General features: G+C 52.0%; 6 protein-coding genes, 1 long non-coding RNA gene, 1 other non-coding gene and 2 pseudogenes across 30 annotated transcripts, besides 32 other annotated features; 5 read left to right on the top strand and 5 right to left on the bottom strand.

The window, feature by feature from the left end:
* CLDN3 (claudin 3) lies at nt 21674-22947 on the top strand. The gene has a single exon (NM_001306.4). It carries the CDS (start codon nt 21895-21897, stop codon nt 22555-22557), a length of 663 nt encoding a protein of 220 aa, NP_001297.1. The 5' UTR covers nt 21674-21894; the 3' UTR covers nt 22558-22947.
* Nucleotides 29126-29703: an enhancer, noted in NCBI's record as "H3K27ac-H3K4me1 hESC enhancer chr7:73176571-73177148 (GRCh37/hg19 assembly coordinates)". NCBI's record gives its function as "activates a minimal SCP1, AML or CMV promoter by ChIP-STARR-seq in primed H9 embryonic stem cells {active_cell/tissue: H9 hESC(primed)}" and the evidence as "EXISTENCE:reporter gene assay evidence [ECO:0000049][PMID:30033119]".
* Nucleotides 29704-30281: an enhancer, noted in NCBI's record as "H3K27ac-H3K4me1 hESC enhancer chr7:73175993-73176570 (GRCh37/hg19 assembly coordinates)". NCBI's record gives its function as "activates a minimal SCP1, AML or CMV promoter by ChIP-STARR-seq in primed H9 embryonic stem cells {active_cell/tissue: H9 hESC(primed)}" and the evidence as "EXISTENCE:reporter gene assay evidence [ECO:0000049][PMID:30033119]".
* Nucleotides 48227-49426: an enhancer, noted in NCBI's record as "P300/CBP strongly-dependent group 1 enhancer chr7:73156848-73158047 (GRCh37/hg19 assembly coordinates)". NCBI's record gives its function as "activates an origin of replication core promoter dependent on BRD2, BRD4, P300/CBP, MED14 and CDK7 cofactors, with strong dependence on P300/CBP, by STARR-seq in HCT116 cells {active_cell/tissue: HCT116}" and the evidence as "EXISTENCE:reporter gene assay evidence [ECO:0000049][PMID:35650434]".
* Nucleotides 48227-49805: a biological region, named in NCBI's record as "P300/CBP strongly-dependent group 1 enhancer GRCh37_chr7:73156848-73158047".
* Nucleotides 48737-49270: an enhancer, noted in NCBI's record as "OCT4-NANOG-H3K27ac-H3K4me1 hESC enhancer chr7:73157004-73157537 (GRCh37/hg19 assembly coordinates)". NCBI's record gives its function as "activates a minimal SCP1, AML or CMV promoter by ChIP-STARR-seq in naive H9 embryonic stem cells {active_cell/tissue: H9 hESC(naive)}" and the evidence as "EXISTENCE:reporter gene assay evidence [ECO:0000049][PMID:30033119]".
* Nucleotides 48823-48942: a silencer, noted in NCBI's record as "silent region_18266". NCBI's record gives its function as "represses an Ori minimal core promoter by ATAC-STARR-seq in GM12878 lymphoblastoid cells {active_cell/tissue: GM12878}" and the evidence as "EXISTENCE:reporter gene assay evidence [ECO:0000049][PMID:35858748]".
* Nucleotides 49271-49805: an enhancer, noted in NCBI's record as "H3K27ac-H3K4me1 hESC enhancer chr7:73156469-73157003 (GRCh37/hg19 assembly coordinates)". NCBI's record gives its function as "activates a minimal SCP1, AML or CMV promoter by ChIP-STARR-seq in naive H9 embryonic stem cells {active_cell/tissue: H9 hESC(naive)}" and the evidence as "EXISTENCE:reporter gene assay evidence [ECO:0000049][PMID:30033119]".
* Nucleotides 52029-52685: an enhancer, noted in NCBI's record as "H3K27ac hESC enhancer chr7:73153589-73154245 (GRCh37/hg19 assembly coordinates)". NCBI's record gives its function as "activates a minimal SCP1, AML or CMV promoter by ChIP-STARR-seq in primed H9 embryonic stem cells {active_cell/tissue: H9 hESC(primed)}" and the evidence as "EXISTENCE:reporter gene assay evidence [ECO:0000049][PMID:30033119]".
* Nucleotides 52686-53343: an enhancer, noted in NCBI's record as "H3K27ac hESC enhancer chr7:73152931-73153588 (GRCh37/hg19 assembly coordinates)". NCBI's record gives its function as "activates a minimal SCP1, AML or CMV promoter by ChIP-STARR-seq in primed H9 embryonic stem cells {active_cell/tissue: H9 hESC(primed)}" and the evidence as "EXISTENCE:reporter gene assay evidence [ECO:0000049][PMID:30033119]".
* Nucleotides 53022-53121: a silencer, noted in NCBI's record as "silent region_18265". NCBI's record gives its function as "represses an Ori minimal core promoter by ATAC-STARR-seq in GM12878 lymphoblastoid cells {active_cell/tissue: GM12878}" and the evidence as "EXISTENCE:reporter gene assay evidence [ECO:0000049][PMID:35858748]".
* Nucleotides 53142-55850, top strand: ABHD11 (abhydrolase domain containing 11). Of its 11 annotated transcripts, none has more exons than NR_169872.1 (6): nt 53142-53298; nt 53481-53611; nt 54209-54382; nt 54553-54723; nt 54834-55015; nt 55253-55850. NR_169872.1 is itself a non-coding variant. In NM_148913.4 (6 exons), the coding sequence occupies exons 1-6, from the start codon at nt 53174-53176 to the stop codon at nt 55383-55385; spliced, it is 900 nt and encodes a 299-aa protein (NP_683711.2). In that variant the 5' UTR covers nt 53142-53173; the 3' UTR covers nt 55386-55850. The 11 variants fall into 11 exon arrangements, 9 of the variants coding, with proteins under 9 accessions (NP_683711.2, NP_683710.2, XP_047276840.1 ...); NM_148913.4 differs by having other exon boundaries at nt 53502-53616; NM_148912.4 differs by having other exon boundaries at nt 53481-53616.
* Nucleotides 55851-55943: 93 nt separating this feature from the next.
* BICDL3P (BICD family like 3, pseudogene) lies at nt 55944-56875 on the bottom strand (annotated as a pseudogene). Its single transcript, NR_026690.1, has 4 exons — nt 56854-56875; nt 56445-56703; nt 56096-56216; nt 55944-56014 (listed from the first exon to the last, which is right to left on the bottom strand). The product of NR_026690.1 is annotated as a BICD family like 3, pseudogene (transcript).
* Nucleotides 56760-56939: an enhancer, noted in NCBI's record as "active region_26129". NCBI's record gives its function as "activates an Ori minimal core promoter by ATAC-STARR-seq in GM12878 lymphoblastoid cells {active_cell/tissue: GM12878}" and the evidence as "EXISTENCE:reporter gene assay evidence [ECO:0000049][PMID:35858748]".
* Nucleotides 56891-57185: an enhancer, noted in NCBI's record as "tiled region #8580; HepG2 Activating DNase unmatched - State 12:CtcfO, and K562 Activating DNase unmatched - State 25:Art". NCBI's record gives its function as "activates a minimal TATA promoter and a strong SV40 promoter by Sharpr-MPRA in HepG2 and K562 cells {active_cell/tissue: HepG2 | K562}" and the evidence as "EXISTENCE:reporter gene assay evidence [ECO:0000049][PMID:27701403]".
* Nucleotides 56950-56999: an enhancer, noted in NCBI's record as "active region_26128". NCBI's record gives its function as "activates an Ori minimal core promoter by ATAC-STARR-seq in GM12878 lymphoblastoid cells {active_cell/tissue: GM12878}" and the evidence as "EXISTENCE:reporter gene assay evidence [ECO:0000049][PMID:35858748]".
* On the top strand, nt 59076-59375 carry RN7SL265P (RNA, 7SL, cytoplasmic 265, pseudogene; annotated as a pseudogene).
* Nucleotides 72160-72359: a silencer, noted in NCBI's record as "silent region_18264". NCBI's record gives its function as "represses an Ori minimal core promoter by ATAC-STARR-seq in GM12878 lymphoblastoid cells {active_cell/tissue: GM12878}" and the evidence as "EXISTENCE:reporter gene assay evidence [ECO:0000049][PMID:35858748]".
* STX1A (syntaxin 1A) lies at nt 72275-92734 on the top strand. Of its 4 annotated transcripts, none has more exons than NM_001165903.2 (10): nt 72275-72342; nt 82822-82899; nt 83256-83355; nt 86720-86794; nt 87521-87594; nt 87688-87796; nt 88116-88189; nt 88962-89099; nt 91150-91214; nt 91460-92734. In NM_001165903.2, the coding sequence occupies exons 1-10, from the start codon at nt 72313-72315 to the stop codon at nt 91470-91472; spliced, it is 756 nt and encodes a 251-aa protein (NP_001159375.1). In that variant the 5' UTR covers nt 72275-72312; the 3' UTR covers nt 91473-92734. The 4 variants fall into 4 exon arrangements, with proteins under 4 accessions (NP_001159375.1, NP_004594.1, XP_047276734.1 ...); NM_004603.4 differs by having other exon boundaries at nt 91104-91214; XM_047420778.1 differs by lacking the exon at nt 91460-92734 and having other exon boundaries at nt 91013-91214.
* Nucleotides 72420-72619: a silencer, noted in NCBI's record as "silent region_18263". NCBI's record gives its function as "represses an Ori minimal core promoter by ATAC-STARR-seq in GM12878 lymphoblastoid cells {active_cell/tissue: GM12878}" and the evidence as "EXISTENCE:reporter gene assay evidence [ECO:0000049][PMID:35858748]".
* Nucleotides 72630-72689: a silencer, noted in NCBI's record as "silent region_18262". NCBI's record gives its function as "represses an Ori minimal core promoter by ATAC-STARR-seq in GM12878 lymphoblastoid cells {active_cell/tissue: GM12878}" and the evidence as "EXISTENCE:reporter gene assay evidence [ECO:0000049][PMID:35858748]".
* Nucleotides 72800-72879: a silencer, noted in NCBI's record as "silent region_18261". NCBI's record gives its function as "represses an Ori minimal core promoter by ATAC-STARR-seq in GM12878 lymphoblastoid cells {active_cell/tissue: GM12878}" and the evidence as "EXISTENCE:reporter gene assay evidence [ECO:0000049][PMID:35858748]".
* Nucleotides 75966-76497: an enhancer, noted in NCBI's record as "H3K4me1 hESC enhancer chr7:73129777-73130308 (GRCh37/hg19 assembly coordinates)". NCBI's record gives its function as "activates a minimal SCP1, AML or CMV promoter by ChIP-STARR-seq in naive H9 embryonic stem cells {active_cell/tissue: H9 hESC(naive)}" and the evidence as "EXISTENCE:reporter gene assay evidence [ECO:0000049][PMID:30033119]".
* On the bottom strand, nt 80547-80627 carry MIR4284 (microRNA 4284). The gene has a single exon (NR_036247.1). It is a non-coding gene; the product is annotated as a microRNA 4284 (primary transcript).
* Nucleotides 84045-84797: an enhancer, noted in NCBI's record as "H3K4me1 hESC enhancer chr7:73121477-73122229 (GRCh37/hg19 assembly coordinates)". NCBI's record gives its function as "activates a minimal SCP1, AML or CMV promoter by ChIP-STARR-seq in naive H9 embryonic stem cells {active_cell/tissue: H9 hESC(naive)}" and the evidence as "EXISTENCE:reporter gene assay evidence [ECO:0000049][PMID:30033119]".
* Nucleotides 84045-84853: a biological region, named in NCBI's record as "H3K4me1 hESC enhancer GRCh37_chr7:73121477-73122229".
* Nucleotides 84644-84853: a silencer, noted in NCBI's record as "fragment chr7:73121421-73121630 (GRCh37/hg19 assembly coordinates)". NCBI's record gives its function as "represses an EF-1alpha promoter that drives an FKBP-Casp9 reporter gene in an ReSE screen in K562 erythroleukemia cells {active_cell/tissue: K562}" and the evidence as "EXISTENCE:reporter gene assay evidence [ECO:0000049][PMID:32094911]".
* Nucleotides 86756-88854, bottom strand: LOC105375350 (uncharacterized). Its single transcript, XR_927656.3, has 2 exons — nt 88419-88854; nt 86756-87112 (listed from the first exon to the last, which is right to left on the bottom strand). It is a non-coding gene; the product is annotated as an uncharacterized LOC105375350 (long non-coding RNA).
* Nucleotides 87973-88102: a silencer, noted in NCBI's record as "silent region_18260". NCBI's record gives its function as "represses an Ori minimal core promoter by ATAC-STARR-seq in GM12878 lymphoblastoid cells {active_cell/tissue: GM12878}" and the evidence as "EXISTENCE:reporter gene assay evidence [ECO:0000049][PMID:35858748]".
* Nucleotides 92068-92569: an enhancer, noted in NCBI's record as "H3K4me1 hESC enhancer chr7:73113705-73114206 (GRCh37/hg19 assembly coordinates)". NCBI's record gives its function as "activates a minimal SCP1, AML or CMV promoter by ChIP-STARR-seq in primed H9 embryonic stem cells {active_cell/tissue: H9 hESC(primed)}" and the evidence as "EXISTENCE:reporter gene assay evidence [ECO:0000049][PMID:30033119]".
* On the bottom strand, nt 93732-108347 carry BUD23 (BUD23 rRNA methyltransferase and ribosome maturation factor). 7 transcript variants are annotated; one of them, NM_001202560.3, is made up of 13 exons: nt 108271-108347; nt 108140-108177; nt 105213-105308; nt 105044-105126; nt 104849-104945; nt 100932-101028; nt 99298-99348; nt 98530-98615; nt 98275-98320; nt 97894-97952; nt 94428-94478; nt 94250-94339; nt 93732-94112 (listed from the first exon to the last, which is right to left on the bottom strand). In NM_001202560.3, the coding sequence occupies exons 1-13, from the start codon at nt 108316-108318 to the stop codon at nt 94058-94060; spliced, it is 897 nt and encodes a 298-aa protein (NP_001189489.1). In that variant the 5' UTR covers nt 108319-108347; the 3' UTR covers nt 93732-94057. The 7 variants fall into 7 exon arrangements, 5 of the variants coding, with proteins under 5 accessions (NP_001189489.1, XP_006715910.1, NP_059998.2 ...); NR_037776.3 differs by lacking the exon at nt 94428-94478 and having other exon boundaries at nt 107944-108177; XM_006715847.2 differs by lacking the exon at nt 94428-94478 and having other exon boundaries at nt 108043-108177.
* Nucleotides 101798-101967: a silencer, noted in NCBI's record as "fragment chr7:73104307-73104476 (GRCh37/hg19 assembly coordinates)". NCBI's record gives its function as "represses an EF-1alpha promoter that drives an FKBP-Casp9 reporter gene in an ReSE screen in HepG2 liver carcinoma cells {active_cell/tissue: HepG2}" and the evidence as "EXISTENCE:reporter gene assay evidence [ECO:0000049][PMID:32094911]".
* Nucleotides 105940-106789: an enhancer, noted in NCBI's record as "H3K4me1 hESC enhancer chr7:73099485-73100334 (GRCh37/hg19 assembly coordinates)". NCBI's record gives its function as "activates a minimal SCP1, AML or CMV promoter by ChIP-STARR-seq in primed H9 embryonic stem cells {active_cell/tissue: H9 hESC(primed)}" and the evidence as "EXISTENCE:reporter gene assay evidence [ECO:0000049][PMID:30033119]".
* Nucleotides 106790-107639: an enhancer, noted in NCBI's record as "NANOG-H3K27ac-H3K4me1 hESC enhancer chr7:73098635-73099484 (GRCh37/hg19 assembly coordinates)". NCBI's record gives its function as "activates a minimal SCP1, AML or CMV promoter by ChIP-STARR-seq in primed H9 embryonic stem cells {active_cell/tissue: H9 hESC(primed)}" and the evidence as "EXISTENCE:reporter gene assay evidence [ECO:0000049][PMID:30033119]".
* Nucleotides 108491-111026, top strand: DNAJC30 (DnaJ heat shock protein family (Hsp40) member C30). The gene has a single exon (NM_032317.3). It carries the CDS (start codon nt 108521-108523, stop codon nt 109199-109201), a length of 681 nt encoding a protein of 226 aa, NP_115693.2. The 5' UTR covers nt 108491-108520; the 3' UTR covers nt 109202-111026.
* Nucleotides 108570-108739: an enhancer, noted in NCBI's record as "active region_26127". NCBI's record gives its function as "activates an Ori minimal core promoter by ATAC-STARR-seq in GM12878 lymphoblastoid cells {active_cell/tissue: GM12878}" and the evidence as "EXISTENCE:reporter gene assay evidence [ECO:0000049][PMID:35858748]".
* Nucleotides 108980-109069: an enhancer, noted in NCBI's record as "active region_26126". NCBI's record gives its function as "activates an Ori minimal core promoter by ATAC-STARR-seq in GM12878 lymphoblastoid cells {active_cell/tissue: GM12878}" and the evidence as "EXISTENCE:reporter gene assay evidence [ECO:0000049][PMID:35858748]".
* An 8807-nt stretch (nt 111027-119833) lies between the features above and the next one.
* On the bottom strand, nt 119834-126597 carry VPS37D (VPS37D subunit of ESCRT-I). Of its 3 annotated transcripts, none has more exons than XM_017011779.2 (4): nt 126156-126597; nt 122354-122525; nt 121842-121924; nt 119834-120930 (listed from the first exon to the last, which is right to left on the bottom strand). In XM_017011779.2, the coding sequence occupies exons 1-4, from the start codon at nt 126168-126170 to the stop codon at nt 120568-120570; spliced, it is 633 nt and encodes a 210-aa protein (XP_016867268.1). In that variant the 5' UTR covers nt 126171-126597; the 3' UTR covers nt 119834-120567. The 3 variants fall into 3 exon arrangements, with proteins under 3 accessions (XP_016867268.1, NP_001071089.1, XP_047275883.1); NM_001077621.2 differs by lacking the exon at nt 126156-126597 and adding an exon at nt 123848-124113; XM_047419927.1 differs by lacking the exon at nt 126156-126597 and adding an exon at nt 123579-123787.
* Nucleotides 122956-123951: an enhancer, noted in NCBI's record as "H3K4me1 hESC enhancer chr7:73082323-73083318 (GRCh37/hg19 assembly coordinates)". NCBI's record gives its function as "activates a minimal SCP1, AML or CMV promoter by ChIP-STARR-seq in naive H9 embryonic stem cells {active_cell/tissue: H9 hESC(naive)}" and the evidence as "EXISTENCE:reporter gene assay evidence [ECO:0000049][PMID:30033119]".
* Nucleotides 123933-124232: a silencer, noted in NCBI's record as "silent region_18259". NCBI's record gives its function as "represses an Ori minimal core promoter by ATAC-STARR-seq in GM12878 lymphoblastoid cells {active_cell/tissue: GM12878}" and the evidence as "EXISTENCE:reporter gene assay evidence [ECO:0000049][PMID:35858748]".
* Nucleotides 124343-124442: a silencer, noted in NCBI's record as "silent region_18258". NCBI's record gives its function as "represses an Ori minimal core promoter by ATAC-STARR-seq in GM12878 lymphoblastoid cells {active_cell/tissue: GM12878}" and the evidence as "EXISTENCE:reporter gene assay evidence [ECO:0000049][PMID:35858748]".
* Nucleotides 124453-124502: a silencer, noted in NCBI's record as "silent region_18257". NCBI's record gives its function as "represses an Ori minimal core promoter by ATAC-STARR-seq in GM12878 lymphoblastoid cells {active_cell/tissue: GM12878}" and the evidence as "EXISTENCE:reporter gene assay evidence [ECO:0000049][PMID:35858748]".
* Nucleotides 126598-132343: the final 5746 nt, after the last annotated feature.

Raw genomic sequence — 132343 nt, 5'->3', positions numbered from 1 at the left:
CCGGGCGCGGTGGCTCACGCGTGGAATCCCAGCACTTTGGGAGGCCGAGGCGGGCGAATCAGGAGGTCAGGGAATCCAGACCATCCTGGCTAACACAGTGAAACCCCCTCTCTACTAAAAATGCAAAAAATTAGCTGGGTGTGATGGCGGCCGCCTGTGGTCCCAGCTACTCGGGAGGCTGAGGCAGGAGAATGGCGTGAACCCTGGAGGAGGAGCTTGCAGTGAGCCGAGATTGCGCCACTGCACTCTAGCCTGGGCGACTGAGCAAGACTCTGCCTCAAAAAAAAAAAAAAAAGGAAAAAGAAAGTAAAGGAATAAAAGAATGGCTACTCCATAGACAGAGCAGCCCCAAGGGCTGCTGGTTGCCCATTTTTGTGGTTATTTTTTGATGATATGCTAAACAAGGGGTGGAATATTCATGCCTACCCCTTTTAGACCATATAGGGTAACTTCCTGACATTGCCATGGCATTTGTAAACTGTCATGGCGCTGATGGGAGCGTAGCAGTAAAGACGACCAGAGGTCACTCTCGTCACCATCTTGGTTTTGGCGAGTTTTAGCCAGCTCCTTCACTGCAACCTGTTTTATCAGCAAGATCTTTATGACCTGTATCTTGTGCTAACCTCCCATCTCATCTTGTGACATAGAATTCCTCTCTGGGAATGCTGCATGGTAGGTCTCAGCCTCATTTTACCCTGCTCCTGTTAAAGATGGAGCTCTGGTTCACACGCCTCCAACATTTTCCCCCTTCCCTTTTATAAGAGAACCCTTAATTCTAAGGGTTGCAGAGGGACGAAGATCCATCCTCTATAACTTCTTCCGGCTGAATAGGGGCGATATTTCTGCCTACCTATGAGGGTCTCTTGCATTCAGAGTAGAGAGGAGCTCAGTCAGAAAGCACCAGTATGGTAAGGTCCATTCATAACTCTTGAGTTTTGACAAAAAGTGATATCTGGAAGATTAAATAGTGTTTAATTTGAAGCTGGGTGCGGTGGCTCACGCCTGTAAACCCAGCACTTTGGGTGTCTGAGGCTGGTGGATCACCTGAGGTCAGGATTTCGAGACCAGCCTGACCAACATGGTGAAACCCCGTGTCTACTAAAAATACAAAAATTAGCCAGACGTGGTGGCAAGCGCCTGTAATCCCAGCTACTCGAGAGGCTGAGGCAGGAGAATTGCTAGAACCCAGGAGACAGAGGTTACGGTGAGCCGAGATCTCGCCATTGCACTGCAGCCTGGGGGACAAGAGCGAGACTCTGACTCGAAAAAAAAAAAGTGTTTAAGAAAACATTCAGTAAGATTGTCCTGTATTCCTACACAAAGAGTATAACAGCAGTATATTCCACAAGAGTAAAGCAAAATAAGTTAAGTTATTCCAAGTAAACGAAATTAGAAGGCTCTTCATGAAGTGGGCAACTGTTGGAACTAAGCTGATACGGGGTTGTTAGCTAATTCTAATTTGCCCAAAATTAGAATACTGATCCAGATTTTTATATTACCAACCCCTCTTTTTTTTTTCTGAGCAACACTGAGATCACTGGTTGGTTCACAGGAATAGGCAGAGTTAGCCTAAATTGCAGAAACAAATTTAAAAACAACTAATGAGACTAGAATTTAATAACAAGTGTACCATAGTTCTTGAAACATAATATTTCTCTCTCCAGTTTCCCATTTTTACTAAAGACAAATCATGGTAAGACTGATTTGCTTTATTATACTTGGCCTGATTATTTGTATAAAGTGCAGCAAGAATAATTATTTTTCACATAGGGTCTTTTAAAATTGGCTTTGATGGAACTCTGTTCTACAGAAGAAATTTTAGATAAGACTTTTTTAAAGCCCAGCCCAGCCATGGGTTTGTACTCTCAAATACCTATGAGTTGGGTACATTTCTTTCCTCTTGAGGTCCCAAGATAACTTGCAGCTTCTGGACCTATTAGAAAGTGACATTCTTTACTTACCACAGGTCAGTAGCCTTGTACAGGGACTGTTATAGGCAAGGTATGAGGCCGATTCCCCATGGGGCTTTTATTGGCTTTATAAGTCAAGTTTAATTCCTTAAAGGGGCTGGGCATGGTGGCTCACGCCTGTAATCCCAGCACTTTGGGAGGCCAAGGCAGGTGGATCACTAGGTCAGGAGATGGAGACCATCCTGGCTAACACTGTGAAACCCCACCTCTACTAAAAATACAAAAAATTAGCCAGGCGTGGTGGTGGGCACCTGTAGTCCCAGCTACTTGGGAGGCTGAGGCAGGAGAATGGCATGAACCCGGGAGGCAGAGCTTGCAGTGAGCCAAGATCATGCCACTGCACTCCAGCCTGGGTGACAGAGCGAGACTCCATCTCAAAATAATAATAATAATAATAATAATAATAATTCCTTAAAGGAAAACACACCATTCCAGTCAAAGCCTTGGTTTAATAACCAATTTTTTCAACTGTGTCCTGTTACAAAAGAAAACAGATTCTTATTGCACTTATGCAATAACTATATTGCCATAAGTTAAGAATACTCACAACTAGTTTTTAAATTTTGGAGAAATTTGGTAGAGAGATAGAAAATACATTCCAAATTTTGTTCATAGCAGTATACTTTACTCAATTGTTACAAGCTGTAAATAGCTTAAAAGAAAACTTTCCTTGACTCTGAAAAACAAAACAAAGGATCGGCAACGTTTTAAGCAAAGTTAAAAAGATTACTTCAGTTTTCTATTGGTTCCATTAATTCAGTTAACTTCTGTTTGATATTTATGAACATTCCAGCTCTTCATGAGCGTTTCGAAAGTTGTTTCCTCTATTCTAATGTTACAATTTCCAAAGTTATTAGAAACCTGCATTTAAGAACACCTGCTAGAGTTCTATAGTTGAATATAAACCACCTTCTAAAGAGGATTAAAATAAGATAACAATTGTCTGTGGATGATAAAAAGTCTTAGCACAGCCACTATTAAAGCCACAAATGATAAGGAAATTTGGTTACTTCTGTGGCACACAAAATTTTACATAACAATTATAATTATTAATAACATACACTGTCATATTAGAATTATAGGAGTTTCCCATAACTTTGGAACATATACCAATAACACATTTATGCAAACATAGTCCAAATAAAGCAAAACACTATTTTATATTTGACAATGTTTCCTGTATGATTTTTGTACCAAATTAGCCAAATTTCATCTTTATATTAATGTACTATTAATGTCAAACCCAATTTTTAATAAAACCTTATGGACATATTTACCCAATTTTAATGTTTGGGTTTGTTGTTGTTGTTTTGAGACGGAGTCTTGCCCTGTCACCCAGGCTGGAGTGCAGTGGCATGATCTTGGTTCACTGTAACCTCTGTCTCCCAGGTTGAAGAGCTTCCCCTGCCTCAGCTTCTCAAGTAGCTGGGACTACAGGTGCTTAGCTGGGACTACAGGTGCCCACCAGCACACCTGGCTAATTTTTTGTATTTTTAGTAGAGATGGGGTTTCACCATGTTGACCAGGCTGATCTCCATCCCCCAACCTCAGTGATCTGCCCACCTCGGCTTCCCAAAGTGCTGGGATTACAGGCATGAGCCACCTCACCTGGCCCAATTTTAATGTTTAACTATAAGGTAAGATTCTTATAAACCTTTTATAACCCTTTACATTTTTTTGTGAAAGAGCAGATGAGTGCTCTAAGAAAACCCTGCTGTGCTTCTGTTCCAACGTTTAGTTTCCGGAAAAACTGAATAATACCTTTTTAACGTTGGCCAATATGTTACACACAAAATCTCTTACAATTAATTTTTATAAATCTTCCAAAACTTGTTTAAACCTTTAGATTTTTTTCTTACTTAAAACAATCCTTTAACACTTTAGGCAGAAAAAAAATGCACATTCCCATGCCTTCTTACGATCTTATTTTTTTACCAAAAACATATTTTACTTTTCTTACACACCTTGCATGTAAAACTGTTTCTTCAGTAGTCTTTTTGTTTTTTGTTTTGTTTTGTTTTGAGACAGAGTCTCGCTCTGTTGCCAAGGCTGGAGTGCAATGGCACAACCTCAGCTCACTGCAACCTCTGCCTCCCAGGTTCAAGGGGATTCTCCTGCCTCAGCCTCCTGAGTAGCTGGGATTACAGGCATGCATCACCACAACCAGCTAATTTTTGTATTTTTAGAAGAGAAAGGGTTTTGTCATGTTGGACAGGCTGGTCTTGAACTCCTGACCTCAGGTGATCTGCCCACCCTGGCCTCCCAAAGTGCTGGGATTACAGGCGTGAGCCACCGCACCCGGCCTCTTCAGTAGTCTTAATTATATGTTACAATGTTAATGCTTAGCAACTTTTATTTTTGGTGAAAACCTTGGCAAGTAAGGGATTTTAATTATGTACTGGGTGTGGAGCCTGCCTGGGACACACCAGGCAGAAGTGCAGATAAGGGCTGACTCTCCAGCATAGCTAGGGGGTGTGGCTAACTCCACATGTCACCAGGCCTTACCTAGAATCTAATGGCTTTAAGGTAGGCAAATTGGACAATTTTCAAAAGTTAAAGAAACAGTTTGAGGCCAGGTGTGGCGGCTCACGCCTGTAATCCCAGCACTTTGAGAGGCCGAGGCAGGCGGATCATCTGAGGAGTTCAAGACCAGCCTGGCCAACATGGCGAAATCCCGTATCTTCAAAAAGTAAAATGAATAAATAAATAAATTAGCTAAGCACAGTGGCATGTGCCTGTAATCCCAGCAACTCAGGAAGCTGAGGTGGGAGAATTGCTTGAGCCTGGGCCGTCCAGGTTGCAGTGAGCTGAGATCAAGCCACTGCACTCCAGCCTGGGTGACAGAGTGAGACTGTGTCTGAAAAAATAAAATAAAATAAATAGAAAATAAAGGAGATTCTGACATGCTACAACATGGATTAATTTTGACAGAGTGAGACTGTCTGAAAAAATAAAATAAAATAAATAGAAAATAAAGGAGATTCTGACATATGCTACAACATGGATTAATTTTGAGGACATTATGCTAAGTGAAATGAGCTAGTCAGAAAAAAAGACACTATATGATTTCACTTCTATGAGTTATTTAGAGTAGTCAAAATCCTAGAGGCAGAGGCCAGGCATGGTGACTCATGCCTGTTATCCCAGTATTTTGGGAGGCCAAGGTGGGAGGATCACTTCAGCCCAGGAGTTCCAGACCAGCCTGGGCAACATAGCAAGACCCCATCTCTATTAAAAAATGTTTAAAAGAGTAAAACAAAAAAAAATTCTTTTAATCGTGGAGACAGAGAGTGGAATGGTGTTGACAGACTAATGCCCTCAAATGCAAAAAAAAAAAAAAAAAAAAAAAAAAATGGAATGGTAACTGCCAGGGACTGAGGGGCAGAGATAATGGGGCTTCATTGTTTAGTAGAAATACAGTTTCAGTTTTACAAGATGAAAAAAGTTATAGAAATGGATGTTGGGGATGATTGTACAACATTACGAATATATTAATTCCACTGAACTGTACATCTGAAATTAGTTAAGATGGTAAATTTTATGTTATGTTTTTGTTGTTGTTATTGTTAAGACAGAGTTTCGCTCATGTCACCCAGGCTGAAGTGCAATGATGCCATCTCGGCTCACTGCAACCTCCACCTCCTGAGTGAGAGCGATTCTCCTGCCTCAGCCTCCCGAGTAGCTGGGATTACAGGCATGCACCACCATGCCTGGCTGATTTTTGTGTTTTTGTAGAGACAGAGTTTCACCATGTTGGCTAGGCTCTGTAGAAAACTGAAACCTCTACTCCGGAGCTCAGGTTATCCACCAGCCTCGGCCTCCCAAAGTGTTGGGATTACAGGAGTGAGCCACCATGTTCAGCCTCATCAATAGTAATTTAATTGTACATTTAAAAATAACTAAAAGTGCCAGCACGGTGGCTCACATTTGTAATCCCAGCATTTTGGGAGGGCAAGGCAGGTGGATCACTTGAGGTCAGGAGTTCGAGACCAGCCCGGCCAACATGGTGAAGCCCCATCTCTACTAAAAACACAAAAATTAGCCAGGCGTAATGGTGGCGCCTGTAATCTCAGCTACTCAGGAGGCTGAGGCAGAAGAATCGCTTGAACCGGGAGGTGGAGGTTGCAGTGAACTGACATCGCACCACTGCACTCTAGCCTGGGCAACAGAGTAAGACTCCGTCTCAAAAAAAAAAAAAAAAAAGGCCAGGCACGGTGGCTCACGCCTGTAATCCCAGCACTTTGGGAGGCCGAACTGGGCAGATCACGAGGTCAGGAGATCAAGACAATCCTGGCTAACACGGTGAAACCCCATCTCTACTAAAAATGCAAAAAGTTAGCCAGGCGTGATGGCAGGCGCCTGTAGTCTCAGCTACTCGGGAGGCTGAGACAGGAGAATGGCATGAACCCAGGAGGTGGAGGTTGCAGTGAGCCGAGATTGCACCACTGCACTCCACGCTGGGTGACAGAGCGAGACTCTGTCTCAAAAAAAATAATACATAAATAAAAATAAAGGCTATAATTGGATTGTTTGTAACGCAAAGGATAAATGCTTGAGGTGGATCCCTCTTTTACTTTGATGTGATTATTACACACTGAAGCCTGTACCAAAATATCCCACATACCTCATAAATATATACACTTACTATGTACCCACAAAAATTAAAAATAAAACAAAATTGTTAGTGTAAATGGTCTCAGTATGCCAATTAAAAGAGATTGAGGCCAAGTGCAGTGGCTCATGCCTGTAATCCCAGCACTTTGGGAGGCCAAGGCAGGCGGATCACCTGATGTCAGGAGTTTGAGACCAGCATGGCCAACGTGGTGAAAACCTGTCTCTAGTAAAAATACAAAAGTTAATTGGGCAGCTACTCAGGAGGCTGAGGCAGGAGAATCACTTGAACCCAGGAGGTTGAGGTTGCAGTGAGCCAGGATCACACCACTGCACTCCAGCCTGGGTGACAGAGTGAGACCCTGTCTCAAAAATAAATAAATAAATAAATGAGTTTGAAAGAGTGAATTAAAAACAGGACCCAACTATATTCTGTCCACAAGAAATTCACTTCAAATGTAACAATATAGGTAGGTTAACTGGAAAAAGAAATAGTATGCAAACATTAATCCAAGGAAAGTGGGAGTAGCTACACCAGTATAAGATAAAGTAGGCTTCTGAGCAAAGAAAATTATGAGAGACAGAGAGGGAGATAATATAATGATTACAAAGCCAATCTACCAAGAAAACATAGCAATCTTTGTGTGTTTACATCAAACAATAGAGCTGAAAATACGTGAAGCAAAAATTGACATAACTGAAAAGACAACATAGAAAAAACCACAATTAGAGCTGGAGACTTCAACACTTTTTTTTTCTTTTTCTCTTGTTTTGTTTTGTTTTTGTTTTTGAGATGGAGTTTTGCTCTTGTTGCCCAGGCTGGAGTGCAATGGCCTGATCTTGGCTCACTGCAACCTCCGCCTCCCAGGTTCCAGCGATTCTCCTGCCTCAGCCTCCAGAGTAGCTGGGATTATAGGCATGTGCCACCATGCCCAGCTAATTTTGTAGTTTTAGTAGAGACAGGGTTGCGCCATGTTGGCCAGGCTGGTCTCGAACTCCCCATCTCAGGTGATCCGCCTGCCTCGGCCTCCCAAAGTGCTAGGATTACAGGTGTCAGCCACCGCGCTCGACCTCAATGCTTTTTTCAACAGTTGATAGAACAACTAGACAGAATAGAGCAAAGGTATAGAACTCAATACTGTCAACCAATAGGATCTAATCGACCTTTATAGAACATTCCACCCAACAACAGCAGAATACACATTCTTTTCAAGAGCCCATGGAACATATACCAAGATAGACCACATCTTGGGCCAAAAAACACATTTCAACAAATGTAAAAGAATTGAAATCATATAGAGTATATTCTGTCACACACTGGAACCAAACTAGAAACCAATAACAGAAAAAGAGGGCTGGGCGCGGTGGCTCACGCCTGTAATCCCAGCACTTTGGGAGGCCGAGGTGGGCGGATCACGAGGTCAGGAGATCAAGACCATCCTGGCTAACACGGTGTCACCCCATTTCTACTAAACAAAATACAAAAACTTAGCCGGGCGTGGTGGCAGGCCCCTGTAGTCCCAGCTACTCCAGAGGCTGAGGCAGGAGAATGAGGTGAACCCAGGAGGCGGAGCTTGCAGTGAGCCGAGATCAAGCCACTGCACTCCAGCCTGGGCGACAGAGCGAGACTCCATCCCAAAAAAAAAAAAAAGAAAAGAAAAGAAAATAACAGGAAGATCTGCAAACTCTTGTGAACCAAACCACATACTTCTAAATAATCCATAGCTCAAGAGGAAATCATAGGTTTCCTCCTGTGTATTTTCAAAAAATACACTTAAGTAAATGAAAATTAAAATACAACATATCCAAATGGTGGCACGCACATAAAGCAATGCTGATAAGGAAATTTATAGCATTAGATGCATACATCAGAAAAGAGGGAAAGTCCCAAATCAATAATCTAATCTGTCACATCAAGAACCTAGAAAAAAAGCCAGGTGTGGTGATGCATGCCTGTAGTCCCAGTCACTTGGGAGGCTGAGGCAGAAGTTCAAGGCAAAAGTTGCCTGAGCCTTTGGCCGGGCTCAGTGGCTCACACCTAAAATCCATCGCCAGCATGATGAAACCCCCGTCTCTACTAAAAATACAAAAAATTAGCTGGGCGTGGTGGCGTACGCCTGTAATCCCAGCTACTCAGGAGGCTGAGGCAGGAGAATCACTTGATCCCAGGAGGTGGAGGTTGCAGTGAGCCAAGATCACACCACTGCACTCCAGCCTGGGCAACAAGATCAAAACTGTCTCAAAAAAAAAAAAAGAAGAAGAAGAAGTTGCCTGAGCCCAGAAGTCCAAGGCTGTAATAAGCTATGATCGCACCTTTGTACTCTAGCCTGGGTGACAGAGCAAGACAAGACTCCATCTTTATAAAAAATCTAAATAAAGAATAGAAGAACCTAGAAAACAAGAGCCAAATAAATACAAAGCAAGTAGAAGGAAGGAAATATAAAGATAAGAGCAAAAACTAGTGAAATTGAAAACAGAAATTTTTTTGCATAGAAAAATATCAATGAAACAAAAAAGTAACTGAAAAAATCAGTAAAATTGACTAACTTCTAGCAAGACCAACAGAAAAAAGAAGACACAATTTATCAATAGAAATGAAACATGGGCCTGGGCATGGTGGCTCACACCTGTAATCCCAGCACTTTGGGAGGCTGAGGCGGGCAGATCATCTGAGGTTAGGAGTTCAGGACAAGCCTAACTAACATGGTGAAACCCCGTCTCTACTAAAAATACAAAAATTAGCTGGGCATAGTGGCAGGCGCCTGTAATCCCAGCTACTCGGGAGGCTGAGGCAAGAGAATCGCTTGAACCTGGAGGCGGAGGTTGCAGTGAGCCGAGATCACACCATTGCACTCCAGCCTGGGCGACAGAGCAAGACTCCGTCTCAAAAAAAAAAAAAATGAAACACAGGCTATTACGACAGATCCTACAGACACGTAAAGGATAATAAGAGGACACTATGAACAACTCTATGAATAAGGGAACGCATAAATTCAACAACTTAGTTAAAATAGCCCAGTTCCCCCAAAAAACACAAACTACAACAACCCATCTATTATGAAATAGATAATTTGAGTGGCCTTATATCTATTGAGGAAATTAAATTTGCAATTTTAAAACTCAGAAAAGAATCAACAGGCCTAATTTTCTTTGGAAAATGCTACCAAACGTTTAAAGAAGAATTAATACCATTTGATATAGTTAGGATGCTTGTCCCCACTCAAATCTCATGTTGAGATGTAATCCCCAGTGTTGGAGGTGTGGGCCTGATGGGAGGTGTATGGATCATGGAGATGGATTCCTCATCAATGGCTTGGGCCATCCTTTTGGTAATGAATGAGTTCTTGCTCTGGGTTCACATCAGATCTGGTCATTTAAAAGTGTGTGGCAGCTGGGCACAGTGGCTCATACCTGTAATTCCAGCACTTTGGGAGGCTGAGGTGGGTGGATCACTTGAGATCAGGAGTTTGAGACCAGCTTGGGCAACATGGTGAAATCCTGTCTCTACTAATAATACAAAAATTAGCTGTGCGTGGTGGTGCACACCTGTAATCCCAGCTACTTAGGAGGTGAGGCAGGAGAATCGCTTGAACCTAGGAGGCAGAGGTTGCAGTGAGCCAACATCATGCCATTGCACTCCAGCCTGGGCGACAAGAGCAAAACTCAAAAAAAAAAAAAAAAGTATGTGACATACCCCTGCACTCTCTCTCTTTTTCCTCCTTTTGCCATGTGACGTGATTGCTCCCTCTTTGACTTTGCTATGATTGAAAGCTTCCTGAGGCCTCCCCAGAAGTCGAGCAGATGTCAGCACCATGCTTCCTGTAAAGCCTGCTGAACCATGAACCAATTAAACCTCTTTTCTTATAAATTACCCAGTCTCAGGTATATCTTTATAGCAATGCAAGAAAGGCCTAATACACCATTTCTATGCAGTCTCTTCCAGAACACAGAAGAAAGGAGAACATTTCCCAGTTCATTTTATTTAGTATTACCCTGATATCAAAATTAGACAAAGACAGTACAAAAAAAAAACTTGAGATTAATACTCTCTCTCATGAATATAGGCTCAGAAATCCTTAACAAAATGTTTTCAAATAGAATTCAGCAATAGACAAAAAGAAGTACACACCATGACCAAGCGAGTTTGCTCCAGGCATATAAGGCTGGCTCAATATCCAAAAGTCAATTTGATTAACAAGCTAAAGAAGAAAAATCACATCATTTCAATTGACATAGAAAAGCATTTGACAAATTTCAACCCCATTCGTTATTTTTTGTTTAATCTCTCCAAAAAATAAGAGTAGAGGCCAGGCATGGTGGCTCACGCCTATAATCCCAGGACTTTGGGAGGCTGAGGCAGGCAGATCATTTGAGGCCAGGAGTTCAAGACCAGTCTGGCCTCCCAAAGTGCTGGGATTACAGGCGTGAGCCACTGCACTTGGTTCAATCTCTTTTAATTGGCATACTGTGACCATTTAACTAACAATTTTGTTTTATTTTTAATTTTTGTGGGTACATAGTAAGTGTATATATTTATGAGGTATGTGGGATATTTTGGTACAGGCTTCAGTGTGTAATAATCACATCAAAGTAAAAGAGGGATCCACCTCAAGCATTTATCCTTTGTGTTACAAACAACCCAATAAGACGGAGTCTTGCTCTGTTGCCCAGGCTGGAGTGCAGTGGTGCGATCTCAGCTCACTGCAACCTCTGCCTCCGGGGTTCACACCATTCTCCTGCCTCAGCCTCCCGAGTAGCTGAGACTACAGGTGCCCACCACTACGCCTGGCTAATTTTTTGCATTTTTAGTAGAGATGGGGTTTCACCATGTTAGCCAGGATGGTCTCGATCTCCTGCCATCTCGGCTCACTGCAACCCCCACCTCCCGAGTGGGGTTGAGTTAGAAGGGAAGTAGGTATGGCTATAAAAGAGGAACAGGAGGGATCCTTACGGAGAAGGAAAGTTCTATATCTTACTATTGTCAATATCCTGACAATGCAATTACCTGGCTGGTAATATCATACTATAATTTTCCAAGATGTTATCATTGGGGAAAACCAGGTAAAGGTTACAGGATCTGTTTCTTTTTTTTTTTTTTTTTTTAACAATTGCTGGTGAATTTACAAATCTCTCAAAATTAAGAATTTAATTAAAACACAAAAGAGAATAGGTGTGTTTTATCTCAGTCCAGAACTTTTTTTTTTTTTAAGAAAAGAGAGAGTGGGTGCAGTGGTTCATGCCTGTAATCCCAACACTTTGGGAGGCCAAAGTGGGCAGGATTTCAAGACCAGCCTGGCCAACATGATGAAACCCTGTCTCTAATAAAAATACAAAAATTAGGCAGGCGTGGTGCTACATGCCTGTAGTCCCAGCTACTCGGGAGGCTGAGGCAGGAGAATCTCTTGAACCCGGGAGGCAGAGTTTGCAGTGAGCCGAGATTGCACCACTACACTCCAGCCTGGGTGACAGAGACTCTGTCTAAAAAAAAAAAAAAGAGAGAGAGAGAAAGGGAAGGAAGGAAGGAAGGAAGGAAGGAGGGAGGGAGGCAGGCAGGGAGGGAGGGAAAAAAAGAGAGTAGTTGTGGAATGCCAGTAGTAAGTGAAGTATGCATACCCCACCTAGAGGCATTCTATTTCAGATTTGAGAAAAACTTTGTACTGGCAGATAAAATTTTGTACTGGCAGATAAAAAACTTTTCACTGCAGATAAAATTCTGCCCCTGGGCTGCAGTTTGCAACCTCTGGCCAAGACCTGGGAACATAGTTCAGAGCAAATGAAACTGACGAGAAGGTTTAAAACATATATTTAGTTGTGTTTTTGTTTTGTTTCTTTGTTTTGTTTTTTGGGTGTCGCTCTGTCGCCCATCCTGGAGTGCAGTTGCAAGATCTCAGCTCACTACAACCTCTGCCTCCCGGGTTCAAGTGATCCTCCTGCCTCAGCCTCCCTAGTAACTGGAACTACAGGTGTGGGCCACCACGCCCAGCTAATTTTTGTAGTTATAGTAGAGATGGGGTTTCACCATGTTGGCCAGACTGGGCTCGAACTCCTGACCTCAAGTAATCTGCTCTCTTTGGCCTCTCAAAGTGCTGGAATTACAGGTGTGAGTCACCGAGCTCGGCCTAAAACATATTTGCTGATGTGCATTATCGCTACTGTTCATTTCTCATCCCCACACACCCAGACACACCACACACAAATACTGCACACCCACCGATACACACACAGGCACACAATCAGCCACAAATGTCATGCTCAGTTACCTGGATTTGATCACATGCCGCACACACACCTACAGTCATGCACACTCACACACACACACAGATGCACATACAGCACCACCACACTGACACCCACATTCTGCGGCCAGATAAGGGGTGATGTTTCTTCAAGATCTCAGTATGCATGCACGGACTTCCAGTGCCCCCTTTCTCCATGGGCTTTGCACGGTGAGTCCCCCAGCCAGAGCGATGGAGGACCTAAAGCCCCACAGACACTAGGCTCCTCTCCTCCACAGTTCTGCACACAATTTCATCTCTCTTTCTTTTTTTTTTTTTTTTTTCAGACGGAGATTCTCTCTTGTTGCCCAGGCTGGAGTGCAATGGCTCAATGTTGGCTCACTGCAGCCTCCGCCTCCCGGGTTCAAGCGATTCTCCTGCCTTAGCCTCCAGAGTAGCTGGGATTACAGGCGCCCACTACCAAGCCCGGCTGAGTTTTTGTATTTTTAGTAGAGACGGGGTTTTGTCATGTTGGTCAGGCTGGTCTCAAACTCCTGACCTCAGGTGATCCACCCACCTCAGCCTCCCAAAGTGCTGGGATTACAGGCGTGAGCCGCCGCGCCTGGCCAATCCTCATCTCTTCTGATGCTAGAGATTGCAGGATCCTGACCCTCGTAGATATTGCCGACTGGGGAGAGGAGAGGGACTGGCTGGTACAGGAGGAAGAGAATGCAGTAGTTGCAGTAGGGGAGAGGCATGGTGCGCTGGGGACTTTCTTGGGGGATGGATACCAGGTGGGAGACAGAGAACAGGCTAATCTCCCAGCTGTGGGTGCTGCTCTCTCAATTCCTCTTTTTCTGGCCCTTTGCTCCTTGGAATCTCTCTTCCACACATACACCCTTCTGTGCAAACACACCTCGTCACCTCCACCAGCTCCTGCTCAGCCTCCTACAGGAAGCCCTCCTGGACCAGAGCAGGTGCAGAGCTCCCCTTCCCTGCATTTATGCATTGGATACTCAGCATTTATGGCAGGGCTCCACTCCTGAAGCAGCTAATCCCACTGCCAGATCATGCTGTTGCTTCTGGACACGAGGTTCAGGAGTGGAGGAGGGGCGTCCATTATGCCTGGAGACTCCAAGCCTCACTCCCACTCCACCCCTTCATACCACTTCCCATTAAAAAGCAGCTGGGCACTGTGGCCCATGCCTGTAATCCCAGCACTTTGGGAGGCCAAGGCAGGCGGATCATCTGAGGTCAGGAGTTCAAGACCAGCCTGGCCAACGTGGTGAAACCCCATCTCTACTAAAAATACAAAAAAATTAGCTGGGCATGGTGGCGACTGCCTGTAATCCCAGCTACTTGGGAGGCTGAGGCAGGAAAATCTCTTGAACCAGGGAGGCGGAGGTTGCAGTGGGCGGAGATCGCGCCATTGCACTCCAGCCTGGGCAACAAGAGTGAAACTCCGTCTCAAAAAAAAAAAAAAAAAAAAAAAAAAAGCACCTGCAGGCTGGGCATGGTGGCTCACACCTATAATCCCAGTGCTTTGGGAGGCTAAGACAGGAGGATCTCTTGAGGCCAGGAGTTCAAGACCAGCCTGGGCAACATGGCAAGATCTCCATCTCCACAAAACATAAAAATTATTAGCTGGGCATGGTGGCACTCACCTGCAGTCCTAGCTACTTGAGAGGCTGAGGTGGGAGGATTGCTTGAGCCCTGGAGGTTGAACCTGCAGTGATGAGCTATGATCATGCCACTGCATTCCAGCCTGGGCAACAGAGCAAGACTGTGTCTCGGAAAAAAAAATGAAGAAGAAGAAAAGATGCCTGCATTGCACTCTCTAAGCACCTCCACACTCAGGTGACACACTCAGACATACACTGCAGGCCCGAACACCACACTGGTTTTTATTTTAACAGATTTATTGAAGTACCATTTCCATACCATACAACTCACCAATTCAAATGGTAATCCATTTGAAAAGTGGACCTTCCAGGTGGTGTGGCTGGGCTTAGACTGGGGGCTGAGGCCCAGAGTGGCCCCCACTGCACTGCCAGTTGTGCCTGGATTGGGCACTGCAAGCTCTACTCCTGCTGGCTTTGAGGCTGGTGAAAGTCACGTAGCCTCCCTTAGCCTCAGTTTCCTCCTCTATAAAATGAGGGAAATGCTGTCTGCATGACACACTTCCAGGGTTATGGTGACAATAGAGGCGATGGTTAAGTGTGCTATAAAGCAGAAAACAAGTTGGCCGGGCGCGCGCAGTGGCTCACACCTGTAATTCCAGCACTTTGGGAGGCCGAGGCGGGTGGATCACTTGAGGTCAGGAGTTTGAGACCAGCCTGACCAATATAGTGAAAAATACAAAAATTAGCTGGGCATGGTGGCGTGCTCCTGTAGTCCCAGCTACTCGGGAGGCTGAGACAGGAGAATTGCTTGAACCCGGGAAGCAGAAGTTGCAGTGAGCAGAGATCATGCCACTGCACTCCAGCCTGGGGGACAGAGCGAGACTCCATCTCAAAAAAAAAAAAATTGTACAAGTCAATGATTTTTAGTATATTCACAGAGTTATACAACCATCATTACCACAATCAATTGTAGAACATTTTCACCACCCCAAAAAGAAACCCTGTACCCACTTTCTCCCAACATCCTCACCCCAGCCCCTGACAACCACTCATATAATCTTTGTCTCGGTAGATTTCCCTATTCAGAATTTTTTTTTTTTGACTGAGACTGTCTCCGTTGCCAGGCTGGAGTGCAGTGGTGCGATCTCAGCTCACTGCAACCTCCACCTCCTGGGTTCAAGTGATTCTCCTGCCTCAGCCTCCCGAGTAGCTGGGACTACAGGCACATGCCACCAAGCCTGGCTAATTTTTGTATTTTTAGTAGAGACAGGGTTTCACCATGTTGGCCAGGATGGTTTCAATTTCTTTTTTTTTTTTTTTTTTTTTTTTTTTTTTTTTTTTTTTTTTTTTTTTTTTTTTTGAGACGGAGTCTCGCTCTGTCGCCCAGGTCGGACTGCGGACTGCAGTGGCGCAATCTCGGCTCACTGCAAGCTCCGCTTCCCGGGTTCACGCCATTCTCCTGCCTCAGCCTCCCGAGTAGCTGGGACTACAGGCGCCCGCCACCGCGCCCGGCTAATTTTTTGTATTTTTAGTAGAGACGGGGTTTCACCTTGTTAGCCAGGATGGTCTCGATCTCCTGACCTCATGATCCACCCGCCTCGGCCTCCCAAAGTGCTGGGATTACAGGCGTGAGCCACCGCGCCCGGCCCTCAATTTCTTGACCTTGTGATTCGCCCACCTCAGCCTCCCAAAGTGCTGGGATTACAGGTATGAGCCACCACACACAGCCCTGAATATGTTTTAATAAATGGAATCAGGGCCAGGCACAGTAGCTCACGCCTGTAATCCCAGCAGTTTGGGAGGCTGAGGCAGGTGGATTACCTGTGGTCAGGAGTTCGAGACCAGCCTGGCCAATATGGTGAAACCCCATCTCTACTAAAAATACGGAAATTAGCCAGGCGTGGTGGCACATGCCTGTAATCCCAGCTACTCGGGAGGCTGAGGCAGGAGAATCACTTGAGTCCAGGAGGAGAAGCCTGCAGTGAGGCGAGATCATGCCACTGCACTCCAGCCTGGCCGACAGAGTGAGACTCTGTCTCAAAAAATAAATAAATAAAAATAAATAAATAAATAAATAAATGAAATCATACAATAGATGGTCCTGCCTCTTTCACTTACTGCAATGTCTTCAAGGTTCCTTCATGTTGCAACATGTATCAGTACTTTATTCCTTTTTAATGGCTGCATAATATTACTTTGTATGGCTAGATCACATTTTATTTACCCATTCATCAGTTGATGAACATTTAGGATGTTTCCACTTTTTGGCTATTATGCACAATGTTGCTACAAACATTCAGGTACAAGTTTTTTTTGTCTGACCTGCTCATATGCTTTTGTGTCTCTTGGGTATTCCTAGACGAAAATTGCTGAGTCATATGGTAACATGAGTCAGCAATGTAATCTTCTGAAGGACCACCAGATTGTTTTCCACAGCAGATGCCCCACTTACATTGCCACCAGCAATGTATCAGGGTGTCAATTTCTCCACATCCTCACCAACATTTGTTATTTGATTATTGCCTCCCTAGTGGGTGCAAAGTGGTATCTCTTTGTGGCTTTGATTTGCATTTCTCTAATGACCAATGATGTTGAGCATCTTTTCATGTATTTATTGGATTTTTTTTTTTTTGAGACACATCTTGCTCCCTTGCCCAGATTGGAGTGCAGTAACACAGTCATAGCTCACTGCAGCCTCAAACTCCTGGGCTCAAGCAATTCTCCCACCTCAGCCTCCCAAGTAGCTGGGAACTACAGGTGTACACCACCATCCCTGGCTAATTTTTTTTTTTTTTAAGTAGAGACAAGGTCTCGCTATGTTGTCCAGGCTGGTCTTAAACTCCTGGCCTCAAGCGATCCTCCTGCCTTGGCCTCACAAAGTGCCGAGATCACAGCCGTGAGATACCGCCCCCTAGTCACATTTATTGGCCATTTTTATACATTCTTTCTCTATTCTAAATGTCTGCTCAGTTTCTTTGGCCATTTTTTAATTGGTTTATTTGTCTTTTTATTATTGAGTTGTAGGAATCATGGTAGGTATTGAGCAAAAAGCTGATTGGAGCTGTGTTTGCCCAGAGGCAAAGTCTTATTTGCAAAGTCCCTGAAGTTTGGCCTCTGGGCATGAAGCTCTGTCCTGCTGGCCTCATCTCAGTGCAGCCCTGCCCAGCAGGTCCACCTCCCCCAGGCTCAGGGACAAGCCCCAAACCCAAGCAACTCAGGACAACTCTTGTCTCACAGATGGGGAAACTGAGGCTCAAGGTGGTAAAAGGACTGGCTCAAGCGCTCGTGACCCAGGAGAGCAAAGCCAGGCTCAAGTTCAGATCTACCTTTTCTCTGTACAATTTCTCTGGACATATACATGCCCTGCCTGGCTGTTTTCTGCTTTTATAGCATACTTAACATCGCCTCTATTCTTACCATAACCCTGGAAGTGAGTCATGCAGACACCATTTCCCTAATTTTATAGAGGAGGAAACTGAGGCTAAGAGAGGCGACGTGACTTTCACCAGCCTCAAGGCCAGCAGGCGTAGGGCTCACAGTGCCCAATCCAGGCACAACTGGCAGTGCAGTGGGGACCACTCTGGGCCTCAACCCCTAGTCTAAGCCCAGCCACACCACCTGGAGGGTCTACTTTTCTTCTGGCCCAGAGCCACCCCCACTCACCAGGAAACTGTAGCAGCCAGTAGTCCACTGGAGGACTTGAGTTATATGAACTTCCTCTAGAACAGCTCCACCCAGCACCAGCTGGGCCCTCTGGACTGGCACTCCCAGATCTGCCCAGGCCCTGCCCAACAGGTGCAGCCCAAGACCTTTGCTCCTGAAAGAAGTAGAACCCTGGTTTCCATGAGCCCCTGACACTGTTTCTTACTCTTCTTCTTCTTTTCTTTTTTTTTATTTTTTTGAAATGGAGTCTCGCCCTGTCGCCCAGGCTGGAGTGCAGTGGTACGATCTCAGCTCACTGCAACCACCGCCTCCTGGGTTCAAGCGATTCTCATGCCTCAGCCTCCCGAGTAGCTGGCACTGCAGGTGCATGCCACCACGCCCAGCTAATTTTTGTATTTTTAGTAGAGACGGGGTTTCACCATGCTGGCCAGGCTGGTCTCGAACTCCTGACCTCAGGTGATCCACCCGCCTCAGCTTCCCAAAGTGCTGGGATTACAGGTGTGAGCCACTGCACCCAGCCATGTTTCTTGCTCTTCTATCATTCCAAGGCTTAGGCATTTACAGAAGAGGGCACAGGCTGCATGCCTGTGATTTGAGATATGGAGGCAACCCCAAAAAACCCCAAGGCCCAGCTCAATGGGGTCTCTCTTCTCTCTGGAAGAGCCCTTGACTCCTACAAGATGACCAAGCCCCCTTGACTCAGCACAGCAGTATCCCTTTATCAGTCATTTATGCCAGTAGGAAAGCCTGGGTAGGCAAGGTTGAAGGAACATGAGAAAGTCTTCCCTTCATTCAAGTCACTAAATCGACTCTCTGTTGAGTACCCAACACCATTCTAGGCAATAGGAATGCAGCAGTGAATAAAACCAGCAAAATTCTTGCCTGTTCTGGGACATTACAGATGTCCCAATGGAGCTGACATACTGGAACAGAAAGAAAGAAACAATTTAAAAATTGGCTGGGTGCCATGGCTCATGCCTGTAATCCCAGCACTTTGGGAGGCCAAGGCGGGCAGATCATGAGGTCAGGAGTTCGAGACCACCTGGCCAATATGGTGAAACCCCATCTCTACTAAAAATACAAAAATTAGCTGGGCGTGGTGGCACGTGCCCGTAGTCCCAGCTACTTGGGAGGCTGAGGCAGAAGAATTGCTTGAACCCAGGAGGTGGAGGTTGCAGTGAGCCGAAATTGCACCACTGCACTCCAGCCTGGTCAAAAGAGCGAGATTTCGTTTAAAAAAAAAAATAGGCTGGGCACTGCTGCTCACACCTGTAATCCTAGCACTTCGGGATGCCAAGGTTGGGGGATTGCTTGAGACCAGGAGTTCAAGACTAGCCTGGGCAACACAGTGAGACCCCATCTCTACAAAAAAAAATGAAACAATTAGGTGGGCTTGGTGGTATATGCCTGTAGTCCCAGCTACTTGGGAGGCTATAGCTAGAGGATTGCTTAAGCCCAAGAATTCAAGGCTGCAGTGAGCTATGATAGTACCACTGCACTCCAGCCTGGGTGACAGAGCAAGACACTGTCTCTAAAATAAATAAATAAATAAGTTATTGAACGTTCCCAGCACAAAGAAATAAAAGTTTGAGATGATGAATATGCCAATTACCCTGATATGATTACTATACATTCTATGTATTAAAACATCACTGGGTGTGCCACGCGTAGGTACGATCATTGCCAATTTAAAATTTTTTTAAGTACAATGAAACATAAATAAGAAAAATATAGAATATTGTCCGATGGTGTTACATGCTAAGCAGAATATAAAGTATTAAAGGGGGGCAGGCATTGTGGGGTAAGAAACTGCAATTTTATTTTATTTTATTTTATTTATTTTATTTTGAGACAAAGAGTCTCGCTTTGTCACCCAGGTTGGAGTGCAGGGGTGTGATCTCAGCTCACTGCAACCTCCACCTCCTGGGTTCAAGCAATTCTCTTGCCTCAGCCTCCCGAGTAGCTGGTATTACAGGCGTGTACCACCACGCCTGGCTAATTTTTGCATTTTTAGTAGAGACGGGATTTCGCCACGTTGGCCAGGCTGGTCTGGAACTCCTTACCTCAAGTGATCCACCCGCCTCAGCCTCCCAAAGTGCTGGGATTACAGGCGTGAGCCACCGTACCCAGCCAGAAGCTGCAGTTTTAAATAGGGTGGTCAGGGAAAGACTCACTGAGAGCAAAAAGCTGAAGGCAGTTAGGAGTAAGCTATGTGGATGTCTGCAGGCATGTTCCATGTACAGGGGACAGTAAGTGCAGGGACTCTGAGGCAGGGGCATGTGGTATGCAAGGGCTGCTCTGAGGGGAAGAGAGGGGATGGGGTTAGGAACAGCCCAGGCTGAACCTCCAAGGCCAAATCTGAAGGGCTCTGAGCTTGGTGAAGAAGGGGGAACGATCGTCCAGGTGTGACAGCCAGGGCTTTGAGTGTAGCATTTCTGACTTCCCAACCTTTTTTTTTTTTTTTTTTTTTTTTTTTAAACAGGGTCTGCTCTGATGCCCAGGCTGGAGTGCAGTGGTGCGATCATAGCTCACTGCAGCCTCGAACTCCTGGGCTCAAGTAATTTCCTGCCTGAGCCTCCGGAGTAGTTGGGACTATAGGCACACGCCACCACACCTGGCTAGTTTTTTAATTTTTTGTAGAGACGGGGTCTCACTATTTTGCCCAGGCTGGTGTCGAACTCCTGGTCTCAAGCAATCCTCCCTTCTCAGCCTCCCAAAGTGCGAGGATTACAGGAGTCAGCCACCACGGTGCTCGGTCCTGCCCGATTTCCCACTTTTGCGGAGATCGAACCTCTTTCACCACCATTTCATTAAGGTGGGCCTCAGCCCTGACTCAGGCTCAAAGGGAGGGAGGACAGGGCTCGGAGAGGGGAGGGGACTCAATGGGAGGAGGGGGACTTCTGGGAGGGGAGAGCAGCTTAGCTAAAGGCATGCAGGCTCACGGCCAGCGATGGGAACTGGAGGGAGAGCTGGAGAGGAATTTGAGCTTAGTTAGGCTTAAGGGCATCTTTTGGGTACCTTTGCGCAGGCAGTCCCTGGCTTCTGGGCCCAGCAATTCCTGGGCTGGACAACCCCACCGCCCGGACTCAGGCTGAGCCTGTGCGACGTGTGTACGGGAGGGGCAGAGCAGCAGGTGCGCGGCTCCTGCAAACAGCCGCGGCCACGCCCACCCTGGTCCTCCCCGCCCCGCCGTTCCGGGGTAATTGGCAGCGCCCCCATCCCCACGCGGCACGTGCCAAAAGCGCCCAAAGTGGTGAGGAGAGAGAAGCCGTGTCAAATTCTTTGGGATTTGCACCCCAAGCCCCTGACGCATCCCGTCCTCGGTTTTGCCCCGGAGAATTCATTCCCGAGCAGAGAGGGACAAGGACCGAGGGGCGGGGGCTGGGTCAGGTCCCGCCCTTCCTTGGCAACCCCCCTACCCCGGCGTTGTGGGCCGCGCAGGGCCAAGTCCTTCCTCCCAGGACGCTCGGTGAAGGTGGGAGGCAGGGGCCACGTCACTGTCCTTAGGCCCTGGAGAGCGCGGCTCCGCCCCTACCGCCCCCACCGGAGCGCTGGGCACTTAGCTAAGACGCACCGGCCCCAGCCCAGGGCCAGCCCAGTCGCCGCCGCCCGCCCACAAAGCCACAGGCAGGTGCAGGCGCAGCCGCGGCGAGAGCGTATGGAGCCGAGCCGTTAGCGCGCGCCGTCGGTGAGTCAGTCCGTCCGTCCGTCCGTCCGTCGGGGCGCCGCAGCTCCCGCCAGGCCCAGCGGCCCCGGCCCCTCGTCTCCCCGCACCCGGAGCCACCCGGTGGAGCGGGCCTTGCCGCGGCAGCCATGTCCATGGGCCTGGAGATCACGGGCACCGCGCTGGCCGTGCTGGGCTGGCTGGGCACCATCGTGTGCTGCGCGTTGCCCATGTGGCGCGTGTCGGCCTTCATCGGCAGCAACATCATCACGTCGCAGAACATCTGGGAGGGCCTGTGGATGAACTGCGTGGTGCAGAGCACCGGCCAGATGCAGTGCAAGGTGTACGACTCGCTGCTGGCACTGCCACAGGACCTTCAGGCGGCCCGCGCCCTCATCGTGGTGGCCATCCTGCTGGCCGCCTTCGGGCTGCTAGTGGCGCTGGTGGGCGCCCAGTGCACCAACTGCGTGCAGGACGACACGGCCAAGGCCAAGATCACCATCGTGGCAGGCGTGCTGTTCCTTCTCGCCGCCCTGCTCACCCTCGTGCCGGTGTCCTGGTCGGCCAACACCATTATCCGGGACTTCTACAACCCCGTGGTGCCCGAGGCGCAGAAGCGCGAGATGGGCGCGGGCCTGTACGTGGGCTGGGCGGCCGCGGCGCTGCAGCTGCTGGGGGGCGCGCTGCTCTGCTGCTCGTGTCCCCCACGCGAGAAGAAGTACACGGCCACCAAGGTCGTCTACTCCGCGCCGCGCTCCACCGGCCCGGGAGCCAGCCTGGGCACAGGCTACGACCGCAAGGACTACGTCTAAGGGACAGACGCAGGGAGACCCCACCACCACCACCACCACCAACACCACCACCACCACCGCGAGCTGGAGCGCGCACCAGGCCATCCAGCGTGCAGCCTTGCCTCGGAGGCCAGCCCACCCCCAGAAGCCAGGAAGCCCCCGCGCTGGACTGGGGCAGCTTCCCCAGCAGCCACGGCTTTGCGGGCCGGGCAGTCGACTTCGGGGCCCAGGGACCAACCTGCATGGACTGTGAAACCTCACCCTTCTGGAGCACGGGGCCTGGGTGACCGCCAATACTTGACCACCCCGTCGAGCCCCATCGGGCCGCTGCCCCCATGCTCGCGCTGGGCAGGGACCGGCAGCCCTGGAAGGGGCACTTGATATTTTTCAATAAAAGCCTTTCGTTTTGCACTCGCTGGAGCCTCCTTGTTCCCAGCGCCTCCACCTCCCTGCAGAGCTCCCCCTCGGGGCGGCCTTGGCTGGATCTCGCTCTCCCGGATGGAGCTTAGAGGGAAGATGGGGTTGTAAGCTGAGCTTGGTGATGGCGGGGTGGTCACTTGCCCACTCCCTGGGGATTCGGAAGACAGCCTGTGAGGCCAAAGCCAGCGCCCAATCTAGGAAGCAGGCATGAGCACTTTCCGCACGCCATGGCTGGGGATGGGAGGGGAAGGTGGCAGAGATGTGCCCCTGGGTCTGTGCTGGGAGCCCGGACCCCGCACAATACCCGACACATTCGGAATCTCCCGTGCGCCTTGTGAAAGAGCGCATTCCGTACTGCCATTTCCTATTGGAAAAACGAAAACAAAAAGACCTATTGTTTGGATAAAACACGCCACCAAAAGTAAAACCGGGCCAAATCTTCTCACCTGGGGGAGAGATGAGAAAGGGTCCCCATCTCCTTCCTGGGACCCTCAAGGGAGGGAAAGAGGGAGGACTTAGAAGGGGTATCTCAGAGGGGCTTGAGGCCGGGTCTCACTGGCTCACTCCTAGAGGACGAGGTGGGAGGCTCGCTTGAGCCCAGGAGTTCGAGACCAACCTGGGCTACATAGCAAGACCCTATCTCTACCAAAAAAAAAAAAAATTAACTGGGTATGATGGCATACACCTGTGGTCCCAGCTACTCAGGAGGCTGAAGCAGGAGGATGGCTTGAGCCCAGGAGGTAAAGGCTACCGTGAGCTATGATTGTGCCACTGCACTCCAGCTGGGGCAACAGAGTGAGACCCTGTCTCAAAAACAACAACGACAAAACACACACACACACACACACACACACACACACACACACACCCCAGAGGAGTGGTTAAGGTGAACAGTGTGGAGAGGCACTGGTGCCTTGGAGAAAACACAGGAGATTCAGGCGGGAAAAGGGGCCTGAACCCAGGCACAGGGTGACTTGGTGGGGGCGAGAGATTCAAATGACTGGATGGAACATAAAGGGAGACAGGAAGTGTCAGTAAAGCCCAGGACTCCAGCAAGCAAAGGCCAAGTCATGGAGAGTCCGTATGTGGAATTACAAACTTTGAACCTTACTCTGGGTGTAGGGAGTCATGAAAGGGGAAGTACCTGGTCAGATGCTTTTAACCTCTCCAGCAGCCCCTGTGGAACTGGGATTCAAGGAGAAAGATAAAGGAGGGGAACCACCTAACAGGATATGCCGCCATCTTGGAGTGAAATGATGGTGGCCAGAAATTAGGCAGGGGCAGGGAGTGGGGGCAGAACCTGACAGGGGCTGTTAAAGTGGGCAGGACCCGGGAGCCATTTGGATGTGCAGGGTGAGAGAGGCGAGAATCTAGAAAAGAAGGCTGGAATCTGGGAGTTTCAACTTAGGTCACTGATTGGATAGTGGTATCATTTACCAAAATAGGAGACGGAAAGATGATGGGTTCCATTTTGAACGTATAGAGTTTGGTGAGGCCAGGGCATGGTGGCTCACGCCTGTAATCCCAGCACTTTGGGAGGCCAAGGCTGGAGAGTATCTTCAGCCTAGGAGTCCGAGACCAGCCTGGGTAGCATAGTGAGACCCCATCTCTACAAAAAAATTAAAAATTAGCTAGGTGTGGTGGTATATGCCTGTAATCCCAGCTACATGGGAGGCTGAGGTGGGAGGTTTACTTGAGCCCAGGAGATTGAGGCTGCAGCGAGTAGAGAATGCACCACTGCAATCCAGCCTGGGCGACAGAGTGAGATCTTGTCTCAAAAAATAAATAAATAAAAATAAAATAAATGTAGAGTTTGGCGAGTCTGGAGAACGTCCTGGCAGAGACGTCCAGGAAGTAGGATGACGTCTAGAGATCTCGTAAACCTGAAAGTCGTTGCATAGGGATGGCAACCGAAACCAGGGTCGGGGAAGAAGTCAGTCTAGAAACTCACAGAACAAAAAGAGTTTCAAGGAGGTGGGTGTGGGCAACAGTGTCTGAGGTTGCAGGAGTGGTCAGGCAAGATGAGACCTGAGGAATAGCCACGGAATTCACAGTAGCCAGGTGGTCATTGGTGGCCTTAGCAAGAGGTGTGGAAACGGAAACACTAGATGGAAAAGGGAGTGGGAGGCGAGAGTTGAAACCAGGAGCCGTAGACAATGCGTGCAAGAGATTTGCATAGAAAGGGAATTGTGGCTGGGAGCAGTGGCTCACGCTTGTAACCCCAGCACTTTGGGAGGCCGAGGCGTGGCAGGGGTTGGGGTGAGGGGGATAGCTTGAGCCCAGGAGTTCAAGACAAGCCTGGCCAACATGGTGAAACCCCAACTCTACTAAAAATACAAAAATTAGCCAGGCATGGTGGTGGGCACTGTAGTCCCAGTACTTTGGGAGGATCACTTGAGGTCAGGAGTTCGAGACCAGCCTGGTCAACATGGTGAAACCCCATCTCTACCAAAAATATTAAAAATTAGCCGGGTGTGGTGGCACACGCCTGTAATCCCAGCTACTTGGGAGGCTGAGACAGGAGAATTGCTTGAACCCAGGAGGCAGAGGTTGCAGCAAGCCGAGATCGCACCACTGCACTCTAGCCTAGGTGACAGAGACAGACTCTGTCTTAAAAAAAAAAAAAAAAAAAAAAAAAAGTAGGGGGGTATTGTGGCTGGGGGCAGTGGCTCACGCTTGTAATCCCTGCACTTTGGGAGGCCAAGACGGGAGGATCACCTGATGTCAGGAGTTCAAGACCAGCCCTGCCAACATGATGAACTGGTTGCAGTGAGCTGACATCTCACCGCTGCACTCCAGCCTGGGCAGCAGAGCGAGACTCTGTCTCAAAAAAAAAGAAAAGAAAGGGACTTGTAGGTCGAGCCAGCAACTTGAAGGGAAACGAGGGTTGCACATGTATTTGGGCACTGGGGAGACTTGAAATTTTTTTTTTTTTTAGACAGAGTCTCACTCCATCACCCAGGCTGGAGTGCAGTGGCGTGATCTGGGCTCACTGCAACCTCCACCTCCTGGGTTCAAGCAATTCTCCTGCCTCAGCCTCCCAAGTAGCTGGGGTTATAGGTGTGTGCCACCACACCTGGCTCATTTTTTGTATTAGTAGTAGAGACGGGATTTCACCACATTGGCCAGGCTGGCATCAAACTCCTGATCTCAGGTGATCTGCCTGCCTGGGCTCCCAAAGTGCTGGGATTATAGTACAGGCGTGAGCCACTGCGCCTGGCCCAATTTTTTTTTTTTTTTTTTTTTTTTGAGACAGAGTGCAGGCTGGAGTGCAATGGCGAAATCTCGGCTCACCGCAACCTCCGCCTCCCAGGTTCAAGCGATTCTCCTGCCTCAGCCTCCCAAGTAGCTGGAATTACGGGCATATGCCACCATGCCTGACTAATTTTGTATTTTTAGTAGAGACAGGGTTTCTCCATGTTGGTCAGGTTGGTCTCAAACTCCCGACCTCAGGTGATCCGCCTGCCTCAGCCTCCCAAAGTGCTGGGATTACAGGCGTGAGCCACCATACCCAGCTGGCCTTTTTTTTTTCTAAATTATTGTATCTCAAATGTTTTGGATACTGGGCATGATGGCTCATGTCTGTAATCCTAGCACCTTGGGAGGCCAAGGTGGGAGGATCATTTGAGGCCAGGAGATTGAGACCAGCCTGGACAATATAGCAAGGACCCCATCTCTACAAAAAAATTTAAAAGTTAGCCAGGCATGGTGGTGCATGCCTGTAGTCCCAGTTACACGGGAGGCTGAGATGGGAGGATCACTTGAGCCAAGGAGTTCGAGGCTACAGCAAGCTATGATTTCACCACTGCACTCCAGCCTGAGTGACAGGCTGTCTCTAAAAACACAAACACAAACACAGCCTGGGCAACATAGCAAAACCCCATCTCTACAAAGCATACAAAAATTAGCTGGGCGTGGTGGCAGGCACCTGCAATCCCAACTAATCGGGAGGCTGACGCAGGAGAATCGCTAGAACCCGGGATGCGGAGGTTGCAGTGAGCCGAGATCGCACCACTGCACTCCAGCTTGGGAGACAGTGAGACTCCATCTCAAAAAAAAAAAGAAAAAAAAAATCAGCCGAGTGTGGTGGCATATGCCTACAGTTTCAGCTACTCTGGAGGCTGACGTTGGAGGATCACCTCAGCCTAGAGAGGTCAAGGCTGCAGTGAGACATGATCACGCCACTGCACTCCATCCAGCCTGGGTGACAGAGCAAAACCCTGCCTCAAAAAAATAAATAAATAAATAAATAAACAAATAATTTAAAAAAATACAAAAAAATGTTTTTGGCTGCAGCAAAGCTAAAGCAAAAAGGGCAAAAGATCCCTGTGGCAGCTAGCTGGGACTACAGGCACACACCACCATGTCCAGCTAATTTTTTTTTTTTTTTTTTTTAATGAGACGATCTTGCTCTTGTCACCCAGGCTGGAGTACAATGTCGGGATCTTGGCTCACTGCAACCTCCACCTCCCGGGTTCAAGCAATTCTCCTGCCTCAGCCTCCCAAGTAGCTAGGATTACAGGTGCCCACCACCATGCCTGGCTAATATTTTTGTATTTTTAGGAGAGACGGGGTTTCACCATGTTGGCCAGGCTGGTCTCGAACTCCTGACCTCAGGTCATCCACCCGCCTCGGCCTCCCAAAGTGCTGGGATTACAGGCATGAGCCACCACATCTGGCTAATTTTTTGTATTTTTTGTAGAAACGGGGTCTCACCATGTCGCCCAGGCCCCTTTCAAATCCCTGGGCTCAAGGGATCCTCCAGCTTCGGCCTCTGAAAGTACTGGGATAACAGGCATAAGCCACCATGCACAGCCTAGATTTCATGGTAGAACGTTCCAGTTAACTCCAGAAAAATTCCCTTCCAGTTAAGAAACACCAACGTATAGTCACCCCTAATGACCCAAGGAAGAGAAAGTGGGTTACTATTAATAGCAAGGAAGGCTGGGTGCAGTGGCTCATGCATGTAATCCCAACGCTTTGAGATGCCAATGCAGGTGGATCACCTGAGGTCAGGAGTTCGAGACCAGCCTGGCCAACATGGTGAAACGCTGTCTCTACTAAAAATACAAAAAATTGGCTGGGCACGGTGGCTCACGCTTGTAATCCCAGCACTTTGGGAGGGGGAGGCAGGCAGATCACGAGGTCAGGAGATCGAGACCATCCTAGCTAACGCGGTGAAACCCCGTCTCTACTAAAAATACAAAAAATTAGCTGGGTGTGGTGGCGGGTGCCTGTAGTCCCAGCTACTCGGGAGGTTGAGGCAGGAGAATGGCGTGAACCCGGGAGGCAGAGCTTGTAATGAGCCGAGATCGCACCACTGCACTCCAGCCTGGGCGACAGAACGAGACTCCGTCTCAAAAAAAAAAAAAAATTTAGCCAGGTGTGGTGGCTGGCACCTATAATCTCAGCTACTCCAGAGGCTGAGGCAAGAGAATCGTTTGAACCCAGGAGGGAGAGGTTGAATGAGCCAAGATCGAACCACTGCACTCCAGCCTGGGCGACAAGAGAGAAACTCTGGCTCAAAAAAAAAAAAAAAAAAAAGGTCAAGCGTATGGTGGCTCACACCTATAATCCCAGCACTTTGGGAGGCCGAGGCGGGCGGCACAGCAAGACAAAAAAAGGAAAGGAGAGGGGAGGGGAAGGGAGGGGACAGCCGGGTACGGTGGCTCACACATGTAATCCCAGCACTTTGGGAGGCCGAGGCGGGCGGATCACCTGAGGTCAGGAGTTCGAGACCAGCCTGGCCAACATGGTGAAACCTCGTCCTACTAAAAATACAAAAATCAGCCAGGTGTGGTGGCGGGCATCTGTAATCCCAGCTACTCGGGAGGCTGAGGCAGGAGAATTGCTTGAATCTGGGAGGCAGAGGTTGCAGTGAGCCGAGACCAAGCCATTGCACTCCAGCCTGGCAACAAGAGCAAAATTCCATCTCAAAAAGAAAAAGGAGAAAGAGAGAAGGATGGGAGAGAGAGAGGAGAGAGAAGGGGGGGGCAAGAGAGAAGAGAGTGAAAGTGAGAGAGAGAGGAAGGAAAGGAAAAGAAAGAGAGAAAAAGAAAGATGGGGGAGGGAGAGAAAGAGAAAGAAAGAAGAGAAAGAGAGGAAGGGAGAAAGGAAAGGAGAAAGGGAAGGAGGAAAAGAGAGAGAAAGAGGAAAGGAAGAAAGAGAAAGAGAAAGAACGAAAGAAGGGGAAAGAAAGAAAGGGAGGAAAGACAAAGAAAAAAGAAAAAAAAGGAAGGAAGGAAAGGAAAGAAAGAAAGGGAGGGAAAGAGGGAGGGAGGAAGAGGAAGAGATAGAGGGAGGGAGGGTAGAAGGGAGGGAAAGAGAGGGAAAGAAAGAGAGGGAGGGAGGGGATGAGGATGAAAGGATGGGACTGGAAAAGGGGTGGGGCTCAGCAAGGGGAAGGGCTCCAAGAGGGAAGGGGGCTTAGAGATTGGAGGGGGCTCAGTGAAGGGGCCGGGCTTAGTGAGAGGAAAGGATGGGAGAAGGAGGTCGCCTTAGACAATGAAGGGGCTTAGGGAAAGGAGATGGAGGGAACCGAGAGGAGGTTTCTCTGGGTCTGTCTGGGATGGGATTTGCAGGCATGGGCAGAGGACCAAGGGGTTGCATCTGCCTCCACCCCCAGCAGTCCCTGGCCAGGAGAGCCGGGGAGCCATGGAGGCAGGGGCAGGGTTATTCATTTACCAGCAGCTTCAAGAGAGCAGCCTGGACGCCATCCCTCCTGGCTACACTGTGAGGCCCAGGTCTCGCCTGCCTCCTTAGCCCACCCCAGCAACCCCAAGCCAGGGGGATGTGGCAGAGAAGGGAGACAGATCCAATCCCCAATGGCAGGGCTCCCAGGCTTCAGAGTCTCCCCTTGTCTCTCCCAACACCTGGGCACCCCTGGGGCCTCCTGGGGGAGGGATGGGGGAAGGGAGGTATCCTACTCCATCCTACAGCTTCCCCCATGTGCACACACATCTGTGTCTGGCTTCAGGTCCATCCTAACTTCTTTTTTTTATCCTTTCTGGAGTCTAAGGCCTAAGCGGAGGTGGCGGAGCTGGTAACACAGAGACCACAGCTGAGCAGGGTCCCAGGTAAAGGGTTCCAGGAAATCTTCCAACAGCCAGAGAAGAGAAAGGCATTTGGCATCAGGAAACACACCCCAGGCGGGAGTCAGAAAACCTGATCACTCTAGGTGCAGCCTGGCCACTGCTTTCCTGTGTGGCTCCAAGAAAATCCCTTCCCCTTCCAGGTCTGTTTCCCCATCTTTTTTTTTTTTTTTTTTTTGAGACAGAATCTCACTCTGTTGCTCAGGCTGGAGTGCTATGGCGCGATCTCGGCTCACTGCAACCTCCGTCTCCCAGGTCCAAGCAATTCTCGTGCCTCAGCCTCCCAAGTAGCTGGAATTACAGGCATGTACCACCACACCTGGCTAATTTTTTGTATTTTTAGTAGAGATGGAGTTTCACCATGTTGGCCAGGCTGGTCTCAAACTCCTGACCTCAAGTGATCCTCCCACCTCAGCCTCCCAAAGTGCTGGGATTACAGGTGTGAGCCACCGCACCCAACCTCCCATCATTTCTTTTTTGTTGTTGTCGCTGTTGTTTTTGAGACAGGGTCTCACTCCATTGCCCAGGCTGGAGCACAATGACATGATTATGGCTCACTACAGCCTCTACCTCCTGGGCTCTGGCGATCCTCTCACCTTAGCCTTCCAACTGGCTGGGACCACAGGCGGGTGCCACCACACCCGGCTAATTTTTTTTTTTTTCAATAGAGATGAGGTCTCGCTATGTTGCCCAGGCTGGTCTTAAACTCCTGGCCTCAAGTGATCCTCCCGCCTCTGCCTCCCAAAGTGCTGGGATTACAGGCATGAGCCACCACACCCAGCAGTTTCCCCATCATTTCAACAAAGAGGCTGAAACTGGCTGATCCATGAGAGCCCCTCTAACTTGTCTTTTCCATCCCCATCTTTATCCTTACTCCCTGCAGAGGAAAATTGGCCAAAACCAAACTGACCAGGTAAACAGTGGAGTTTACTCCTTTGAACCTCAGTTTCCTCATCTACAAAATGGGTATGATAATAACACTGGGCTGTGTTGAGGCTTAACTGGGCCATCCTTTGGGTTCCCATGTAGCCTATTGTCACCTTGTCACAGCACCTACTATGTCCCTGTATATTGTTTTGTTTCTTTTTTGTTTTTTAGACAGAGTCTCGCTCTGTCGCCCAGGCTGGAGTACAGTGGCTCGATCTCAGCTCACTGCAACCTCCAGCGCCAGGGTTCAAGCGATTCTTCTGCCTCAGCCTCCTGAGTAGCTGGGACTACAGGTACGTGCCACCACGCCTGGCTAATTTTTGTATTTTTAGTAGAGACGGGGTTTCACCATATTGGCCAGGCTGGTCTCAAACTCCTGACCTTGTGATCCGCCCACCTCAGCCTCCCAAAGTGCTGGGATTATAGGCGTGAGCCACTGCGCTTGGCCCTTTCTTTTCTTTTCTTTTTTTGGGACAGAGTCTCACTCTGCAACCTCCACCTCCCAGGTTCAAGCGATTCTCCTGCCTTAGCCTCCCAAGCAGCTGGGATTACAGGTGTCAGCCACCGTGCCCAGATAATAATTTGTATTTTTAGTAGAGATGGGATTTCGCTATGTTGGCCAGGCTGGTCTCGAACTCCTGGCCTCAAGTGATCTGCCTGCCTCAGCCTCCCAAAATGCTGGGATTACAGGTGTGAGTGACCAAGCCTGGCCAATTGTTGTTTTGTTTCTTGTTAGACTTCTCTACCAGAAAGTCATCTCCCAAGGTCACGGACAGTGTCTTGAGCTGTTTCTCTCTGTCTGTAGCACCCAGAGAGGGCTGGCACAAGGAGGCTGGTCAGAAATATCTGTGGAATGAAGGCATGCCTGTCTGCACGAAAAGCACATGGCATAGTGCTATGTATACAGTAGGAGTTCAATTAATGTGAGTTTGTATTGTTAAGATTTTGGGCTGGGCGTGGTGGCTCACAGCCAGGTGCAGTGGCTTACAACTATAATCTCAGCTACTTGGGAGACTGAGGCAGGAGAATTTCTTGAACCCAGAAGGCGGAGGTTGCAGTGAGCCGAGATCACACCACTGCACTCCACCCTGGACGAGGGAGTGAGACTCCATCTCAGAAAAAAAAAAAAATTTTGGTGTATTCCGTCAGGCAGGGGCCTGGGAACATGAGAGTGTTGGGTGGATGGTGAGAAAGTCCCTGGGATTTTCTGTTTTGTTTTTGTTTTTGTTTTTATTTATTTTTTAGACGGAGTCTTGCTCTGTCGCCCAGGCTGGAGTGCAGTGACGCGATCTCAGCTCACTGCAAGCTCTGCCTCCCAGGTTCACACCATTCTCCTGCCTCAGCCTCCCGAGTAGCTGGTTCTACAGGCGCCCACCACCACGCCTGGCTAATTGTTTGTATTTTTTTAGTAGAGACGGGGTGTCACCATGTTAGCCAGGATGGTCTCGATCTCCTGACCTCGTGATCCGCCCACCTTGGCCTCCCAAAGTGCTGGGATTACAGGCGTGAGCCACTGCGCCCGGCCTTTTTTTTCTTTTTTTGAGATAGAATCTCGTTCTGTCACCCAGACTGGAGTGCAATGGCGCAATCTCCACTCACTGCAACCTCCGCCTCCCGGGTTCAAGCGATTCTCCTGCCTCAGCCCCCCAAGTAGCTGGGATTACAGGTGCCTGCCACTGCACCCAGCTAATTTTTGTATTTTTAGTAGGGACAGGGTTTCATCATGTTTGCCAGGATGGTCTTGAACTCCTGACCTCAGGTGATCTGCCCACCTCGGCCTTCCAAAGTGCTGGGATTACAGGCGTGAGCCACCGTGCCTGGCTGTCCCTGGGATTTTCAAACTCCACAGCCCTGGAGCGCGCTGCCAGGCCCTGGGGTGGTGCCACATGAGAGAGGTGGCCACGCGTGGGGGATGGCTAGGTTGTGAGAAAGTCCCTAGGTTTCTTCAAACTCCACACCCACAAAGCCCCCTGCCAGGCCCTGGGGTGGTGCCACATGAGAGAGATGGCTGAGAAAGTCCCTAGGTTTCTTCAAAACTCACAGCCCTGGAGCCCCCTGCCAGGCCCTGGGGCTGTCTCACCCATCTCCCACAGAGGTGCTGCAGGCTGCCCGCTCTTGCCACACCTGTTCCAGCTCTTCCTCCTGCCAGACCAAAAGCCAACTGCTTTATCAAACAAACACAGCGTTTATTGTGGCTCCCTCAAGGTCTGTGGCTGGCCTGGAAGAACAGATAGTACCTTCCTTCCCCCTCCCATACCAGGATTGCCCGAAAGGTCACCCATGCTGAGACAAGAATGCTCTGCAGAGCCAGGAGAGAGCAAGAGCATGGGTGTCAGGTGCCCACTGTGGGACCTTGACCAAGTCACTTGCTGCCTCTAGCTCATAACTATAAAAGAAGGGGTATTGGCCAGGTGCAGTGGCTCACGCTTGCAATCCTGGCACTTTGGGAAGCAGAGATGGGAGGATCACTTGAGGCCAGGAGTTCAAGACCAGCCCGGGCAACAAAGCAACACCCTGTCTCTATAAAAAATGCAAAAATTAGCCAGATGTGTTGGTGCATGCCTGTAGTCCCAGCTACTCAGGAGGCTGAGGTGGGAGGATTGTTTGAGCCCAGGAGGTCGAGGCTGCAGTAAGCCGTGATCACGCCATTGAACTCCAGCTTGGGCGACAGAGCGAGACTCTGTCTCCAAAATTTAAAAAAAAAAAAAAAAAGGTGGTGCCAGGCGCGGTGGCTCACCCTGTAATCCCAGCACTTTGGGAGGCCGACGCGGGTGGATCACCTGAGGTCGGGAGTTCGAGACCAGCCTGACCAACATAGTGAAACCCTGTCTCTACTAAAAATACAAAAATTAGCTGGGCGTGGTGGCACACGCCTATAATTCCAGCTACTTGGGAGGCTGAGGCAGGAGAATCGCTTGAAACCAGGAGGCAGAGATTGCAGTGAGCCAAGATAACGCCACTGCACTCCAGCCTGGGCGACGGAGCAAGACTCAGTCTCAAAAAAAAATAAAATAAAATAACCAGTCCCTAAACTGTCAACCTTCTCTTTATGTCTGGATGCATCGACCTCTATTCTCCACTCGCACCGCCGCAACTTCAGCCAGGACACCACCCTCTTTCTGTAACAGCCTGGAGAGGGTTTCTGGTCCCCAGGCTCCCTCCCTACACTCCCAACCTAGCTATGCCCCTTTCCAAGCCATTAGTCGCAGTGCAATCCTGAGTCTGACCATGTCATTCCCCTACTTAAAATCCTTCAGGCCCTCTACCCCCAGATGGCCCTCCAGATCCCACTCAGACTTCATGCCATGCCTTAGGAGCCCCTGTGAGCACAGGCCATGCTCGCCTCTCTGTTTCCACCTGTGCTCCCCAAACTGCCCTTCCACATCCCAGCCACCAAGCTCAACCCCACTCGACATCCTTTCTCTCCTCAAAAACCCTGCACTCTCCCTGCACTCTCTGGACCATAGGCTTCAGCACAAGTTCTCTCTTCTTCGTCTCTAGAGAAAAGAGTTTTGCTCTGTTGCCCAGGCTGGAGTACAGTGGCACGTTCTCAGCCCACTGCAACCTCTGCCTCTTGGGTTCAAGTGATTTTCCAGCCTCAGCGTCCTGAGTAGCTGGGATTACAGGCACATGCCACCACGCCCGGCTAATTTTTGTATTTTTTTAGTAGAGACAGGGGTTTCAGCATGTTGGCCAGGCTGGTCTCGAACTCCTGACCTCAGATGATCCGCCCGTCTCAGCCTCCCAAAGTGCTGGGATTACAGGTGTAAGCCACCATGCCCGGCCCTCTCTTCTTTTTTTTGAGACAGAGTCTTGCTCTGTCACCTAGGCTGGAGTGCAGTGGCACAATCTCAGCTCACTCCTGGGTTCAAGCAATTCTCCAGCCTCAGCCTCCTGAGTAGCTGGGATTATAGGCACGTGCCACTGCATCTGGCTAAATTTTGTATTTTTAGTAGAAGTGGGGTTTCACCATATTGGCCAGGCTGGTCTCAAACTCCTGACCTCAGGTGATCCTCCCGCCTCGGCCTCCCAAAGTGCTGGGATTACAGGCATGAGCCATCATGCCTGGCCACAAGTTCTCTCTTCTTGGCAGTTTATCCAATCTTACCCCACTCTACTTGCCAAGCTTAGAGATCACTTTATAGCCTAGGCCTGGTGGTTCATGCCTGTAATACAAGCGCTTTGGGGGGCCAAGGTGGGAGGATCACTTTGAGCCCAGAAGTTGATCACTTGAGACCAGCCAGGGCAACATAGCAAGACCCCCATCTCTACAAAAAATGTTAAAAATTAACCAGGCATGGTGGCACATGCCTATAGTCCTAGCTATTTGGGAGGCTGAAGTGAGAGGATCACTTGAGCATATAAGGTCAAGACTGCAGTGAGCTATAATCGTGCCACTGCTCTGTACCCGGGCAAGAGAGCAAGATTGCTCAGGGAAAAAAAAAAAAAAGAAAGAGAGAAATCATTCAGCCGGGTACAGTGGCTCACGCCTGTAATCCCTGCACTTTGGAAGGCCAAAGCAGGTGGATCACTTGAGGCCAGGAGTTCGAGACCAGCCTGGCCAACATGGTAAAACCCCATCTCTACTAAAAATACAAAAAAATTAGCCAGGCGTGGTGGCGGGCGCCTGTAATCCCAGCTACTCGGGAGGCTGAGGAGGAGAACTGCTTGAACCCGGGAGGCGGAGGTTGCAGTGAGCCGAGATTGCACTACTGCACTGCCTGGGTGACAAAGTGAGACTCGATCTCAAAAAAGAAAAAAAAAAAAAAAAGAGGTCATTTCACATCTCAGTTGAGAACGGTTCCCTGACTCCTGTGCATCCCGCAACCATGACCATTCGATGCTATTTGTTACACTGGTCCAGAATCACCTCTTAGCTTATCTTTCCTCTACCCCCAGACCATGCTCTGTCAGGGAGCAACCCCTAAGCATCTTGTCATCCTCAGTATGCCCTGAGCCTAGCAGAATGCCCTGCTCAGAGCTGATGCTCTGTAAAGGGAAGACAAGGCCCGCGCCCATCATGCAGTTTGGAAAATAAATTAATTATGTCTTATGTGCAATCAAGGAATAGCAGATTGGGTCCAGAAGAGTTCAAAGGTCATAGAGGGGTATAACAGTCTAAAAAGACTTCATAGACAGCCTTGAATAAGTAGGGTTTTTTTGTTTTGGTTTTGGTTTTTTAGTTTTTTGTTGTTGTTATTGTTTTCTTTGAGACGGGGTCTCGCTCTCTGGCCCAGGCTAGGATGCAGTGGTGCGATCTCAGCTCACTGTAACCTCCGCCTCCCGGGTTTAAGGAATTCTCCCGCTTCAGCCTCTCAAGTAGCTGGGATTACAGGCACCCACCCCCATGCCCAGCTAACTTTGGGGGTTTTTCTGAGACAGAGTTTACCTCTTGTCGCCCAGGCTGGAGTACAATGGCACGATCTCGGTTCACTGCAACCTCCACCTACCGGATTCAAGCAATTCTGCTGCCTCAGCCTCCCAAGTAGCTATGATTACAGGCACCCACCAGCACGCCTAATTTTTGTAATTTTAGTAGAGACAGTGTTTTGCCATGTTGGCCAGGCCAGTCTCGAACTCCTGACCTCAGGTGATCCTCCTGGCTTGGCCTCCCAAAGTGCTGGGGTTAGAGGCGTGAGCCACCATCCCCAGCCAAACTTTTTGTATTTTTAGTAGAGATGGTGTATCATCATGTTGGCCCATCTGCTCTCAAACTCCTAACCTCAAGTGATCTGCCCACCTTGGCCTCCCAAAGTGTGGGGATTACAGCCGTGAGCCACCACGCCTGGCCGGTTTTTGGTTTGGTTGGGTTTTTTAATTAACTTTTATTTTAGGTTTGGGGATACATATGAAGGTTTCTTACATAGGTAAACACGTGTCACAGGAGTTTGTTGAACAGATTATTTTGTCACCCAAGTAAGCCCAGTACCCAATAGTGATCTTTTCTGCTCCTCTCCCTCCTCCCACCCTCACCCTCAAGTAGACACCAGTGTCTGTTGTTTCCCTCTTTGTGTTCATAAGTTCTTATCATTTAGCTCCCACTTATAAGCAGGAACATACGCTATTTGGTTTTCTGCTCCTGTGTTAGTTTGCTAAGGATAACAGCCTCAAGCTCCATCCATGTTCCTGAAAAAGACACGTTCTCATTCTTTTTTATAGCTGCATAGTACTCCATGGTGTATATGTACCACATTTTCTTTATCCAGTCTATCACTGATGGGCATTTAGGTTGATTCCATGCCTTTGCTATTGTGAATAGTGCTGCAGGGCTGGTTGTTGTTGTTGTTGTTTTTTAATTACATTTCTTTTTTTTTTTTTTTTTTTTTTTTTTTTGAGATGGAGTCTCGCTTGGTTGCCCAGGCTGGAGTGCAGTGGCGCCATCTCAGCTCACTGCAAGCTCTGCCTCCCGGGTTCATGCTATCCTCCTGCCTCAGCCTCCCAAGTATCTGGGACTACAGGTGCCTGCCACCACACCCGGCTAATTTTTTGTTGTTGTTGTATTTTTAGCAGAGACGGGGTTTCACCATGTTAGCCAGGATGGTCTCGATCTCCTGACCTTGTGATCCGCCCACCTCGGCCTCCCAAAGTGCTCGGATTATAGGCATGAACCACTGCGCCCGGCCTAAATTTCTTTTTTTAAATAGAGACAGGGTTTTGTCATATTGCCCAGGCTGGTCTGGAACTCCTGGGCTCAAGTGATCCGCCCACCTCACCCTCCCAAAATGCTGGAATTACAAGCGTGAGCCACCATGCCCAACCTATAAGTATGCTTCTGAGTCTTAAATAAGTAAGTTTGAGATGGGCAGAGCTAAGAGGGGAAGCCTTCCCAAGCAGGATTCACTGATGGGCAACAGCAAGGAGAAAAATGATATGCACAAGGCAGAAAAATGATATGCACAAGAGTGAGCAGAGGCTGACCTGATTGAAGCAGGAAATTCATATCCAGAAACAGTAAGAGGCCAGGCGCGGTGGCTCATGCCTGTAATCCCGGCACTTTGGGAGGTCGAGGCAGGCGGATCACCTGAGGTCAGGAGCTCAAGACCAGCCTGGCCAACATGGTGAAACACCGTCTCTACTAAAAATACAAAAATTAGCCAGGCATGGTGGTGCGAGCCTGTAATCCCAGCTACTCAGAAGGCTGAGGAACAAGAATTGTTTGAACTTGGGAGGTGGCGGTTGCAGTGAGCTGAGATTGCACCACTGCACTCCAACCTGGGTGACAGAGTGAGACTCTGTCTCAGAAAAAAAAAGAACAAAGTTGGAGGACTCATACTTTCTGCTTTCAAAACTTACTACAAAGCTACAGTAATCAAAACAGTGGTACTGGCATGAAGACAGACATATAGACCAATGGAATAGAATAAAAAGCTCAGAAATAAACACTCATATATGAAGTCAAATAATTTTCAATAAGGATACCAAAACCACTCAGTGAGGAATGGGCAATCTTTTCACAGATAATGCTGGGAAAACTGGATATTTGCATGCAAAAAAATGAAGTTGGTTCCTTAACACCATATAAAAAAATTTACTCAAAATGGATCAAAGACCTAAATATAAGATCTAAAACTATAAAACTTAGATGGCTGATCAACCAAGTTTATAGGATATTATAAATCCTTTGTTGTCATTTCAACAGTGTTCACACAATCTTCACCAGGAGTAGTTTCCATCTCAAGAAACCACTTTCTGGCTGGGCGCGGTGGCTCACGCCTGTAATGCCAGCAATTTGGGAGGCTGAGGCAGGTGGATCACTTGAGGTCAGGAGTTTGAGACCAGCCTGGCCAACATGGTGAAACCCTGTCTCTACTAAAAATACAAAAATTAGCTGGGCATGCTGGCACGTGCCTGTAGTCCCAGCTACTTGGGAGGCTGAGGCAGGAGAATCGCTTGAACCCAGGAGACAGAGATTGCAGTGAGCCCAGACGGCACCATTGCACTCCAGCCTGGGTGACAGAGCAAGACTCCGTCTCCAAAAAAAAAAAAAAAGAAACCGCTTTCTTTGCTCATCATAAGAAGCAACCCCTTGCCAGGCACAGTGGCTCATGCCTGTAATCCCAACACTTTGGGAGGCCAAGGCAGGCAGATCACTTGAGACCAGGAGTTCAAGACCAGGCTAGCCAATAAGGCGAAGCCCCTCTCTAAAAAAAAAAAAAAAAATACAAAAAGTAGCAGGGTGTGGTGGTGCACAGCTGTGATCCCAGCTACTCAGGAGGCTGAGGCATGAGGATCTCTTGAACCCACGAGGCGGAGGTTACAGTGAGTCAAGATCACACCACTGCACTCCAGCCTGGGCAACAGAGCGAGACTCTGTCTCAAAAAACACCAAGACGTAACAAAGAAGCAACTCATCATCTTTTCAAGTTTGATCATGAGATTGTAGCAATTCAGTCCCATCTTCACGCTTGGCTTCTAATCCTAGTTCTTTTGTTATTTCCACCACATCTGCAATTCCTTCCTCCACTGAAGTCTTGAATCCCTCAAACTTATCCATGAGGGTGGAATTCACTTCTTCTAAACTCCTGCTAATGTGGATATTGTCACCTCCTCCCATGAACCCTGAATGTTCTTAATGGCTTCCAGAATGGCGAATTCTTTCCAGGAGGTTTTCAATTTACCTTGCCCAGATCCATCAGAGGAATCACTATCTATGGCAGCTACAGCCTCACAAAATGTATTTCTTAAATAATAAGACTTAAAAGTCTAAATTGCTCCTTGATCCATGAACAGCAGAATGGATGTTTTATTTGCAGCCATGAAAACAACATTAATCTCTTTGTACATCTTCAGCAGAGCTCTTGGGTGACCAGGTGCATTGTCAATAAGCAATACTATTTTGAACAGAATCTTTTCTTTTTTCTGAGCAGGAGGTGTCAACAGTGGGCTTCAAATATTCAGCAAACCATCTTGTAAACAGATGTGCAGTCACCTAAGCTTTGTTGTTCCATTTCTAGAGCACAGGCAGAGTCGATTTAATGTAATTCTTTTTTTTTTTTTTTTTTTTTTTTTGAGATAGAGTTTCGTTCTTGTTGCCCAGGCTGGAGTGCAGTGGCGCAATCTCGGCTCACGGCACTGCCTCCTGGGTTCAAGCGATTCTCCTGTCCCAGCCTCCCAAGTAGCTGGGATTACAGGCATATGCCACCACACCTGGCTAATTTTTGTATTTTTAGTAGAGACAGGGTTTCATCATATTGGTCAGGCTGGTCTCGAACTCCTGACCTCAGGTGATCTGCCCACCTCAGCCTCCCAAAGTGCTGGGATTACAGGTGTGAGCCACCGCACCTGGCCGATTTAATGTAATTCTTAAGGGCCCTGGGATTTTCAGAATGGCAAAGGAGCATTGGTTTTAACTTCAAGTCACCAGCTGCATTACCCCGAACAAGAGTCAGCCTGTCCTTTGAAGCTTCAAAGCCAGGCATTAACTTCTCTCTAGCTATGAAAATCTTAGATAAGCCGGACACAGTGTTGGCTCATGCCTATAATCCTAGTACTTTGTTTTCTTGTTTGTTTGTTTGTTTGTTTGTTTGAGATGGAGTTTCACTCTTTTGGCCCAGGCTGCAGTGCAGTGGCATGATCTCGCTTCACTGCAACCTCCACCTCCTGGGTTCAAGTGATTCTCCTGCCTCAGCCTCCTGAGTAGCAGGGATTACAGGCGTGCGCCACCATGCCCAGCTAATTTTTTGTATTTTTAGAAGAGATGGGGTTTCACCATGTTGGCCAGGCTGGTCTTAAACTCCTGACCTCAAGCGATCCACTGGCCTCAGCCTCCCGAAGTGCTGGGATTACAGGCATGAGCCATGGTGCGGGTCAACCCTTTTGGTCTTAAAGCTTGAAACTTACATTTACTTGATCTGAATTTCTTCTTTAGGAAATGACCATCAGCCCTCTCAAAAAGTATGAAAGAACTGAAACTCACCAGATCATGGCATCTAGACAATGAAATGCCAGGCCCCTCATTCATCATGATTGCTTCCTTACCCTTCCCCCAAGTTCTTGTTTTCCCATACATGGTTACATTTGTTCCCTGCTATATAAGACCCTAACTTCAGTCGATCAGGGAGATGGATTTGAGACCAATCTCCCATCTCAGCCACAGCACCCAATTAAAGCCTTCTTCCTTGGCAATAATCGTCTCAGTGATTGGCTTTCTGTGCGGCAAGCAGCAGGACCTCGCCTGAACCCCTGCTGTTTTGGTAACAAGAACAGTGCTTGGCATTTGTTAAGCATTCCATAAGTGTTAACTGTTCTAATATCTCAGGGGCATCTCAAACATATAGAGCATTGTATAGGGAAAAGAGAGAGATCCGACTGTTACTGTGTCTATGTAGAAAAGGAAGACATAAGAAACTCCATTTTGATCTGTACTAAGAAAATTGTTTTGCCTTGAGATGCTGTTAATCCGTAAACTTTAGCCCCGACCCTGTGCTCACAGAAACATGTGCTGTATGGCATCAAGGTTTAAGGGATCTAGGGCTGTGCAGGCTGTGCCTTGTTAACAATATGTTTACAGGTAGTATGCTTGGTAAAAGTCATCGCCATTCTCCAGTCTCGATTAACCAAGGGCACAATGCACTGCGGAAAGCCGCAGGGACCTCTGCCTAAGAAAGCCTGGGCATTGTCCAAAGTTTCCCTCCACTGAGACAGCCTGAGATGTGGCCTCGTGGGAAGGGAAAGAACTGACCGTCCCCCAGCCCAACACCCAAAAAAGGGTCTGTGCTGAGGAGGATTAGTAAAAGAGGAAGGCCTCTTGCGGTTGAGATAAGAGGAAGGCCTCTGTCTCTTGCTTGTCCCTGGAAACAGAATGTCTCAGTGTAAAACCCGATCGTACATTTGTTCTATTCTGAGATAGAAGAAAACCGCCCTGTGGCTGGAGGCAAGATATGCTGGCGGCAATGCTGCGCTGTAATTTTTTACTACACTGAGCTGTTTGGGTGGAGAGAAGCATAAATCTAGCCTATGTACACATCCAGGCACAGTACCTTCCCTTGAACTTATTTGTGACATAGATTCCTTTGCTCACGTTTTCCTGCTGACCTTCTCCCCACTATCACCCTGTTCTCCTGCTGCATTCCCCTTGCCGAGATAGTGAAAATACTAATCAATAAATACTGAGGGAACTCAGAGACCAGTGCCGGTGCGGGTCCTCCGTATGCTGAGCGCTGATCCCCTGGGCCCACTGTTCTTTCTCTCTACTTTGTCTCTGTCTTATTTATTTTCTCAGTCTCTCGTCCCACCTGACGAGAAATACCCACAGGTGTGGAGGGGCAGGCCCCCTACAGCACTGGGGTGAAAGCTAAGATGAATTACAGAAAATAATGTCATTGCACATCTAAGTTTTTATTGACATTCGGTAACTGCTAGAATGTCCCAAGTGGACATTCTAGAGTCTCCTTACTTGCACCCTATAGAGTGGAAAAAAACAAACAAACAAAACCACCTTCCCCATCTCAGTAAATAGCACAACTACTCGCCACCCACATGTTCAATCCAGAAACCTGGGAGCTGTCCTTGGTGTCTTCCTCTCCCTCACCACCATCTTTCCCCCTCCCCATCCCATTCCTCATCAAATCCTGTTGATTCGAACTCCAAAATACATCCCAAATCTATCTTTCTTTCCCTACTTCCACAGCCACCTTCCAGTCATGTGACCATCATGCCTCAGTTGAATGTCTGCAATAGCTTCCTCATTTTGCCGCTTCTCCTCTGCTTCCCCTCTAATCTGCCTCACACCTTCTTCTACACAGCCAAATAGTCCTTTGAAAGTGTAAATCGGGGCTGGGTGCGGTGGGTCACGCCTGTAATCCCAGCACTTTGGGAGGCCGAGGAGGGTGGATCACGAGGTCAGGAGATTGAGGCCATCCTGGCTAACACAGTGAAACCCCGTCTCTACTAAAACTACAAAAAATTAGGCGGGTGTGGTGGTGGGCACCTGTAGTCCCAGCTACTCGGGAGGCTGAGGCAGGAGAATGGTGGGAACCTGGGAGGCGGAGCTTGCAGTGAGCTGAGATGGTGCCACTGCACTCCAGCCTGGGCGACAGAGCAAGACTCCGCCTCAAAAAAAAACAAAAATGTAAACCGGGCGGGGCATGGTGGCTCATGCCTGTAATCCCAGTACTTTGGGAGGCTGAGGCATACAGATCACATGAGATCAGGAGTTCAAGACCAGCCTGGCCAAGATGGTGAAACCTCATCTCTACTAAAAATACAAAAATTAGCCGGGAGCCTATAATCCCAGCTACTTGGGAGACTGAGGCAGAGAACTGCTTGAACCCGGGAGGTGGAGGTTGCAGTGAGCTGAGATGGCGCCAGTGCACTCCAGCCTGGGAGACAGAGCGAGGCTCCATCTCAAAAAAAACAAAAGAAGTAAATCGGCTGGGCACGGTGGCTCACGCCTGTAATCCCAGCACTTTGGGAGGCCAAGGTGGGCAGATCACTTGAGGTCAGGAGTTTGAGATCAGCCTGGCCAACATGGTGAAACCCCATCTCTACTAAAAATACAAAAAATTAGCCAGGCATGGTGGCTCACACTTGTAGTCCCAGCTACTCAGGAGGCTGAGGCAGGAGAATCACTTGAACCTAGGAGGTGGAGGTTGCAGTGAGCCGAAATTGCACTATTGCACTCCAGCCTAGGTGACAAGAGCAAAACTCCATCTCAAAAATAAAAATGAAAATAAATAAAAATGTAAATCACGGTGGTGTGCACCTGTAGTCCCATCTAGTCCAGAGGCTGAGGAGGGAAGATTGTTTGAGCCCAGGAGTTCAAGGCCAGACTGGGCAAAATAGTGAGACCCCCATCTCTAAAACTAAAATAAATAAATACGTAAAATTAGCCAGTGTGGTGGTATACACCCGTAGTCCCAGCTACTTAGGAGGCTAAGGCAGGAGAATCACTTGAGCCAGGAAGTTGGAGGCTATAATGAGCTATGATTGTTTTAATGCACTTCACACTCCAGCCTGGATATGACAATGCAAGACCCTGTCTCTTTAAAAAAAAAAAAAAAAAAAAGAAAAAGAAAAAGAAAAAAAAGAGGCTGGGTTCGGTGGCTCACACCTGTAAACACTTTGGGAGGCTGAGGCAGGAGAATCACTTGAGCTCAGAAGTTTGAGACCAACCGGGTTATGTGGTGAAACCCCGTCTCTACAGAAAAATACAAAAATTAGGCTGGGCGTGGTGGCACACACCTGTAATCCCAGCTACTTGGGAGGTGGAGGCAGGAGAATTGCTTGAATTCGGGAGGCGGAGGCTGTAGTCAGCTGAGATCGTGCCACTGCACTCCAGCCTGGGTGATAGAGCAAGACTCCTGTGTTGCCTCCTCCTGGACTTGTCCATCTTGGCCCCTCCAGACATTTCCCTCCCTGGTCATCAGCATGATCTTTTAACAACATAAAATATGCTTCTATTTTAATCTATTTTGTTTTTTTGTACATTTTCCTGTTTTTCTGGGCTCTGTGTTCTGGGGTCTCAAACAAACAAACAAACAAAATTAGCCAGGTGTGGTGGCATGCACCTGTAGTCCAGCTACTTGGGAGGCTGAGGTGGGAGGATCTCTTGAGTCCAGGAGGCAGAGGTTGCAGTGAGCCGAGATCCTGCCACTGCACTCCAGCCTGGGCAACAGAGCCAGACTCTGTCTCAAAAAAAAAAAAAAAGAAAAGAAAAGAAAAAGAAAAGGAAAGTCAGTTGGTTGTGGACCAATATGTATGGCATTCTAGCAGTTACCGAATGTCAGTAACAAACTTAAATGTGCAATGACATTATTTTCTGTAATTCACCTTAGTGTCCATCCTCGATGCTCTATTCTGCAGAAGCAGCTGGAAACAAGTTTTTTTTTTTTTTTGAGATGGAGTCTCGCTCTGTCACCCAGGCTGGAGTGCAGTGACTCAATCTCGGCTCACTGCAACCTCCACGTCTCAGATACAAGCAATTCTCCTACCTTAGCCTCCCAAGTAGCTGGGATTACAGGTGGGTGCCACCACGCTGGCTAATTTTTGTATTTTTAGTAGAGACGGGGTTTCACCATGTTGGGCAAGCTGGTCTCGAACTCCTGACCTCAAGTGATCCACCTGCCTCAGCCTCCCAAAGTGCTGGGATTACAGACGTGACCATCACAGCCGGCCTGGAAACAAGTTTAACCTCAGTCCTCCTGAGACTGGGCCACAATTCCTGCATACTCAACAGGGCCAGATTTGCTTAGAGAGGAGGGAGCCTGCAGGGAGTTGTACAGCATCCAGCCCTCTAGCAGCAATGACAAGACATCCATCATCCTGTGTCAACAGCCCCTCCAGTTCCGCAGGCTGCACTGTGTCTGCTCTGAACCTGGGAAACAGAGGAATATTTTGCAAGCTGCTTATGGTCCTGCCGGCCTGGCAGGCTCATGAGCCATTCTTCTCTGGGGACCCTGCCAAGAAGCAGGTGGCAGACCTTCCTTCCATTCTTGGCCAAGATACTGTCTCTGCTGAAGCATTCCCTTCCCTTAAGGGCTTTAGCTTTTGAAACACATAAACCAGCTTCTCCACTCTTAGGTCCAGCCGTATGCATCCCCCGGGGCAATGAGCCCAGAACCCAGAACACAGAAAAATAGGAAAATGTACAAAACAAGAAAAATGATTAACATAGAAGCATATTTTACGTTGTTAAAAGATCATGCTGATGACCAGGGACAGAAATGTCTAGAAGGGCCAAAATGGACAAGTCCAGGAGGAGGTGGCAAGGCAGAGGAGAGATAAGGCCCTAGAAATGGAGGGTGCTGGATAGAAATCAGAGCTTGACCAGGCCCGGTGGCTCAGGACTGTAATCCCAGCACTTCCGGAGGCTGAGGCCAGAGGCTCGCTTGAGCCCAGGAGTTTGAGACCAGCCTAGGATACATGGCGAAACCCCATCTCTACCAAAAATACAAAAATTAGCCGGGCAAGGTGGCATGTGCCTCTGGTCCCAGCTACTGGGGAGACTGTGGTGGAAGGATCACCTGAGCCCAGGAAGTTGAGGTTGCAGTGGCTAATACTGCACCACTGCACTCCAGCCTTGGCAACAGAGTGAGACTCTGTCTCAAAAAATAATAAAAAAATTAAAATGGGCAACAGAGTGAGACCCTGTCTCAAAAAGTAATAATAAAATTAAAATTAAATTAAAAATTAGGCCAGGCGTGGTGGCTCACGCCTGTAATCCCAGCACTTTGGGAAGCAGAGGCAGGCAGATTACCTGAGGTCAGGAGTTCGAGACCAGCCTGGCCAACATGGTGAAACCTCAGCTCTACTAAAAATACTAAAATTAGCCAGGTGTGGTGGCACACACCTGTAATCCCAGTTACTTGGGAGGCTGAGGCACGAGATAATCACTTGGACCCAGGAGGTAGAGGTTGCAGTGAGCCAAGATTTCACCACTGCACTCCAGCCTGGACAACAGAGTAAGACTCTGTCTCTAAATAAATAAATAAGTAAATAAATAAAATTTAAAAAGGAATCAGAGCTATTTAAGGGATAAAAATAAACAGAACCTGTGGGGGGCGGTGGTTCATGCCTGTAATCCCAGCACTTCGGGAGGCCGAGGCAGGTGGATCACGAGGTCAAGAGATGGTGACCATCCTGGCCAACATGGTGAAACCCCATCTCTACTAAAAATACAAAAAAATTAGCTGGGTGTGGTGGTGCATGCCTGTGGTCCCAGCTATTTAGGAGGCTGAGGCAAGAGAATCATTTGAATCTGAGAGGCAGAGATTGCATTGAGCTGAGATTGCACCACTGCATTCCAGCCTGGGCAACAGAGCAAGACTCCGTCTCAAAAAAATAAAGACACCAGGGCCAGGCGCGGTGGCTTACTCCTGTAATCCCGGCACATTGGAAGGCCAAGGCAGGCAGATCACGAGGTCAGGAGTTCGAGACCAGGCTGGCCAACATAGTGAAACCCCATCTCTACTAAAAATACAAAAATTAGCTGGGCATGGTGGCTCATGCCTGTAGTCCCAGCTACTCAGGAGGCTGAGGCAGGAGAATTGCTGGAACCCAGTAGGCAGAAGTTGCAGTGAGCCGAGATCGTGCCATTGCACTCCAGCTTGGGCAACAGAGTGAGACTTCATCTCAAAATAAATAAATAAAAGCCAGGCGCAGTGGCTTATGCCTGTAATCCCAGCACTTTGGGAGGCCGAGGCGGGCGGATCACAAGGTCAGGAGATCGAAACCATCCTGGCTAACATGGTGAAACCCCGTCTCTACTAAAAATACAAAAAAATTAGCCAGGCATGGTGGTGAGCACCTGTAGTCCCAGCTACTCGGGAGGTTGAGGCAGGAGAATGGTGTGAACCCAGGAGGCGGAGCTTGCAGTGAGCTGAGATCGCGCCACTGCACTCCAGCCTGGGGGACAGAGCGAGACTCTGCCTCATAAAATAATAATAAAAATAAATAAATAAATATATAAATAAATAAATAAATAAAATAAAGACACCAAAATGCAGACAGAGGAGACTGAGCTGTATCCTGCAGGCAAGTGGGGTAGAGGTTGCTGGGTGTCAAAATACACAGACTCTCTCACCATCCTCCATTCATTCCAAAAAGGAAGGTGTCCTCACCCTGCCACTTTAAGAATCACATCTGTAATCCCAGCACTTAGAGAGGCCGAGGCAGGAGGATCATTTGAGCCCAGGAGTTTGAGACCAGCCTGGGCAACAACAGCCAGACCCTGTCTCAATAAAAAAGAAAAAAGAAAGAATCTGTACATGTGATGAGACTGTTCCTGGGAGACACTGGGTCTTCCACAGAATCAGGAGGCAGAAAAAAATAGTTGACAACCAGTGGGGCACAGTGGCTCATGCCTGTAATCCCAGCACTTTGGGAGTCCGAGGCGGGTGGATCACCTGAGGTCAGGAGTTCGAGACCAGCCTGGCCAATACGGTGAAACCCTGTCTCTACTAAAAATACAAAAATAGCTGGGCGTGGTGGTGCGTGCCGGTAATCCCAGCTACTCTGAAGACTAAGGCAGGAGAATCGCTTGAACCTGGGAGGTGGAGGTTGCAGTGAGCCAAGATCGTGCCACTGCACTCCAGCCTGGGTGACAGAGCGAGACTCCATCTCAAAAAAAAAAATTGACAACTGTTACTGTCAGCAGGGCCTGTTGGAGGTTAGGGAGCAGAGGGAGCAATGACTGGAAGCAGGAGAATCTGTGGGGCTGGTGGGAATCTGTGGACAATCCGTGGGAAGGCTTGGTGGGCAGCAGGTGCGGGTGAGGCAGGGAGGTGGCAGAGAGAGCTTGTGGAGATGTTCTGGATACCAGAGCCCTGGCCTGATCCTGTACCGTCCCCACCTTCTCTGGATGACTGGGGCCAACCTAACCTGTTCCGAAGAAAATAAATACTCGGACATAATCCTTTGTTGTGAGATTAATTTGTTGTTTTGTTCACGGCTGCGTCTAGGAAGGTGCTTGGCGTGCAGTGAGAGGCTCTAATGGATCTGGGCTTGTTGAAGCAAGGCAGGAAGGAGCCAGTGTTCTCAAAGTGTTGGGTGAGTAGTAGGGGAGGCGCAGCCGGCAGCAGACCTGCAGGGATTACCATTCCCACATGGGAAAGGTTGCTGTGTGAGGATTAAACACAATAACGTATATGAAAATCCCGGCTGCTTAATACATCAACTCAGGTTCAAAATCTGGGAGGAGAGAAGCTGGGCTGATGTGGGGGTTGAGATGGGAGGAGGTTTCGAGCGGAGTCACATAGGGGCCCCCCAGGGACAGCCCCACGGGAAAGCTCCAGGGGTCTTTCGGGAAGCCCCGACTGGTGCCAGCACAGCTGACACTCCTGCCCCACCCGGCTGGCCAGCAGGAATTTGCCCCATGACCGCCCCTGGCAAGCTGCTGTCACCATGGCGACCGGCCACAAAACAAGCAGCCTGATTGTCCCTGCTCAGCGGGGCAGGTGAAACCCTGGCCACGTGACCGATACTGGGCCAGGTGCAGTTAAGGGACACCCGCCACCTCCCCTCCTTAACCCATTCAATGCCACCGCGCCACCTAGGCGCAGTGTCCCGGCCGCCTCAGGCCGCACCCCTTCGGCCCTTGGTCCCCACGGCCTGAAGGGTGGTGATGAAATACACGGAGCACTGCGTTAGGAGTCAGTGAAGGAAACAATCCGGGCTGTGCACTGGCTGAGTGACCTGGAGCTGGGTTACTTCGCCGTCCAAGCCTCTCTTTCCTCATCAGCAGAATAAGGACGGCACCCTCCCACTTCACAGGAAGCCTGGGAACACGGATGGGGCAGTGTACACTCGACCTCCAAAGAGCGATAGTCCATTTCACCTCCCACCTTCACCTCCACATGTCAGGGGCTCCGGAAGTCCTCCCCTCTGGCCTCCCCTAGAAGGAGGCCTTCGCCAACCAACAGCACGCTTCCTGGCCTGTTCCTAACAAGCTGAGAGGGCTGGGCAGCCCCCAGGATGACACCACCCCCAGATCCATTCCCAGGTAGCAACGACCCCTCCCCTGCCCCCACCACTTTCTCTGGAATGTTCAAGTGGAAACATCAAACCAACTGGTTTTTCTGCTTGCCTTCATCAGCCACCTGATCAGGGCTGGGGCCCAGGACTCTGAGTAAATATCTCAAGGCTGCTTCTGCCCCTAGATGTGGGGATCTTGGGCCAGGCTGAGATTACCTGGTGGAGGGTGGGGTGTATGGCAGGGATCAATTTGAAAGCACCTTTGAGGCCAGGCACAGTGGCTCATGCCTGTAATCCCAGCACTTTGGGAGGTCGAGGCAGGAGGATCACCTGAGGTCAGGAGTTTGAGATCAGCCTGCCCAACACGGTGAAACTCAGTCTCTACTAAAAATACAAAAATTAGCCGGGCATGGTGGCGCATACATGTAATCCCAGCTACTTGGGAGTCTGCAAAAGAGAATCGCTTGAACCCGGGAGGTAGAGGTTGCAGTGAGCTGAGATTGTCCCACTATACTCCAGCATAGGCAACAGAGAGACTCTCTCAAAACAAACAAACAAAAAAAAGCACCTTTGAAATACTATTGTTCTGAATCTTCAACCCCCACGCCCTTCACCCACCAACTCTAGAAAAACACCCACCAACTCTAGAAAAACACCCACCAACTCTAGAAAAACACTCTCCAAGGACCCCTCCCAGGCCTGGGACCAGCCCCCATACAGGGCTCAGATGTCCTCATCACTCCCCTAATTACTATGCGGGAAACATGATCACACCACCTGGTGTGCTTAGAGTCCTCGGTGACCTCAGCCCTCCTCAGATTGGAACCAAACACCTCAGGGTCCCATTAAGCAGGAGATGGAGCTTTACAGAGTTAGGACACATCCTCAGCTTGGCCAGCATGGTGAAATCCTGTCTCTGCCAAAAACAGAAAAAAATCAGCCAGGTGTGGTGATGCGCGCCTGTAGTCCCAGCTACTCGGGAGACTGAGGCATGAGAACTGCTTGAACCCGGGAGGCAGAGGTTGCAGTGAGCCAGGTTCCAGCCTCCATGACAGAGCCAGACCCTGTCTCAAAAAAAAAAAAAAATTAATGGCCAGGCGCAGTGGCTCACACCTGTAATCCCAGCATTTTGGGAGGCCGAGGCGGGCAGATCACCTGAGGTCGGGAGTTTGAACCAGCCTGACCAACGTGGAGAAACCCCGTCTCTACTAAAAATACAAAATTAGCCGGCGTAGTGGCGCATGCCTGTAATCCCAGCTACTCGGGAGGCTGAGGCAGGAGAGTCGCTTGAACCCAGTAGGTAGAGGTTGCGGTGAGCCAAGATCGCACCATTGCACTCCAGCCTGGGCAACAAGAGCAAAACTCCGTCTCAAAATATAATAGTAATAATTAATTAATTAATTATTTTTTTAAAAAAAAAGTTAGGACTCATCCTGTAGGTCCTGGACCGCCCTAAGGAGGTGGGGGAGGGGTCAGTGTAAGACTAGCTGGCCCAGGTGTCATATCCGGGAGGGCCACTAACCCAGCCACCCGCAGGACTTCCACATAAGCATTTACCAGTGCCCTGAAGCTCTTGATGACTATTACCACTTTGCACCAGATGAACAAGACATAGCTCCCGCTGTGGACACACAGGGAGGGCTGCCTCTATAATACTACACAGTAGCCTCTGAGAAATGCTTCCAGAACATTCCATGAAAGAGATTAGTTTTAACTCAGAAAGTCTGCGAAGGCTTGAGGAGGAGGCAGCAGTTATACAATGCCTTAAAAGGCCTATAGCTGAGGCCAGGCATGGTGGAGCACACCTGTAATTCCAGCTACTCAGGGGGCTGAGGCAGGAGGATCAGTTGAGTCTGGGAGTTCCAGACCAGCCTGAAACTGTCCCCTTGCTATGCCTAGAACATAGTAAGACTCTATCTCTACAAAACAGAAAAAAATTAGCCAGACATGGTGGTGCACATCTGTGGTCCCAGCTACTCGGGAGGGTGAGGCAGGAAGATTGCCTGGGCCCAGGGGGAAGAGGTTGCAGTGAGCCGTGATTGTGCCACTGCAGTCCAGCCTGGGTGACGCAGTGAAACCCTGTCTCAGAAAAAATAAAATAAAAGCCATATACCTGAGACAGGAAGGTCGCTTGAGGCCAGGAGCTGGAGACCAGCTTGGGCAAGGTAGCAAGACCCCTTCTCTAAAAAAAATTTTGTTGGGCCAGGTGTGGTGGCTCATGCCTGTAATCTCAGCACTTTGAGCCCAGGAGTTCGAGACCAGCCTGGGCAACATAGCAAGCCCCCGCTTCTATTTTTTAAAAAAAAAATTTTTTTTTTGAGATGGAGTCTCGCTCTGTCACTGAGGCTGGAATGCAGTGGCAAGATCTCGGCTCACTGCAACCTCCATCTCCCAAGTTCACACGATTCTCCTGCCTCAGCCTCCCCAGTAGCTGGGATTACAGGGCCGTGCCACCACCCACGGCAATTTTTTTTTTTTTTAAACGGAGTCTGTCTCCGTCCGGTAGGCTGGTGTGCAGTGGCATGATTTCCGCCCATTGCAACCTCCGCCTCCTGAGTTCAAGCGACTCTCCTGCCTTAGCCTCCCGAGTAGCTGGGATTACAGGCACCCGCCACCACGCCCAGCTAATTTTTGTATTTTTAGTAAAGACGGGGTTCCACCATATTGGCCAGGGTGGTCTCCAACTCCTGGCCTCAGGTGATCTGCCCACCTCAGCCTCCCAAAGTGCCGGGATTACAGGCGTGAGCCACCGCACCCGGCCTAAAAAAAAAAATTGTAACCATGATTCAGTAAAAAAAAAAAAAAAAAAAAAAATGTTAAAATTAGTCTGCGCCTGTAGTCCCAGATTCTCGGGAGGCAAAGGCGGGAGGATCGCTTGAGCCCAGGAGGTCGAGGCTGCAGTGAGCTACGGTCGCGTCACTGCACTCCGGCCTGGGCGAGGGTAAGACCCCCACCAAAAAAAAGTATAGGACTCGGGCAACTGGCTATCTGGAAGACAGACAGCACCCCAGCAGGAGGTGGGGTGTGGAGAAGACCTTGAAAGGCAGGGTGCCTGATAGGGGAGTATGAGAATGGGGAGTATGGGCAGAAAAGCAGGTGGGATCAGACTGGGGGAGCCTTCCCCAAACGTAAAAGGGACGAAGGGGCTTGGGGAAGAGCTCTAGAGTGCCCCCGAGCTCCTTCTAGATCGACGACTCCAGGATGGGTGGGTGTCCGTGCTCCGCCCAACCTGCCCGGGCCCCCGGCAGTGGAGCACGGCGCCACCACACTGGCACTCCGCCGCCCAGAGCCACCCTGGCGCCGCTCGCCCCCGCCGGCGGCACAGAAACGATGGCAGCCACCCAGGTCAGTGAGCGATGGCAGGTGCGGGGCGGGAACCGAGCCCTAAGCTGCAACCAGAACCGAGCACGCACAGAGCGGCGCAGACCGAATTCCCAGATTCTACGCACCGCGGCGCTTCGCGAGGGGAGGGGCAAGCACCGCGGGTTGCCCAGCCTAGGGCGAGGCCAGGTGCGGCGCTCAGGGCGACCCGCGCAAAGCCTGCGGGGATTACGTAATGGCGTAAGGGGCGGGGATGGAGGCGGGGCCGGACTGTTCTCGGGGATACGTAAGGAAACGGGACCAAGGGCGGAGAATCCCGCGATGGGGGCGGGGAGAGGGCGGGGCTCAAGTCGGAACTGGGCGGGGCGGCTGAAGACGGAAATGGGCGGGGCTGCGAGCTAGGGCGGGAGAAGGAGCGCGGGGAGGACGTACCTTGTGAGATGCGAGCCGGCCAACAGCTTGCAAGCATGCTCCGCTGGACCCGAGCCTGGAGGCTCCCGCGTGAGGGACTCGGCCCCCACGGCCCTAGCTTCGCGAGGGTGCCTGTCGCACCCAGCAGCAGCAGCGGCGGCCGAGGGGGCGCCGAGCCGAGGTCAGTCAAGGGCACCGGGCGGGAGGCCATCCTCTGTCCTCCTTTTCCTGCCGGGCCCCGACGGCCCCATCTCCTCCCTTTGGGCCTGTCACCTCCCAGGCCTCTCCCCCAAAGCTCTTTCCCCCTACCCCTTTCCCCGTCTCCGCCGGCTCAGACTCTGACCTCGATCCTTCCCCTGCCAGGCCGCTTCCGCTTTCCTACAGGCTTCTGGACGGGGAGGCAGCCCTCCCGGCCGTCGTCTTTTTGCACGGGCTCTTCGGCAGCAAAACTAACTTCAACTCCATCGCCAAGATCTTGGCCCAGCAGACAGGCCGTAGGGTGAGCTTTCGAGTGGGCGGGGCTCCTTTGGGGCTGGGCGGGAGTGGGCGGGGCCTGAGAGGAGGCGGGGCAGGGGGGGTCCCGCTTCTCACGCTCACTTCCAGATCCCTCACTCTGAGTATGGACCCTGAACGGCAACCCCATTTATTCCCTCACGTTGCCATCTTCATTAATTCATGTTGTAGATCTCCATCGGGGCTGGCCCATGCCTAGGCGCCTGCACCCTTTCCATGAAGGGGCCTGCTTGTTCACTAGGGATGACCGGGAGCTCACCACCTCTTATGGCAGCCCATTCTTCTGTGCTCCTACTGTTGGAAATTCCTGGAGTCTCCTTCCTGGCATTCTCCGAGATTGCCACCCAGCCAGGCCAGCCCTTCAGAGACGTGGTCACAACCCTGGGGCCTGCTCTTCTCTGGCAGAGTGGCCCCAGGTTCTTCATCTGGGCCTCCTAGGTCTGGAAACTGGGCCCTTCCCCTCCACAGGGTGTATCCCCAGGCTCTCCACACCTTTGACCTGCTGTCCCTACAAGCCTTTGGCTGTCTACCCCCAGAATGGGGATATCAACGCAGCCCCGTCTCACCCCACTCCCCAGGTGCTGACGGTGGATGCTCGTAACCACGGTGACAGCCCCCACAGCCCAGACATGAGCTACGAGATCATGAGCCAGGACCTGCAGGACCTTCTGCCCCAGCTGGGCCTGGTGCCCTGCGTCGTCGTTGGCCACAGCATGGGAGGAAAGACAGCCATGCTGCTGGCACTACAGAGGGTGAGCCGCCCATGTCTGGGGCCTCCTCCCATTCAGTATATACCCTGAGGGCCCTGCAGGCAACCTGGGACTCACATGATCGTTGGATGACCAAGTTCAGGCTCCAGGAGCCATGCCTGAGACTCCCTATGTCTGCCTAAGACTGGTCCCAGTTCGGTTCTCTCCCACAGCCAGAGCTGGTGGAACGTCTCATTGCTGTAGATATCAGCCCAGTGGAAAGCACAGGTGTCTCCCACTTTGCAACCTATGTGGCAGCCATGAGGGCCATCAACATCGCAGATGAGCTGCCCCGCTCCCGTGCCCGAAAACTGGCGGATGAACAGCTCAGTTCTGTCATCCAGGTGATACACCCAAGGTGCCCCGGATGGTATTGTAGACCAGGACCTGTCAAGGGAAGAGTGGCACCCCCAGACCGCACAAGGAACCTCCCCCAACTGCTGCACCCCCACAGGACATGGCCGTGCGGCAGCACCTGCTCACTAACCTGGTAGAGGTAGACGGGCGCTTCGTGTGGAGGGTGAACTTGGATGCCCTGACCCAGCACCTAGACAAGATCTTGGCTTTCCCACAGAGGCAGGAGTCCTACCTCGGGCCAACACTCTTTCTCCTTGGTGGAAACTCCCAGTTCGTGCAGTAAGCTAGCCTGGGTAGTAGGAGGGGCATGCTTTACTCGCCCAGGCCCCAGCCTGGGGACCCTACCAGGGGAGGCCTTGGGTGTGGAAGGGGGGTGGCTGAGAGGCCAGAAATACCACCGGGCATATGGGCTCACACAGCTCTCTCCATTTCTCCCCGTTCTGCTTCCACGTGTCTCTTTCACTCCTCCTCATCCCACTTTCACCCGTTTTTGATGGCCGTCGCTGCGATGCACAGTCCCAGCCACCACCCTGAGATTATGCGGCTCTTCCCTCGGGCCCAGATGCAGACGGTGCCGAACGCTGGCCACTGGATCCACGCTGACCGCCCACAGGACTTCATAGCTGCCATCCGAGGCTTCCTGGTCTAAGAGTTGCTGGCAAGAAGATGGCCGGGCGTGGTGGCTCATGCCTGTAATTCCAGCACTTTGGGAGGCTAAGGCGGGAGGATGACTTGAGGCCAGGAGTTGGAGACCAGCCTGGCCAACATGGTGAAACCCTGTCTCTACTAAAAATACAAAAATTAGCCTGGCGTGGTGGTGCACACCTGTAATCCCAGCTACTCTGGAGGCTGAGGCAGGAGAATCACTTGAACCCTGGAGGCAGAGGTTGCAATGAGCCGAGATCACACCACTACACTCCAGCCTAGGCAACAGAGCAAGACTCTGTCTCAAAAAAAACAAAACAAAAAGGAGGCACAAAACCCCAGGCTTCAAGTCTCTGCAGCCTGCTCCACATTTGGGCACAGAAGGACTCAGACAGGCACTGTGTGGGCACGAGGTTTTACAGGGGTGGTCAGACCTCAGGCTTTAATGAATAAAGACACTACTCCCAAAGTCCTGGGCTGAGGTCTGTGTCACCACCAACGTCCCCGACCCAGGGAGAATCTGGATCGGGGGGTGCTGGCAGCTCCAGGGTCCACGTGGGCTCCCCGAGTACCCTTGGCCTCTCTCTGCAGCTGATTCTGGACCTGCTGCCACACCAGCTGCTGCACGTCCTCCTGTGGACAGGAGAGCAGGTTCAAGGCTGAGCCTGTGCCCTCTTTCCCCACACCTCCCAGGCCCTGATGGCATTCCCCTACCTCCCAGGCCTCCAGCTCCCGCCTCAGCCTCAGTTTCTCCTCCAGGACCTCCAGCAGCTGGGCCTCCATGGCGTGTAGCCTGGCTTTGCATCTCTGCAGCTCCGCCTCCACCGCCTGCTTCCTGTGGGTGGCAGAGAGAGTAGCTGAGGCTCGGACCCTGTGGGTCTGGTTGTGAGGTCCTGGGGGTGGACGAGTATGGCCACAGCCCCCGCCTCAGTGAAGGGCAGCTGGTTGTGTGGCTTTCCTTCCAGAATGCCTGACTAGCCCCCCGCTCCTCCATTAGCAGGACAAGGCCCTGCAGGGGAGCCCCCAACTCCCCTCCCAGCCCCCAAAAGCAGCTTCCCCTTACTTGGCAATGGCTTCATCCCGTTCCTGGAGGACTTGGTCCAGGGAGGGTTCTGTCCGGGTGTCCCCCAGTGCTCCAGCCGCCTGGTACTCTGGGCTGTGTCGCAGGGTGACAGAGGAGGAGGCAGCGACCAAGTCTTGTCTGGAAGAGGTGTCTCACTCTGGGCCCTCCCGCCTTGGCCTCGGCTTTGATGTTGCTGTCAGGTGGAGAGGCGGCTGAGGTGCTCTGTACCTGCCCCTGCTGCTGCCCCAGTCTCATGGACCTATGGAAAGGAAGAGGAGGTGGATGGTGTGGCCACTGCCTGGCCTCAATGCAAGCAGCGTGGGCAGGGTATTTGGACCTCCAGGGAGCAAAGAATTCTCACCCAGTCATCAGGGAAGGACGAGGCAGCTGTGTTCAGAAGAACACTTACCCTCAAGGGCTGGGACTTAGGGTGGCCTGGTGACTGGGACTCTTGGCAGCTGGGTGGAGCAAGCGAAAGACATGGCCCTTTGCCCTCCCTTCCCAGCAAGGCACTCCCTGGCAGGCCCCACCCCTGCCAGGCCAAGGAGGAAGGCCTGCTGCATCCTAGAAACTTCCGGCCAGGCCCAGAGCACACTCAGCCCCCTTCCTCCCTTCACCACAAGAGGGTGCTCTACCCACGTCTTGTGAAAGAAAGGGCGGAGCTGGGCACAGTGGCTCATGCCTGTCATCCCAGCACTCGGAGGCTGAGGCAGGAGGATCTATTGAGCCCACTTCAAGGCTGCAGTGAGCCATAGGATCACACCACTGCACTCCAGCCTAGGTAACAGAGCAAGACGTTGTCTCAAAAAGAGAGGGAGAGGTAAGGAGAGGAGGGAAGAAGGCATTATGTCTCCAATGCTGAGAGGCATAAGGTACCCCAGCCCCCATCCTGAAGGGTTAGCTTGGTACCTTGAATGGCATCATCCACACATATAAATATAACCTTACCTCTGCAGAAAAACAGAAGGAAAAAAGTGTATCCCTAACAAATTCCTCCTCACATTTTATTTTATATATATATATATATATATTTTGAGACAGAGTCTCACTCTGTCCCCCAGGCTGGAGTGCAGTGGTGCAATCTCAGCTCACTGCAAGCTCCACCTCCCAGATTCACACCATTCTCCTGCCTCAGCCTCCCGAGTAGCCGGGACTACAGGCGCCCACCACCACGCCCGGCTAATTTTTTATACTTTCAGTAGAGACGGGGTTTCACCGTGTTAGCCAGGATGGCCTCGATCTCCTGACCTCGTGATCCGCCTGCCTTGGGCTCCCAAAGTGCTGGGATTACAAGCGTGAGCCACCGCGCCTGGCCATTTTTAATTTTTTTTAATTTATGTATTTTTTTGAGACGGAGTCTCACTCTCTTGCCAGGCTGGAGTGCAGTGGCTGCAGTGGTGCAGTCTTGGCTCACTGCAACCTCTGCTTCCCGAGTTCAAGCGATTCCCCTGCCTCAGCCTCCCGAGTAGCCAGTGGCATGAGCCGGTGGCGTGAGCCACAGCACCCAACTCAATTTTTTTTTTTTTTTTTGAAATGGAGTCTCACTCTGTCGCCCAGGCTGGAGTGCAGTGGCACGATCACGGCTCACTGCAAGCTCTGCCTCCCAGGTTAAAGCCATTCATCTGCCTCAGCCTCCCGAGTAGCTGGGACTACAGGCGCCCGCCACCACGCCCGGCTAATTTTTTGTATTTCTAGTAGAGACAGGGTTTCGCCACGTTAGCCAGGATGGTCTCGATCTCCTGACCTTGTGATCCGCCCGCCTTGGCCTCCCAAAGTGCTGGGATTACAGGCATGAGCCACTGCGCCCAGCCACATTTGTGTGTGTGTGTGTGTGTGTTTTGAGATGGACTCTTGCTCTGTCACCCAGGCTGGAGTGCAGTGAGATCTCAGCTCCTTGCAACCTCCACCTCCTAGTTCAAACGATTCTTCTGCCTCAGCCTCCCAAGTAGCTGGGACTACAGGTGCATGCCACCACATCCGGGTAATTTTGGTATTTTTTTTAGTAGAGATGGGGTTTCACCATGTTGGCCAGGCTGGTCTCAAACTCCTGACCTCAAGTGATCTGCCTGCCTCGAACTCCCAAAGTGCTGGGATTACAAGTGTGACCCACATGCCCAGCCCACATTTTTTGTTCTTAGACTCAATGTGTCGCCCAGGCTGAAGTGCAGTGGCACAGTCATAGCTCACTGCAGCCTCAAACTCCTGGGCTCAATGGATCCTCCCTCCTCAGTCTTCGAAGTAGCTGGTACTAAAGGCATTCACCACCATGCCCAGCAAATGTTTTTAAAATGTTTTGTAGACATGAGGTCTCTCTGTGGTGCCCAGGCTGGTCTTGAACTCCTGACTTCCAGTGTCAGCCTCCCAACGCACCCCGCCCTCCTAACATCTTCAATACTACCTCTAATATTCCCAGCGTTCTGATCCAAGAGCATGGGTAGGTCTGCTGTGCCCCCAGGGGTCTCAGTACCCCCCACCTCCCTTGAGGTGACCACCACCTCCACAAGTACCCGGAGTATACCAGCAACATATTCATAAATGTGTAAAAAGAAATCTCCATTTCAGCAAAGGTCTTGTCAGCAAAGTTGCATATTAGGGATTAGGTCTTCAACCCAGCTCCAAACAGTAAATGTCACCAGGTGCAGTGTCTGTAGTCCCAGCTACTTGGGAGGCTGAGGCAGGAGGATCGCTGGAGTCCAGGAGTTCCGGGTTGTAGTGCAGTATGCCTGTAGTGCAGATAGCTATACTTGCACTAAGTTCACCACCAATTTGGTGACCTCTCAGGAGCAGGGGATTACCAAGCTGCCTAAAGAGAGGTGCACCAGCCCAGCTCAGAAACAGAGGGGTCAAAACTCCTTTGCTGATCAGTAGTGGGATCTTGCCTGTGAATAGCCACTGCACTTCAGCCTGGGCAACATAGCAAGACCCATCTCTAAAATACATAAATAGGCAGGGCACAGTGACTCATGCTTGTAATCCTAGCACTTTTGGGAGGCCGAGGTGGGCAATCATGAGGTCAGGAGTTTCAGACCAGCCTGGCCAACATAGTGAAACCTGTCTCTACTAAAAATACAAAAAAATTAGCCAGGCATGGTGGTGGGTGCCTGCAATCCCAGCTACTGAGGAAGCTGAGGCAGAAGAATCACTTGAACCCGGGAGATGGAGGTTGCAGTGAGCTGAGATCATGCCACTGCACTCCAGCCTAGGCGGCAGAGGAAGACTCTGTCTCAAAACAACAACAACAAAAACAAATTTAAAACAGCTCTCCAATGTCCAAAAAATTTAACCTTTAAGGTGAAAAAAAAAAAAAAACTGTCCGGGCGCTGTGGCTCACACCTGTAATCCCAGCACTTTGGGAGGCCACAGTGGGCAGATCACGAGGTCAGGAGTTCAAGACCATGGCCAACATGGTGAAACCCCGTCTCTACTAAAAATACAAAAATTAGCTGGGCGTGATGGTGTGGGTCTGTAATCCCAGCTACACAGTAGGCTGAGGCAGGAGAATCGCTTGAACCCAGGACCCAGGAAGCGGAGGTTGCAGTGAGCTGAGATTGCACCACTGCATTCCAGCCTGGGTGACAGAGCGAGACTCCATCTCAAAAAAAAAAAAAAAAAAAACTGGTAAGTTGTGAAACCCTGTACCTAGTTGTGACATCTGTATTCTCTCTCAATCTAGAACAATTTGCAGCCTTTGAGTTTCACGACCTTAATATTTTCGGAGATTACAGGGAAGTTATTTTGTAGACTGTCCTTCCATTTCGGTTTGTCCACTCCTTCCTGACGATGAGACCACCGTGACACATTCTGGACAGAAATACCACAAAAATGATGCTATGCTCTCACTGTAGCCAAATGTCCATTGGAGCCATGAATGGTAGTACCAACGTCCATCACTTCATTAAGATGCTTTTTTTGGCTGGGTGCGGTGGTTCACGCCTGTAATCCCAACACTATGGAAGGCCGAGGCAGGCTGATCACGAGGTCAGGAGTTCGAGACCAGCCTGGCCAACATAGTGAAACCCCATCTCTACTAAAAATACAAAAAATCGGCCTGGCGCGGTGGCTCACACCTGTAACCCCAGCGCTTTGGGAGGCCGAGATGGGCAGATCACTTGAGGCCAAGAGTCCGAGACCAGCCTGGCCAACACAGTAAAACCCCATCTCAACTACAAATTTAAAAAAGTAGCCGGACATGGTGGCGCGTGCCTGTAATCCCAGCTACTCAGGTGCCTGAGGCAAGAAAATCGCTTGAACCCGGGAGGCAGAGGTTGCAGTGAGCAGAGATCGCGCCACCACTGCACTCCAGCCTGGGCAAGAGAGTGAGACTGTCTCAAAAAAAAAAAAAAGATAAATACAAAAAATTAGTCGGGCATGATGGCAGGTGCCTGTAATCCCAGCTACTCAGGAGGCCGAGGCAGGAGAATCGCTTGAACCCAGGAGGCGGAGGTTGCAGTGAGCCGAGATTGCACCACTGCACTCCAGCCTGGGTGACAGAGAGAGACTCTAGCTCAAAAAACAAAAAAACAAAAACAAAAAAAACAAAGCAAGACCAAACCATGCTTTTTTTTTCTTTTCTTTTTTTGAGACAGGGTCTCACTGTGTCACCCAGGCTGGAGTGCAGTGGCACAATCATAGCTCACAGCAGCCTTGACCTCCCAGGCTCAAGCGATCCTCCCTCCTCAGCATCCCAAGTAACTGGGACTACAGTCATGAGCCACCATGACAGGCTTTTTCCTGTCATTTATTTTGATGCTCAAATTGTCCCAGATTTGATCAGTGGATGCCCCTTGCTGACCTCTTGTCATTTTGACAAGCCCCGTTGTTCTTTAATCACTTCCTTTCTTTCTGGCTCAGCAAGATATTTCAGGCTTATCTTGTTTCTCCCTGTCCCGGCCCTGAATTCTCCATTTCTTCAAGAATACTTGGTTTCTTTGTAAGGAGGAATGGTATTTAGAAACCAGGATCTCCATGGTAGGCACATTCAATGCAATTAGGGTCATTCTACACCAGGGTCCACTCAGTGGACACACATTTATACACACACATAAACATACATATTTACATCTGTTTATTTTATCTGTCTACATAAACTGGGGAAAAATAGTTTATATTTACACCTTAAATTCCAGTCTAAAAGCACAAGTTTCATCCTTGCCTTTTTTTTTTTTTTTTTTTTTGGCGACGATGTCTTGCTATTTTGCCCAGGCTGGAGTGCAATGGTGCAATCTCAGCTCACTGCAACCTCCATCTCCTGGGTTCAAGCGATTCTCCTGCCTCAGCCTCCTGAGTAGCTGGGATTACAGGCGTGCACCACCACACCCAGCTAATTTTTGTACTTTTAGTAGAGATGGGGTTTCACCATGTTGGTCAGGCTGGTCTGAAACTCTTGACCCCATATACTATATTTTTTTTTCTTTTTTTTTTTTTGAGATGGAGTCTCACTCTGTTGCCCAGGCTGGAGTGCAGTGGCACAGTCTTGGCTCACTGCAAGATCCGCCTCCCGGGTTCACGCCATTCTCCTGCCTCAGCCCCCGAGTAGCTGGGACTACAGGCGCCCACCACCACGCCCAGCTAATTTTTGTATTTTTAATAGAGATGGGGTTTCACTTTGTTAGCCAGGATGGTCTCGACCTCCTGACCTCGTGATCCACCCATCTTGGCCTCCCAAAGTGCTGGGATTACAGGTGTGAGCCACCGCACCCGGACTATATATATATATATATTTTTTTTTAAGACAGGGTCTCACTCTGTTTCCCAGGCTGGAGTGCAGTGGTGTAATCATGGCTCACTGCAGCCTCAATCTCCTGGACTCCAGCCATCCTCCCACCTCAGCCTCCTGAGTAGCTGGGACTACAGGCACTCGCCACCATACCAATTTTTTTTTCTTTTTTTTTTTGAGACAGAATCTTACTCTGTCACCCAGGCCAGATCAGTGGCAAGATCTCAGCTCACTGCAACCTCTGCCTCCAGGTTCAAGTGATTCTCATGCCTCAGCCTCCCGAGTAGCTGGGATTACAGGCACGCACCACCACGCCTAGCTAATTTTTGTATTTTTAGTAGAGATGGGATTTTGCCATGTTCGCCAGGCTGGTCTTGAACTCCCAACCTCAAGTGATCTGCCCACCTCAGCCTCCAAAAGTGTTTTAAGATTACAGGCATGAGCCACCAAGCCTGACCTAATTTTTTTTTTTTTTTTTTTGTAGAGACAGGGTCTTGCTATAGTGCCCAGGGTGGTCTCAAACTCCTGGGCTCAAGCGATCCTCCTGCCTTCGCCTCCCAAAGTGCTGGGATTACAGGTGAAAGCCACCGTGCCCAGGTCCCTTTCCTTTTTTTTTTTTTTTTTTCAAGACAGGGTCTTGCTCTGTTGCCCAGGCAGGAGTGCAGTGGCACAATCTCAGCTCACTGCAACCTCCTCCTCCCAGGTTCAAGCGATTCTAACCCCTTAGCCTCCCAAGTAGCTGGGATTACAGGCGGGCACCACCACGCCCAGCTAATTTTTGTATTTTTAGTAGAGACAACGTTTCACCATGTTGTCCAGGTTGGTCACGAACTCCTGAGCTCAGGTAATCTGCTACCTTGGCCTCCCAAAGTGCTGGGATGGCAGGCGTGCACCATGGCTCCCAGTCAGACTAGCACATCTTTCTAAGAGCTTTACAGTCATTCGTTCAGCCCACAAATATTTACTGAGCACCTACTGTGTTCAAAGTATGTTTCCAAGTGGCAGACGTAAATCAAGACAGACAAAGCTCCTTGAGCTCATGGAGCTCACATTCCAGGGAGGGGACATAGACCATAAACAAATTAACAAGCGTATCAGATGGTAAGAAGTACTGTGGAGAAGAATTAAGCAGGGAGAGGAAATGAGGAAGGAACAGGCGATTGCTGTTTTATTTTATTTTATGTTAGAGACAGAGTCTTACTCTGTTTCCCAGGCTGGTGTGCAGTGGTGTGATCTCGGCTCACTGCAACCTCCACCTCCAGGTTCAAGCGATTCTCCCCTCAGCCTCCGAAGTAACTGGGACTACAGGCGCCTGCCAGCATACCTGACTAATTTTTTGTATTTTTGGTAGAGGCATGGTTTCACCACGTTGGCCAGGCTGGTCTTGAACTCCTGACCCCAAGTGATCCGCCCGCCTTGGCCTCCCAAAGTTCTGGGATTACAGGTGTGAGCCACTGCACCCAGCCCAATTGCTATTTTACATAATTCTGTGGTTACCCTAAGGAGATGACAAATATTCACCTACCATTTAGATGAAAAACAACCAACCTAATCACTCTCATGACTTGGAGTGATATTTTCAGTGACAGCATCATTAATGAGCTCAAAAAGTGCTGTGTCACACAAGTAGGAGTTAGCAAAACAAAAAAAATAGAAAAATAAAAAAGTGCTGTGTTTCCAAGCAAAAGCGAAGATGATGTGTTTGAGAAAACTAGGGAACTTGAAAGAGGCACTAGGGGATGACACGTAACAATGACAATGACCATGGGAGGCAGAAATGCGAATAAAGAGTTTGCATAAACTTTCACAAACCACAAGAGTGGAAAAGCAATGTTTCTAAATAAAACTATTCTTTAAAATATAAGATTTTAGACCAGGCGCAATGGCTCACGCCTGTAATCCCAGCACTTTGGGAGGCTGAGGTGGGCAGATCACTTGAGGTCAGGAGTTTGAGATCTGCCTGACCAACATGGTGAAACCCCGTCTCTACTAAAAATACAAAAAATTAGCCGGGTGCAGCGGTGCATGCCTGTAATCCCAGGTACTCTGGAGGCTGAGGTGAGAGGGTCATTTGAACCCGGGAGGCAGAGGTTGCAGTGAGCCAAGATCGTGCCACTTCACTCCAGCCTGGGAGACAGAGCGAGACTCCATCTCAAAAAAAAAAAAAAATTAAAATAACACTGGGTGCAGTGGCTCACGCCTGTAATCCCAGCACTTTGGGAGGCCAAGGCGGGCAAATCACCTGAGGTCAGGAGTTCAAGACCAGCCTGACCAACATGGAGAAACCCTGTCTCTACTAAAAAAAATACAAAATTAGCCTGGCGTGGTGGCGCATGCCTGTAATCCCAACTACTCAGGAGGCTGAGGCAGGAGAATCGCTTGAATCCGGGAGGCAGAGGTTGCAGTGAGCCGAGATTGTGCCATTGGACTCCAGCCTGGGTGACAAGAGCAAGACTCCATCTCAAAAAAATAAATAAATAAAAATTAAATAAAATATGGGATTTTTAAAGTCTAAATTTTAAATATTTAACTAAATATTATAAGTAGGGAGTTGATTATTCATCTGTATCTCTAAAAGTTTAAATTAGAATTTGGGACAAATTTTTTTTAAATCTCATTCAGAAAAAGAGGAAAGAAATTTACATTCAGGCATATAGTGAATTTCATCCCAAAGCACTATGCAAATGTCACACACTAAGTACCAGGACTCCTTGCCTGGCCGCCCACATCCTCCTCCTCTCCTGCTCCCCGAGGATGGCTGAGCCCAGGCCTGGGGTTGAGCCAGGAGACGGTTCCCAGCTAATGGTGAACTGGGATGGGGAGAGAGAGCTACCAGGTGGGCTGCGGGGCTGGGCATGGTGATCACAACACCAGGGATTGGCAGGGCTGGCAATTTAAGCACTGCCACCCAAGGCTTATGACTTTGTATGCACCTCTGGGAGCCTCAATGTCCTCATCTGTGAAATGCAGCTAGTAGAGGGCCTCCCTGACAGAGTCACAGTAAGGGTTAAAGGAGGCAGGCAACTCACTCGGTGGCCAGTGCTTTGTATAAAGCACAGGCCAGGGCACCAAACACAGTAATCCCAGCCCTTTGGGAGGCTGAGGCAGGAGGATGGCTTGAGCCCAGGAGTTCAACACAAGCCTGGGCAACATAGCAAGACCCTGTAATTTTTTTTTCTTTCTTTTTTTTGGAACCTGCAATTTTTAAAAATTAAATTACAAAAAGAAAAAAAAATGGACCAGGGCCAGGCTTCCCAGGAGAGGATAAAAAGGGAATAAGCCTGCCAGACCCAAGAAAGCAACAACAAGAGAATCTCAACTACACACACACACAGACACACACACAGACACACACACAGATACACAGACACACACACACAGATACACAGACATGCACAGACACACAGACACACACAGATACACAAACAGAACACACACAGACACACAGATACACAGACACACACACATACACACACAGACATACACAGATACACAGACACACAGACATACAGATACACAGACACAGACACACACAGATTCACAGACACACACACAGATTCACAGACACACAGATACACACACATACACATACACACACAGCCATGCAGCCTGGGTCAGCCGCCCTTCCCATTCCCCAGCCCCCACAACCATGCTCCAGGAACAAGTCTGTTCCTGAATCCTACAAAAGCTTCCTCCTCTTCCTCCTCCAGACCCCAGCAGCCCCTGGGCCTCCTCATCGTTGTCCTGTCACTGTCACTGCGCCTTTCCTACCAGCCCCAGAGGTTCTGGAGGACAGGTGGTGACTGTCTTCGTGCCAACCATCCACACAGGTACAAGGCAAGGCAAGGCAATACCGGCCCTGCCCAGAAGGTGGCAGCAGCGCTCAACATCAGGGATGCAGCGGGCCTGGGCTCACCCCAACCCTCCCAGCCTATGGGATGGAAACACCAAACTGTGCCCGGGAGCTCTGGGAGTTCCCAAATGCCCAGCCTTTGCCCTGTGCTTGCTTGCTTGCTTTGCTTGCTTGCTTGCTTGCTTGCTTGCTTGCTTGCTTGCTTGCTTGTTTGTTTGTTTGTTTGTTTGTTTGTTTGTTTTGAGACGGAGGCTTGCTGTGTCTCCCAAGCTGTAGTGCAGTGTCGCGATTCTGGCTCAGTGCAACCTCTGCCTCCCGGTTCAAGCGATTCTCCTGCCTCAGCCTCCCAAGTAGCTGGGACTACAGGAACCTGCCACCACACCCGGCTAGTTTTTTGTATTTTTAATAGAGATGGGGTTTCACCATGTTGGCCAGGCTGATTTCAAACTCCTGACCTCAAGTGATCCGCCCACCTCAGCCTCCCAAAGTGCTGGGATTACAGGTGTAAGCCATTTCCCCAGCCTTTTTTTTTTTTTTGAGACGGAGTCTTGTTCTGTCACCAGGCTGGAGTGCAGTGGCAGGATCTCGGCTCACTGCAACCTCCGCCTCCCGGGTTCAAGCGATTCTCCTACCTCAGCCTCCCAAGTAGCTGGGATTACAGGCACACGCCACCACACCTGGCTAATTTTTGTATTTTTAGTAGAGACAGAGTTTTGCCATGTTGCCGGTCTGGAACTCGAACTCCTGGCCTCAAGTGATCTGTTCACTGGGGCCTCCCAAAGTGCTGGGATTATAGGTGTGAGCCACTGTGCCCGGCCTGGCCTCACTTCCTTCGAGCGCATTCTCTTACCTCCTCTACTCCAGGCCTCCTCGCCTCCTTGCTGTTTTGTCATTCACACCAGGCAGGCTCCCTCCTCATGGTTGTTGCACTTGCTGTTCCCTCTACCCAGAATGCTTTTCCCCAGATACCTACATGGCTCACTCCCTCACCTCCTTCAGAGATATACTCAAATACCACCTTCTCATCAAGGACCTCCCTGACCAAATCATCTAGAATTGAAGCTGGGCGCAGCGGCGCTTGCCTGGAGTCTCAACTACTCAGGGGGCTAAGGCAGACGGATCACTTGAGCCCAGGCATTCAAGACCAGCCTGGGAACATATCAAGACCCTGTCTCTGCAAAAAATAACAAAAATTAGCCAGGTGTGTTAGTGTGCACCTGTAGTCCCAGCTACTTGGGAGGCTGAGGCAAGAGGATCACTTGAGCCCAGGAGTTTCAGGCTGCAGTGAGCCATGATCATGCCACTGCACTCCAGGCTGGGCAACATAGCAAGACCCTGTCTTTTAAAAAAAAAAAAAGAAGAAAAAGGCCGGGCGCAGTGGCTCATTCCAGCACTTCGGGAGGCCGAGGCGGGCGGATCACCTGAGGTCGGGAATTCGAGACCAGCCTGACCAACATGGAGAAACCCCATCTCTACTAAAAATAAAAAATCAGCCGGGCATGGTGGCATATGCCTATAATCCCAGCTACTAGGGAGGCTGAGGCAGGAGAATCGCTTGAACCCTGGAGGCGGAGGTTGCAGTGAGCTGAGATCGTGCCATTGCACTCCAGCCTGGGCAACAAGAGCAAAACTCTGTCTCAAAAAAAAAAAAAAAGAAGAAAAAAGAAAAAAAAGAAGAAGAAAAAAAAACTTGAACTGTACCAGTAAAACTGGAATTCCTCACTCAAACCCAGTAAGTAGTTCCTACCCCGTCTTTCCTTGTAGCATATCATCACCATTATATATGTTATTTATTTGTGTGTTTGGCATCTTTACTAGACCACAGACTGCATGGGGGCAAGGGCTTGTCCATCTTTTTTTCTGCCATATTCCCAACATCTAGAATAGCGGGCACATAGTAGATGCTCAATAAATACTTTTTTATTTGTATATATTTTTGGACAGGGTCTCACTCTGTTGCCCAGGCTGGAGTAGAGTGGCACAATCATGGCTCACTGAAGGCTCAAACTCCTGGGCTCAAGCAGTCCTCCCACCTCAGCCTCCTAAGTAGCTGGGAGTACAGGTGTGCACCACGATGCTCAGCTAATTTTTAGAAAAATATTTTTCTTTGGAGACAGGGTCTCCGTGTGTTGCCCAGGTTGATCTTGAACTTCTGGCCTCAAGCGATCCTCCTGCCTCGGCCTCCCAAAGTGCTGGGATTACTGGTGTGAGCCACCACCACACTCAGCCTAATAAATACTTTTTTTTTTTTGAGACGGAATCTCGCTCTTTCGCCCAGGCTGGAGTGCAGTGGTGCGATCTCTGCTCACTGCAAGCTCTGCCTCGCAGGTTCACGCCATTCTCCTGCCTCCGCCTCCCAAGTATCTGGGACTACAGGCGCCCACCACCATGCCCGGCTAATTTTTTTTTTTTTTTTTTTTTTGTATTTTTGGTAGAGACAGGGTTTCACCATGTTAGCCAGGATGGTCTCGATCTCCTGACCTCGTGATCCGCCCACCTCAGCCTCCCAAAGTGCTGGGATTACAGGCATAAGCCACCATGCCCGGCCAATACTTTTTAAATGAAGGAATGAAGCCTGGGTATGGTAGCTCATGCCTGCAATCCCAGAAATTTGGGAGGCCGAGGTGGGTGGATCACCTGAGGTTAGGAATTCGAGACCAGCCTGGCCAAGGTGGAGAAACTCCATCTCTACTAAAAATACAAAAAATTAGCCAGGTGTGGTGGCACATGCCTGTAATCTCAGCTATCTGGGAGGCTGAGGCAGGAGAATTGCTTGAACCCGGGAGGCGGAAGTTGCAGTGAGCCAAGATTGTGCCATTTTACTCCAGCCTGGATGACAAGAGTGAAACTCGGTCTCTAAATAAATAAAGGAATGATAATCTGGCCCTCGATGGGCTTCCCTTTTCTGCACAATAGTTTAGCATCCAAGGCCTCCCCCTTCCTTGGGCTCATCCCCCACCTATGTCCACCCAAGTGCCACAGCAGGCTCCTGAGGTGCTCCCGGTAGAGTGCTCCATTTTAGAGAGCTCCCCACCCCCACCCCTGCCCCAGCATCCTTCCTTTGTCCACTCCCTGCTGCAATCCCACTGCAACACCCTGTTCGAATGTCACCACCTCTGGGAAGCCACCCTGGTTCCCTCACCTACCAAAACCATGTCTGTCTCCCCCACTGCAGTGGGAACATCTTGAGTGCAGAACAGTGGCCCCAGAGCATGGTTTCCCATTTAATGTTTGATGAATGAATGAATGATTAAATGAGGAAAAGACTTAGCAGAAAAACAGAGTTTAAAGAGAAGGGCAAGCCCGGGTGCAGTGCCTCACACCTGTAATCCCAGCACTTTGGGAGGCCAAGGCGGGTAGATCATTTGAGGTCAGGAGTTCAAGACCAGCCTGGCCAACATGGTGACGCCCCATCTCTACTACAAATACAAAAATTAGCTGGGCGTGGTGGCGGGTGCCTGTAATCCCAGCTGCTCAAGAAGCTGAGGCAGGAAAATCACTTGAACATGGGAGGTGGAGGTTGTAGTGAGCCTGGATTGCACCACTGCACTGCAGCCTGGGTGACAGAAAGAGACTCAGCCTTAAAAAAACAAACAAACAAAAAAAAGAAGTGAAAGGCACACTTTTTTTTTTTTTTTAAGAGATGGAGTCCAGGCTGGTCTTAAACTCCTGGCCTCAAGCAATCCTCCCTCCTGGGCCTCCCAAAGTGCTGGATTACAGGCATGAGCCACTGTGCCTGGCCACATTTATTTCTTTATTCATTTTTCATGCTACTATTTAATATGCGTCTCAATGAGTGATGCTTGGTGTGACACCAGGGCTCTCAGAGGGCAGGAGCTGAGCCTCCCTTTCCTGCCCTCTCCCTAAGGGGCCAGACACTGGGCTCTGGGGGCATACCTGTGACCCACCCCACTGACTCACCCTGCAGGCTAGACCAGGAGTCAGGCAGACTCCCCTGTCACTTGTCATCTCTGGGCAAGTTCCTCTAGCACTTACCTCCTTACTTTTCCTCTGTGAAGTGGGGCGCCATCAATGCCCATTCTGCAGGGCACCCAAAGTTGAAGCCGGGACAACTGGAACAGGGTGTGGCTGTTCCCTCTGCCAGGCCACATCGGACCGTCTTGGGCCAGATTTTCCAGGGAAGAAGGGAAAGCTGGAACAGTGTCCCTAGCTTGCCTGGCAGCCAGCTAACCTGTGCCCATAGTCTGGGAGAGGTGCCAGGCCCAGACACACTGGGCAGCAGGGGGCTGGATTGGCTCCAGAGCTCCAATGCTTTGGCAGTCCTGGGGAAGGGAAGGGATGTGCTTGGCTTCAGGTCAAGAGGGTGTGGGCCACAGAAGTGACAGCTGGGGGTGGTGGAGGGCACAGCGGGCTTATGGGGGTGTGTGCGAGACCACTGTTGCAACAAGATGCTGGCAGGGACCTTCAAAAGAACATCTGCTGTTGACTGGCCTCCCCACTCCCACTCCTCCACAGGTTTTCCCATGAGTCCTAGAGGAAGCCAGGCCCCAGGCTTCTAGATAGAAAATAGAACCTACATTGGCCAAGTGTAATCCCAGTGCTTTGGAAGCCCAAGCCAGGAGGATCGCTTGAGGCTAGGACTTTGAGACCAGCCTGGGCAACATGAGGAGACCCCGTCTTTACAAAAACGAAAAAAGAGAAAATAGAACCTCAGGCCTAGAGCCAGAGTTCAGGATTGGGGATGCAGGGAAAGGAGGAGAGGGGGGCCATAACTCAAATCTCTTTCCCAAAGATAGAGTAGTTCCTGGCTGGGTGCAGTGGCTCACACCTGTAATCCCAGCACTTTGGGAGGCTGAGGCAGGCAGATCACTTGAGGTCAGGAGTTCGAAACCAGCCTGGACAACATGGTGAAACCCCTTCTCTACTAAAAATACAAAAAAATTAGCCAGGCGTGGTTGTGGGTGCCTGTAATCTCAAGCTACTTGGGAGGCTGAGGCAGGAGAATTGCTTGAACTCGGGAGGTGGAGGTTGCAGTGAGCCAAGATCGTGCTACTGCACTCCAGACTGGGCAACAGAGTGAGACTCCGTCTCAAAAAAAAAAAAAAAAAATAGGCCGGGCACGGTGGCTCACGCCTATAAGCCCAGCACTTTGGGAGGCCGAGGCGGGAGAATCAAGAGGTCAAGAGTTTGAGACCAGCCTGCTCAACATGGTGAAACCCTGTCTCTACTAAAAAATACAAAAAATTAGCCGGGCGTGGTGGTGGGCACCTGTAATCCCAGCTACTTGGGAGGATGAGGCAGGAGACTCGCTTGAACCCAGGAGGCAGAGCTGAGATAGCGCCACTGCACTCCAGCCTGGGCGACAAGAGTGAAACTCCATCTCATAAATAAATAATCAAACAAACAAACAAACATAAAAAGATAGAGGAGTTCCTTCATCCTGCAGGAAAAAGGGGTGGGTCACGCAGCATCAGAGCTGTGAACTGAGAAATCCTAGGGAAAGAAGAGGCCAGTGCCTGAGTCCCTACTGGATGATGGGAGCAAGGGGGAAGGGTGGAGGCTCCCAGACTGGAACTCTCCAGGAGGTTTTTGGCTGGGGAACAGAAGGGAGAGCAGGAGGTCCCAAGGTAATGAAATGAAGGAGGGAGTTACAACCTTCAGCAAATTCTGGGGAAGTGAAGGGATCTGAGGATGAGGACCGGATTCTGGGACAGGGATGCTGAGCTGCTAAGTCGGGAAGAGGCTGGAAGCCAGGCACGGTGGCTCACGCCTGTAATCGCAGAGCTTTGGGAGGAGGGAGGATCGCTTGAGGACAGGAGTTCAAGACCAGCCTGAGTAACATAGCAAGACCCTGTCTCTACAAAATATTTGAAAATTATTCAGGAGTAGTGGCGAGCAACTCTAGTCCCAGCCACCCAGGAGACTGAGGCGGGAGGATTGCCTGAGCTCAGGAGCTCAAGGCTGCAGTGAGCTATGATTGCACCACAGCACTCCAGCCTGGGCGACAGAGCGAGACCCTGTCTCCAAAAATAATAAATAAAAAACGAGACAGGGCTGGGGCAGAGGAGGCAGCAGGGTCTCTGGGGACCCATCCCCGGGAGCGATCACGCGTGCGGAACGTCCAGGACGAGACCCCAGGGCTTCGATCCCCACGGGGCTGCTCGTGCGGGGTGGGGCGGGGTCTGGGCGGGGTCTGGGCGGGGCCCGGGCGGGGTGGGGCGGGGCCGGGGTCCCGGGGGCCGGGGCGGGGCCGGGCTGGCGCTGCGCAGCCGCGGGGCGGCCGTCGCGCATGCGGGGCTCACACGGCTGCAGCCGGCGCCGCTGCCACTCCCGGGAGCATGAAGGACCGAACCCAGGAGCTCCGCACGGTGAGTCCGGCCCCAGCGCGCGGCCGCCCGCCGCCCGCCGCCAGCGCCAACGCGCCGGACACTTCCCGCCCGGCTCCCGCGGCCAGGATGGTGGCCGCTCCTGCGCCCCCAGCCAGGGCTGAAGGGAGCGGGGCGAGCCAGGGACCTCGACCCCCCTCCGGGTTCCGCCCCTCGGACCCACTCGGGGTCAGGCTCGCGTGAGCTCGGCCGCGCTGACACGTGGACGGTCGGCTGGAGTCCGGGGTCCTGGATAAACTTTTCGGGGCCCTCTTGATTTGGGGGGTTCGGAGGGTATGATGGGGTTTTGGTGGCGGGACCTCTTCCCCCTCCCGCAGAGCAGGCCCTTTCTCTGGCCCCCTCACTGCCCCTCATCTCTGACCTCCCGTGCCCCCTCGGTGTAGACAGACGAGGGGACCGCGGTGGGAACCTCCTTGGTGTAGACAGACGAGGGGACCGCGGTGGGCCGGTGCCGGTCCCCTGCGCGGGGCCCCGCTGCGGGGCGCGCTGCGGAAACCTGATCGTCGGGTGGTGGCGGCCTCCTCGGGCCACCCTGGTCACCTGTGGCTCCCATCACCTGTGGCTCCCCCTCTGCTTGGTCGCAGTAGGGATCCACTGCCCGCCCCAGGTATGGGGGGGGGGGCGTCACACCCGCCCCCGGTCCACCTATCCACCTTCGGGCTTTCGGGCAGCACTGGCTGGCGTTTCCAGACCCTTCAGGGTTCCTTGCGACTTGGATCTATTTTTCTACCTGTATCTGGGAAACCCCTGGGGTGTGGCTCCTGGGGCGGGGTTTGGGGGGAGTAGGAGGATGCACAAACGTTCTGAGTCAGAGCCCACCTTCTCCCAGCCCAGAGACCCCTGCAGCCTGCGTGGGTCCCCTTCCCCTGGCCTCTGCCCTTAGGGATGAGGAGCCCAGGAGGATGGTGACCGGGAGTGGAGGACAGCGACGGAAATGAAGCCTCTCTGGGTGTGTCGGGGAGGGGGGGTGGATCAAGGCTCAAGACTAGATTGAGTCTCATCTGGTCATCTGGTCCCCTGGCTGGCCACCTGGCTGGCAGCCCTGCCTGCTGATCCCTGGGAGCACCCCCCACCCCGCTCCCTGGGCTAGGAACTAGAACCCTAAGGTCCCCTCCTATGGAAAATGTCAAGTGTCCTTTGGGCATTTGACCCCACGGCTTGTCTTCTCCACCCAGAGGCTCCCTGAGTTGGAGCCTGTCTGCCCCATTATGTCATGGTTGCCTCCTGGGCATCCTGGAGCCGGGACCTGGGCTCCCCTGCCTTCATGTCCCCCACTTGCTCTGGCACCACGGCCTCCACTTTGCCTCCAGACCTGTTATTCCTGGCCGAGCGCCCAGCCCCTGGTGTAAACCCCATGAGGTTTCAAAGGAAGAAGATGGTCCCTCAAGTCGCATATGGGCTCTAAACACTTCCCCCGCGGCCCCTGTGGTTGCCCTCAAGTTTCCTGAGCTCCGTTGAGTCAGAATGAGTGTTTTCCTGGTGACGGATGGCTGTGTGGTGTAATGTGCTGATGTTTAGGCGCCTGGTAGGTTACCTGAGGGTGTGTGTGGGAACCAAGTGGTCAGGGGAACCATGGGCCCCTACATAGGATAATAGCCTCTGGCATGTCAGCCTTCATCCCCCTAGCTGAAGGGGAAACTGAGGCACAAAAGAAACACGGCTTGCCTGCTAGAGGGAGGGGTGGTAGAAAAGGGCTTTGCCTCATCCCTGAAGATAGTCAGACTCAGGCCTGGCTGACACTGGGGGACAGCCAGTGGAGCTGGGGTTGTGAAGCGTTTGAACCCAGATCTTTTTGCTCTGATGTCTGTCTCTGTTACTACCTCCTCGCCCCCTGATTAGATGGTGAAGCCAGGCTTTGCTTTGAATGGTCTGAGGCTTCCGCTCCAGACACCCCCACCCTCCCCACACAAGGCATTCAGAGCCCAGGGAGGCTGTACCCATTGCTGGGTGGCCCTGCCCAGGGAGGGCTTTCTAGCAGACAGGTGGACGGCTGGCAGGCAGGAGCCCACCCGGGGTGGGGTGAGACAGTCAGTCTTGGTGGGGCCACTGTTCCCACAGGCTGCTTTCCCTCTGGACCTAGGGTTCCCATCTGTGAAGTGGGGATGGGAAAGCCTAGAATTCAGTTTCTCGGGACGAGAAGCAGGGCTACAGGTCTCCTGACTCCAGCTCCACATTTGTAGGAGGCCTGAAGCCCCAGGAGTCAGAATTTTCAGCCCAGAATCCCCAGAAAGGAAGAGGCCAGCACTGGCTGAGCTGGACTGGGCTGGACTGGGCTGGACTGGGGCGGGCTGGGCTGGGCTGGGCTGAACAGAGATGGTGCTGGGGACAGCGGCTGTGCACCGCTCCCAGCCCTCCCTCCCTCCCTCTTCCTCCTCCTCCTCCCTCTTCTTTCTCCTTCTCCCCCACCCAACACCACCACATTTGGAAGGAGGCGAAGAGAGCTTATTTATAAAAGTCACACTTGGGGAAGGAGCTGGCGCGTTTCCTCACTCTGCAGGCCCGGCCCAGCCCTCCAGCCTTCTCCAGCCTTCTCCAGCTCCCAACTCTCCCTCTGCAGATGGGGAGTGAAGGGGGTCACTGGGGACTAGCCAGGGGGCCTCAATGCTGTCGCAGTCCCTCAGAGATCAGAAAGGCCACTTGCAGGTTACAGGTAACAAAGAGAGACCGAAGACAGGGCCAGGGTCACACAGCCAGGGAAAGACTTTTAGGTTAGAGCATCCCCAGGAGCCCCACTCAGGCTGTAGCTGCCTCCTCCCCTCAACTCAGAGACTCCCTGATTTTCTTCCTGGGGACTTTGCAGAGCTGACCTTTCTCCCTGGGCCCAGAACATGTATTTGTCTATGTGCCAGGTCATGTGGGACAGACACATGGGACCTGTTGCAGGAGGCTGAAGACGTAGCAAGGAGGGAGAGTTGGAGCAGCACAATCCTGGAAGGCTTCCTGGAAGAAGAGACCCTGGGATAGCACAGGAGCAGGAGCTGGATTTGAATAGGAGGAGAGAAGGTGATCCAAAGGAGGGGACAGCTTAGTGAAGGCAGAGAGATTGGAATGCTCAACCAGGAGAGAATAGCAGGTGGTCCTGACAGCTGGTGTCTGGGGCCCCCTGAAGTGCCTTGAGGTCTAGACTAGGGCCCAACTCACTGGAGCAGCCCAGGCAGGCCTGGATGGGAAGGCCCAGGGCCCTGCTTTGCCCATCAGTTTCCCCTTCTCTTTCGTTGCTGGGAAGAGTCTGGCGGTTGGGTGGCAACACCGGGCAGGTTCATCCTTAATCTCCCTCTGCTCATTTCCTCATCTGCAGAATGGAGCCAGTGTTACCTACTTTGCAGAGTGGCAGGCACGAGAGTGTAAGAACAGGAGCCGGACAGGGCTCGCCCGATCCTTCCTCCCATTACGTTCCAGAGGTTTCCCAGCATGAACGATGCATTTGGGTACATTTTCATCTGGGGTGCAGGTGGAACGGCCTCCCGGGACCATCTAGTTCAACCTCCTATCTTACAGATCAGAAAACAGGTCCAGAAAGGGCCAGGTGTTTATCTGAGGTCATGCAGCCTGTGGGGGCAGAGCCTGGCCCCTTCCACGGCCTGAAGCTGCCTCCCTGAGCCACTCTGGGGCCCTGTGAAGGGGCAGGCTCTGCAGGGCGGGGACCTGGTGTACACACAGCTGGAGGCTGGAGACAGGGTGAGGAGGCTCAGATTGCACAGCCGTCTTTCCTGGAGACCCAGCTTGGCCTCTCGCACACCCCTGACTCAGCTCCGGGCCTCTCTGCACTAGTGATATTGACTTTGATTAGTCATTTAAAAGAAGAAGGGAAAAAAATAGCCCTCGAGGCAGACAACAGCCACTGTGCTCAGCAGTGATGAATCAACCTTGCCAGCCTGGTGGCTTCCCCTGGGACACGCCTGGAGGCTGCCTGGCCTCTGCGCCTCTTGGAGGAGTCAGACTATTACATCCAGGAAGGTGTCCTGGAATCCTGGAGTCTCTGCTAGGAGAGACCACCAGGGCTGCCCCACCTCTGCCAGGGGAAGCTCAGGGCATCCAGCTCCCCGTGGTTCCAGCAGGGTCTGTTCTTCCTAGCAGTCTCCATGCTAGGGAGGTAAGGAGCACTCCCTCCCAGCCTTCCTGGTTGGAGGTGGTGTTTTTTGTTGGTTTTTTTTTTGTTTTTTTAGACGGAGTCTCGCACTGTCTCCAGGCTGGAGTGCAATGGTGCCATCTCAGCTCACTGCAGCCTCCACCTCCTGGGTTCAAGTGATTCTCCTTCCTCAGCCTCCTGAGTAGCTGAGACTACAGGTGTGCATCACCATGCCCGGCTAATTTTTGTATTTTTAGTAGCAACGGGGTTTCACCATGTTGGGCAGGATGGCCTCGATCTCTTGACCTCGTGATCTGCCCGCCTCGGCCTCCCAAAGTGCTGGGATTACAGGTGTAAGCCACCACACCCAGCCAATTTTTTTTTTTTTTTTAGACGGAGTCTCATTCTGTCATCCAGGCTGGAGTGCAGTGGCATAATCTTGGCTCACTGCAACCTCCACCTCCCAGGTTCAAGTGATTCTCCTGCCTCATCCTACCGAGTAGCTGGGATTACAGGCATGCACCATCACACCCGGCTAATTTTTGTATTTTTAGTAGAGATGGGGTTTTGCCATGTTGACCAGGCTGTTCTTGAACTGCTAACCTCAGGTGATCCACCCACCTTGGCCTCCCGAAGTGCTGGGATTAAGGCATGAGCCACTGCACCCGGCTACCCCTATAAATTCTGATTCAGTCTCTTTGGGGTGGATCCCTGGAAGCCGTTTTTGTTTTTTTTTTTTAACCCCCCCAAAGGATTCTGGTGCTCGCCCAGCTTTGAGAACTGCTGAATGCAGAACAAAAAAACACCAGGATGTTAGCTGGGCTTGGGGGCTCACACCTGCAGTACCAACTACTTGGGAGGCTGAGGCGGGAAGACTGCTTGAGCTCAGGAGTTTGAGACCAGCCTGAGCAACATAGTGAGACCACCATCTCTACACAAATTTAAAATTAGCCAGGTGTGGTGGCAGGCACCTGTAGTCCCAGCTACTCTGGAGGCTGAGGCTGGAGGATTGCTTGAGCCTGGGAGATCAAGGCTGCAGTGAGCTATGATCTTGCCACTGCACTCCAGTCTGGACAACAAAGCGAGATTCTGTTTCAAAAAAAAAAGAGCTGGGCGCGGTGGCTTACGCCTGTAATCCTAGCACTTTGGGAGACCGAGGCGGGTGGATCACCTGAGGTCAGGAATTCAAGACCAGCCTGGCCAACATGGTGAAACCCCGTCTCTACTAAAAATACAAAAACTAGCCGGGTGTGGTGCGGGTGCCTGTAATCCCAGCTACTCGGGAGGCTGAGGCAGGAGAATCGCTTGAACCTGGGAGGCGGAGGTTGTGGTGAGCCGAGATTGCGCCACTGCGCTCCAGCCTGGGCAACAGAGCGAGACTCTGCCTCAAAAAAAAAAAAAAAAGTGCCAGGACAAATTGGATGTTGGTTGGATGGGAGAAGAGGAGGAAGATGGCAGATGTCCTAGGTTTCTGGCTTGGGGTTCTGCGCTAGGCAGTTCAGAGGATGGGGCTCTGGCAAAACAGGTGGAGCCTGGTTTTGGCCAGGAGGCAGGCAAGGTGCCCGTATGATATCTGGGCACATCCGTCCGTAAGACACTTGGGCCTTTGAGTTTGTGCCCCACAGTTCCAGCTGCCACCTGCACAGCGAAGGGTTCCAAGTCCCCAACTCCAATCCAGCCCCCTCTCCAGAGCTGTGAATGCCACTCAGAAAGCATTGGTAGATCCCCAAGGGAGCTGGGCCCTAATTATTCCACAGAAATCTGTGTGTCCACTTTTGTTTTTTTGAGACAGGATCTTGCTCTGTCACCTAAGCTGGAGTGCAATGGCACGATCATAGCTCACTGCAGCCTCGACCTCCAGGGCTCAAGCAATCCTCCCACCTCAGCCTCCTGAGTAGCTGCAATTACAGATGCATGGCACCACGCCCAGCTAATTTTTGTAGCTTTTGATAGAGATGGGGTCTTGCTATGTTGCCCTGGCTGGTCTCAAACTCCTGGACTCAAGTAATCCTCCCACCTTGGCCTCCCAAAGTGCTGAGATTACCGGCGTGAGCCATCATGCTTGGCCACTTTATGTATACAGTGCCCGCCCTGGCCAGCCCAAGACACCAGGAAGACAGCATGCCAGGGTAGCCACATCACCTAGTTACATTTTGGTCAAGAGTGTGTCTGGGCTGGGAAACAGAGGAGGTGAGGGTGGCAGTGGGGCTCTGCCATCCCGCGTCCTTATCAGTTTATTCCGTGTCCAATGAGAACTGATTCCTTATCTGAGTGAATCTGGAGGACATCTCTAGAATGCTGCCACCAGGCTCTAGCTTGGATGTGGATGAGGGTGCAGGGGCGACAGAGCCAGGAGCCATCAGAATCCCACAAACTGAAATAAGCATCAGAACAAATGAAGAAATGAAACAGGAAGAAGGTCCTTCACTCGAACCCCAAATCCACTCCACAGACAGTGGTTGGGAAGGGCTTGGGGCTTTTCTTGACAGGAAATGCTACATGATCACTTATCTGATTCCTGGCTGTATTACTAGAGGTAGATCATATAGAAAGAGGGAGGGGATGGGCCAGATCTTTGGCATTGCCCAGACCACAGTCAGCAGCAGATTCAGTTTGTGTGCTGTATGACAGGAGACAGAGGCACAGTGGAACAACTCTTGGGCAGGGGCTGTAATTTGGGGTCCCTGGGAAGGATCTGAAAGGGAAGGAATACTTAAAAAGAAAAATCTAGGGAGGATGTGGATGCCGCCTTCAAATCTATAGCAGGGGTACCCCAGGGAGAGGGCACCCACAGGTTCTTTATGGCCTGGAACCAAACCACAGGGAAGAGAAGGACTCTAACAGTTGGGGCTGCCCGAGATGGGCAGAGCTGTCTGGGGAAGCTAGTGAGCTCACTGTCACAGGAGGTTTGCAAGCTGAGGCTGGCAGCTGAAGCCAGGGGGACTTTTCAGGTCCCTTAGGGCCTGAGAGTTTTCAGCCATGGCTCCAATAGGAATGTGAATGGCGTGTGGAAGAACAAGGTGCGAGATACTGATTTGGGGGGGCAGGGAGGCTTCTGGAAGGAGGTGGCATCGAGGAAGAAGGGAATGTCACCTTCATGGAATCAGCATCCCGGGCAAAGGGATGTGCCTGGGGGAAGTTGGGGGCAGAGGGTGGATTGTAGGGCCAGGAACCAGTTGTAGGTGTGGGGGAGTGGGGTCTGATCCCAGGGGAGGGCAGCAGGATAAAGAGCAGAGCTGGGGGTGAAAATTCCCAAGAACGAAGAAGTAGAAGGACGTGGGGAGGAAAGGCCCACTTCGCCCATCCCCTCTAGGTTTTGCTTGGAGCTGTGGCTGGTTTGACCATGCCTCAGAGGTCAGGCCCTCAGCCCCCCGACTGGCTTTGGGGCCAATCTCAATGCCACCTCCAGGGTAGACTTGACCTGCGTGCCCCCATCTACCCTGGCCCTGATCTCCCTTTCCCCAGCCCTACCCTCATAGACGGAGGGTCCAGAGGAGGATGCGGGCATCTCTCCTCCCAGCCCTTCTGTTAGAGAAGCTTCCTGGTCCAGCCTTCAGCCTTCTGGGAAGGTAGCAGGTCAGAGCTGGCCGGATGCCTGGAGAAGATCTGCCCTCATTACACAGATGGGCAAGCTGAGGTCAAGAGAGGCACCAGACAGGTGCCAGGGGTCTCTGAGGGCAGGACAGGGGTTCGGTGGGGCTGGCAGTGACGCTCGTCTCTGGCCACGGAAAAGGAGCTGGATAATTCTCCATCCACCCTTTGTCATCTACCCTGATCCTCTGAGCACCAGGGCAGAGAGGGCAGGACACTGAATGGCAGGAGCTCCTGGGGCCACTTCCCAACCTGGCAGCCTGCCCAGGAGGAGGAACTGGGCTCCTCCTGGCAGTGCTCTGCCTCAGTTTCCCTAGGGAGGGCTCCTCTGACTCAACTCCTAGGCCTGTCACGGTCTAAAAGCGTGAAAACGGCTCCTGGATTTTCTGTGTCTGTAGGGAGCTTGGTGGGGGAGGGGGTACCACCTGGTGACAGCCCCAGGCACTCGGTGGGGAGTGGGAACGAGGATTTATTTTAGCTGCTGGGGAGGTGGTACGATATCTTAAAGAGAGGAGGCCCCTCTGAGCCGCCTCTATCAAAGCTCCTAACTACCCCCTCTCCCCATGAGTCCCCACTTTGATGGGGTGATGTGAGCCCCTCACAGAACATGCTCAGGCCGGGCATGGTGGCGGCTCACACCTATACTCCCAGCACTTTGGGAAGCCAAGGTGGGAAGATCACTTGAGCCCAAGAGTTTGAGACCAGACTGGGCAACATAGTTTGACCCTGTCGCTACAAAAAAAAAAAAAAAATCAAAAAGTAGCTGGGTGTGGTGGCATGCATCTGATGCATCTGTAGTCCCAGCTGCTTGGGAGGCTGAAGTGAAAGGATGGCTTGAGCCCGGGAGGTTGAGGCTACAGGGAGTTATGATTGTGCCACTGCACTCCAGCCTGGGTGACAGAGCGAGACCCTGTCTCAATCAATCAATCAGTCCATCCATCAATCAAACAAACATACCTGCCCTGCTTCCCCACTTTTTCTCAGCCCTCCCTCCATGCAGCCAGGTGTCACTGTCCCCATTTCACAGAAGAGTAAATAGAGCCAGAGGGGTTAAGGCCCAGCCTGATGAGTCCCATCAGTTCTCTCAGCCCCTCAACCTCCACCTGCCTCCGTCCTGACGCGAGAGCACCGAGGTGGGGTCAGTGCTGAGCTAGTCAGTGGCCACTCCCGTGAGGCACTCAGAAATGAGGTGGGAACAAGATCAGATGTGGTGGTTCACGCCTGTAATCCCAGTACTTTGGGAGGCCGAGGCGGGTGGATCACCTGAGGTCAGGAGTTCGAGACCGGCCTGGCCAACATAGTGAAACCTGTCTCTACTAAAAATACAAAAATTAGCTGGGCATGGTGGCATGCACCTGTAATCCCAGCTACTCGGGAGGCTGAGGCAGGAGAATTGCTTGAACCCAGGAGGTGGAGGTTGCAGTGAGCCAAGATCACACCACTGCACTCCAGCCTAGGTGACAGTGCGAGACTCTCTCAAAAAATAAAAAAATAAAAATAAAAGAGGTGGGAACAAGCCCTGAGCCCCAGGCTGAGAGACCTCAGTCCCTGCCCCAGGGTGGCCACCCCGGATATCCTTGCCTTGGCTGCAGAGAGAGACCTGGCCTTGCCAGCAGCGTGGGCTGACCCTGGCCAACTGGCGGTATGAGGCAGACAGTAATAATTGTGCGCAGCATGCTGGGAAGTCAGAAGTATGATTACCCCTGCCCCACGATGGGGGTGGCTTTTGTACAGCTGGTCCTGGGACAGTGGAGTGGGGCTTGTAACTGTGGCTGAGGCCTAAGGCAGGACCCAAGCCAAGTGGCAACATGACTGTCCCCTTGTGCCTGCTGGGCCCAGGTCTGGGGACTGGAAGGAGGCAGACCGAGGTCCAATGGCAAGACCGACAGGGAGGCCAAGTGCAGTGGCTCACACCTACAATCCCAGTGCTTTGGAAGGCTGAGGCAGGAGGATCGCTTGAGGCCAGGAGTTCAAGACCAGCCTGGGTAACACAGTGAGACCCCCGTCTCTACAAAAATAAAAATTAAATTTAAAAACTGTTTTAAAAAAAGACTCACAGGAGATTCCTAAGAGATCTGATCCGTGCCACCTCGGGACTGGGGTTTAGTGGTGCCCAGGGCTGGGACACAGTAGGCAGGTCTCCCCTTATAGGGCCCACTCTGGAAAGGGAGCTTGGGACCTCTGGGCTCCACCTGAATTAAAACCACTGGAGCCAGGCATGGTTGTGGAAACCTATAATTCCAGCTACTCGGGATGCTGAGTTGGGAGGATCGCTTGAGCCCAGGTGTTTAAGGCTGCAGTGAGCTGTGATTGCACCCCTGCACTCCAGCCTGGGTGACACAGCAAGACCTCAACTCTACAGATGTGTGTATGTGTTTGTGTGTGTGTGTGTAAACCACAGGGCCAGGAGAGTAGAGAATGCACTTTCCAGGCAGCTGTCCTAGGGGCCTAGGGGACCCAGAGGGCCCAGACAGAGCGGCCGGCCCCAGGCTCGCTTGCCTCCCCAGCCACAGGGAGGGGGCAGGCAGATAGGTGAGGGAGGAAGTCCCTGGCCCAGAGGCTGAGACTTGGCCTTGACACCAGTGTATCAGGCAAGGTTCCTCTCTCTGTGCCGGGCCCCCAGTGGTCCTCCAGATCTTACTGTGGCTGGGAGCGGAACAGCCAGGCCTGTTCTTGTCCCTGCCCAGAGGCCCCCAGGGAGAGGGGGAGGGGCAGGGCCCTGGCGCTGTACCCTGGGCACCTGCGTGTGTACAGGTGGGTCCTGTACATACGTCCACTTATGTGTGCACAACCCCGCACAGGCCAAGGACAGCGATGATGATGATGATGTCGCTGTCACCGTGGACCGAGACCGCTTCATGGATGAGTTCTTTGAGCAGGTGGGAGCCAGCACACCCCACCCTTCCCGCACACTGGCAGAACTTGGGGGGCCACTCTCGCCTCTGAGCCAGGTTCAGTGCTCTTTCACACCTGCACCTGGCTCAGCAGCTCCGGGGTGCCAACGAATGAACCGTTTTGAGGGTGAATAGATGGAAGCTCAGAGCGGAGCTAAATCTGGGATCACACTCCTCCCCATCTGGGTCTGGAAGGATGCACCCCCACTGCACCCCAGCACCCGGAGCCTGGCCCGTCCTCCCCCTGAGCCCTGACCGCAGCCCTACTCTGGGCCATCTCTGGGCCCCAGAAGGCTTCTCCCCTGATTTCCTTCTCCTGACCACCTGGCCTTGGTCCGCAGGTGGAGGAGATTCGAGGCTTCATTGACAAGATCGCAGAGAACGTGGAGGAGGTGAAGCGGAAGCACAGTGCCATCCTGGCATCCCCCAACCCCGATGAGAGTGAGTGTGTGGGGCGGGGGACGGGTTTCAGGCCCCACAAGCCTCGGGAAGGGGCTGCTGCCAGGGAGGCCTCACGGGACCTCTGCAGCCTTCATGGCTGGTGGGCTTAGGAGTGTCTGGGCGGGCCAGGGTCGGGAGGGTTTCACGAGAAGCCTTGGGAAATGCAGCTGTCCCCGGCTTGGAACTGGGGGGTCAGTACCCAGCATCCCAGGCCGGCCAGACCAGGTCTCCATGAAAGACTTGGGTGATGGGAGAGGCGATCGGCCCCGCCCTTCCCAGGTGAACTGGCCTTTTTTTTCTTTTTTTCTTTTTTTTTTTTTTTTTTTGAGATGGAGTCTTGCTCTGTCGCCAGGCTGGAGTGCAGTGGCACAATCTCAGCTCACTGCCACCTCTGCCTTCCGGGTTCAAGCGATTCCCCTGCCTCAGCCTCCCAAGTAGCTGGGATTACAGGCACGCGCCACCATGCCCGGCTAATTTTTTGTATTTTAGTAGAGACGGGGTTTCACCATGTTGGCCAAGACAGTCTTGATCTCCTGACCTCGTGATCCACCTGCTTCAGCCTCCCAAAGTGCTGGGATTACAGGCATGAGCCACCGCGCCCAGCCGAACTGGCTTTTTTCCTTTTTTCTTTTCTTTTTTCTTTTTTTTTTTTTCAAGACGGAGTCTTGCTCTGTCACCCAGGCTGCAGTGCAGTGGTGCCATCTCGGCTCACTGCAACCTCCGCCTCCCAGGTTCAAGCAATTCTCCTACGTCAGCCTCCCAAGTAGCTGGGATTACAGGCATGCGCCACCACGCCCGGCTAATTTTTGGTATTTTTAGTAAAGATGGGGTTTCTCCATATTGGTCAGGCTGGTCTCGAACTCCCGACCTCAGGTGATCCGCCCGCCTCGGCCTCCCAAAGTGCTGGGATTACAGGCATGAGCCCCCACGCCCAGCCCCAAGAAGGTATTTTTTTTCATTTCGAACTGGCTTTTTTCTAAGGCAACTGGGCTGGCTGCAGCCCTGGGCTTCTGGGAGCGAGGGAAGGAAGGAGGGAAGGAGGAAGCTGTCTGTGATCAATAGGAAGGCCTCTCGGTCCAGCCCCGCCCCTCCCCTCGCCTCCCAGGGGAGCAGATGGCAGCTCTAAGTCGTCAGCGCTGTGGGAGGGCAAGCTGGCCAAGCAGGCAGAGCTTCCGGAAGGAGCTGGCAGCCCTGGCACCTGGCCATGTGGCACCCCGGGGCGGGCATTCTCAGGGCTCCAGGAAGTCACCCCTCTCCCTCCACACTGGGAGCCTGTGTGTCAGGCTCGCACTCTGTCCCCAGACAGGTCCCCCTGACCCGGTCCTCATGTTCCTGTTGAGATGTTGTTTACTACACTGAGAGATGCCAGGCTGATGGCATAGGTGCCCTTCCCTGGAGGGGGGCTCACCATGAGCCCCAGGGATGCAGCCATCAGGTGTTTGAGGGAGGCAAGCGCTGGCCACCCAGGTGCCCGGGGTCAGATTTTCTTCTCACCTCCAGCACGGCCTCCTGGTCTATGACCCCTCACCCCCAAGCCCACTGGCATCTTCAAGAACCCAGAGTAAATCTTTTCACAGCCCCAAAGTGTGCATGAACCCAGGTCAGTGCCACACCAACTAAGCCAGTGCCCCGCCCTCAGAAGGCAAAATGGGTCAGGTGGGAGCAGGGTGGACTGCCTCAGGAAGGGCAGGAGGGAGAGAGGGACGCCCAGGGCTCACCACGCTGAGCTCCTTGCCTGAGAGATTTGTTGGATGGCAGCATGAGACGGATGTCTGTGCGCCCAGAGGTATCTGGGTCACTGTGTGTCCCTCTGTGGGCTGTTCCTGCTCAGGGTCAGGAGGTGGCTGATTGTGGGGTGGGGACGGAGGGCTCTAAAGAGCAGGGGAGTGGGTCTCTCACTGCTGGCAGGTGGGGCGGGCATGGGGCAGCAGAGCTGTCTGCTCCACACCTTGGGCTCCTGCAGGCCACCTCCTGCACCGTCTCCTGCTGCGGTGTCATGCACAGTCATAGGGACCGGTTCTGAGTCACCACCCGTGAGCTGAGCAGTTGAGACCTGGCGGAGTCCCAGGCTCTCGCTAAGAGGAGGGGGCTCATGTTGGGGGTTCTAGGGCACAGGCGGCACAGAGTTAAGGAGAAGTCTCAAGGAAAGATGGCAATGAGTGGGGGGCTCTCCCGGGCAAGGCAGGCTCTGCCTCCTCTGGGGGCTGCCATCCGGCCTGGGCTATTTTGGGTCTGAGCAAAAGAGGCTGAGACGTCAGAGCAGCTGGTAACCGACTTTTCCTTTGTTCCTACGGATGAGGCGCCCTCCTCCGCGCCTCGGAACCCCCCCTTCCCCGCTCCACCTCACTGCATTCCACTTGGGAGGTGACCCCATCCGGGGCCTTCCTGATAGACCACTCTCAACACCCCTCCCTGTCCCCTCTAGGACAAACCCCAGCCCCAGGGGCAAGCAGAGGGGCAGGTGGGAAGGTGATAGCCAGAGCTCAGTCCCGGCTTCTCTCGGGGCAGAGTCCTGGGGGTGTCCTGAGACTGGGGTGTTGCCAGGAGCACCCCCAAGGGAGGCAGCTGTCTTGTCCCACTTTTCCATCCAGCTTCTCTCAGGCAGGGGGGCAAGCTGGGCACCCCCATGGCCTCTGCCAGCTTTAGGGAGATGGTTCTAGTTGGAACAAGGGCCACAAAACACTATGTCACCACCCTCGTCCAATTTCACCAGGGCCCCAGCTACCTGCCACGGCCAGGGCCAACTGTGCCCACCTCTTTGGACCTGAGGGCCCACATCAGCGCCCACCCAGGCCATCCACCCCTTGCCCTCTTCCGCCCGCCAGGTACTTAGCACCCAGGGAGGCGTAGCTTTGTGGGAACAGCAAGGTCTGCCCCACCCAGAGTGTTTGCGCATATGACTCAGGGAGTGTGGGGTGGTCCCCTGTCAACCCCCTGCCTGGCTGCGTACCCTCCTGAGCCACCAGGTAACACCAGGTGAGCCCACACCGCCCCCCCACCCCTTCAACTCCAGCAAGCATCAAGTCACTGTTCCCGGCGCCAACTCCAGCATCGCCAGCTGCTCCACAATTACTTCTGCCTTAAATTTAGACCCATCTGTTATCTCCAGGGGGTGGGGGCGCCAGCAAAGGAGGAAGGGAGGCTCCTCCGAAGACAGCACAAGAGGGGGTGAAGCTGCAGCTGGTGCAGCCCTGGCCCAGAATTGGGGGAGGGGGGCGGGCAGGCAGAGCCTTAGCCAGGGGAACAGGGGAGAACAGGGATCTTCCCAGAGCCTCCCACTGGGCCCCCTGGGCTGGAGGCTGAGCCTGCACATCAGTCCCCGCGGAGCCTAGGAGGCCTACCCCCACCCTTTCTACCTCCCCAGAGACGAAGGAGGAGCTGGAAGAACTCATGTCCGACATAAAGAAGACAGCAAACAAAGTTCGTTCCAAGTTAAAGAGTGAGTCAGGCTTGTCTGGGGGTGGGTGGGGGGCATTCTAGGCCTGCTTCCTCTGCGGAGCCCATGGGGTTTTGCTCGCCCTGAGGGGGTGCGCCGGATCTTGCTTTCCTTTCTGAGGGTGGCGTCATGTGCCCATTCACTCAGCAGCTACTTGGCAAGGCCCGTTGGTGCCAGACTCTGGGCTGGGCCCAGGGACACACCCACCTAAGGCTTTGGCGAGGGAGGGCTCCACTCTGGATGGGCACTGCCCCTCACCTCTGCTAAAGAGGGTTGAAGAAGTGGCCAGTACTTCCTGGTCTCTTGCAGAAGCCCGGTATTCTGGGTGAACAGACACGTGCACCCCATGAGTGCCAAGGCCTCGGGGCCACATGCCCTGCAGGAGGGGCCACCTGGCTCTCCCCGCTGTGGGCATGGTCCCTCGTACACAGCCTTTCTGAGCAGAAAAGGAGTGGTACCCAGGCATAGGGTGGCCGGAGCTACCAGACCTCACACACACGCAGAGCTTGGAGTGGGTGTGCATTTACACACATGCACACACCACACAGCGTCACAGCTGGAAGGGCTTCTGTAGGCCCCTCCTCCATCGGTGCCTGGCACTGATCCCACCAGCCACAGGCCACACACATACCCTAGGGGATGTGGGAAGGTGGATAGATGCTGGGTGTGCGGGTAGGGGACGGGGTTGAAGGGGCCTGGTTATGACTTAGCAGCCACCTGTGCCCCCAGGCATCGAGCAGTCCATCGAGCAAGAGGAAGGCCTGAACCGCTCCTCCGCTGACCTGAGGATCCGGAAGACACAGGTGCGGCCACGGAGTCTAGGATGGGCGGGCACCTGAGTCTCTGGGTCGGTCCCCGCAGGGCCTGACCCCTGCACCTCCATCTCGGGCCCCCAGCACTCCACGCTGTCCAGAAAGTTTGTGGAGGTCATGTCGGAGTACAACGCCACGCAGTCCGACTACCGCGAGCGCTGCAAAGGCCGCATCCAGAGGCAGCTGGAGATCAGTGAGCTGGGGGTGGGGCCTGGGGCGGGGCCTGGAGCCTGGAGGGGCGGGGCCCGAGTCTGCTGCTGAGTGCGTGGCTCAAGGCTGCTGCTTAGTTAGGGGCCCGAGGCGGGTGGCCCGAGGCAGCTGCTGAGTTTGGGGCTGGAGGGGCGGGGGCCTGAGGCGGCTGCTGTGTTAAGGGCCGGGGGGGCGGGGCCTGAGGCTGCCGCTGAGCTCGGGGCTGGGGGGAGCCCGGGCCTGGGACGGAGGGGGCGGGGCCCAATGCTGCTGCTGAACTCCCCGAAGAGGGCTGGGCTCAGTGTGACCCCACTCGCTTGCAGCCGGCAGGACCACGACCAGTGAGGAGCTGGAGGACATGCTGGAGAGTGGGAACCCCGCCATCTTTGCCTCTGGGGTGAGTGTAGGCCCCATCCCTCCTGCCATGACCCCCTCACCATGTTCCCTACGTCCATGACCCCTAGTGCTGGGTCTGGACAGTATTTGGACACAGACCCCTTGTAAGGCAGGTTTTAGGGAAGGAAGAGTCCCAGAGAGGGGAAAACACCAGGCTGAGGTCACATAAATGTCAGCGGCAAAGGTGGACTCAAGACCCCTGTCTCCTGATGCCTCCCAGTTGGACTCACTTTCGCCGGCGGCCAGCGGCTCCTCCTCTTATCCGTGGGCCCTTTTCCTCTCCTGGAGGACATTTGGCCATTTCTGTGTTCACGTGAAGCCGGGCAGGGGTGCTCCCTGAAGGATGTGGCACACAGGTGTTCGAGGCAGGCTTGGGGCTGTGAGTTCCAGGAGAGAGGGGAGGAGCAGTCACATTCAATGTGGGGGAAGGGACGGGAGAAAGGCAGTTCCAGGCTTGGGTCCACGGGGCAGTCAACTTCGGCTCTGCAAAATGCTGGTGATAAGGACTGTCACTGAGCACTCGCTCTGTGGCCAGCACAGGTGGAAAGTGTCACTAGCCCCACGTTACAGGTAGGAGATTGGCTTGCAGAGAAATTAGGTAACAGCTAGCATGTGGCAGAGCCAGGTAGCAAGGCGGGGAAGGCTGCGGCTTGGGAGGAAGCCTCAGGCCCCCTTCCGGAGCAGCTCTGCCCACCCCAAACGCCCTCCCCCTCGGCCCTCTGCCCTGCCCCTCAGCAAGCCTCTGGGTCCCAGCCCCCTGCTCCCACCCCCAGATCATCATGGACTCCAGCATCTCGAAGCAGGCTCTGAGCGAGATTGAGACGCGGCACAGTGAGATCATCAAGCTGGAGAACAGCATCCGTGAGCTACACGACATGTTCATGGACATGGCCATGCTCGTGGAGAGCCAGGTGAGTGCCGGGCCCCCCTGCCCTCCACTCCAGCCCACACCAGCACCCAGGGCTGCACTAACCTCGCCCTTTCTGCCCGACACGCTGCCCTGCCGGGGAGGGACCAAGTTCTCAGGTAACCAATCACCCGCTGTTGAAACTGCCGCCAGGGCCCTGCCGACCCGAAGGTCCCTGTCCTCTGCATGGCTCTGCTTGAGCTTCAAGGACCCCAGGCCCTGCATGGCCCCACCCTCTATACCCCGCCGTCTCTCATTCCCCTACTACTGTTTCCTCATGGGGCCACTGTGGGCCACGCATTTCCCCAGAGACTGAAGGCATAGCAGTGACCAGGACAGCTCAGGGACCTGCTTCCTGGAGTGAATGGCTGTTGGGCAAAAGAGTTGCCTAAGAACAAATCGAAGGTTCTCCAGTGGGGCTCAAACTTGAATGAGTCACCTGGAGGACTTGTAAGTTTCCAGGTCCCCGTCCCAGAGACTGGCAGCTGAGGTGAAGGTCCAGGAAGGTGCCTCTCTGACAAGCTCAAAGGTGGTGCCACCACCACTATGGTTCCAAAGTTACACAGAGTAACACCGTGACCACGATGGGGCGGCTGCCTTTGTTGGAGTGAGTGGTCAAGGAAGGCCTCTCAGGAGGGGACATTTGAGCTGATGCCAAAAAAGGGGGAAAAGGAGCCAGCTGTGAAGACTTCGCAGCGGAGATGAAGAGCTGGCCCCAGCAACACTAAGGTCCCAAGCCCAGCAAGACCCAGACTTATTTCAGGAACAGAAAAAGGAGGTCCTTGCTGCTGGGGCACAAGGAGTGGTCGGAGCTGAGATGAAGCTGGAGACGAGGTGGACGGGGCCTTGGCAGGCAGTGTGCTGGGGAATTTGCGGTCTCTTCTAGATTGGAGGGGGTTTGGGTTGTTTGTTTTGTTTTAGCAAAAGATGGGATCTTGCTGTGTTGCCCAGGCTGGTCTCGGAACTCCTGGGCTCAAGTGATCCTCTCACCTCAGCCTCCCAAAGTGCTGGGATCATAGATGTGAGCCACAGCACCCAGCCAGGTTGGAATGTGTTAAGTATGGGAGTGATGTGGCCTTGGTTAGGAAGTACGGAGGCCGTCAGGAGGCTGCCGCTGCCGCCATCTGGTGAGAAACAGACCATGGTGACGTGGACGCCAGTGAAGGCAACCGATGGACTTGGAGAGGGAGACACGCCCTAGGAGTCTTGTGGGGCAGTGTCATGGTCAGATTGGCCTCTGGGGGCAGCATGGGACCAGATCACAGGGCTCAAAAGGGCTGTGGGCTGGGCAGGGGGTTCTATTTTTTTTTTTTTCTTTTTCTTTTTTTGAGACGGAGTCTCACTCTGTCATCAGGCTGGAGTGCAGTGGCAGGATTTCAGTTCACTGCAACCTCTGCCTCCCAGGTTCAACCAGTTCTCCTGCCTCAGCCTCCTGAGTAGCTGAGACTACAGGTGCTCGCCACCACGCCCAGCTAATTTTTGTATTTTTAGTAGAGATGGGGTTTCACCATGTTGGCCAGGATGGTCTCGAACCTGACTTCAAGTTCTTAAAGACTGAAGACCCCAGACAGCAGACAGAGCTGGATGGAGCTGTCATGCCTGAGGATGGGGGTGTGGGCAGGCTCACCTGTGGCCACCTCAGGAGCTATGGCCAGGGCAGGACCAGACTCCAGCATACCCACTCCTGCTCCCACCTTCCTCTGCCTGGCACTGCCACATCTCTGACAGTGTTCTCTGCATGGTCCCCAACCCTCAGCTGAGACTGCATGGCCAGCTCCACCCCCAGGATTGCTGCTCTGCGGGGAAATGTGGGAGCTGCCTTGGGGAGCCTGCCTGGCCCTCTACACCCCACCCAGGGTACCTGGCCCAGGTGAGAAGCTGTACCCTAACCTCCTCACGCCCCCTTTTTGTCTCTAGCCTCAGGGTGCTTTCCTGAAGTCCTGCCCCGAGCCCCAACCCAACCCTGAGGAGGGGGCCCTCTGGAGCTCGGGTGCCCCCGGCCCCGCAGGGAGAGATGATTGACAGGATCGAGTACAATGTGGAACACGCGGTAGACTATGTGGAGAGGGCCGTGTCTGACACCAAGAAGGCCGTCAAGTACCAGAGCAAGGCGCGCCGGGTCAGTAGCCCAGCCCTGCCCAAGGCCATGCCCCAGCACCCATTAGGGACCCCCAACCATCCCACATCCCTCCCCATCCCACCTCTCTCCCTTCTCTCAGGAGCTCCCCATGACAGCCCCCTCCCAGGCCGTCACCTTCCCCTGCTTGGATCCCCCCCGACTGTCCAGTCCTCAGCCTTTGCCATAGTCCCACCCCACCTGCCGCCAACACTGTCTGAGGCCTCTCCTGCCCGCTTCCCATGCAGAAGAAAATCATGATCATCATCTGCTGTGTGATCCTGGGCATCGTCATCGCCTCCACTGTTGGGGGCATCTTCGCCTAGAAGCCACCCAAACTGCCACTCCACTCCAGGTGGGCCACTCCAAGGAGGCCCTGGCTGCTGCCACCTGGCTGGGCTGCCCTCCCAACCCCCGCCTCTGGCTCAGAGCACCCTCCCTCCCGGCCCCCATGCTCCCTTCTCTGCCATGGGCCCTCCGTCCCCGCCCCGTGTCGTGTGCATGATCTCTGTGAGTGTGCGTCTGTACGGGAAGAGGCAGAGGGAGGCAGCCAGCGGGGCGTGATGCAGTGTGCACAGCGAGGAGCAGACCCAGGCAGGGCCGCCAGGGTGACACAGGCCACCCTTCCTTGCCTTCAGTAACTCGGTGGGCCCAGGTTCTGCTCTTCCCTGGGGACCCTAACCTCGCCTCCAGCTGACCTGCCCTGTCCTCTCCAGCTGTCCCCACAAGCAGAGCCCTGAGGGGTGGGGACCAGCTGGCCACATGGTGCTGCTTTTCAGGTTAGGGGAGAGGTGGCCCTGAGGGACAGCCCAGCTCTGAGTCTCAGTCGCTGATCACTGCCAGGGAGGCTCAGGCTGCCATGGCTCCAGGCTCCCTCCCCTGCCTAGGGGCAAAGTCCATCGGGTCCTGGGCCTCAGCTTCCCTTCCCACATTCCTCCGGCCCCAGGAGCAACCCCTTGGGCTAGGTCTGACCCCAGGTGTCCCTCTGGAAGGGGCTGGCTGGTGCCCTATTTCCAGCCACCCCAGCAGCTAGGGAGGCAAAGCAGGCTGCAGTCAGTCCCTCAAGCCAGCGTTGCATGTTTGGGATGGTGGCTCCTGTTGTCTTGCGCTCTGGGAAGTCAGATGTCATTTCAGGCCTGCAGTCTCATCCTGCCCTTGCCATCCTCCCATCGATGTGCCACGTGGGTGTCACGTGTCCCAGATGCAGTATTCGGCAGCCAGCCGGGGAGGGCTACCTCCTCCTCCTCACCACCTTGGGGCTTCTCATGGGAAATGTGCCCCCGCCCCAGGACCCTCTCCCTTGTGGACAGGCAGGGAGATGCATGCGAGTGCATGCAGCAGGGGATGGGGCCGTGTCCGTGTGCCCCACCCTCCCTCGGCTTTACTCCTGCCCAGTGACTGTGACCACTGTCCGTGTTGCCTTCTTGAACAGCGATTCCCCCCAACCCCTTCACCAAAGGTCTTGGTACAACCAGCTGCCCATTTTGTGAAATTTTTATGTAGAATAAACATTTGTATCTGTACCAGGCCTCTGTTGTAGATTTCTTCCCCAGGTCTCCTGGGGGAAAACCTTAGGAGGGTTCTCACTATTGCCCAAGCTGGCCTCCCACCTCAGCCTCCCACAGAGCTGGGACCACAGGTTGTGCCTGGCCTGGCTGCTCTAGACTTCTTGCCATCTGCAGTGTCACAGTCTTAGAACCTGAGGATGAATGAATGTGGCACTAAGAGGAAGGGCTCAGAGGCGAGGATCCCAACTCAGCCTCAACCCCACCCTGGGCCTTCAACTTCCTCAGACCTGTCTCTGGCCGTGCAGTGGAAAACATCCAGGCCTTATTCCCTGAGAACAGGCCCAGAGGCCACTCTCAAGGCCTGGAATCTGACACCTGCAGGAAACCCCACTGCAGGGCTTAGATCCTCAGGCCCCAAGCCTCACCCCACTCCCAGACACCCAGCCCCTCGGGCCCCGGCACCCATTCCCTAATGTCTTAAGCTGCTGAACACCTAATCCAGCTCTGTACTGCAATGCCCAGGATCTTGCCCCTCTTCCCACATGGACCAAAAGGCTCAAGCAACCATTACACCTCCTCTCCTATCACAGCCAGCTGGACAGTCCCACACTACCCCAGAGCAGGACCTTCCCTTTCCAACCACTAGTGACGGGACAAGAGATCAGCCCAAGACATCCAAGCACTGGGCTGGTAGGCAGCTGACCGTGCAGCTCAGTGCCACAGTTCAAGCTGGGGCCGCTGGACTGGCAAGGCCTTCACAGGAAGGGAAAACGGACTGGCCAGCAGGCACCACGAACACATTTCATGTGGGCCCTCTTCCCAACTTTGCTTGGTGTGATTATGATACAGTTATATATAAGCCCTAAATTAAAGGACTCTGTGTTCCTTGCAAATGGAAAGAATGCTTTCATCTAAGTGTTTTAAATCTGATTCCTGCCTGGGGAGTCGAGCAGTAGCCCACCAGGAGGAACTGGAGTTTGGTGAGAATCACAGAGCTGGGAGATGCCAGAGCTCCACAAAAGGAAATTTTATTTCTTGCCTTTAAACAAAATAAGATGCTCTCAGAGCTTTTTTTTTTTTTTTTTTTCCTCCCTGGAAAGGAAGTTTCATTATGTTGCCCAGGCAGGTCTCAAACTCCTGGCCTCAAATGATCCTCCCACCTCAGCCTCCCAAGGTGCTGGGATTACAGGTGTGAGCCACCACGCCCGGCCCAGAGAACTTTTTTTTTACTGCAGAAAACATTTTTATAACTTTAGAACTTTTCTAAAATACTACTTTGTCAGCTGAACAATATAGAAAAGTGCAGAGGCAAGTGCCTTTCCAGAACCGCGTGGTGACTTAGAAGCGGGGCTTGCGCTTGCGGCCGGTGTACTGGGTGTCAGGTCTGACTTCCCTGTGCAGAAAAGGAATAGGACAGTCTCAGAAAAAAAAGATCAAAGCAGCCCTGGACCCTTCAAATAAAGGGAAGCTCTTCATGGCAATAGTCATCCACCCCCCACCCACCCTGCCAGCTCCCAGGCTGGCACTCACCTGCCCTGGCGCCTGTGCCGCTCCTTCTTCTCCAGCACCCATGCCCGACTCTTCCTCACCATTCCCCGCCTCGACATCCTTAATGGGAACCTGTGGCGGAGACACAGCTATGAGCTGATGGACAGCTGATGGATGGGGCTGCCCGACTGGCCCCCATGTGAATCCATGGCAAGCTTACCTCCGAGTCTGGTGGCCTCGGATGCCCCTTCTCTCAAATGCTCCACCTTCCCTATAACACAATTCCCCGCTCTGGACACCCTCCTTCCTGATAACATCCATCCGGGCCACAGAGGTTGTTGGGTGGGCAGAGGAGGAGAGAGCTGGGCCGGGCATGGAGACCTAAACACCAGCGAGCAGTCTGTTCCCTCTTCGGGAAGCAGCTAAGCAGCAGTAAGCAGGCCGCTTTCTACCAATGCAATGACACATCATCACCTAGACTTCAAGAGCACAGTCGACAGTTCACAGCAGGAGCTTAGGGTCCCACAGCTTGGGGGCAGGAAGACAGGGATGGAAAGGAGGGTCTGAAAAGGAAGGACTGAGGGGTATGAGGGAAGAAGGAAAGAGGGCGGGGTAACCCCGAAGACCCCTGTGACCATCCGTAGAAACCAGAGACAGGGCAAGCCAAGGAGCTGCCATTCGGATGCCTGAGCCTGATGAGCCAGCACAAAGCAGGAGCAGCTGCAGAGCAGGGCTGGGGACACAGGAGGAGTCATCTCAAGATTCTACAAAGAGTACAAAGTGAGGGCAGAGTGGCGAACCAGGGGGCAAGAGGTGAGCCATGGGAGAAGCAGCAAGGGGGAAAGTCATCAATGGAGCTAAAGGAAGGAGGTGAAGACGGGGAGTGCCCCAAAGCACAGGTCCCAAGAGAAGTGGGGGCCCAGCCCTGCAGGAGGCACATGAGAGGCATGGGAGGGAGGCGGCCAGGAGGAAGGGAGGAACAGGCCAAAAAGAGAGCCTGGAGACTGATTAGGTAAAGACTTAAAAAACTTTTTCTTAATTCACCTGTTTATTTAAAATAAACAAGTGTCCTGAATGTGGTTAGACTGAGATGACAGTAACGGGAGAAGCTCCTCCCTGCCCTGTACCTCATCTGAGGAACTGGAAGTGAGAGCCTACAGAACGAGGGATGGCAAGGTACGTGCTGGGCACCCTCAACACACTGCCAAGATAGGTGGCACTACCCCTACTTTTTGAATAGCTGAGGAATGGATGCTCAGGTCATTCAACTTACCCACATTTACTTTTAGGACATGTCGTTTGAAGACACCAGTGTAAGGACAAGAAGGATCCTAAGACACATGGAGATAAGGCAATGTGTACTTCCCCTGGGAGGGAGGAGATGGGAGTGCTCCCTGGGAGCACGAGATGGGCGCCTCAGAGAAGAGGTCATCCAGAAGGGTCCCAGCTCCCCATGGGGAATGGACTAGGGAAACTAAGGGAAATGAGCAAAGACCCAAGGGGTCAGGCAGCATAAACCTATGGTGGACGTGAGGAACATGCATGGCTGTGCCCAGCTGTGGGCCTTCCAAACACATGCATTTTGGGCTCATTTTTCCTCTTAAATGTCTTAAAGGTCTTAAGACCTTTCCCTCATGTCAACTGGACCTCAGATATAACCTCCCTCTTCACTACCTTATAATCAATTATTCATTCAGAAAAATACTGAGCACTTTTTACTAACAAGACACTATTTTTAATGTCAGGGATATAATACCAGTCCTCACCAAGTTTTCACTCTAGCTGGAGATACAAATAATAACCAAGTCAACTGGTATGTGTATGACTTAGAGCAGTGAAGGGTGTTAAGGAAAATCAACATGAGCGGGGAGCACAACTGCAATGAAGGCACTAAAAGAGCAATGACAAGATACAACTTACATTTTAGAAAAAAAGAAAAAGACCAGTCTTGCTGCTATGCAGAAAATAATCTGAAAGAGGCAAAGACTGCAAAGGCAAGGAGACAACACAGGCAGCTGTTCAGCAATCCAGGCTAGGGGCAGTGCTGGATTAGGCTCGTTGGAAGCAGGGAGGGTCAGCACGGGGATACACACTGAGGGACGGACAGCAGGGCTCAATGACAGGCTGACAAGATGTGAAATGTAGGGAAAGACAGGAATGATCAAGAATGGTAAAGAATGGAGGATGAGGCCAGGCGCAGTGGCTCACACCTGTAATCCCAGCACTTTGGGAGGCCGAGGCGGGCGAATCACGAGGTCAGGAGTTTGAGAACAGCCTGGCCAACATGGTGAAACCCTGTCTCTACTAAAAACACAAAAAATTAGTTGGGCGGGCGCCTGCAATCCCAGCTACTCGGGAGGCTGACGCAAGAGAATCGCTGGAACCTGGGAGGCAGAGGTTGCAGTGAGCCGAGATCAAGCCACCGCACTCCAGCCTGGGGGGAAAGAGTGAGACTCCATCTCAAAAAAAAAAAAGAATGGAGGATGGCCAGGCATGGTGGCTCACATCAGTCATCCCAGAACTTTGGGAGGCCGAGACAGGGGGATTGCTTGAGGCCAGGAGTTCAAGATCAGCCTGAACAACATGGCAAGACCTCATCTCTACCAAAAACTTTAAAAATTAACCAGGCATGGTGGCATGCACCTGTAGTCTCAGCTACTTGGGAGGCTGAGGCAGGAGGATCATTTGAGCCCAGGAGTTCGAGGCTGCAGTGAGCTAAGATTCCACCACTGCACTCTAGCCTGGGTAACAGAGAGAGACTACCCATGGAAACTCCAGGTATAGACACTGAGGGGGCATTGGGAAACCCCAGGTGGCAAGAGACTGAAGATACACATTTGGGAATTAGGACCTTCCGGCTGGCATTTACAGCACCACAGGTAGAGAAGGGATCCAATCCAGGCTGGGCCCAGCACTCGAAGAGGAAGCAGCAGTGGAGTGAGGAGCAGCCAGGAAGGCTGAGGAAACCACGATGGTGGGTGGAAGGCCAAGTGAAGGAAGCGTCAAGGAGGGAGCGCACTGCTGTCTTTGACCCTACCGAGCAGGCACATTAAGGACATGAAAAAAAGTCACAAGTGACCAGATGTGGCTTGATGGAAATTGGTGGTGGAGTTGACAAGAACAATTTGTGATGAGACAGAATTGTCAGCCTGAGAAGTGGATTGAGAGAATGGTGGGAGGGGAAGAAGAGGCAGGTCTGAGTTCTGCTATGAAGGGAAGCAACAACGGGGTGGTTAGTTGTTGTTATGGGGTTAAGGAAGGAACTTTTCTAGAAAAGGAGAAATTGTGCAGCATGTCTGTGTGCCGACAGCAGTGACCCAGGAGAGTCAAGATGAGGATGCAGGAAGGAAGGGAGAGCCACAGCACCCAAGGGAGAGGGTCCCAGATGCAGGTGGAGGGCAGCATCAGAAAAGAAGGAGACAGCCTGCCAGGCGTGGCAAGGGGAAGGGGCATGTGTGGGCTCACAAAGGGAGTCCAGGCTGCATGGCTGCACCCAGACATCCAGGACCCCAAACCCCTAGCCCCAAACAGGCACAGTCCAAATGGGACCTGATGTTTCTACCGTCACCTTGGTGTCCCTGCTGCATGTGACCTGAGAGGCTTGGGTGAGGGCAGAGAGAAAGTCCATGTCTAACAAATGTGGCAGCCCCCGCTGCAGCCGGGGCAGGCTTCAGCAGTTGCTTTACCTCTCATTGGTGAACACAGACTCCCTGGGTTCAACTTCATCCTGATTTTCACTCAGCCCCTGCAGGAACCAAAGTGCACTCAGGTCACCCTGGAGAGTTCTCAAACCATCTGCCCCACTCCAGAAGCCCAGGCACCCAGGCCTGACCCTTCCGACAGGGACGAGGTCCAGTCCCACGAGAAGGAACTGACACGCCTTTCTGGGACCTGCAGAGCAGAGGTCTCTGCCTCCAGATTCCAGAGGATGTGAGCACTCCAGGGTCTGCACTCTGGGGCTGGGCCCTGCTTCCCCACCAGTGTTCTCCCAGCAGGCTCTGCAGGCTGAGCCCCACTGCCTGGAAGTCAAAAGACACAGGCCTGCCTGCAAACCCAGTGTCCCTCACCTCTGGTATAAAGGTCGAAGGCCCAGAAAACAAGCAGAGGTAGAATCTGAAAGGAGAAAGTGCAAAGTGAGGGTTGGGTGGAGAAAGCCCCACAGGGAGACAAGCCCTCAGCTCCCCCACCCGCACCCCCTCCGCCTGCCTGGACCCTGGTGACCCACACCCCAGCACTCCTCTGCACCACTGAGTGGCCTGAAAGGGCTATGCCACTACCCTCCCTCCTGCAGCCCAGGCAGCACACCGGCCCCCAGCGCTCACTTCTTTGCTTTGGCACTGTTAGGGTAGTCTACCACCATGCCACCGGAGAAGCCTGCCTTTGTGGCCTGGGTTGTGATCAGCTCCAACTGAGGAAAGAAAGGCAGCGGGTCAGGCAGCGGAGGTTGAGAGGAGCAGACAGCTTCACCTCCCTCCCCTCCTTCAGAAGCCAGTCTGCTCCAGGACAAATCCTGCCTGGGAGAACTTAAGGTCGCTGTAAGCCACGTAGAGAAAAGTACAGGCTAGAATCTGGCATGGCCCACACCTCCCTCAGGAGAATTACAGAACAAAGCAACTCCCCTCATTCTCACTTTCCAGTGCAGGGACCCAGCTCCCCACTCAAGTTTAGGGAGATGGCCACCAATTGGAATCCAGAGTCATTCATGTTATTAGTCAGGAACAGCTCTTCACTTATCTTTCAACATCTACATCCTACTCCGCCATTCCTTAATTTATACATCACACAACGGAGAACTGTCGGTGCCCTCTCACCCTTCCTAAATGGCATTTACTTATTTGGTTATGGAAATCAGTCGCATCACCTTATCTGTAATACCATGTCATCTGCCAAGAGAAGGCATCCCACCCCACCTCCGCAGATGCCACCCCCTTAGGATATCAGGTCATCAAATGTGCCATCAGGGGCCACACTAGGGTGCATGTTTCCTCCTTTTCCCGCCAATCTGCATAAGATTCTTTGTCGCTTCCCCAGGACAGCTTACCTGTTGAGTCCCCCAACTCCCCGGCACACCCAGTAGCCGAGGGACTCACCTGCTCTGAGTTCTCAGGGTACAGCTGCAGGACAGCTCGGGATCCCCGGACCTGAAAGAAACAGGAACATCACTGTCTTACAAATGACTGCATGAGCTTAGGGCCTGGACACCCCTCTCTTCCTTCATTCACCAAGTATTTCCTGAATTTCCATTATGTGTGAGGCATTGTTAGGGCTGGGGATAGTATGAACAAAAGAGATCACCCTGAACTTTGGAGCTCACATTTTAGTAAAGGAGGCAACTAATTCACAGTAGCAAATTTTTTCTTTGTTACAAAAAGAGGAATTAGACAAAGTGACAGAGTTTCCTTTCAGTTCAGTTTACTTTTGGTTCCAAAAAGGCCTGTTTCAAATGGATACTTGAGCAGAGATTTGAATGGAGTGAGGAGCTGGCTATTTAAACATATAAGGGAGGAGCCTTCCAGCAGGGAGAAGAGGAAACACAAAGGACCTCAGAACTAAAATATTAACCCAGTGTGCCAGGAGGAGAACTCATGTGACACACAAGACCAGCGGCCAGATAGGCAGGCGCAGTCCACCCCAGGAAAGGCCAGCGGCCACATCAGCAGGGGCAGTTCACCCCAGGAAAGACCAGCGGCCACATCAGCAGGGGCAGTTCACCCCAAGAAAGACCAGTGGCCAGATCGGCAGGTGCAGTCCACCCCAGGAAAACTAGGGGTGGGCTAGACCAGGCTAAGGAGGCAAAAACCACTCAGATCCTTCAAAACGGACTCATTTTTAAGCTGGGCACAGTGGCTTACGCCTATAATCCCATCACTTTGGGAGCCTGATGCCAGACAATTGCTTGAAGCCAGGAGTTTAACACCAGCCTGGGCAACATAGGTAGACCCCATCTCTTAAAAAAAAAAAAGTAAAAAATTAGCCTGGCATGGTGGTGTGTGCCTGTAGTCCAAACTACTTGAGAAGCTGAAGCAGGAGGATCACTTGAGCCCAGGAGTTCGAGGGCGCAGTGAGCTACGATCACACCATTGCACTCCATCCCAGGCAACAAAGCAAAAGTCTGTCTCAAAAAACAAAATTTAAAAAGAACTCATTTTTAGGACTTAAAATCTCAGACTATCAGCTAATCCTAGTGAACAACTGAAATTAACATCATTAATTTGAAGACAAAGCTAATAAAGGCTCTCTTTGCAGTAAATAACTATCCTGTTCCTCATCCGAAGAAAAGGATCAGCACTAGGAGGAGGGATAAGTGAGGAGTCAGAAGGATGTGGGCACTTTGGAAGGTACCCCTCTGGATGGTCCGGACACGACATCTCTGTCCTCACTCTGCTCAGTCCATGCCCCCAAACCAACTTCTGATTAAAACTCAGCGCAATAGACATAGGAATACCAATCAACAGAAGTAGGCCCTATTACAAGTTAATAAATTGGTCTCCGATTTTGGTATCAGTGACTTCTGGGTTTGATTAGAGTATATCAGTCCACTGAGCTTGAACTTCCATTTAGGCTGAGGACCTGGACAGAAGTAACCACAGTAAGGTCCTGCCACCCCATGCGGTCCCATATGAGTAGCTTACCCATCATGGGACACCTCAATTTCCTCACTCTACCTGCAGTGCTAGGGAGGGACAGGCAGCTAACCCAGATGGGGAGAAGATCTTATACTCACGAGAACAGAAAAAAGAGAAGCAAAAAAGCAGTACAGGCGCTTGGCAGGGTTTTCAGACTTCTTGTTAGCATTACAGAGCCACTGCACAGCAGAAATGCTAAAAAGGAAGGGACCTAGTCAGGCAACGGAGCAATCCACGTTGCTCCCCCAACCACTTCAAGCCTCTTGACATCATCCGTCCTGGCTCTCCAAGAGAAACCCCTCCTCCCACAGCTTCCCTTCTTAGAAAGTGCAGGTTGAGGCCACGTACAGTGGTTCAACGCCCTGTAATCCCAGCACTTTCTGAGGCCAAGACAGAATTGCCTGAGGCCAGGACTTCAAACCAGCCTGGACAACATAGCAAGACCCCATCTTTACTTAAAGTATTTTTAAATTTAAAAATTTAAAGACAAAAAAAGTGCAGGTCCACTGCAGGTCATGACTCTACAACACTGGAAAAATAGGACATACAGAAGGACAGCATTTATGTCCCATAGTCCCAAGAAACCTTTCCTCCACCTTGTTTCCATCTGCATCTTGAGTTGAAAAGTCCTCCGTGTCAAGGCTGTCTGCCCACACACCCCTCCTTGTTCCCTTCCTCCAATCCAAGGAAACAGGCTTTAGACTACTCACATACACACAGCCATCCCATCACCCTTCCTCCTAAATCACTCCCTTCCACTCTACCTGTTAAGTGTCTTTACAACCCCCAGATTTAAAACCTCAAGCAGCCAGGTGCATTGGCTCATACCCGTAATCCCAGCATTTTGGGAGGCTGAGATGGGTGGATCACTTGAGGTCAGGAGTTCGAGACCAGCCTGACCAACACGGTGAAACCCCGTCTCTACTAAAAATACAAAAATTAGCTGGGCTTGGTGGCATGTGCCTTGAATACCAGCTGCTCAGGTGGCTGAGGCAGAAGAATCACTTGAACCTGGGAGGCAGAGGTTGCAGTAAGCCTTGTGCCACTGTACTCCAGCCTGGACAACAGAGCAAGACTCCATCTCAAAAAATAAATAAATAAAACCTCAACCAGTCACTATGTCTTCCTTCCTGCCCTTCCCCTCCGCCCTGCTGTACACACACAGAGCCCTACCTCCACCCCACTGGCTTGTCCCACAGCCTCTCCCAACTTTCACTTCCCCGCACCAATGCTCAGTGCTACCAGCTCAAATGCTTCCACCTAACTCTCTCTCCTCTTTCACCAGAAAATCACCTTCCTTAAACACACATCTGATCCCGTCACCTGCCAACTCCCCATCATCTACTCCATCAAGCCCAAACTTCTTAGGACACACTTAAGTGCCTTCTAGGAAGCAACCACACTCAACCCCATCTTCCGTGGAATCTCTCGTTCATCCCTCTCATCTCAGACCCCTTTCCCACCGGCATCTGTGCCTCTGCCCACTGTTCCCTCACTCAGAAACCCTCTCCTTGACTATCCAAATTCCTCCCAGCCTTCAAGGTGCAGCCCCTCCACCCAAGGCTTTCCTGTGCTCTGGCAGCCCCATGACTCCCTAGGGCACACACCACTCATGCCCTTATATTCAGTTGCCTGGTCCATGTCCTAAAGCACCTAATAAACCGTGGAGAGTCTTACACGCAGAAACTGTTTCATTTCCCTGTACTCCACAGCACCTTGTACGCCTTACATGTAGCAAATGTTTAAAAAAAAAAAAAAAGTCTGGGCCGGGTGCGGTGGCTCACGCCTGTAATCCCAACACTTTGGAAGGTTGAGGCGGGCAGTTCATGAAGTCAGGAGTTCAAGACCAGCCTGGCCAACATGGTGAAACCCCATCTCTACTAAAATACAAAAATTAGCCAAGCATGGTGGTGAGCACCTGTAATCCCAGCTACTCAGGAGGCTAAGGCAGGAGAATCGCTTGAACCCAGGAGGCAGAGGTTGCAGTGAGCCGAGATCGTGCCACTGCACTCCAGTCTGGACAATACAGTAAGAATCCGTCTCCAAAAAAACAGTTTGCTATACCATCTCACCTCTCCCCGAAGACAAACAAAAACTGACCATCCCCTTCCGAAACATACAGACCATACTGCTGGCCTTCGGTTTTTCACAGCTTAAAACACCTCATCTGACCATTACCAAAAAGCATCTGCTACCCTTGAAATTATTCCCCAACCCCCCTGGGTCTTGTTCCCAGATGTAAAAGGAAAATCTTCTAATCTGAATTTTTACCTCTCACCTGGCTCCCCACTTCACATCCCCACCACTCAACTTAGGGTAACCAAAGGAAGTCTCCCCTGCAAGTAATGATTTGTAACTTCCTCCCCTATTTTCTCACTTTCACTCCCACACCACACCAAAAACTAAACAGAACTGATCACAGCAGCCTAAGAAAAACTTAATCAATTTTAACATTCTAAGATCTGTTATTGAAGTGCTATGTGGATGTTTAACCCGACTCTGATTACAGAGAAAGGACTGTGAAGCACTTAAGAGATTAGAGCAAGTCCAGACGCTCTCTACCAGTTATCTGTTGGCAAATAAAGTAAGATGGCTGCTGGGGCCCACAAGATGGCTGGGGCCCATAAAATGGCCGCTAGAGACTAAAAGACCACCTCCTCTGCCCCACCAGACACACAAAGCTGACACAGAATCTGTACCAGTGGTGCCCGAACCCGGCAATGCAAAATAATCGCAATAGTAGACAAGTTTTATTTTTGAGATGAAGTGTTGCTCTGTCACCCAGGCTGGAAGTGCAATGGCGTGGACTCGGCTCACTGCAACCTCCGCCTCTCGGGTTCAAGCAATTCTCCTACCTCAGCTTCCTGAGTAGCTAGCTGGGACTACAGGTGGCCACCACCATGTCTAGCTTTTTAGGCTGGGCGCGGTGGCTCACGCCTGTAATCCTAGCACTTTGGGAGGCTGAAGAGGGCGGATCATGAGGTCAGGAGATTGAGACCATCCTGGCTAACATGGTGAAACCCCGTCTCTACTAAAAATATAAAAAAATTAGCTGGGCGTGGTGGTGGGCGCCTGCAGTCCCAAGTACTTGGGAGGCTGAGGCAGGTGAATGGCTTGAACCCGGGAGGCGGAGCTTGCAGTGAGCCGAGATCCCGCCACTGCACTCCAGCCTGGGCAACAGAGAGAGCCTCCATCTCAAAAAAAAAAAAACAACAACCACGTCTGGCTTTTTAGTAGAGGCTGGGTTTCACCATGTTGGCCAGACTGCAAAGTTTTAGAATCCAAAAAAATACACTCTTGGGCCTTGCTCTAACCTTGTAAATCTGAAAATCCCATGGGATGTGTATTTGTAAATATCTGCATGAGTCTGCTGCACAGCCAGGTTTGGGAGGCACTGGCTTGCAGGACTAAAAGCAGGAAGAAAGAGGCCAGGGTGGCTCACACCTATAATCCCAGCATTTTGGGAGGCCCAGGTGTGTGGATCGCCTGAGCAACATAGCAAAAACCCATCTCTACAACAAATACAAAAAAAGTTAGGCTGTGCACGGTGGCTCACACCTGTAATCCCAGCACTTTGGGAGGCCGAGGAGGGTGGATCACAAGGTCAAGAGATTGAAACCATCCCGGCCAACATAGTGAAACCTCACCTCCACTAAAAATACAAAAATTAGTTGGGTGTGGTGGCGTGCTCCTGTAATCTCAGCTACTTGGGAGGCTGAGGCAGGAGAATCGCTTGAGCCTGGGAGGCGAAGGCTGCAGTGAGCCAAGATCACACCACTGCACTCCAGCCTGGTGACAGAGCAAGACTCCATCTCAAAAAAACAAAAAATTAGCTAGGTACGGTGGTGTGGGCCTGTAGTCCCAGCTACTCAGGAGACTGAGGTGGGCAGATCACCTGAACCCAGGAGGTGGAGGCTGCAGTGTGAGCCATAATCACAGACACTGCACTAGAGCCTAAGTGATAGAGTGAGACCCTGTCTCTAAATAAATAAAAGCAGGAATTAAAGACCCTCACCTGATGCAACCATCAAATGTGCCTGGCTTGAATGGGATGCCCTGGCCCATATCCCCCAGCAGCAGGTCTCCCTCTATCTCTCGGTCCACAGCCTCATCTACATTAGAGAAAAGGCAGTCAGAGAAAGAGAAATACCTGTGGCTTCTCCACACCCATCAGGGTAATCCACCCTGGTGCCAGACAGGACATACTTACCCAGCATGGCAGGGCTGATATCCAGGCCCACCCAATAGTGCCCTTCATCTGACAGATAACTTCCACTCAGCCCAGTGCCACAGCTGGAAGACATGACCAGACACTCAGGGTCAGTTTACAAAGACACTTCACCACCTTAGACAATCTGAACCAGGCCCCAGAATCTCACCCAATATCCAGCAGGTAACAGGGCTTATTCTCTGGCAGATAAAGAAGCTCCAATGCTCGCCCAGCCATCCTGGTCTGGATATCAATCATCCGTGAGCTGGTAAGGCAGAAACACAAGTGGACATGGTAAAGGAGTTCTGGGTGAATACTTCCCCCAGACCAAAAAACAAAAAACAAAAAAAAGCCAAGTTAAAAACAAACAAAAAACGGATCAATCATCCCGAGGTACTCTTTTCTGACCCCTTCTAAGTTGGGATCAACAAATTCAACCATTCGAAAGTGACCCCAAAAATTCCATGTAATTCAGGACCATGTTATTTTGTGGTAACAACTTATCATTGCACCAGCTGCCAAGCAGATGTGTAAAAGCAAATCACTTAGCTAGTAATAAACAACCACTGGGATCTGCAACTCTATTAGGCTGGGCTGCTCTAGCACTTGTTGAAAACATTTTCTCCAAAAATTATTCTCCATAGTTTCTCTCATCTAGAAGGATCAACAATGCACAAAAACCTACAGCAGCACTGTCTGTGAGAAACAGAATGTGAGCCACGCATGGCTTCCCAATAGCCAGTCAAGAAGAAACTTAAAGAAACAGGTAAAAGAAACTGGAGTCATATTTTTTTTTTTTTTTGAGACGGAGTCTTGCTCTGTTGTCGCCCAGGCTGGAGTGCAGTGGCGCGATCTCGGCTCACTGCAAGCTCCGCCTCCCGGGTTAATGCCATTCTCCTGCCTCAGCTTCCCCAGCAGCTGGGACTACAGGCGCCCGCCGCCACGCCCGGCTAATTTTTTTTTTTGCATTTTCAGTAGAGACGGGGTTTCACCATGTTAGCCAGGATTTCTCTATCTCCTGACCTTGTGATCCGCCAGCCTCGGCCTCCCAAAGTGCTGGGATTACAGGCGTGAGCCACCGCGCCCGGCCTCTGGAGTCATATTTTTAACCCCATATATTTAATAACGTATTTCCATTAACTCAATATGTTCAAAATATCACTTCAACATATAATCGACATAAAAAGTCATCAGCAAGGACCGGGCCTGGTGGCTCACGCCTATAATCCCAGTACTTTGGGAGGCCAAGGCGGGTGGATCCCGTGAGCAACTTACCAGATCCCTGGGCAACATAGCAAAACTCCCTCTCCACAAAAAAATTACACAAACTAGTCGGGCGCGAGGAGGCGCGCCTGTAGTTCCAACTACCCGGGAGGCGAGGTTGCAGCCACTGCAGCACTTCGGCCTGGGCGATAGAATGAGAGCCTGTCTCACACGCACAAAAAATTATCAAGCTATTTCAGCCGGTGTGGTGGCGAGTGCCTCTAGTTCCGGCTGCTGGGGAGGATGGCTTGAGGCTGCAGTCGGCAGGGATCATGCCATGGCACTCCAGCCTGGGCAATAGAGAGACCCTGTCCCTAAAAAAAAGAAACAGTATCCAATAGCTATTTATTTATTTATTGAGTCAGGGTCTCACTCTGTCGCCAAGGCTGGAGTGCAGTGGTGCGATCGCAGCTCACTGCAACCTCTGCCTCTCAGGTTCAAGTGATTCTCCTGCCTCAGCCTCCCGTAGGCCCGGCTAATATCTGTATTTTCAGTAGAGACGGGATTTCACCATGCTGGCCAGGTTGGTCTCGGAATTCCTGACCTCAGGTGATCCGTCCACCTCCGCCTCCCACAGGGCTGGGATTACTGGTATGAGCCATAGCGCCCGGCCAGTAACCATTTACTGAAATAGGGCTAGTCTCTCAGTGAGAGAGCACGGAAAAACCACAAAGTATCTTTTTTTTTTTTTTTTTTTTTTTTTTTTTTTTTTTTGAAACAAAGTCTTGCTCTGTCGCCCAGGCTGGAGTGCAGTGCCGTGATGTCGGCTCACTGCAACCTCCCCCTCCCGGGTTCAAGCTATTCTCCTGCCTCAGCCTCCCGAGTAGCTGGGGTTACAGAAACCCGCCATCGCGCCCGGCTAATTTTTTCCATTTTTAGTAGAGCTGGAGTTTCGCCATGTTGGCCAGGCTGGTCTCGAACTCCTGACCTCAGGTGATCCGTCTGCCTCAGCCTCCCAAAGTGTTGCGATTACAGGCGTGAGACACCGCGCCAGCTTCCCCCCGCCCCCATCCCCCCCCCTTTTTTTTTTTTTTAACGACTCGAGGTGCGCTGGCTCACGCCTGCAATCCCAACAGTTCGGGAGACGAAGGCGGGAGGATCGCTTGAGCCCTGGGCTTGGGCCACCTTGGGCAACACAGCGAGACCCCATCGCAACAAAAATTTACAAAAAAAAGCCAGGCGTAGTGGCGCGCGCCTGTGGTCCCAACTACTGGAGAGGCAGAGGGGAGCCACCACACCCGGCTAATTTTTTTATTACTTGCGGAGACGGGGGCTCGCTACGTTGCCCAGGCTGGTCTCGAACCCCTGAGCTCAAGCGATCCTCCCGCCTCAGCCTCCCAAAGTGCTGCGATTGCTGAGATTACACGCGTGAGCCACTCCCACCTGGCTACAACTCAGTAGTTATACAAACTACCCTCTATGAAATTCAGACAATAATACACCAACTGCTGTCTTGGAGATTTATTGGCAACAAGGCGCCACGATAAGCATCCTACGGCCATTACTTCCTTCCCCCCACCAGGACTGACCCCTCGCCCGTACCCACCGCCCAGCGCCTCTTTTACCACATGTTTAGGACAAATTGTCACATTCGACTTTGAAAACCACCCACGGAAAGCAAGCGCGATCACCCCTACCTCAACGCTGAGGTACCGAGGCCCAGAGAGGTCGGCAACTTAAAGTTGATTTACCAGAGACAGAAATCGGCACCCACCCGGGTCCTTCCCTTCCCGCACCCCCAAATTCTACGGCCTTTCCGGGCAACGCCAGCAACAGGGGCAACTTGCCGCTTCCCGACCCCCGGACGCCCCGCAGTATTCAGGCTCCCCTCACTTGCGAACGTATTTCCGGGCTTCTGTCTCGTCATAAAACTGCGAAAAAGAGAAAATGGCATGTAGAGGAATAATTCAGACGCGGTGGCCGCAGAAGTGGGGAGAGGGGTGTCCGCGGGCCCCGGGACTTACCAGCTCTGGGGGTCCGCCATGCTCCGGACGCCGGCCGCGGGACGCCATTCTCACGCCTCAGCAGCACACCTGCGACTGGCGCCTGCCGGCACCCGGTTTTTATGTCATCAGCCCGGCGACCGCTTAGTAATACGCATGTTCCACCCCCACGACCGCCCCGCCCCCCCCTTTACGTGACTGGCCACAGGGCGACCAACCGACTCCTCTCATTGGCCGGTTTCTCTTGCACCGCCTGCCGAATCAATTCAACATGGCAGCCATGCGCTGGCGATGGTGGCAGCGGCTGTTACCTTGGAGGTTGCTGCAGGCCCGTGGCTTTCCACAAAATTCTGCACCCAGCCTGGGCCTAGGAGCGAGGACTTATTCCCAGGGCGACTGCTCGTATTCGCGCACGGCGCTGTATGATCTGCTCGGCGTCCCCTCCACAGCCACGCAGGCCCAAATCAAGGCGGCTTACTACCGTCAGTGCTTTCTCTACCACCCGGACCGCAACTCCGGGAGCGCGGAGGCCGCCGAGCGCTTCACGCGCATCTCCCAGGCCTACGTGGTGCTGGGCAGTGCCACCCTCCGTCGCAAGTATGATCGCGGCCTACTCAGCGACGAGGACCTGCGCGGACCTGGCGTCCGGCCCTCCAGGACGCCCGCACCCGACCCCGGCTCGCCGCGTACCCCGCCGCCCACCTCTCGGACCCACGACGGTTCTCGGGCCTCCCCCGGCGCCAACCGCACGATGTTCAACTTTGACGCCTTCTACCAGGCCCACTACGGGGAACAACTGGAGCGGGAACGGCGCCTGAGGGCCCGGCGGGAGGCCCTTCGCAAACGGCAGGAGTATCGGTCCATGAAAGGCCTCCGCTGGGAGGATACCCGAGACACGGCTGCCATTTTCCTCATCTTTTCAATCTTCATCATCATCGGCTTTTATATTTAATCGGAGAGAGAAGGGAAGGGGAGTGTCCCCAGCCAACCCCCCAGAAACGGCCTTTTTTCCTGCCTCTGAACCCTTGGCCATTGATAGTCTACCTTTGCTGGGATCCGAAGGAACTGTACTCCCCCTGCCCTCCCCGACCCGCCCAGCTTAGCCGATGACCTGCACATCGCTCCACTGTGGTCCAGAAAAGGAGGCCTTTCGATGTCTGAGAAAGAGGCCCCACGCTGTAGAGTCCCGAAAGCCCAGGAGTGAAGGGGGTTCCTGGAGTCTCTAGGGTGCTTCTTCCAGAGTCTGTCTTCTTGCTTCCAGATGTGGTCAACTTCTGGAACACTCGCTGTAGCTTTATTGTTTAGCCCCAAGCAAGATTTATCTCCTCCTGCCCCGCATGTGTATGGTGGGCCTCTGTAACCTTGAAATGTGCAATGTGACCAATTGTTGACTACCAAAAGAAAAGGTCTGGGGTTGTACGAAACTTGTCTTTCTGTGACTTCCCCAAGCCGCAGGTGAGACCTGGTCCAGGGTAAGAATGGGATCGGTGGAGAGCCTGTCGTTCCTCCCGCTAAGGTCAGCCCCCTGGGGCACTCCTCCTTATGTTGATAGCATGTAGGAGTGAGAAAAAGTCATTGAGCATAAGGAATGAGTGTTCCTGTGCCCATATTTAATGTGTGACCTTGGAGAAGTTACTCTGTAGGCATGACAGCAGAGGAGAAAATCATTTGGCATCTTGAGGTCTGTCATGCTTTATTATCCATAGTTTTTGGGGGGTTTTTTGTTTTGTTTTGTTTTTGAGATGGAGTCTTGCGCTCTGTTGCCCAGGCTGGAGTGCAGTGGTGCGATCTTAGCTCACTGCAACCTCCACCTCCCGGGTTCAAGCGATTCTCCTGCCTCAGCCTCCTGTGTAACTGGGATTACAGGCTCCCACCACACCTGGCTAGTGTTTTGTATTTTTAGTAGATACGGGGTTTCACCATGCTGGCCAGACTGAGGTCTCGAACTGCCGACCTCAGGCTGTCTGCCCGTCCAGCCTCCCAAAGTGCTGGGATTGCAGGCATGAGCCACTGCTCCCGGCCCTATTATCCATAGTTCTAATCCACAGGGATTACAGCATAATGCTAGCAGGGCCAGGTTCATCCTTGAGACAGTGTGGCTGGCTGTCACCTGGTCCTCCCTTTACCAGCCAGCCCCATTGCACACTGTGCAGCCCATCCCCTCCCAGAAATAGAGTGACAAACTCTGCACTTAAGTCCCCTGTTTCTGTTTAACTTGCAGTGCTTATCACAGGCCCTTCCTTAATTTTTTAAACAAGGCTGCTTGAGGCTGGGGTAAATTTTGGGGCTTTGGGAGTACACAGGACTACTGAGGGACGGGGAGTTGGTGGCTTGGTGTTCATGGTGGAGACTTGGTTCTTTACGCAGAGCAGGCTAAAGGCGTGTTTTTTCTGCTCTGTTTCTAATTCATGTTAAGTAGTTGGTCATCACTTTGGTCAGAGCTGCTGCTGAAGCTCTCTTAACTGTGAGTCACTGGACGTTGGCAGGGAGTTGGCTGTGAGATTGTAGGTGCTCAAGTGTTTCTGTTCGGGACTGAGTGTGAATCTGTAAAAGGGGAAAATCCTCGCAAGAGGTCTACGAGAAGGATGAGGGCCCAAGTCTAGGGTCTAAACAAAGCCAGGAGTGGTTTGGTATATTACTGAGTGCAATCATTGCGTGCCATTCCTGCACTCAATGTATTGTGTAAAATCCTTAGGTAAAATGGGATAAACCCACAGCTGGTCCTACTTGGCCTCTTGAAAACCATTCCATCATTGTGCCAATCTAGCCTGAAAAGGAAAAAAAAAAAGGGAAACCATTGATTGTCTCTTGCCTCGGAGGTTGGGGGTATGCCCCTACTCCAGGCTTTGCAGTGATCATATGATGCAGTAATGAAGATCTGGGGCCTGGCACAACACTTTGGGATCCACCCAAGGCGGGTGGATCACTTGACCTCAGGAGTTGGAGACCAGCCTGGGCAACACGGCAAAACCCCATCTCTACAAAAATCACAAAAATTAGCCGGGTGTGGCAAGTGCCTGTAGTCCCAGCTACTCAGGAGGCTAAGGTGGGAGAATCGCTTGAGCCTGAGAGGTCGTGGTTGCAGTGAGCTGCGATCCTGCCACTGCATTCCAGCCTGGGCTACAAAGCTAGACCCTATCTCAAAAAAAAAAAAAAAGAAAAAGAAAAAAAAGATTTGAGCCCAATCTGGTTCAGACCTGTTTGGCTCAGTGAGCCTGGACTTGGGGGAAGGGGATATGTACTTTTTAAAAGAACATTTATTGTTACTATGTTTCATATTTAGAAAACAGGACAGAGACTTTTTTCTGGAAAAACAAAACTGCAGCAAGTGGAGTTTCTTTTTTCTGGAAAAACAAACTGCACGAAGTGGAGTTTAGCAAAATGTTCTGAAACTAGTGCTTCTCAACCAGTAAAGCAGGCACGACAGAAACAGTGGGGCAAGGGCTTTTTGTTCTAGTGAAACAGGTGGCCTCCTTTCGATGTGGGTTTGTAAAGCACTAGTGGTCTAATAGCATGGGCTCCTTGAGATAGACCTCTGAAGTTTGTTTTCTCAGTCAAGATCCCAGCCAGGAACGTTCCCTGTGAGCCCCCGAATCTGGGGTACATAGAAAATTCCAGAAGGTTCAGACTGGGGGTGGGTCCAGACTAAGGTAAACTTCTGGGACATTCCATGAAACTCTAAGCAAAGTATTCTATAAGGTTTACTAACCATCATCCAATCCTAAGCCTCTCCCCTGACTCAGCACAAGGCCTACTCCGTAATGTCATCCCTTTATGCCTCAGGGTTTTGTAGGCCAGAGCTAATGCCTGAGGGACCCCACTCCCTGCCTGCCCTGAAACTGAGCCTGTGCTCTTCATGGAAAGGAAAATGTGTGGGAGGCTTTTTGAAGGACCCCCAAAAGGTTCCCATGGTCACATTTTCCCCCCACCCACTCAGATTGGCTTGAGTCTTTTCTTTCTCTGCTGCTACCTGGCAAGTGGAGGCTGAACTCGGCCATGACCTTAGCCCCTGCCTTCTAGGGGCTATTCCATAATTCCTGGTTGTGGAGGATGGCTCAGACATGCCCAGCCTTAATCCTTTTTCTTTTTCACAAACTGAAACAAAACTCCCTAGAAGTTTGGACCTAGGATGGGAGAATAGGGTAAAGGGGCCCAGCCTGGCCCAGGCTGTGCTCAGTGGGGTGGGGAGGGGGTTACTGGTATAGCACGAGGCCGAGTGAGCCACAGGCGTGGTTCCTAAATGGGGAGACAGAGGCCACAAGACAGGAACCAAAGGCGCACAGGTCTAGGTAATTGTGGTGGTGTCTTTGGGCTTGAATGGGACTTTATTTCTCCTGAGCCAAACTGCTTTTTCCCTTCTGTTGCCCTTTATTTATTGCTGGGTGAGATGACCCTTTACAGATCCCAGTGTTGAGGAAGTAGGCTTTCTCCCTCTTCCTTCTGAGGTTCCGGCATTTCATTCATTGAGTGCACCTCTGTATGAGCCAAATTGATTAGGAATAGCTTACCTTAGGCCACAGAGCTGTCCTACTGGGTCACGATTGACTTGGAGTGGCCACCAACACACCCTTTTTTGGAAATGGAAGAGGTCTGTGTTTCAAACTGTTGGGCTTCCTGGAAGGTCGCCAGACCCTGTGCAAACAGGCTGAGAGAGGGACGGCTGATAAGTGGTGGTGCTACCTCAGTCCACACTCTGGAATTCAGTGCACTAGAAAAGCGGGCCCTGTCCTGGCCTTTGCCTCCTCTCAGTTCCTCAGCGCCATGATGAAGTCACATGCTGCCACCTGCCCATGGGGAAGATCATGAGGGAAAGCCCAGCACAATGGCACACACCTGTGGTCCCAGTTACTTGGGAGGCTGAGGCAGGAGGATCGCTTGAGCCCAGGAGTCCAAGACTAGTGTACAAAGATCTCGCCTATGAATAGCTACTGCACTCCAGCTGGGCAACACGCAAGACCTCATCTCTAAAAAGAAAAACAGGCCGGGTACGGTGGCTCACCTCTGTAATCCCAGCACTTTGGGAGGCCAAGGCGGGCGGATCACCTGAGGTCAGGAGTTCGAGACCAGCCTGACGAACATGGAGAAACCCCGTCTCTACTTTTAAAAAATACAAAATTACCTGGGTGTGGTGGTGCATGCCTGTAATCCCAGCTACTCGGGAGGCTGAGGCAGGAGAATCACTTGAACCTGGGAAGCAGAGGTTGCAGTGAGCCGAGATCGCGCTATTGCACTCCAGCCTGGGCAACAAGAGTGAAACTCCGTCTCAAAAAAAAGAAAAACAACATCATGGGAGAAGACCTACCTTAGCCTGCCCTCAGCAGCTCAGCTCCGAGGTCCAGCTTGCAGCCGTCGTGGTTTTGTGCAAAGCAGCTGAGTGTCCCTCTGTTAATGTGTGCAAACCATGGTGAGAGCTGAGCCTGGATCTCAAGACCTTGCGTAGGCCAAACATGCTCAACGCATGCAGAGAGCTCATCTCTCACTATCTGTCCTGAAGTCACAGCGTCGCTATGGATCTAGCCACCTCACCAGTGTCTCTTAAGGCTAGGGTCCTGTCACTAGTCTTGTGGTGGGTTGGCTCTCCCATCCTACCCTTGTCCCTTCAAAATTCACATCCTCAGCCCTGAGAGGGGACAGCCACTTTAGACAAAAGAAGGCATGTTTCAGGGCCTGGCACGGTGGCTCTTGCCTGTAATCCCAGCACTTTCGGAGGCCGAGGCAGGCAGATCACTTGAGGTCAGAAGTTCAAGACCAGCTTGGCCAACATAGTGAAACCCTGTCTCTACTATAAACACACACACAAAAAAATGGCCGGGCGTGGTGGCTCCCACCTGTAATCTCTGCACTTCGGGAGGCTGAGGTGGGCGGATCACTTGAGGTCAGGAGTTCAAGACCAGTCTGGCCAACATGGTGAAACCCCGTCTCTACAAAAATATAAAAATTAGCCGGGCATGATGGTGGGTGCCTGTAATCCCAACTACTCAGGAGCTGAGGCAGGAGAATCGCTTGAACCTGGGAGGCGGAGGTTGTAGTGAGCCAAGATCGCACCACTGCACTCCAGCCTGGGCGACAGAGTAAGACTCCATCTCAAAAAAAAAAAAAAACATTGGCTGGGCGCGGTGGCTCACGCCTGTAATCCCAGCACTTTGGGAGGCCGAGGTGGGCGGATCACGAGGTCAAGAGATCAAGACCATCCTGGCCAACATGGTGAAACCCCATCTCTACTGAAAATACAAAAAATTAGCTGGGCGTGGTGGCGTGCGTCTGTAGTCCCAGCTACTCGGGAGGCTGAGGCAGGAGAATCGTTTGAACCCGGGAGACAGAGGTTGCAGTGAGCCGAGATTGTGCCACTGCAGTCCAGCCTGGTGACAGAGCGAGACTCCATCTCAAAAAAAAAAAAAAAAAAAAAGGCATGGTGGCGCACACCTGTAATCCTAGCTACTCAGGAGGCCAAGGTGGGAGGATAGCTTGAACCCAGGAGGCGGAGGTTGCAGTGAGCCAAGATCATGACGCTGCACTCCAGCCTGGGTGACAGAGTGAGACTCCATCTCAGAAAAAAAAAAAAATGGCAGGGAAGGCCTGTTTGAGGAGTACAAAGAGCAGACTGGGATTTGGGGTTCATAGGCCACAGTCACCTTGCAGATAGTATTTGGCTGGCACAGTGTCCTAAAACAACTTTACCCAACATTCAAAATTTGGGCATAAAAACCGATTTTTTTTTTGAGGCAGAGTCTTGCTCTGTCCCCCCAGGCTGGAGTGCAGTGGTGCAATCTCAGCTCACTGCAACCTCCACCTCCTAGGTTCAAGTGATTCTCCTGCCTCAGCCTCCCAAGTAGCTGGGATTACAGGCACATGCCACTACGCCTGGTTAATTTTTGTATTTTTAGTAGAGACAGGGTTTCACCGTGTTGGCCAGGCTGGTCTCAAACTCCTGACCTCAAGTGATCCACCCTCCTCAGCCTCTGAAACTGCTGAGATTATAGGCATGAGCCACCGCCCCCATAAAAACAGATTTCTAATCTCTCAAAAAATGAGAAAATCTGCCAGGTGTAGTGGCTCATGCCTGTAATCCCAGCACTTTGGGAGGCCGAGGCGGGTGGATCATCTGAGATCAGGAGTTCAAGGCTAGCCTGACCAACATGGAGAAACCCCATCTCTACTAAAAATACAAAAAAATCAGCCGACGTGGTGGTGCACGCCGGTAATCCCAGCTACTCAGGAGGCTGAGGCAGGAGAATCACTTGAAGCCGGGAGGGAGAGGTTACAGTGAGCCGAGATAGCACCTTTGCACTCCAGCCTGGGCAACAAGAGTGAAACTCCATTTGAAAAAAAAAAAAAAGAAAGAAAATCTGCCACCATTCAGTTCACGTACCTGCATTAGCGCTGTGGGAGAAGCTCAGTAGCATTTCCCCTTTGAGGCCAGGTGCGGTAATGCACGCCTGTAATCCCAGCACTTTGGGAGGCCAAGGTAGGCGGATCCCTTGAGCCCAGGAGTTCGGGACCAGCCTGGGCAGCATGGCAAAACCCCATCTCTACAAAAAATACAAAAATTAGCCAGGCATGGTGGCACGCACCTGTAGTCCCAGCTACTTGGGAAGCTGAGGTGGGAGGATGGCTTGAGCCTGGGAGGTTGAGATTTCAAGTAAGCTATGATCACATAACTGCACTCCAGCCTAGGTGACAGACCAAGACCCTGTCTCAAAAAAAAAAAAGACAACAAAAAAAATTTCGTCCATTTAGATGAGACATCACTCCCCAATTTGCTGCACTTCCACCAACAGGGGTGAAGTGTAAAACGCCTTTTATCTACACACTTGCACCGTTTTTCCCATAGCAGAAAAACATTTCTGTACCCCATGTCCATCAAGAGGGAAAGCAAAAAAGTAAAAAGGTACCATGCATTTTCAGAAAAATAGGGGCAGGAGAATTTCTTCCTGGAAAGGGACTACTTTGCACCTCTGTGTCACCTTCCTGGCCCCTGTAGGCATTTGAGGTTGCAAATTCTTATATTGTATGTTGCTGCAAGAGCCTGCACTTTATGCAGGGAGGTTGAGTGAAATCTTATTTTCATTGTGGGACAAGGGGAATCTCTCCAGAGGTCTACAGCAATGATAAGCTTAGACACAACCAGAGGCCCTTTGGTACAGTAACACCAGTTCCTTCACTCAGTCTTTTGTGTATAATCCCCGTATACACTGGGATAAACCTGCAGCAAGTCCAACTGGGTCTCTTAGAAACCATTCGATTCTCCAGCCTTGGAGGTTAGGGGCAAGTTCTTAGCCATGGCTTTGCAGGGACTACACGATTCAGTGGTGAAGGTTTGAGCCCACACTGGTTGGAGCCTGCTTAGCTCAGTGAGCCTTGATTGGTTAGGAAAAAGAAAAAGCAATTTAATGTTACTATGTTTCATATTTGGAAACCAAGATGGGGAAGGTTAGAAAAATGCAGAAGCTAGTGATTCACAAACAAGGAGGTGTACATAATAGACTTTCTTGAGGAACAGGGAGCTCTGTTTTTATTAAAAGGGGTGGGAGTTTTATTTGGAGACTTCTTTGGTTTTGTTTTGTAAAAGCAAAATGGTATCTAATAGGTAGGACCTTTTTCATGAGCCCCCTGATGCAGACCCTCAAGTTTGTTTTCTCTCACAGATCACAGCCAGGAACATTCCTGGGGCCCCCTGAATCTAGAAGCAGCAAGTTCAAGAAGGTTTTAGGCAAAAGGAAGGGCCCAGAGTGCTGCACCTTCCAGAACATTCCAGAACCTTCCTGAACATTCCATGTACCTTCAAGCAAAAGGGGTTAATGATTTTTCAAACCATCCAACTGTAAGCCTTTCCATGGCCCACCCAGAACTGGGCCCACTCCACTCTGGTGGTGTCCATCCTCACCTGCCTCCGATCATTTTCAGGCTGGAGCTGAACACAGAGGGGTCTCACTCCCTGCCCCTCTAAAGAAGAATCAGCTCTGTGCAAGACAAGGTGTGTGGGAGGCCTTCTGAAGGACCCCATCTGGTTCCCATGGTAACACTTCTTCCTAGTCCCTCTCTTGTCCATGTCTCAACTTTCTCTGCTTCTTACCTACCCTGAGGAGGGGAGGCTCAACCTGGTAGCTGCTGCCTTCTAAAGGCTGCTCCCCAATTCATGATAGTGGAGAAAGGTCCAGACCTGCCCAACCTTTGCCCCTTTTTACCTTTTGGTTGCAAACTCTACACCATGTCAATCATGAAGGAGAGCCAAAAAAAAAAAAAAAAAAGTGGGGACCGGGCACTGTGGCTTACACCTGTGATCCCAGCACTTTGGGAGGCTGAGGCGGGCGGATCACGAGGTCAGGAGATGGAGACCATCCTGGCTAACATGGTGAAACCCCGTCTCTACTAAAAATACAAAAATAATTATAATTAGCCAGGCATGGTGGCAGGCGCCTGTAGTCCCAGCTACTCAGGAGGCTGAGGCAGGAGAATGGCATGGACCCAGGAGGTGGAGCCTGCAGTGAGCCGAGATCACGCCACTGCACTCCAGCCTGGGCGACACAGCGAGACTCCGTCTCAAAAAAAAAAAAAAAAAAAAAAAAGCCAGGTGCGGTGGCTCACGCCTGTAATCCCAGCACTTTGGGAGGCCAAGGCGGGCAGATCACCTGAGGTCAGGAGTTTGAGACCAGCCTGACCAACATGGAGAAACCCCGTCTCTACTAAAAATACAAAATTAGCCGGGCTTGGTGACACATGCCTGTAATACCAGCTACTCGGGAGTGTGAGGCAGGAGAATGGCTTAAACGTGGGAGGCAGAGGTTCCAGTGAGCCGAGATCGCTCCATTGCACTCCAGCCTGGGTGAGAAAAGCGAAACTCCATCTCAAAAAAAAACAAAAAGCAAAAAAAAACAAAAAACAGCAGGGAACCATGCATTTTCAGAAAAATGGGACAAAGGTACTTTTTCGTGGGAATGGACTGCTTTGCACCCTGGAAGCTTGGACCAGGAATGGGAAGCCAGGGCAGGAGGGGCCCATCCTGCCCCAGACTGTGCTGAGAAGGAGAGCATGGGGGAGAGGTCTTCCAAGGCTGCTCAGTCTTTGGTCATATCAGCAGGAACTCAGCGGTTCTGGTGTCCCTTGGCCTCCAGCAGCTGAAGTGCCAGCAGTGAAGAGAGTAGAACCAAGACCAAGGTGGGATGGAGGTTCTAAAGTGGGCACTCTCAGTGCTTAAACTGTGCCTGTACTAGGGGGACACTCTGACTGTCTAGGCCTGAGGCTCTAAAGCTCCCACAGCCCAATCCCTCTAGCTACAGCCGACATCTCTAAAAAGCCCATCAAGCAGTTGCTGCCCCCACATCGTCAGGGATGGGGACCATCCACCTCACAGAACACCCCTAACTTTTTTTTTGGGTGGGGGGACGGAGTTTCACTTTTGTCGCCCAGGCTGGAGTGCAGTGGCGTGATCTTGGCCCACTGCAACCTCTGCCTCCCGGGTTCAAGCAATTCTCCTGCCTCAGCCTCCTGAGTAGCTGGGATTACAAGTCCCTACCACCATGCGTGGCTAATTTTTGTATTTTTAGTAGAGATGAGTTTTCGCCATGTTGGCCAGGCTGGTCTTGAACTGCTGACCTCAGGTGATCCACCCACCTTGGCCTCCCAAAGTGCTGGGATTACAGGCATGAGCCACCGCTCCTGGCCTCATCCCTAATTTAAGAGCCTCAAACGGAGCCAAAATCCGGCCCCTTACGGTTTCCACCAATTGGTCTTAGCTTTGACCTGTGGTTCCCACCCACTGGTCTTGGCTTTAACCTCTGGTTCTAGGTGACCCAACCCTTTAGAGATTCAAAGGCTGAACATCACACACAAACACATTTGAAACAGATCCCTCAACTGTTCCTCACTGACTGTTCTTTCTCATCCTTGTTTCTCCAAAGGTGCCATTTGGGGCGGGTGGGGGGAGGGGACCCTCTTCCAGTAAAAAACTTAAGTGAAAAGCAAAGCTACCCCAACACCTTCCTCTTTCCAGATAGTTATGTCCTTATTAACATGGACCAACACCATATTAGCTTTGTAGGCTTCCACAACACTGTGACTGTCCCCTTTTGTTTGCAAGAACTTCCACGCCTCCCTGCCAAACTGCATCTCATTGGACTTGACCTAAGCTGACCCAGGGTATATCCCACCTCCTTGTTCCACAATCATCAGCCAAACTGGCACCTAGCATTCCCCCTGGCTGAGGACAGATGCCATCAGTCCTGCAAAATGCCCTCCATCACTCCGTGGGGACCGTCATTTGGCAGGCCAGAGAAGACCAGGTACCATCCCGATTGGGCTTATGGGCAACCCAGGAAAAGATGCGTACAGGTGAGGCAATTGGAGAACCAAGATGGAGCAGTGAGCGCTTCTGACTGGAAATGCCGGGAAGTTAAGATTTAGGAAAGGCTCTCAACGGGTTGGTAATCAGAGAAGGCTTCATGGAAGAGGCAGCGGCGGTGTTGGACCCGGACAGCTGGGCTTTGCATGGGCAGAAAGGAGGGGAGAGCATCTCAAAAGTAGGAAGTGGAAGCACAGGAGCTGAGCTGTGGAGGCTGCAACAGCAGAGAGGAGTCGGGCAGCATCGTCATCCTCATCATCACATTTATTGACGGCCCCTAAGAGGCGGGGCTGGGGACAGAACGTACAAAGACAAGGACCTGCCCTCAAAAAGCTTCCATTCTAAGGAGACAGGGACAGAAAAATACAGAATGGTCTTTCCTGGGTATGGCCCACTCTCACCTGCACAGGTCAGAAGCCCCTGGCCTACCTTGCCCCAGGGTCTGGAGCATGTGTGGACACGTAGTAGCCCCAGGGCCATGGTGTCCCTGGCCCCACAGCCGAGGCCTGATCACCTGGCTCCTAGGCTGTGGGCCCCAGAATTTGGGGGAAAGGTAGGCTCAGGACATGATGTAAAACACTCCTGGCGGCCTTGGCGTTGTGCGAGCCCAGTGGAGTGGTGGGGTGCGACAGGTCCCCTTGGCAAGGCCCCTAGGGGACCCAGGCATCTTCCCAGGCCCCTGTAGTTGAGTCAAGTTCTTTAACGGGGCTGGTCCATCACCCTAGAGGCCCCGGGGCACGGAAACAAAAAAGGCAGGGTGTCTTCAGCGCCAGAGGCATAAAGCCCTGCCCACCCACCCCCAGCCCCCTCTCGGGCCTCTTCCAGGGGACCCTCCTCCCCAGCTCAGCCTCCAGGGCCAGGGCCTGCCTGAGGCCAGGGGGAGGGGCCTGCCCCTCCCCCCACCCAGGCAGTGGGGGAGGAGGAGGAGCCACGCATCAAGTTTGTCTAGGCCCCCCAACTGGGGGGCCGCACCGTGGATCCTACCGGTGGGGGGGCTCTGGCTGCGAGGGCCGAGGGCTCAGCAGGGGGGCCGGGCCGAGGGGGCACCCGGGGGAGCCCTTCAGTGGGGGCACTGGGCGGGAGTCCAAGGGGGGCAGGCTCCGGGGCACTGCTGGTGGCCCCCGGGCGGCCCCAGTGGGCAGGACAGCTGCAGCCGGGAAGGATTTGGGGGGATCAGCAGCCGAGGTGGGGGCCGGCTGGGCAGAACGCTCCCGACGCCGCAGCAGCTCCTGCAGCTTCTCTGCCTGCGTCCGCCTCAGGTGGGCCAGGGCGCGGCCACGCTGGAAGGCAGGCAGGAAGGCCTCCAGGCTTTGCTCCCCGAGCAGCAGCTGCTCCATCTGCTCCTGGGCCGGGAGGGAAGGGAAGGCTTGGGAGAGGCACGACCACAGACTGGGGACTGGTCCTCACTCCTTCCCACCCTGAGGCCCTCCCCATGGTGATCACCCCTCAGCTGGGGGACAGGGGACCTGCGTTCCAGCCTGGGCCTGCCTCCGATTACTTGCTAAGTGAACTGTGGACAAATGTCCTCCCACTTTTTTTTTTTTTTCCTGAGACAGAGTCTCACTGTGGTCCAGGCTGGAGTGCAGTGGCGCAATCTCGGCTCACTGCAACCTCCACCTCCCGGGTTCAAGCAATTCTCCTGCCTCAGCCTCCCAAGTAGCTGAGATGACAGACATGCACCACCACGCCCGGCTAATTTTTTTTTGTATTTTGTAGAGACGGGGTTTCACCATGTTGGTCAGGCTGGTCTCGAACTCCTGACCTCAGGCGATCCGCCCGCCTCGGTCTCCCAAAGTGCTGGGATTACAGGCGTGAGCCACTGTGCCCAGCCCTAACTTCTAAAATAAGGATGCCATCACCAGACCTGCTGGATCAGAGATGAGGCAGGAGCAGAGGCAGGGACATATGTGAAGTATAGACTTAACATGTCCTTCGGGAGCCCACCACCTTCAGCTCACTGATCGCTGCACTCCCAACCCAGCACAAAGTCTGCCCCAGCTCCTCTGTAGCCCCAGATCCACGCTGCCCTAGCCCAGTCACAGGGGAGCCCGAAAAAAATTCACAGGTAGGAAAGTGAGCCCTGCTGGCTGTCCAGTGCTGGTGGACAGCAATGCTAGGCTCTGGCATGCGCCAGGCATTCAGGGTGGACTTCCCAGAGGAGGGGCTCCCCAGCCTGAGGTGTAAGAATGAGCCAGGGGGTGGCAGAGAATGGGTCTCCCTCCTGGCCCCCAGCCCCAGCCACCCCTCCCCTCACCTCTGCCTCCTGCTCCGCCTCTTCTAGCTCAGCCTGCAGCCAGCCCAGCGCGCAGTGGGGACTCCAGCGATGCATGCTTTCCTCTGAGGGCCACAGAGGGACAGAGTGACAGACAGGCCAGGGCCCCGGGCTTGCACTCTCCCGCTGACCCCATGTGATTCTATATTTCCCTTTCCCCTGGTCTAGAGCCTCAGTTTCCTCATCTGTACCGTGCCCATGTGACCGCTTTGTGGATCCGGCCCCTACCAAGTTTCTGCTCCTCGTCCTAGTACAAAAGAGACAGGGGAGGCTTTGTCCCCCTCAGCATCTCAGGGGGACCCTGCGTATTGGGTCCCCTTTCTCCCACCCAACCCTCCCCACTTCCTCTCACTTCCTCAACTCTACTGCCCAGCAAGCCAGGAGCAGGTCCGCCCAACTCCCATCCATCAGAGCCTGGCACTTCCCAAGGCCAACCCACCGGATGGCCAACTGCCCCCACCAGCCCCAGGGGGTTCTCCCAGACGTGCCCTCACCCAGTCGCTGCAGCTTGTCCGCGCAGTTCTCGGCCACCTCACGAAGCTCCTGGTATTTGATGGCCAGGGCAGCCCGGCCCATCTCCAGGCGGGGCCGCAGGGCCAGGTTCTCCTTGGCCAGCGCGTAGTTGGAGGCCAGGCAGGCCTCACGCTCCAGCTGCAGGCCCTGGAACTGCGGGCAGAGAGGAGCTAAGAGGCCCGCTCAGGGGATCTGCCCTGTCCACCCTACTGCCCCGTCCACCCTACTGGGCGACCGTGCCTGAGGGCCAGGCCAAAGGCACCTGTCAGGCACCCCTTCAGGGTGGTGAACCCAACAGGTGAAGGGACGATGACAGGCCGGGACCAGAACTGGCTCTGCCCTGAGCTCCCTCTCTGGCCTCAGTTTCCTCTTTTACAAATCGAGTTAAAAAACATCCACCTTATGGGGTTGTTGAGAGACTTAAGTGAGGAAAACTATAAAGGCCTCTACAAATGTTAGTTAATTTTTAATTTTTCAATTAATATGTCTGCTCAGGTCCCGGAGGAGTGCCCCTCCCTCCTCTGCCCCATTTTCCATGCATGGACAGCTTCCCTCTCACTCCAGGCCTTTGTCTGTTTCCTCCTCAGGTGTTTGCACCGAAAACACTCCCACCCCCTGCTCATCCTCTCCAGAGGGGTGTCTGCACCCCGTCCCCTCACAGCACCCCCTCGGGTCACCCTCTCTTCCCTTCCCACCCCTTCCTCTGCCTCCAGTGGAATCCTCACACCCCAAGGAATACACACCCCCTTTTCCTCCCTGCTCCGGGCTTACAGCAGCCCCGGCCCTGGAGAAGGCTTTTTCCTTGTCTCTAGCAGGGCCCAACCTCCCCTCCCTGCCCCTGGAGAACGCACTCCCCTCCATCTGTCCCTTGTGGGATGCACAAGCCCCTCCTCGCCTGCCTGCTTTCAACACACACTTGCCCTTTCTGCCCCCCACAGACAACCAGCCCGGGCCTATCTCCCGTGAAATATACAACTTTCTCTTACGGTGGCCTATGCAATACACACGGCAGCTTCCAGCACCCCTCCCCAACGCCAGGCACAAAGCCCCCTCTTGCGCCCCCAGAATGCGTGAACCCCCAACGGCCCCTCCAGGTGTCAGACAGGCCCCTAGTTCTCCCAGTGGAAGGCGCCTCCTCTTTCTGGCCCTTACAGAACGTGGGTGTGCGAGCCAGGGCCCCCCACAACACAGCCCCCCGGAACACACCTCCCCGGAGCATCCGCTGTAGGACACGCCTCGCGGCCATCCTGGGGGTGCACAGGCGCCCCCCTCGGGTCCCCGGCGCCCCACCCGCCCCAGGCCAGCTCCAAGCGCCCCCTCCCCCGGGGGTGGCTCCGCGGGGCCCACTCGTACGTGCCAGGCTCCGCGCCCACGGGCGGCCCCGCGGCCCGGCCCGCGCGGCCCTTCCCTCGAGCGGCAGGTCCCGCAGGCCGCTGCCCGTCCCCCGCGCCCCCCGCTCGAGCCCCCCGCGCTACCTTCCTGCTGAGCCGCACGATCCGGTCCAGCTTGGGCTCATCCTGAAGCAGGTCCCGGAGCTGCCCGGTGCTGAGGATCCCAAAGCGCCCCGGGCTGCCGGGCTCCGGCCCCGCCCGCGCCGCCCGGGCCCGGTACATGCCGCCCGCCCGCGCCCCCAGCTCGGCTGCTGGCTCGGCCCGCTCGGCCCGCTCCGCCCCGGCTCCGCTCCGCTCCGCTCCGCTCCGGCTCCAGGATCCGCTCCGGCTCCGGCCGCACGCACCGCTCCGCCGCCAGGGGGCGCCCCTCCCGCTCTTAAAGGAGCCGCGGCGCCGGGGCTGGGGGTGGGGCAGGGAGGAGGCGGGCCGCACCCCTCCCCGCCCCGGCCGCGCCGCGCCGCCTCCAGCACCCCAGGATCGCCCAGCAACCCGATCTCCCCGCCCCTCCCGGAATCTGAGCCGCCCTGCTCTGCGCCCCAGCACCGGCCCTGGCTCACCACGCCCCCAGGCACGGACTCTCCCACCCCGGGCGGTTACAATTTGCAGAGCCCGTGCACGTTTTCCCCTCGGATGGCAACAACAAATTTCTGACTTTGGCCGGGCGCCGAGGGCTCCTGCCTTGCAGCCCTCCCCAAGCCTCAGTTTTCTCTTCTGTAAAATGGGGTTGGAGATGGTGAGCGCTGACTTGCTGGCCGGGCGCGGTGGCTCTCTCCTGTAATTCCAGCGATTTGGGAGACCGAGAAGGGAGGATCGCTTGAGGCCAGGAGTTTGAGACCAGCCTGGGCAACATAACAAGACCCCCGTCTCTATTTAAAAAAATTTAAAAATTGTCAAAAGGGTGAAAAGAGGCCGGGCGCGGTGGCTCACGCCTGTAATCCCAGCACTTTGGGAGGCCGAGGCGGGCGGATCACGAGGTCAGGAGATCGAGACCATCCTGGCTAACATGGTGAAACCCCGTCTCTACTAAAAATACAAAAAAAATTAGCCGGGCGTGGTGGCGGGCGCCTGTAGTCCCAGCTACTCGCGAGGCTGAGGCAGGAGAATGGCGTGAACCCGGGAGGCGGAGCTTGCAGTGAGCGGAGATCGCGCCACTGCACTCCAGGCTGGGTGACAGAGCGAGACTCCGTCTCAAAAAAAAAAAAAAAAAGAGTGAAAAGAACAATTTTTAAAAGTATTTAAATGCTTTTAAAAAGTATCCGGACATGGTGGCATGCGTCTGTAGTCCTAGCTACTCAGGAGGCAGAGGTGGGAGATTGCTTGAGCTCAGTTTTGAGACCAGCCTGGGCAACACAGCAAGACCCCATCTCTATAAAAGTAAAATTAAAATGCTGAGGGATAGTGATATGGCTAGCAATGTTATAATGAATACACATAGTAGGTCAATACCCACTTGTTATTTTAGACATGCAGAAGCATCACAGAGGCCGGGCACGGTAGCCCATGCCTGTAATCCCAGCACTTTGGGAGTCCAAGGTGGGTGAATCATTTGAGGTCAGAAGTTTGAGACCAACCTGACCAACAAAAATTAGCCGGGCGTGGTGGTGGGCGCCTGTAATTCCAGCTACTCAGGTGGCTGAGGCAGGAGAATCGCTTGAACCTGGGAGGCGGAGGTTGTAGTGAGCCGAGATAGCACCACTCCACTCCAGCCTGGGCGACAGAGACTCCGTGCTCCGTCTCAAACAAAGAAAAAAAAGAAAAAAAAGAGATGATGTCGCCTCCCCAAAGTCACATTACAGGTAAATGATACAGTCCCGTTTCTTCTCATTTGTACAGTGTCCACAGAGCATACGATGCCGCTCTGCGCTGAACACTGGGTTAGGCCCTGTGGGGACACTGTCCCTGCCCTCAGGGAGTTCATGGATTAAGGCAGAGTCCCATTCCCACTCAACTAATTCTAGTATAAGACAAATGGCAGGTGTCACCTCATGATGGCTTTGTGATTCCCATGTGATCCCCGATATGTCCTGTACCTTGTCTTTACAAATAGGTTAAGCCATTGTCCCCATCTCAGGAAATAGACACTCAGAAATTAAGTCAGACAATGAGTGACCCAGCCTGGGCAACACAATGAGACCCCCATCTCTGCCAAACATAAAAAATAAAGTAGCCGGCCGTGGTGGTTCGTGCCTGTAGCCCCAGCTGCTCAGGAGGCTGAGGTGGGAGGATCACTTGAGCCCAGGAGGTTGAGGCTGCAGTGACCTATGATTTTGCCACTGTACTCCAGCCTGGGAAATGGAGCAAGACCCCGTCTCAAAAAACAACAACGACAACTGAGCTTGTTCCACCTTAATACACTGCTACAAAAGTACAAAGAGCAATTAGGAAGGCTTACCAGAGGAGGTGGCATTTGAGCTGGGTTTCAGAGGTTGAATAGGAGTTCTCAAGTTGAAGGAGAAAATGATGAAAGCAAACAGAAATCCATAAGCCAAGGCATAGGGGCGGGAAGAGCTGAGCAAGGACTCTCCCTATCCAGCCATAGCATGGTGGGCAGGCATGGTGCCAATGTCTGGGAGAAGCGGCAGGACAGCCTTGTTGACAGACCATAAAAGTAACACTTCTACTTTTTTTTAAAAACAGTTCTACATTTTTACAACAACTAAAATTGGCTTTCCCCTTCAAGACTCATCTGGAATATCACCACCTCCAGGAAGCCCTCTCCACCTTCCCAGGCTAGGGGGTTATTCCCTTTTCCTCTGGACTCACACAGTCCCTTCACTTTCTTTTTAGACAGAGTCTCCCTCTGTCGCCCAGGCTGGAGTCAGTGGTGTGATCTCAGGTCACTGCAATCTTTGCCACCCAGGTTCAAACAGTTCTCCTGCCTAAGCCTCCGGAGTAGCTGGGATCACAGTAATTTTTTTTTTTTTTTTTTTTTTTTTTTTTTTTTTTGAGACAGAGTCTCACTCTGTTACCCAGGTCAGAGTGCAGTGACGCGATCTCAGCTCACTACAAGCTCCGCCTCCCGGGTTCACACCGTTCTCCTGCCTCAGCCTCCTGAGTAGCTGGGACTACAGGCGCCCGCCCCCAAGCCCGGCTAATTTTTTGTATTTTTAATAGAGACAGGGTTTCACCGTGTTAGCCAGGATAGTCTCAATCTCCTAACCTCGTGATCCGCCCACCTCGGCCTCCCAAAGTGCTGGGATTACAGGCATGAGCCACCGCGTGCAGCCTTCTTTTGTGTGTTTTTAGTAGAGATGGGGTTTTCACCATGATGGCCAGGTTGGTCTTGAACTCCTGACCTCAAGTGATCCACCCGCCTCGGCGTCCCAAAGTGTTGGGATTACAGGCGTGAGTCACCATGCCTGGCCCCTTTCACCATTTATTTTAGCCCTTACCTTGCCTGTGGACTTCTCTTTGGTTCCATTATTTTCTCCCTCAATTTCAGAACTCCTATTGCACCTTTGAAGCCCAGCTCAAATGTCACCTTCTCTGGTAAGCCTTTCTGAGCTCCCCAGTTTGCTCTGCCTCCTCAGGGCCCATTGTGTTCACTAAGTGTTCGGGGGTCTCCTAGATACTCCCTCTATCCAGCCCTCCCTCGGCCCCTCCCACTTTGTGTTACAAGCCTTCTTCAACCTAAAAGGCAGTGGTCAGCGCCAATGGGAGGTTCCTACCTCAGCTTGTCCCCTCTTTCTCGCTGATCCCCCTTTGTTCAGCCTCAATACCCCACAACAATGCCCCCTGTAAACCTTCCCCATACTCCGCAGACAACCAAGCCCACTCCTGTCCCTCAGCAGATAACTCTCCTGCCAGTTCCTGTCTCCACATCTTTGCTTTTTTTTTTTTTTTTTTTGAGACAGTCTCATTGTGTTGTCCAGGCAAGAATGCAGTGGCTCGTTCATAGCTCACTGTAGCCTCGAACTCCTGGGCTCAAAGGATCCTCCCACCTCAGCTTCCACAGTAGCTGGGACTACAGGCCTGTGCCACTGTGCCCAGCTAATTTTTTATTTTTTTGTAGCAATATGGACTTGCTATATTGTCCAGGCTGGTCTTGAACTCCTGGACTCAAGTGATCCTTGCACCATGGTCTCCCAAAGTGCTGGGATTACAGGCGTGAGCCACCGCGCCTGGCTGCATGTTCTTTGCCTCTGTCCAGAGCCCTTCCTTCCCTACTGCCTCCAGGAAGGGCAACCTCTCTTCATTCCAAAGCCAACCCAGGTACCCTTGCTGTGGGTCTCACTTTCACCTGTCTCCTTTACTCCTTTAAGATGCCTTGGGAGGGGCACCGTGGCTCACGCCTATAATTTCAGCACTTTGGGAGGCCAAAGTGGGGCGAATCACCTGAGGTCAGGAGTTCAAGACCAGCCTGGCCAACATGGTGAAACTCCGTCTCTACTAAAACTACAAAAGTTAGCTGGGCGTGGTGGCTTACACCTGTAGTCCCAGGTACTCAAGAGGCTGAGGCAGAAGAATTGCTTGAACTCAGCAGGTGGAGGTTGCAGTGAGCCAAGATTGTGCCACTGCACTTCAGCCTGGGTGACAGACCAAGAGTCCATCTTTAAAAAAAAAAAAAAAGCCTTGTTCCACTACAGTAGTAATGAATGTCTGTCTGTCTGTCTGTCTCTCTTTCTGTCTCTTTCACCTGTAATTTCTGCCTTTAGACTTCACTTTCTCTCCCCACCCAATGTTTTGAAAGTACCCTCTACATCCTGCACTTCCTCTGTCCATTTTCTTACCACTCCCCCTTGTTCTGTGACTCAGTCTAATTTCACTCCCTCCCACCATTTCAAGTGCATCCCTCTAGCCAAGGTTACCAATTACCTTCTTACTGCTAGGGCCCTGCTTTTTCACATTCAATACCATGGGCCACCTTTTTCTTCTTGATCACATAGAAATCAGAGCTCAGATATTTCATAGCTGTCAGGTTGGCACAAATTAAAAAGTCCAATAACATCAAGTGTTGGTGAGGAAGGGGAGCACCAGGAACTCTCATGCAATGTTAGCAGAAGACAGAATCAGTTCATTTTGGAGAACACTTTAACAAACTGGGTAATTCAAAGATATTCATGTCACACCTACTCAGTTGTTTCCCTCTGTGGTAGATCCAATAATTCCCCCTTGTCCCAAAAGACATCCCCATGCTAACCCTGGAACCTGTAAATATGTTACCTTACATGGCAACAGGGACTCTACAAATGCAGTAGAGTTAAGAATCTTGGCCAGCCATGGTGACTCACACCTATAATCCCAGCACTTTGGGAGGCCGAGGCAGGTGGATCACCTGAGGTTGGGAGTTTGAGACCAGCCTAACCAACATGGAGAAACCCTGTCTCTTCTGAAAATAGAAAATTACCTGGGCATGGTGGCACATGCCTGTAGTCCCAGCTACTTGGGAGGCTGAAGCAGGAGAATCGCTTGAACCCGGGAGGCGGAGGTTGCAGTGAGCCAAGATCATGCCGTTGCCCTCCAGCCTGGGCAACAAAAGCGAAACTCCGTCGCAAAAAAAAAAAAAAAAAAAAAAAAGAGAGAGAGAGAAGAAAAGAACAAAAGAATTTTGAGATGCTTGGGAGGCTGAGGCAGGAGAATTGCTCGAATCTGGGAGGCAGAGCTTCAGTGAGCCGAGATGGCGCCACTGCACTCCAGCCTGGGCAACAGAGTAAGACTCCATCTCTAAAAAAAAAAAAAAAAAAAAATGCTGGTCACGGTGGCTCATGCCTGTAATCCCAGCACTTTGGGAGGCCAAGGCGGGTGGATCATGAGGTCAGGAGATCAAGACCATCCTGGCTAACAATGAAACCCTGTCTCTACTAAAAATACAAAAAAATTGGCTGGGTGTGGTGGCGGGTGCCTGTAGTCCCAGCTACTCAGGAGGCTGAGATGGGAGAATGGCATAAACCCAGGAGGCGGAGCTTGCAGTGAGCTGAGATCACGCCACTGCACTCCAGCCTGGGTGACAGAGCGAGACTGTGTCTCAAAAAAAAAAAGAAGAAGAATCTTGAGATGGGCCAGGCTTGGTGGCTCATGCCTGTAATCCCAGCACTTTGGGAGGCTGAGGCAGAAGGATCACTTGAGCCCAAGAGTACAAGACCAGCCTGCACAACATAGTGAGACCCCCATCTCTATAAAAAAAAGTTTTTTTTTAATTAGCCAGGTATGGTGGTACATGCTGTAGTCCCAGCTACTCAGGAGGCTGAGGCAGAAGGATCACTTGATTTCAGGAGGTAGATGCTGCAGTGAGCTATGATAGTGCCACTGCATTCCAGACTGGGCAACAGAGCAAGACCCTGACTCAAAAAAAAAAAAAAAAAGACGCCTGAGATGCAGTGAGCATCCTAGATCACCAAGTTGGACCCAACATAATCACAAGGGTTCTTATAAGAGGGAGGAAGGAGGGTCAGAATCCGAGAAGGAAATGTGATAGTGGAAGCAGAGGGTCAGAGTCAGAGAGAAACTGGTGGCTTTGAAGATGAAGGCAGAGGCCATAAGCCAAGGAATGCAGGAAACCTCTGGAAGCAGAAAAAGGCAAGGGAATGGACTCGGCCTCTGGGGACTCCAGCAGGACACCTTGATTTCAGCCCAATAAGGCTCATTTGGGGCAGGGCACGGTGGTTCACGTTTGTAATCCCAGCACTTTGGGAGGTGGAGGCGGGCAGATCGCTTGGGCTTAGGAGTTTGAGACCAGCCTGGCCAACATGGTGAGACCCCATCTCTACTAAAAATACAAAAATTAGCTGGGTATGATGGCACCCGCCCATAATCCCAGCTACTCGAAAGGCTGAGGCACAAGAATCGCTTGAACCCGGGAGGTGGAGGTTGCAGTGAGCCGAGATTGTGCCACTGCACTCCAGCCTGGGTGACAGAGTGAGACTCTGTCTCAAAACAAACAAAGAACCATTTTGGGCTCCTGACATCCAGAACTGTAAGATAATACATTTGAGTTGTCCAAAGCCACTGATTTTGTGTTAATTTATTATAGTGGCTATAGGAAATTAATGCAAACTTCTACAAAATTTTTCCCTCTTGGACTAGGAGGCAAGGACAGGAATTTTTATTTTTATTATTATTATTTTATTTTTTATTTTTGAGACAGAGTTTTGCTCTGTCGCCTAGGCTGAGTGTGTGGTGGCACGATCTTGGCTCACTGCAACCTCCGCCTCCCAGGTTCAAGCGGTTCTTGTGCCTCAGCCTTCTGAGTAACTGGGATTACAGGCGTGTGCCACTACTCCCAGCTAATTTTTGTATTTTTAGTAGAGACGGGGTTTCCCCATGTTGGTTAGGCTGGTATCCAACTCCTGACCTCAGGTGATCTGCTCACCTCAGCCTCCCAAAGTGCTGGGATTATAGGCGTGAGCCACCGCACCCTGCCTGTATTATTTGTAGTCACAAAAAAACCTGGAAACAATCCAAATGTCCAACCATAGGAGAATGGCAAAGACACCAGTGTGTCTTCATACAATGGAGTACTTCATATATACAGCAACAAAAATGAGAAAACTACAGCCATGCATGTGAATTTGAGTGAATCTCAAACAACACTGAGTGAAAAAGGGAAGCAGCAGAAAAATATATTCAGTATACTACTGTTTATATAAAGCTTAGAAACAGGAAAGATTGGCCAGGCGCGGTGGCTCACACCTGTAATCCCAATACTTTGGGAGGCCGAGGCAGGTGGATCACGAGGTCAAGAGTTCTAGACCAGCCTGACCAACAAGGTGAAACCCCGTTTCTACTAAAAATAAAAAAACATTAGCCAGGCGTGGTGGCAGGCGCCTGTAGTCCCTGCTCGGGAGGCTGAGGCAGGAGAATCGCTTGAACCCGGTATGTGGAGGTTGCAGTGAGCCGAGATTACACCACTGCATTCCAGCCTGGGTGACAGAGTGTGAGACTCCATCTAAGAAAGAAAGAGAGAGAGGGAGAGGGAGGGAGGAAGGGACGGAGGGAGGGGAGGGGAGGAGAAAGAGAGAGAGAAAGAAAGGAAAGGAAGGAAGGAGGGAGGGAAGGAGGGAAGGAAGGAAGGATGGAAGGAAGGAAGGAAAGAAGGAAAGAAGGAAGGAAGGAAGGAAGGAAGGAGAAAGCCAGCCAAACTGCCCGGTCTAGTGGCTCACACCTGTAATCTCAACGCTTGGGAGGCTGAGGCAGGAGGATTGCTTGAGCCAAAGACGTCGAGGCTGCACTGAGCTTGATCCCACCACTACACTCCAGCCTGGATGACAGAGCGAAACCCTGTCAAAAAAGAAAAGAAAAGAAACAGGAAAAACTATATTTTGTATTGCTTGGAGATACATACAGAGTGAAAGTTTGGAAACAATAAACATAAAATTCAGAAGTGTAGCTCTCTGATAGAAGGGCTTTGGAGTTGGCAGGGAGACTCTGGGAACTTTAATGGCATTGATGGTTTGATTTTTTTTTCTTCTTAGAGACAGGGTCTCACTATGTTGGCCAGGCTGGTCTCGAACTCCTGGGCTCAAGCGATCCTCCCCTCTCAGCCTCCCAAAGTGCTAGGATTACAGGCATGAGCCACGGTGCCCTGTTGGCACAATCAATCGTAGAACATTTTCATCTCGCCCAAAAGAAACCTCATACCCT

The sequence above is a fragment of the Homo sapiens genome, chromosome 7 (genome assembly GCF_000001405.40).
Source record: "Homo sapiens chromosome 7, GRCh38.p14 Primary Assembly".
NCBI classification, from domain to species: Eukaryota; Metazoa; Chordata; class Mammalia; order Primates; family Hominidae; genus Homo; species Homo sapiens.
Note: the sequence above shows the minus strand (reverse complement) of the source record. Positions and strands in the feature narration are given on the sequence as shown.

Bases quoted from the DNA above. Each gene is read 5' to 3' on its own strand.
- CLDN3 (NM_001306.4), top strand. From the start codon at position 21,895: ATGTCCATGGGCCTGGAGATCACGGGCACCGCGCTGGCCGTGCTGGGC.
- ABHD11 (XM_024446948.2), top strand. From the start codon at position 53,822: ATGCCTAGGCGCCTGCACCCTTTCCATGAAGGGGCCTGCTTGTTCACT. The intron at 54,724-54,833 runs GTGATACACCCA...GCACCCCCACAG, and splicing joins AGCTCAGTTCTGTCATCCAG to GACATGGCCGTGCGGCAGCA. The intron at 55,016-55,252 runs GTAAGCTAGCCT...TGCGATGCACAG, and splicing joins GGAAACTCCCAGTTCGTGCA to TCCCAGCCACCACCCTGAGA.
- STX1A (NM_004603.4), top strand. From the start codon at position 72,313: ATGAAGGACCGAACCCAGGAGCTCCGCACG. The intron at 87,595-87,687 runs GTGCGGCCACGG...TCGGGCCCCCAG, and splicing joins TGAGGATCCGGAAGACACAG to CACTCCACGCTGTCCAGAAA. The intron at 91,215-91,459 runs GTCAGTAGCCCA...CTTCCCATGCAG, and splicing joins ACCAGAGCAAGGCGCGCCGG to AAGAAAATCATGATCATCAT.
- BUD23 (XM_006715847.2), bottom strand. From the start codon at position 108,290: ATGGCGGACCCCCAGAGCTG. The intron at 98,616-99,297 runs GTGAGTCCCTCG...TTCTTTCCTCAG, and splicing joins ACCCTGAGAACTCAGAGCAG to TTGGAGCTGATCACAACCCA. The intron at 94,340-97,893 runs GTAAAGCAACTG...TCTCCGCCACAG, and splicing joins TCTGTGTTCACCAATGAGAG to GTTCCCATTAAGGATGTCGA.
- DNAJC30 (NM_032317.3), top strand. From the start codon at position 108,521: ATGGCAGCCATGCGCTGGCGATGGTGGCAGCGGCTGTTACCTTGGAGG.
- VPS37D (NM_001077621.2), bottom strand. From the start codon at position 123,985: ATGTACCGGGCCCGGGCGGCGCGGGCGGGGCCGGAGCCCGGCAGCCCG. The intron at 122,526-123,847 runs GTAGCGCGGGGG...CTCTGCCCGCAG, and splicing joins TCGTGCGGCTCAGCAGGAAG to TTCCAGGGCCTGCAGCTGGA. The intron at 120,931-121,841 runs GTGAGGGGAGGG...CTCCCGGCCCAG, and splicing joins AGGCGGAGCAGGAGGCAGAG to GAGCAGATGGAGCAGCTGCT.